The 141,588-nt window shown below is 54.2% G+C and overlaps 1 protein-coding gene across 2 annotated transcripts; it reads right to left on the reverse strand.

The window, feature by feature from the left end:
* Window positions 1–12,798: 12,798 nt before the first annotated feature.
* PAX7 (paired box 7) lies at window positions 12,799–111,381 on the reverse strand. 2 transcript variants are annotated; one of them, XM_045782306.2, is made up of 9 exons: window positions 111,075–111,381; window positions 108,272–108,507; window positions 107,559–107,688; window positions 106,516–106,650; window positions 60,299–60,498; window positions 53,806–53,971; window positions 52,286–52,488; window positions 23,660–23,906; window positions 12,799–16,693 (listed from the first exon to the last, which is right to left on the reverse strand). In XM_045782306.2, the coding sequence occupies exons 1-9, from the start codon at window positions 111,157–111,159 to the stop codon at window positions 16,578–16,580; spliced, it is 1,518 nt and encodes a 505-aa protein (XP_045638262.1). In that variant the 5' UTR covers window positions 111,160–111,381; the 3' UTR covers window positions 12,799–16,577. The 2 variants fall into 2 exon arrangements, with proteins under 2 accessions (XP_045638262.1, XP_045638263.1); XM_045782307.2 differs by having other exon boundaries at window positions 106,516–106,644; window positions 111,075–111,380.
* Between the last annotated feature and the right edge of the window lie 30,207 nt (window positions 111,382–141,588).

The raw sequence follows: 141,588 nt of genomic DNA on the forward strand, positions 1-141,588 counted from the left end.
CTGTGACAACCCAATGACCTTCAGACTGCCAAACCTCCTGGGGCGCCACTAAGAAGCGCAGCTCCCATCTTGGTGTAGCCTGGTCCTTATCTGCCCTGTAACTGTGTGCCCTACAACTAGCTTCCAGGACAGGAACTGTTCTCCTAGATCGCACCTCGCCACGCTGCAGGCTTCCAAGGTTAGTGACTCATGTTGAGCACCTGCTAAGTGCCAGGCGTTAAACATCTAACACAGATGAACTCACTCACTCCTTACGGCAGCCCTCTGGGGTAAGTATGATTATTATCCCATTTTACAGATGAAGAGACGCAGGTCCAGGGACATTGGGCGAGTCACCGACAGAGCCATGTTCCTGTAGATGGCGCGTGCCCACAGCCACGTTCTCACTCAATCCTGGCAACTTTGCAGGTCACGGCGTGGTGTTGCTCAAATTCCAGAGGAGGAAACTGCAGTTTGTGCAGTTCCCACACTCCCCCCTTGAGCCCCCAGTCATGGCAATTGGCATAGTCAGAGTTTGAACCCCAACCCTTACGGTAAAGCCCATTATCTTCCCACCACTCCCGGCTGCCTTTTAGACTCATAAATACGCTTCCAACTTGACAGACGCTTGGAGATCGTTCCCTTATTCAACAAATATTTATTGATGTCTACTCTACACCACACCTCGTGGTGAAGAATGTGGGCTCTTCTGGGACCCCTGGGTGGCTCAGTCAGTTAAGCATCTGTCTTCAGTTCAAGTCATGATTCCAAGGTCCTGGGATCGAGTTCCGCATCAGGCTCCTTGCTTGGTGGGGAGCCAGCTTCTCCCTCTCCCTCTGCCTGCTGCTCCCCCTGCTTGTGCTCTCTCTCTCTCTCTGACAAATAAATAAATAAAATCTAAAAAAAAAAAAAAAGAATGTGGGCTCTTCCTTATCTTTTAGAGACAGGTGCTGACATATCTAAAGATGAAATGATGGGGACTTGGAATTTGCTCCAAAGTAGCCCAGGATGTAGAGGGGAGATGGGCGAGGGTACTGATGAGATGAGCTTGGAGTGGGGAGTTGATAATTACTGAAGCCAGTGGATGGCTACATCTTGTGATCTACTCTCATGAAATTTTCCATCGTACAACGCATTTTACAATGTGGACGCTGATTCCTTGTTTGAGTTCAAGTCCCAATTGCACTACCTAGGGCGTAATCTTCTGTAATTCTCTTTGCCCCTCTAGATCTTGGTTTTCTCATCTGTGAAGTAGGGGGCTAGTGATTTGCAGCTCACAGGTCGTTGTGGGGATTAAATGAGAAACAGAGAGCGCAAGCCCGTTCCTGCACAGAGCAGAGACCTGGTCAATACCATGGCTCCCGGGGGTCATAGCAGATCCTCATTCACTGTCTACAGGGGCAAGTGGGGAAACCAATCTCGCCATAGAGCTGATCCTAGTGGTGTCCTTGTCCTCCTCCAGCCGGGGTCACCAGGGAAGCTCTGAGCCCTGTGATGGCCTTGGAGGGACTGTAACCCAGAGTTACCCACAGAGAGAGGAGGAGACAAAGCTCCTAATCCCCCTGAAGAAGCCTGACTCTGTGCAAGTCTGTCCCCTTTGGCCCCGGCATGCCGAGGCCTTGTCTGGAATTCCTGTGGCCGAAGTGCCACCTTCCCACCCATCCAGCCCTCTGCCCTCTCTTCTTCTGTGCTCCCTCGGGCCTGACCTCTTTCCCTCATCAGCTCTCTGGGCCACTTCAATTATTCCCATGTTCCCAGACTCTCCAGAGTTGGCGTGAAGCACTCAGATTCCTCCAAGAATTCTGGCTGGGGATGGGGCATGGGCGGGCGTGCCATGTGAACTGCTCCCCTCGGCGCCCATCCGCTTCCCTGGGGATCGACTCATGCACGCAGGACTGCTGCCTGGGGAATGGGCCTCCAGCCAACAAGTATTCCATGAATTGCCTTACATTTCCCAGAAGGCCTTGCACTAGCAAGTTGAAGCCATGTGGCCAATTCCATACGAGAAAACGATGGTGTAACTTCTGAGCTGAGGCAGCTAAGAGCCAGCTTACCCCAGCCACCCTTCTATTCCCTGACTATGAAGACCCAGGAGGCCACACATTCCAAATGGTATAAGAACAAAAAAGAGAAAACAAACCCTTCCTGTGTAGGCCCGCTGAGATTTGGGGTTTACGTGTCCCCACAGCAGAGCCAAGCCTCGACTGGCTAATATGATAGGGCCTTTAAAGGGGTCAGCTGCACCTCCAGAGGGTCTGGAGACTAAAAATGATCTACGTGGGCAATTGGACATGTCTCCCCAATAAAATCTCTGCACGCCAAGGCTCAGATGAGCTTTCTTGGTTGGCGATAGACTGCGTGTATTGTTATACCCCGTTGCTGCAACGGGTTATCACTGGCTTTGAGTCCGCAGGACAAGAGTTTGGAGCCCCTTCCCCCCATATCCCAGCATGCATCTCTTTCCCAGGCTGCTTTTTTTCTGCATCTCTGTGCTGCTGTAAACCATCACCAGGGCTGTAACACCTTTCAGTGAGCCCTCTGAGTCCTCGCAGGTGATCAAACCTGAGGGTGGTCTTGGGCACCCCCAAACTCTGAAAGAAATGAGTATCAGAAGTGAGGGTGGCCTTGCGGACACTGTCTTTGCCTTCCTCTGTCATGGAAGAATCCTACCCGAATGTGGTACCAGGCAAAAGGACCCGTGTACCCCGGAGGTGTGAGTCAAGGGCCAACCTGTCTTCTGGGAACACAATCACAGATGAGGAATGTGGTGATGGAGGTCACCCCTCAAGAGCACGGTGTTGTCCAGAAGGGCTCGATGCCTGCCCCCATCCCACTCCCAGGTGTTTGGGCCATCCCGTGAGGGGGCTGGCGCCGATGTTCAGCCAGCACTGCTTATGGGAGTGGAAGCAGAGGCGAAATTAGATGGACTGTTACCTAGCACACAGAGGTGAGGCTCAAATATAGTCCCATGGACGAAGTTCAGAGTCACCCAAACATGGGAAGAAGCAGAAGGAAATCTACAGCACAAAGATATTTATGTAAATTCTTCACACACACACACACACACACACACACACACACACACACAAAGGTATTTTTCAGCAATCTAAAGATGTACATTGAACATGGAAGATGCTAAAGAATGAAGAAAATGATCAACAAAATAAGACCATGACAATTACATTTGATTAGAGCTTACAGCAGAACTGGGGTCCACTTGTCTCATCTCTTTGGGGAAGTGTTCCCCTTGGGCTGCCCCCTGTCTGGCCTTCACCTCAAGCGAGTTCACTGGCTGGCATCAATTTCGATATAGTTCCTTTTGGTTTTGTGCCTCGTGTCTCCCACCTGCCTTCAGCACCCCATGAACCCAGACAGATGGCTAGATCTCAATGCCTCCTCCTAGCTAGTCAAGGGGTCTCAGTCCAGATTGCAGCGTAGAATCACCTGGGACACTTAAAAATTACTTGCATCCCCGCTCCCCCGCCACAATGCTGATTCAGTTGTCTGGGATGGGGTTTGGCATTGGCCCTTTGAATAGCCCCAGGTTGCACCCGTGGATGGGAACCACTGGGGTGGGTAGTCCTCGTTCGGGCTTCCCTTGGTCAGAGCCTGCTCTCCTGCCACTGACATCATCCACGTGTCTCTCCCCAGCTCAGCTCTTTCTAAAACTCCTTGAACAGGACCTGGCATAGACTGGCCTCTCAGGGGAAGGTTTCTTTGAGAGGAGCTGTTTTAAACCTGTTCAAACAGATGAGTCACACACATCTTTTTCAGCTCAGCCTGGTGCTGCAATCATATATAATTTTTTTTTCAGCTGATCCCAGGCTCAGCTCTTAATTCCCACCTGGATCTTAGACCTCTTACTTACAGAGGAAAAAAGAGTCGGTTTTTTTATTTTTAAATTTTGAAAAGCTGGGATCCACCCCCTTGCCTGGGAGCCCACTGCTTTATGTGGAGTCCGTGGGTTTGAGGCAGTAAGTGGGTAAGGGCAGGCTCTGGGGTCATTCGGGCCTGGGCTTGATGCTCCCCAGGCATGAGATCCAGAGCAGGACACCAACTGCTCATCATAAAATGGGCTGACTTGAGAACGGGGAGAGAGAGTATATGCAGAGTGCTTAGTGCATTATCTAGCACAAATAAAATGTATCATTAATTTAAAAAAGTATTCTTACCACCTTCTCTTGGAGGAATTAGACACCTCCAAGCATTAAGACTGGCTGCAGAACCAGGGACCCAAGGGGCGCCTGGGTAGCGCAGTCGTTAAAGCGGCTGCCTTCGGCTCAGGGCGTGATCCCGGCGTTCGGGGATCGAGTCCCACATCGGGCTCCTCTGCTGGGAGCCTGCTTTTTCCTCTCCCACTCCCCCTGCTTGTGTTCCCTCTCTCACTGGCTGTCTCTGTCGAATAAATAAATAAAATCTTTAAAAAAAAAAAAAAGAAGAACCAGGGACCCAAGAGGGCACAGAAGCTTGGGGCCAGTAGGCAGAAGGTTTATGGGGAACTCCAGGACCAGTGGTCGTACAGAGCCCATTTACCCGCAGGTGGGACAGAGCTAACCTGTCTTTCTGGCCAGAGGATCATGAAAAAAAAAGTTCCCGTGAGCCAGAGTGTGTGAGAAATCTCTGGGGTTTTTACAAATGGATTTTTCAACCTCTGCCCTGCCCCGAGACCAACCCCTTTGGTGCAGAGCATTGAGGTGATGGCAATAGTGGCAAGTGGATCTCTAAAATCCAGAGAGAAAACCTATCCGTCTGGATGGAGGAACCACACAAAGGGGCCCCATGTTGTGAAGAGTGTGGAAGGAGACCCAGAGTTCAAAAAATATATCTATTTCTCTTCTGTGTCTTCTCCCTGAAGGCAGGTCTAGTCACATGCAACTGTGACGGTGTGGGAAGCTAAACACTAACAGAACCCCATCTTTCTGACCAGAAGGACCAGAAAAGAGGGCCCAGGGGATATAGGGAAAAACTCCAAGAGGAAAGAGATGGAGAAGAGGAATCCTTAAATCTGTGTATGAATTGACATAAATACTTGCCTCACCCTCAAGCTATGAGTGCACAGAACACACATTCAAACAAAAACAAAACATAGCCAAGGCTTTGAGGATGGAAAGATGCTACAAACCACGACCAACCCCTGAGTAGCACATGAGTGGGATAGACCCAAAGGCTCTGCACACTGGGCTCAAGTTGAAACTGCTCTTGCCAGAAGGCAAGACAGATCTTGAGATCTGAACTCAAATAGGTTAATTGTCTGCTAAATTAAAACAGCCACAGAACAAAACACAACAAAAACCCCATTCTCCAAAGGATTTTAACAGGATCCAGAGTCCCACAACACAATGTTTCAAAAGCCCAAAATTACTTGATGTATCAAGAACCAGCAAACTCAAACAATTCTCAAGGAAAAGGACAATCGGTAGATGCTAACCCTGAAAGTGACCCAGAAATTGGAATTATTAAAGATTTTAATATGGCTTTTATAACTGCACTCCATGACGTAAGGTGAACATTCTTGAAATGAGTGGAAATATAGAAATTCATAGCAATGAAATAGACACTACAAAAAAGAACCAAATAAAAATTTTGTAACCAAAACATACAATATCAGAAAAAGAATAAAAATCACTGAGGGTGCATTTAATAGCAGGATGGAGATAACAGAAAATAGTCACTGAATTTGAGAAATGATTTAATCTGAAGAACAGAGGAAAAAAAGATTGAAAAAAAAATGGACAGAGCTTCAAAGACCTGTGGGACAAAATGAAAGATCTAGTATTTTTTTTATCAAAATCCCTGAATAAGGGGAATAAGAGATAGATACAGGAAAAATATTAAATTTAAAAAAATGATGGCTAAAGATTTCCCAAACCTAAGTGAAAAAACATAAATTTACAGATTCAAGAGGTCAGTGAGTCCCAAAGAGGATAAGCTCAAAGAAAATCATGCCTAAACACAATCTAATCAAACTCCTGCAAATAAAAGATAAAGAAAAGGCTTCAAAGCAGAGAAAAACTACATTTACACAAAAGGGAGCAAGAGTTCAAATACCTGTGGATGTTTTGTCATAACCACAGAGGCCAGAAGACATTGGAACATCTTTTCTGAAAGAAAACAAACTGTCGACCCAGAATTCTATACCTAGTAAAAAAATCTTTTGGAAGTGAAGATGGAAATATATATATTCTTGGATGAGGGAAAACTAAGAGAATTCTTAACCAGCAGACATTCTCTAAAAGAAAGAGTAAAGGAGGTTCTGGCCGAAGGGAACTGATACCAGAGGGTATCTTGGAAGTTCAGGAATAGAGAAAAGGCAACAGAAATGGGAGATATCTGGGAAAATATAATAGACCATTTTTCTCCTTTTAAAATATAACTGTTCGAGGGAAAAGTATAATATTGTTTGGGAGTGTTCAGTGCATGTACATGTAATACATATGTCAGCTATAAAACCAAGGGTTGTAAACTTCCATATTTTATTTGAAATTGTAAAATATTAACTCTAATTAGACTGCCAATGATAGGTATATAATAATCGCTAGGCCAATCACTAAAAAATATTAAAATATGTGCCAAAAAGCCAACAGATAAACTAAAATGGAACACTAGAATATGCTTAAATGATCCAAAACAAGGAAGAAAGAAAAGAGAAATTTAAAAAGGAGATTACAAACAAAGAAATAAGATGGTAGACTTAAATCCAATTACATCAATTATACATTAAATGTAAAAGGTCTAAATATAGACCTGAAGGACAGAGATTGTCAGATTCTGACAATGCCGTCTATAAGAAAACTGTTTCAGTATTGTATAATTATACTCTAAAAATTTTGCTGTCCAGCTTTTATCCATTCAATATTTATCAAAAGCTCAGTTGGGAAAAAAATCATGTTAAGTGTGATTTTTTTTTTTTTTTGTGGGCTTACACTCTCTCTTTAGTAATTCCAAATGATCCTTGGATCAAGTGAAGTCATCAGAGAACCCAGTGTCTAGATTATATCCTGTTCTTATCTCTCCCCACCTGCCAACAGGGTTACTTTTACTGAATTACCATCAACCCGTACTGAAGACCTTTATAAGAAACAATTCCTGAAGTACAAATCAAAACCACAATGAGATACCACCTCACACCAGTCAGAACGGCTAAAATTAACAAGTCAGTAAACAACAAATGTTGGTGAGGATGTGGAGAAAGGGGAACTCTCTTACACTGCTGGTAGGAATACAAGCTGGTACAACCACTCTGGAAAATGGTATGGAGGTTCCTCAAAAGTTAAAAATAGGGCTACCTCATTACCCAGTAATTGCACTACTAGGTATTTATCCAAAAGATACAACCATAGTGATCTAAAGGGGCACCTGCACCCCAATGTTTATAACAGCAGGGTCCACAATAGCCAAACTACAGAAAGAGCCCAGATGTCCATCACCAGATGAATGGGTAAAGATGTGGTGTATATATATACAATGGAATATTCCTTAGCTGGCCATTTGCAATGATGTGGATGGAACTAGAGGGTATTATGCTAAGTGAAATAAGTCAATCAAAGAAAGACAATTACCATATGATTTCACTCATATGTGGAATTTAAGAAAGAAAACAGAGAAGCATAGGGGAAGGGAGGGAAAAATAAAATAAGATGAAATCAGAGAGGAAGACAAACCATAAGAAACTCTTAACTGTAGGAAACAAACTGAGGGTTGCTGGAAGGGAGGTAGGTGGGGGGGATAGGGTAACTGGTTGATGGGCATTAAAGAGAGCACATGATGCAACGAGCACTGAGTGTTATATACAACTGATGAATCACTGAACTCTACCTCTGAAACTAATAATACACTATATGCTAATTAATTGAATTTAAATAAAATAAAATAAAATTTTAAAAAAGAAAAAAAAAGAAACAATCCCTCACAACACATCTTTTATATTTCAGGAGTTTATTCTTGAGTTCTTATTTTCAACATCACACTGTCCTATTTAGAAGACACCAGGGAGAACTATCCTTTAGCAAGTTTCTTATTTTCTCATTGACATCAGTACTTGTGTAACTCATCAGTTTTCCTATTATTCATTAGCTGCTAGGAAACTACAGGCATCTCCCTACAATGTTAATAAACATTTCTACAATAAAAGATCCAAGGGTCGCATAAGTTTGTGAAACACAGGGCTAAAGAAAGGGAAATTGTTTCTTTATTCTGTGATCTCATGTAATCTTCACAATTGCCTTGGAGGTTGGTACCATCGTTATGCCATTTTTATAGATGATGAGAAAATTGAGTCCTTAGAGAGACTACTTGCCCAAGGTTAGGTCATAGTGGCATTAGGATTGGAACATGCTGTTTGATTTCAATCTATTCTCTTAAAACCATAGGCAAATCATGTATTTAAAACACCTGGCAAAAGCAAATGTTTATCCATATGACATAGGCAGCTAAAGAGCTGGCCTTAAGGGCTAGCTTCACAAAAGAAGGGAGTTCTGTAGGGTCAGGTGGATGTGGCCCAGCCCAAAGAATCAAGGAATCCAGCCACCCATAGCCCAACACTTACCTAAGCTCTTCTGCCTGGGAATGCTCCAGTTCATGTCAGTTTTACCCAAAACTGTTCCTCATAAACCACAAACTTCATACTGGTATCTGCTCCTCATCCTGACTTCTCCCAGTTCCTACTTTCCTTTCTTGGAGATCTGTTCTCCATGGACCAATTTGTCAGGGCTGGGAAAGGGGGCTCCATGGGCTTCAAATGTATGTTGTAAGTAACTGCTTATGGTCAGCTGTGTACCAATGGACATGGAGGAGGTAGAACCAGACAGAGGGATTGTGTGTGTGTGTGTGTGTGTGTGTGTGTGTGTGTGTGTGTGTGTGTGTGCTGCATTTCCCAAGTACTGGGTCCTAATTCTTAACTCCTCTGCAATAGACATCCAAACTTTTTCTATGCCTCAAAGTACGTGGAATGGACTTCCCGGTCCCTTGATCTTGGGCTTGACCATGAGATTTGCCTTCGCCAATGGGATGTTAGTGGATCTGACAAGAGAAAAAACTTGAAGTGGGGCTTGAAATGGGACCCCCACAATGCCCTTTGAACTCTGGTGATCTATACTCATGGCCCAGTAGCAACCTCATTCATAGGCCCCCTAGAACAAATATCATCAGCCCTAGAGCCTAAAGTCCTCCCCCCCCCCAGCTGTATTAGTTTTCTATTGCTGCATAACCAATGACCACAAACTTAGTGGCTTAAAACAACCACCTTTTTTATTATCTCACAGTTTCTGTAGGTCAGAAGTCTGGGCACAGCATAACTGTCCTCTGCTCAGGATCTCACCAGGCTGGAATCAAAGCATCACCAGGGTCTGTGATCTCATCAGAAGGCTCAATTATGGAAGAATCTATTTCCAAATGCATTCAGGATGTTGGTAGAATTCAGTTCCTTGGGTAAGACTGGAGTCCCCACTTTCTTGTTGATTGTTGTCACTCTCAGCTCCTAGAGGGTACCCTAATACCTTAGCAATGGCCCGGTCATGATATAGCAGCTTACTTCTTAAAGGCAGTAGGAGAATCTCACTGCAGTCCACTGTGATGGAATCTTGTGTAATGTAATGTAATCATGAGAGTGACTATACCATCATCTTTGCCAGATAGTGTAACCATATCAAGGTAGTGACCTTCCATCATATTCACAGGTTCCACCTACTCTCAAGAACACATATACCAGGGAACAGGAATCTTGGTGGACATTCTACAGGTGATCTGCCTACCATACCACCCAAGCCTAGATTACCCAAGACCCCTGCTACACGTCTCCAGCACTTCAATATTAGGATGTGACATGGGAGTCTTCTTTTGGAAAGTTCAGTCCCTACCAGTAACTAGCTGTGTGAGCTCGTGCAACCTTCTGGCTTCCTTTCCTACATTAACAGTGAAATCCCTCCCCCCGCCACACACAATGTTGCTATGCCGATGATAGGACAAGAAGTGCATGCATGGGCATACTGCAGGAGCTTTGTAATCAGTGTTTTCTTTCCCTCAGAGAAGAGACCATCTTTATGGTTCTTTTAATGCCACTCTCTGCCCCACCCTACCTCCAGGGTCCACCCTGGCAGGGAGCACAGAGCAGGTCTTTATAGAAATGTTAGTTTTCACATCATTAGACTCACTTGATCCTCAAGAAGACCCCCTGCATAGGTGGGCATTGTGGTCCCAAGTGCTGTTCCTGATAGTCCCGCCTCCCATCTCCCAGATACAGGATGGATTATGCTCCTTCACCCCCTTTCAAGGTCAGTGTGGTCACGTGACTTGCTTTGGCCAGTGGAGGGTGAGCAGAAGTGTACGCCAGCCAGTTCAGGTGCACGCTTTAAGAGCCAGTGCACAATTTACCACATCTCACTTTTGTCCTGGTACCAGCAGCCAGCAATTCTCAACAATGCCCATTCTCCATCAGATTGACTATGATCAGTAGCGGTCACAAATATGAGTGAGAAAAAAATTAAACCTTTGGTGTTTTAAGCCATGGAGATTTGAAGTTGTTGGTTACTGCATTCTAGCCTGATACAGTGGGACAGACTTTATTCTCATTTGAAGGATCAGGGGGAGTGGTTTGTCCACAGTCACACAGAGCGTACCTGGGACCAAGGACAAGGCTTTACCTGAGGGAGCATTTTGATTCTTTCCAGGGGAGAGAGAGAGCAGAGGTGACTGGAGCCCTGAACATACTCTCCCTGGTGCCTCGAGAAGTGAGTCCCCACTTCCTGCAACAGGTGTTTACATCACCAGGGCCAGGAGATTGATTCTCTGCTCAGAGCAAGTCAGTGGCAGCCTGGGGAGTGGAGAGGGTGGGGTTCTGGAAGCTGTGCTCTCAGGAGGACCAGGTGTTCTAGACTCAACTCCACAACATATGGAAGCCTCATCTCTCTGTCCTGTGTGTCCCTCTCCATCTCAGGACTCATATATCTCCTGCCTCAGGAATTTATTTCCTTCACTAGTAAATTTAACTCCTGGAAAGATTGTGAAACTTATTCATTTAAGATGTGCTGGAGCAATGAGACCAGGAACAGAGGCTACTAAGTTACACAGCATTACTGTGGCAAGAGTTGACTGATACACTTATTTCTCCAATAGCTGTTCTTTCCTTTTCCTTTGGACACAGAAACCTGGTTTTAGTCTGGGCAGTAGTGTGCCTGGGCAAAAGATTACATTTCTCAGCTTTCCTTGGTCTGCTGGATGGGATTCTTAGAAAAGGTCCCTAAGAGATGGGTCAGAGAGCTCCTCTGAGGGCCCCTAAGGGCAAGTTTGTGTCTGGGAGCAACTTGGCATCACTCAGCACCCAGCACCGAATATTACTTTCCCAGCACTGGTAGTGGACCAGCTCTGAGCCATCGGGGCACTTTCCGGGCCACCTTCCAGACCAGCTCCTGGCTCAGTTTATTAACAGGGTAATCTGAAAGATCCTTAGGAATTATCTAACCTGATTTTTAAAAAATATATAGAAATAGGGTCTGAGACAGGGAGAAAATTATCTCAGTCACATGCAGAGCTAAGAGCAGAACTTGACCAGTTCTTGACTCTCCCCCATATCTTCTGGACTTACTAAATAACTACACAGTTAGAGGTGGGAGGGTAGAGAGTGTGGCTGAGAGCCCTGATTCTGACATAAGCCGCCTGGGTTCCTGGGGAGCTGGCACAAAGTTCATCACCCTGCAGAAATACTAAGTCGGGGAGGGAAGACCCAACCTCCCTCAGTCCTGCCCTGGAGCACTTGGCTGGGTTAGATGGATTTGGGTCCATAAAAACACCTTCCCAATCCTTCATGTACAATTTCTTCCAGGAACTCCCCCATCTCGCCCCTTCCTGTTCAGATCATCCAAGTAAACCAGTACCCTGGAATGACATGGGTATCCTGGTTTAGAGCCAGGGGAACATATGTGGAGTAGATGCTACTGTTCCCTTGCCCAGATCCCCTTTACTGGGCCAGTGTACCTGTCCCCTAACTGATGTGATGTTGCTGCTAAGGCTGCATTGCCACGCCTTTCTCTGGAGAGCCGCCCTCAGCCCACAGGAGCCACTCTGACCAGAGTTGCTTGGGCACATTAGCCTTTACCCACCTACCCACATCCCTAGGGACAGCCAGCAGCCAATGAATGACTGATACTTCGGAACAAAAGGCCAGTCTTCCACGCTCAAGGTGAGACTAACTCTGTGCTACTCATGCTCCAAAGTTCCCTGCACTATCAGGTTCAACCTAGACTCCAGTTAAAGCTCCCTCTTTGCTTAGCTCTTTCCCGTCCTATGTCATTTCCTTCACTCCCTTATACATTTCTCTTGAGGGCTCCCCCTCCATAAATCCACCTTCCCATGAATCCCCACATCAGGTTCTGCTTCTTAAGGAAACATGGAAGCTGCTTTTCTTTTTCTTCTTCTCCTCCTCCTCCTCCTCCTTCCCCTCCTTCTCCTCCTCCTTCTTCTTTTCTTTTTTTTTGAAATACGAAAGCTTTTGAGTGCTCTCCTACCTTCCAAATTCGATGTACTGGGAGAGGGCCACAGAGGTCTCTAAGCTTAGCAGCAAGAAGTCTGGCCTAGTGAATAGAACTGAGATTTCATCAGAGAAAAGCTTAAGCAACAGCATTCATTGATCAAATATTGATTAGGCATCCACTACATGCCTAACAGCTGCTTGGCACTGGAGGATCCGGTGGACCTACCCTGACCCTCTAAATTAGGTCAGAGGGCTTCTCAACTATCCCTTGATTCCTTTCAGGGCAGCCGGCTAATGACAATCAATTGACTACACGGAACCTTGGAAATGCTTTAATTTCTTTTAATGTATAACAGTTACGCCTGAGTTACAGAGGAAGCGCTTACAAGCAGGTAGTTAAAGCAAATGCCAGTTTCTCTTTCTAGTCTACTACTCCATATAGCTGAATAAATTATGGTGCGATTATATTTAAACACATACCCTTGCGCCCGCAGGCCCACGCACACACACCACTCACACTCTCATGCACACACACTCGCTTCCACATGGAAGAATATGGCTGTGAGTCAAACACGGAAGCAACCAAGTTGCAATTATTAGGAAGAAGGAATGATCTAGAGTGCTATGTAGATATTTCCCAGGTGGGGGATTGGCCATGTTAGAGTTGACAGAAAAAGCATTCAATACACAGTTGTCTGAGCATTTCAAGATGGTGGCCCGAGTACCCCCCCATTTGGTCTTGGTTAGGACAGAGCTGTCAACTCAAAAAGCGTCCAGTAGTGAAGGGCACATCGGGAGCTTGGCAAGAACATCAACCTGAGAGAGGCCCCAGAGAATGTCTTTTTTGGGCAATCATGGAATTTCACCAAGTTCCAGGATCCAAATCTCAGAATGCTTCGCCAGCTCCATCTAAAACAACGTTGGATCTCGGTGGAGTCTGGGCAAAGTCTGGGACCTGTTCTGCTCTCAAGCCATAGTCAGATTGGAAATCTGACCTTCTCATTTTTCTTCTGGGCAAATCTCCCTCTTCATCCTTCTTTCTTTCTCTCTCATTCCTCTATCTCTCTTCTTCATGTTCTTCTGGCAAAAGAATGGCAAAGGTAAATCAAGTAAAAAATAACAGTATAAAGCATAGCTTGGTTCTTACACATCACTTTTCTTTTTCATAGCAGGAGAGAAATACCAATGAGAAAACAAAGCAATAAAAATGAAAGAACCCAACAGAGCCTGGAATGTATAATTTGAAACACACAATATGCAGATATATCCCTACAGATGGTCCCTGGCACTAGCACGACACACACTGTGGGGGTTTTCTTTCCATTTTTAGTATATATATATATATATTTATATAAAAGTCAACTTCCTATAAACGAACAGCACATCACCACATTTCCAACTAATGTACAATGAGTTCAGAAGAGGGACTCCCCCCCCCCCATAGGTAGGACCAACAGCTACTTGTGATAAGTTGGAGGAAACATCTCTTATTTTGCTACAGATTCTATTTACAGGAATGGATGGGGATTGTTTCTGGGCTGGCCTGGCTGCTGGGATTCAGGCCTTCTTTCTCAGGCTGTGGTCAACCCTCAAGAGTTTGAAGCTTTGTACCTCTCGTCCCAAGTTCTCTCTCTGGTGAAGGTGTGAGCTGCCAGCACAAGACTGAGTTTTATGAACTGAGTTGGCTAGACACATTAATACACAAGGTTTTAGGGAAAACCTGCCACAGTCAGGGTCTCTTTCTGAGGGGGCTGGTGCTCCAGGGGGAATAAGTCCCATTTACTACCAAGATGGTGGCTTGGGAGAACTCCAGAGAAGTTGGACATCATGAGAAGTCACTTGGTTTATTCCCATTTCATCACAGGGGGCAGATATTTGGGATTGGTCCTAGCATAGGAATGTCACCTCCTGGGGGTGAGGCTGGGCCGTTGTGATGTCACCCGTCTGAGAGCCCTGCTCCTGGGTATGTAAGGGGACTCAGATGATTTCTGAGCCAGGCCTCCAGGGGGAAGGATTGACCATTCAAGGAATGTGGATGAAGATTGTGGTTGATCTTAAGAGCTGCTTCCTGGCTGTGATGGTTACACACACAGGGACAAGGTCACCAAGGGACGACACAGTCTTTCTGTCCAGAGCTTGAAGAACCAAAAGTCTCCTGCAGTAGGTGCTCCAGTAGAAACCTTGGCGGAACTCCATGGGCTACACGTGTCCAGGTATCTGCTGCTACCAGAGAGTTTATTTGTCCCCACGTGGGAATAGGTTCCTCTAAACCAGAGATACGAGCCACCCTGGCCACTGTCCAGGACAGACTTGATATTACCAAGTCTGAAGATGAGAAACAGGTGAGCATTTCTCGCAGAGGTGGCATCCATGCAGGAAAGTGTCCTAGCATCTTGCCAGTCCAGTTCCCCAGTAGGAGGAACTCAGGTTGACTCCCAAAGCAGCAGGCCTTCCCTCCGGGAATGTCTTGTTGGCTGAGAGCAAGTGGCACGTGTTGAGCAGAGGTGGCCTCACGTGCCCAGGTGGGGACAAGCAATCTAGCCCAGTCTCTGCGGATTCAGTGCTGTGTCTCCCCTCACAAGTGCCTTTAACCTAGCAGCACTTGAGAAAGGTGATCCGAGTGTAGATTATAATCATGGTGATGGTGAAGATAAATATAATTTGGTAAGTGGGTGCAGGTGGTGAAAAGTCCCAAGGGAGGCATAGTCAGGGGCTTGAACCATTCCCCAAAGGTCTCGAATTTTAAAGAGAAGGGATGTGAGGAAGCCACGGGTGTGGCCAAGGCAGGCGCCTTTCCCCTATTCTCTGGAACCTTTGGCGGTGTCTGTCCAGGAGTGGTGGCCCGAAGACTGGCCACATATGCCCCTGCCTAGCTGTGCTGGATGAGCAGACAGGGCCCTCTCAGCCTAGAGTGGATCAACACTGAAAGGTACCACTGTCAGTGGGACCGGGACATGCTCCCCTCCCCCGAAATGTTTAGGGGGAATCGGTGGTCCTGTCTGTGGGTAAGCAGTCTTTGCTGGTCCAGGAAACCTCCTCCAGAGCTCCAAGGCAAGCTCTCTGCACCCCAGCAGCTTCAAGGGCAGATGGAGGTCCCCTTCCCAGAGGGTCAGGTCTCCGAGGGAGGCTCTGTGAGGAATCTCCATGGGCTGTGGACTTGAAGGCATAGAGCTGCAGCCTTTGGTGACAAAGGTCTGCTGCTCACAAGCAGAGGGACCCCAGCTATGAAGCCCCCTTCTGAGCCTACACTATGCCTCCTCACACAAGACTTGCTCCCTTCCCTGTCCCATCTGATTCAGAGAATGAGAAAACTGAAGGGCCCGTGGGCTCCCCAGGCCCCACACAGGGGGGGCAACGTTGGAATTTGGGCCTCAGTCTAGGCGCCTGCTGCCTCTGGGTGCCTGGGTTGGGTCCTTGTACCTGGTGGCCCACTGCTGGTGAGCCCTGCCCCCTGGTAGGCCTCTTCCTGCTCTTTCTGGTACCCCTGCCTGGCCTAGATTCCTCTCCTACACCTAGCAGAGGTGTGTGGGGAGGGTCCTGGAGTCCTCAGAATTCCTAGGTGATTCCCCTGGGAAAACCCCAGGGCTAGGGTCCCCTCTCTGCTGATGTCCCAGCATCCAGAGGAGGAACAGGCTGTGGTTCTGGCTTTGAGCCAGAGATCCACCTGGGAGGGCTGGCTCCCAGCACTTCCAGCTGAGAGTGACCCTGTGAGCTCCACCCCCACCTCTGGCCAGGGTACTCACTGGAGTTGGGTCCAAAGAGCTCCAGTACCTCATCCCAGACACCATCCTCCTTTGGGTGCCCAAGGTGCTCTATTCAGGGTGAGCTTCCATTTCTGTGCCTGAGAGCACAGAGGCCGGGACAGGATTTGACTGGGGGGAGGACTGCAGGCGGACCAGAAACCCTCCTGGGGAGAACGTGGAGGGGCAGACTCCAAGGGGGTCACTCTGGGTTCCTAAACATAGGTGAATGGTAGACTGGCTGCACATCTCCAGAGGGTTGGCTATGAAAAGGGAATGGGCTCCTTTCCTGGCCTCCTAGGACCCCAGGGCGATGAAAGGACTGAGGCTGGGAGGCTCAGGGATCAGTAACGTTTGGGCTGGGGCTTGGTCTGGGGCAAGTCGCCCCAGGGGCCCTAGTAGGCCTGGCCAGTTTCCACAGGCAGGAGTCCCAGCACAGCAGAATGCTCCCCGAGCTTCATACGACGCTGTGTGGAGAGGCTCACGTTTTTGGCCAGATAATCAACAGCAGCTGGAGGGAAAAAAGAAAGAGAGAGAAACTCCTAGAAATTGAGGTTCTTTTTGCCTATTCTTCCATCTGCTCCACATCAATCCATCCATCCATCCATCCATCCATCCATCCATACATACATACATACATACACTTATTCAATCGTTGATTCATCCATTCACCCTTCTGTCCAGCTGTGCAATTGTTCTTCCATCCATCCATCCATCCATCCATCCATCCATCCATCCATCCATCCATCCATCCATTCACCCATCCATCCAACTATCCATCTATCCGTCCATCCGTCCATCCATCTCTTCATGAAGCTCTTTCTCTTACCTCCTCTCTAACTATTCAGCAAATGTTTACTTAACACTTATTATTGGCCCAGCTCTCAGGTTCTGTAAGAAGGTACAGAGGAGATCCACATGGCTGAGTGAAGAACTAGTTCCAACACACCTGTACATATGTCCGCTATGGGGAATGTCCAGTGAATCCCACGGAGCCCAGGCAGTAACAAGGGCAAGGTCCTCTGCCTTCTTTGGACACTGAGCCCAGCTCATGCATGAGGCAAAGCAACATCCCTTACTCAGAAGCAAAGCAGCTTTTGCTGTTGAGCTGAGGGGTCCATGCAGAAGGAAGATCCAGGACCCTGATATGCAGGGAGCTGAGACCTTTGGCCTTGAAGTTCTGGCCATTCAGAAGAGGGAGATGAGAGTCTGCAGGTGTGTACTTGTGTGTATGTGTGAACAGTGGAAACAAAAATCTCTGTGTCGTAATGGGCACTGATGTGCATGTTTGCACATGATCAATGCTCACACATGTACATGTGGATAGATGCAGGTGGGCTTTGCGTACCTGTGTGAGGAGAACAGTGCGGATGCCTGTGCATAGGTAGGTGCGTACAGATGAGCTGTACCTGAGCCAGGTACACGTGTTGGTGTGTGTGTATGTGTGTGTGTGTGTGCAGGTGTGACTGCTAGGTCTGCATGTGCACGTGTTCTGTCTTGACTGTACGAACTGCGCCTGCCTGAGGCCATGGCAGAAATCAGCCCTGACCAAGTGATTTGGCTGGCATGTGACCAAGGCCTCTTGAGACACTGAAATGCCAGCTCCCAAGCTGGAATCGGTGGCTGTGGCCAATCCAACCCCTGGGACCTCTTGGATCCAGAGGTGAGAAGAAATGTAATGAGCACTGCCTTGGAATCACGAGCCCTGGCCCAATACTCTCCCTGTCACCTGCCCACTGAGGGACCCTGTGGGTAGAGCCAGGAGGTGTGGGCATGGCCAGCAGGCAAGACTCAGGGAGGAGAGATGGGCAGTATCAGTAATTGAGGCCATATTCCCTAGGGGTTCAAATCCTGCACCCACCAACTTTTACTGTGTGATCTGGGGCACACCAGCTCACCTACACAAGCCTCAGTTTCTTTGTCTGTAGAATGGGGATGATGATAGCACCTAGGTCAAAGAATTGCGCAGATGAGGTGAGAAAATGCGTATGAAGAGGTTAGCCAGCGCTGCGCCTGGTACCCGGTGAGCTCCATGGCCTCGGGCTCTCATAGGATCGGGACTCAGTGAGCAGATGTGACCTTTGATGGAGGCAGGAAAGAAAGGAACAACGAATGGAACACTCAGAAACCCAGCTCTCTCCTGTTCATGCAGCTTTGGGCAAATCACGTTGCCTCTCCAGGCCCGTTTCCTTGTCTGTAAAATGGGTAGAACAAATCCCAGCTGCCTCAAGGGCTCTTATGAGGCTCAAATGAGAAGATGTGCTTTAAGATGCTGGGCATAGAAGGCTCAGGGATTGCACCTAGATTCCCAAAGGATATGCAAATGTCCTGGGGTTTTTTGGAGTGCCTGGCTGGGCCCTGTGTTCCTCAGCTTCTCAGGCTCTAGGGCCGGAGTTGAGCCCCTGAGTGCTGTCCCTGAGGTCCCTCAGCCTCCAGGCTCCCAGCTGGTAGCACAGAGGTGGTGGTGGTGGCCAGTCTTGCCCTGCCTTGGGTCTGCCCCTCGCTCCGGGTGGAAGCGTGAGAAGCTCTGATCTCTGGCCTCGGGGGGAGCCTGAAATTCAGGCATCTCATTCTCTGCTACTTGGAGCAGGTCTATATGTGTCCCGGGCCGACCTGGACCTCGAGGAAGCTCATCTGCAGAGAAGCAGCAGGAAGAGAGGGAACAGCTACCACCCACCGAGCTGGTGCTCTGCCCATACTGGTCTAAGTGCGTCCCGTGCACTCTCTCAGTTCCACGATCCCGCTGAGGCCCAGCCCGAAGACACCGTGTAACTTGAAAGATCACATGGCTCTTAGGTTGGGGAGCCAGGATTCAAGGCAGGTGGTCTGATGACAGCTCCTAACCACCCCCACGCACTTCACCCACAGCCTCCTACAGAGTAACCCCGGGTGTGTGCACAGCGCGTTAGGGGCTAGGAAGCACTCTACACCCCAAATCCTGCATTGGTCCCATTTTCTACTCCAAGAAATGTAAGTGACTTGTCCAAGGTCACACAGCCAAGTCAGATGACCTTTCCTGACTCACTGAAGGCTCTGCCCACTGCCCCTGATTCTCTCTCATGCCCAACTCTGCCGGCCTCCACAGCTCTTCCCAGGGGTGGAGTAGAAAGGTCTGGCTCGGAATAACCATCAGAACGACGAAGCCTGACCCCTCATGTATTGTGCACTCGCTGTGGGCGAGGTGGACACGATCTCATTTCATCTCTCAACAATCCCAACAATTTCAACAATGGTACAGCTGTTCCCATTTTACAGAGGTGGAAACTGAGGCACAGAATGATTGTTGACCCACAGTCAGGCACAGCCCGTGAGCTGGAGGAACCTGGATTTGTCCTGCTTGCACCTGTGGGCACTCTGTGTCGTCCTTTTTAGCTTCTCCCGGCTGCCAGCCAGGGCTCAGAGCACAGTAGGACCCACGCCCTGTCAAGGTGGGCAAGGAGACACCAAGAAGTGCAGCTTCACTGGTGAGCAGCCAACTTGAAGGGCACCCTTCGTGCCACAGAGCCTGCCTGTCCCTGGGGTTGAGCCAGGGGCCAGTGAGGGCAGGGCTGTGACATTTCCCATTACGGCCTCTGTCAATGGCCCTCCCTGTCCCTCTGTCTCTCCGTGTCCCCTCTCCTCTGCCTTGTGCCCGTGCCTGGGCTCTAAATGTCTCAAATTAGATTAATCAGGAGTTGGCAGGAGATGCCAACCAGTAAACAAATCTCAGCCGTCAGCGCCTCGTCAGCCCGCAGCCCCAGAGGAGGACCCTTCTAGACACAAATTCTTATTAGACTTGTCAGATCTATTAAAATTCTTTTCACACTTCTGCGTTCTATCAGCCCCATCATTAGTACGGCCCTGGCCTCTGGGAACACCAGGGCCATATTAATCTGCCGTGTGCCCCGTCCCTGCCCCCCTGCCCCCACCCCCTCCAGGGACAGGAGAGACAGACTGATGGACAGATGATGGCCAGGAACAAGAAAAGAAGGTGTGCAGGTGTCCCTGGGAAGACAAGAGGCCCAGGGACAGGAGTGGACTCTCCTGCCGAGGAGTCTGGCCACGTGTGCGCTCCACGCCCGCCTGCAAGGGAGCCTTTCTGAGGGCGGGGCCGGAGGCGTGGCCGTGTTCACATGGGTGCGGGATCTCGGGCGAATACCCTCTCTGGGATCCACTTTCTCATCTGTCCAGGAGGGAAAAGCATGTACACCCCACAGGGCAGCCATAAAGCTCGAAGCCATGTGTACAGACACACATTAGTGAACGCTCCACAGACACACATTAGTGAACGCTCCGAAATAAATCGGTGTGTGTGCAGCTCTCCACGTATAGATGCCTGGGAGGTTGTGGACGTGAATCTACACAAAGGTGGGCCGAGGTGTGTATCATTAGTGAGTGTCTTACATGAGTTTGTGGTTTGGCCAAAAGAGAACCGGGTCGGAAGCTAGGGGACCTGGGATCCACCATTCACCTCCTGTGTGACCTTGGAAAAGTCCCTAACCCCTCAGAGCCTTAGCTTTTGCATCTATGAGCTGAGAACAAATACAGTCTACTTTGGGTGGGGTTTTGAGGATGGCGTGAAATGAGGAACTTGCCATCTGCCCAGTGCCTGCTGGCCTAGACTCATGCATGGGACAGATGAGAGCCAGGGACGGGTGCACCTAGGCATGCACGGGGGCTGTCTGGGATGTGCACTCTTGCACATGGACTGGGAGCCAGTCATAGGTGTATTCAGTCTCCCATGAACATGGGGCAGGTGGTCAGTAGCAACGTGATATGTCCCTGTCCCTGGCTGTCCCAGAATGTCAAAGGTGAGGAAGACAGCACAATGGAAAATCTCTGGGTGTCTAATCTTTGGACTCCCATTTCCCAGATGGCAAAACTGAGGCTCAGAGGCAGGGTGACCTGGAGGCAGAATGAGTGATAGTGCGGCCAATTCTCCCTTGGGCCCCTCCCTCCCAGCCAAAGCCTGGAGCCTTTGTGGGGGTGGGGTGGGATCCGCCCTGGGATTCCCTCTGGATAGGGCTGGAGAATATGGCTCAGGAGGAGCTCTGAGCCACCCCTGGAGGAGCCAGCGGGTCAGGGCTGGAGCTAGAGGGGGAGAGTGGGGAGAACGGAAAGGAGGGAGGGAGGAGGGGGAGGGGAAATGGCTCTGGCCAGCTTCTCCCGTAGCAGAGGGGGAACAAACACTCCTTTCTCGCCTCCTGGGCCCTTTCCCTTTTGATCCCCCCTCCCTTGCAGCCCCCATGCTGACTTTGGGGTTAATTTTATTTCCGACTTGGGCAGGCACCCCTGGAGCAGGGCGCAGGGCTCCGGGTGTGACTAACGCCCGCCCCAGGCCGGGGCTGCCGCCTCCGCGGAGCTGCTCTCAACTCTTTATCAAGAGCATGTGTGTCCCCCTCGCTCCCCCGGGAGCAGGGGCTGGGGCAGGGCCTTGCCCTGGGCCCCTCTGGAAACACTCGGGTGCACATGTGTGAGCCCTGCTCTCAGCCATGCCTGCACACACGTGCACTAGCCCCTCACGCACTTGCTGCTCACGCGCGCAACCCCACGCAGGCACGGTTACACACTGGCCACACCGTGTGTCCGCGCCCCGATGCACAGCTGGACACAGGCACGTGCAGCCACGCCTCTGCGCGCACCGTAGCGCACACGCACCTGGGTTTACACACGCAGCCGTAGTGTGCATGTCCGTGCGCATGTACTCCCGAACACCTATGAATCCACAGATGCCTACAAGCATCTGGACACGCCAGAATGCCCATGTATACATGCACACGGAGCCACACGTATCTGCACCCTTACACACATCTGCGCATACGCTTGTTGCACATGTCCACAGAGTGACATCTGCGCATCACATAAGTCACACGCACAGGCACACACGTAGACACTCAGCCCCATGCACACACCTGCATGTACACTGAAACACGCGTGTGTATGTATGACGGACACATAGCACCAAGCGTGTGCACCTGTGTGTTCAGACGCACGTGCATATCATGCTGACGCTACAGGCTCATTTAAACTCAGATTTATGAACAGCCATGTGCACACATACTCACGTATGCAGCTCACACAGTCACACATACAAACACACGCCTACACACGAGGACGTGTGTGCAAACACGTGTGCTAACCTACACAATACACACAGGCACACGAATCCTACGTACCTGTGACATGTGTATTCACGCACACACACACACGTGCACATACACGCACCGAACACGCACATACGTGGGGCCGGGGCCATGAACACAGCTCGGAGGTGGAGGCTGGCCCAGCTGGCCCTCATTTGGCTGCAGAGGCCAAGGCCGAGCGAGGAGGAGCGGCTGGTGTGGGGCAGGAAGCGGAGGTCAGTGAGGCTGGGCCAGGGCTGCTGCGAAGGGGGGCGGAGGGCGCCCTTAGGCTGGGACCTCAGCCTCGCCCTGCACGCCCTTTTGATTAGTTTGACACCAGCAGGTGAGGCCTCTGCCAGGAGGGGGGCAGGAGGGGAGGCTGGTGACCTCGGTTCCCGGGGCCCCGTGGCCTGCCCTAACACTGCCCCGTCTGGCAGCTGGAGGCTGTGGCCGGGTCGGCCTGCCTTTTGCAGCCTCTGGCCCGAGGGTCAGCTTCGTCCCCCGGCCCCCGCATCTAGGCAAGGTGCCAGGGGGATGGTGGCCGGGGAGGGCACGTGAGACCAGCTTGAAGTTTGGGGCAAACAGGGCTGAGGACGTGGGGGGGTACAGGAGAGAGATGAAAATCCAGCTGTCCCCCCACACCCGGGGGCAGAAAGGGGCAGGGTCTCCAGCACCGCACAGTCCGCCACGGCAGCCACCAGCCACATGTGCCCATCGAGCCCCTGAAATGTGGCCACGCCACCGAGGAACCGGATTTTACGTTTTAATTTAATTTTATCTAATTTAAATGTGAAAACTGAAATTCGATTTAGCTTAGTGGTTGGGAAACTTTACAGTATATTTGGAACAACTTGGGTGTGTAAATACACTTCTCAGCTGTAATTGTATGAAATTTAAATACAGATCGAGTAGTTCCAATGAAAACTTCGTGTCTGAATTAAGATGCGCTGGATTTCAAAGACACTGCATGAAAAAAGAAACGTGAAATATCTCATTCGTAACTCTGTATGGATTATATGTCAAAATGACCATCGTTTCAGATATACCGAGTCAAACAAAATATGTCAGCGAAAATCATTCCACTTGTTTCTCCTTACATTTTAAACCGTGGCTACTGGGAAATTTTAAACGCCCTTTGTGGCTCTTAGGACAGTTCTACGGGACAGCACTGTTCTAAGGCCACTGTGGTGGGAGTGCAGGGGCCTGCCTTAGTATCGGTTTAGGACAACAGCCCATTCTTTCTGGGCCTCGATCTTCTCATCTGTGAAATGGGCACCCCCACCCAACACCACCTTGCAGCTCTCTACAAAAAGACAGACCGTCCTTGGAGCGGGGCAGGGAAGGGGAGGAGGACGCCTGGGGCGCCAGGCACTCACTCTGGCCATACTGGCCGTACTGGTAGCCAGCCACGGGGTCCACGCTGTAGCCGGTGGTGCTGTAGGTGGGCGGGCAGTAGGACTGGGAGGTGGGCAGGCTGTCTCCCGGCTTGATGGAGTCGGCCCGCTGGCTGCAGCTGGCCGAGATGGAGGTGGCCGAGTCCAGCCCGCCGTGCAGCGGGGAGATGGAGAAGTCGGCCTGTGGCTGCGGCGGCACGGCGCTCGGGTTGCTCAGAATGCTCATCACCTGCGGGGGAGAGACGGTCAGTGTGGCCCGAGCGGTGTGCACAGGGGCTTGGCGGACGGACCCCATGGACACAGTGTGTATGGGGAGGGGGTACAATGCCAGGCTGGCCCCGAACAGGCCTTGGCTGGGATTGCTCCCTTGAGATCCCTGCACAGCACCGGGAGCCTCCGTTTCCCTGGTTTGCGCGTCCTTATGGGCAAGACAGTTAGTGGTTTCTCCTGCTTAGGTCCTGACCCATGGAGAATATCCCCGGGCCTGGCTCTAAGGGGCCCCTGGTGCTCATCTGATGAATGAATCAATGCATGAACGAACTAATGATGTCTCTTCCGTCAGACAGGGGCCCCTCCAGGACGGGGAAGCTGCACCTCCCCCGTCAGACTCGGATGCCCCCAGCTTCCAACACAGAATTAGAACAAGACTCTGGATCTGGTCTGGCTTCACCCCTGGTCCTGCGGCAAGCCTGCTGTGTTCTTGACTTTGAGATCCCGCCCCTACAATGTCAACATCCATGGCCAATGCTTTCAAAGAGCATCACGGGTACCTTCCTTTGACTCTGGTACCTCTCAGATGTCTGTGATCACCACCCCCTTCCCTGCTCGGCCGGGACAGCAGAGAGGAGCTCACCACCAGTGCTGGCGACCCCAGACCGGCAGGGTGAGGCCCATCTCTAAATACTCAGCTTAAAGAAGCTGGTGTTGGTTCGCTGACGTGTTCACTTATTCATTCAACAAACACGCATTGATGGTGACTGCAGCCCCAGGCCTTAGGCAGGGCCCTGGGTTTTTAGAGGAGGAAGAACCATGGCCCCTGCCCTTAGCAAGAGGGATGTCTACATCTGGTGGGGGAGGCAGCTGGGAGCCGACTGTCAGGAAATGAAGTGGTGAGGGGCAGGACCCAGGGAAGGGAACTCAGCCAGTCTGGTGGTCCAGGAAGGCTTCTGGAGGGGGTGACAGCTGCTGTCCAGCTCTTCAGGTGAGAGTGGGGAAAGGCGGTGCAGGCAGCAGGTGTCCCTCCGTGTGCGGGTACGGGTGTCCCGGCCAGTCCCAGGAGATGATGGAGAGGCAGGCCCTTGTGCAGCTGACCTGCAGGGCCCAGGACCCTGGTGACCTCCTGGTGATGCCACACCCCTTATGGGAGGGAGGCTTCCGTGTCGGGTGGGAAGCCGAGCTGCTCACCTGCCCAGCAGCGAGCTGAAGAAGCAGGCTGGGGTCCGTGCTGAGCACACGGCTGCATTCTCTGATTTCTCCACTTGCCTCTCCGGAGAAGGCAGGCTAGGGGCATTGGAACAATGATCTTGTTGTCAACTGGATACCTTCTGGAAACTTCTACCTTCTCCTCTGCGACTTGTCCCTACCATAGGCACTGAGGCAGGGCGGGGGTCAAGGGCTCAGATGTGGAATCCTCAGGCCAGGGACAGCCCCTGGGCTTCTGCGGTTACAGCCTCAGATGTCCCTTAGCATCTGTGACTGCCTGCAGTCCTGAGGAAAAGACATGACGACTGTCCCTAACTCAGAGGGTGGCTGGGGGGGGGCGGATGAGGTGGGGTCTGCATGCAGAGGGCTCTGCGCCTGGCCAGCGCTCCCAGAAACAGGGCCCCAGCTCCCTTGGGGCTTCCTCTTCCCTTTCTCCTTGCTTTCCTTCATCTTGGCATGAACTCATGTGGCTCTCCCAATCCAGAGCCCTACAGAGGTGTTGAGGCCGAGCCATGATGCCCCTTCCTCAGACGAAGTGACAGAGGCCTTCAAAAAGCTGTAGCTTCTCCAGACCTCACCACAGGGCTGTGGGGAGCAGCTCGGGGTCCAGAGGCCTGAGCCCGCTTGTCTGCTAGGGTCAGGACTGACCCTCCAGGATCTGACCCCTTCAGAGGTTCTCACTCCTGGGGCCGGCAGCAGCTCACACCCTGGGGTCCCTCTTGGCTGGCGCCCCTTGAGGCTGGGGCATGAGCACAGCCTCTCCCTGACCCTTCCCTGCATGCTCCCAGCACAATCCCCTCACCCTGGGGTCACCCTCCTGGATCCTTTCACTCCCCCTGCCCCCCCCAGAGCCAGAGTCAAGGGCACTAGGCCTGGGGGCACAGCTGGGAGGGCTTAGGTGGGACTTGACGGTGTATCAGCCCCTTCAACAAGGCAACGCGGGGATGAGTGCCAGAAGGGGAGAGTCCGGGCAAGTGTCTGGCTTCTTTGGGCAGTGGCCAGACCCGCTGAATCTCCCAAACTCACCCTCTTTCATGGGAGGGTCTATGGAGGGGTACAGGGGTGGGGGCAAGAGGGACCCCACGAAGGGGGTGGTGTGTCAGGACGCCTGACACCATGGGGCTGTGTCTGTTGCTTTCTGACTGTGGAGATGGGTTCTCCGGGGCCTAGGAAATTTGGTGTATGTTTGGGCGGGATCTTAGGGCGAACTCAGGAATCCAGCACTTGCCAGGGGGTTAGGGGACCTGATTCTCTTCTGTGTCGCCTGTCAGGTACCCAATCTAGACTCCACTTTCCATCTAAATTAAGAAAATCACTACCTGTCCCATCCCCCCTATATAAACACGAACCCTGCTCTCCCCTCAAAGGAAGCCTGGACTCCGGGAATAGATTCAGAGGCTCAGGGAAAACACACAGGCCCCATTTCCCTTCTTTCAGGAGGATAACTGTGGGCTCCGGGAGACTCTCGGGAGGGTCTGTCAGCTCTGGTGAGACCCCAGTGTTATCCTTTGCTCCTGCACACCGCCAAGATGCCAAGCCCAGAAGAGACAATGGAATGGGAGGGGAGGGAGGGGAGGGAGGGGAGGGAGAGGAGGAGCATGTTTTGGGATGGGCTGGGAGTTATGCACGGACAGTACTCATCCTGCAGGACAGAGACACCCCCTCCCCCCCGAGAACTGCCACACATCTGACCACAGCACTCAAGCATTACCAGTGGCGGGACACCTGGGTGGCTCAGTGGGTTAAGCATCTGCCTTTGGCTCCGGTCATGATCCCAGGGTCCTGGGATCGAGCCCCCGCATCAGGCTCCCTGCTCAGCGGGGAGTCTGCTTCTCTCTCTCCCTGTTGCTCCCCCAGCTTGTGCCCTCTCTCTCTCTCTCTCTCACTCTTGCTCTCAAATAAGTAAATAAAAATCTTAAAAAAAAAAAAAAGAATTATCAGTGGCTCCTTGTTACCTCCCAGATAACCAGGACAAAGTCTTCTCGTGATCAGACCACTACCGACGTGTTCTAATTCCTCCCCCCTTCCTGCCTTACACTTTGTGTCCCGGTGACACCGAGTGATATGGTGTTTCCCGAAGACATCTGTCATTCATTCATTTATTCATTCAACAAACATTTCACAGAGTGCTACCATGTGCCAGGCTGCAGATAGGGCTAGACCGTGAGCTCCGAGAAGGCAGGATAGAACTGTGGCTCACCCCCCTTTGCCGCCCCAGCACCGACATCGTGCTTGCTACATACTATGAGCCCAGAAAAACCTGGTTGAATTCATGGCTATCACTTAGCAAATCTTGAGCAAGCACCTATGATGTGCCAGACCCTGAGCTGGGCACGGAGGCGATGGCAGTGAGCACCAGCCACCCCGTGCCCTCCGGGAGCTAGCCTCTCAAAAGGAGGCTGACAACAAACCAACAAATAGATAATATAATTGCTGATACTGACAAGTGTTTATAGAGGCTAAACAAAGGGGATGAGTGCAGTAGTCGGGCACAGAGCTCCCCGAGAGGTGATATCCAGCAAGACCAAAAAGAGCCAGCCACGGGAGGATGTAGCAGAAGAGCTTTGCAGGCAGAGGAGCGAGCAAGTGCAAAGGTCCTGGGGTGAGAACACACCCAGCAGGTTTAAGAAACAGCAAGAAGGTGAATGTGGAGAGTGAAAATCCCAAGAGCTCCAAGGCCTCCTGGAGTTTGTCAGAAGTGGCTTGTGTGGTGCCCAGTGGCTTGGAAGGCCTCAGTATTAGCTCGGGCCGGGGAGATTTTCCTGTAATGGGATTTGTTCAATGGGATTTGCCCTGGAACATCAAATCAAATCCACATCTGGGATAGGTGTGAATGGGGATGTGAGGAGGCTGCTTACTCTCTCCCAGAGTCCCTGGCGGCCTGTGGATCAAAGGGCTGCCATTTCTTCCAACCCCGTCTCCAGGCATGGCAGTTTCCAAGCAAGTGGGATAGGACCCAACCGAGGAGACGTGGGAGCATTGACTCCTGGAGCAAACAGGCTATTATTACCCTATTATGCAGAAGGGGAACCTGAGGCACAGAGAAGTGGAAAGGCACACCCGAGATAGATCACACAGCCAGGAAGCGGCAGGGTTGGGATTTGAACCCGCGTCTCCCTGACCTGGAGAGTGCTGCCCTAACAGGCTGTGCCAGAGACTGTGGGGAGAGAGGCCCTTGGCAACCCTGCGGTGGGGAGCGCTGTGGACCCAAACGGCCCTCCGCGGCCTCCGGTTGGCCCCTGGGCCCCTGGGAGCCCCTCTTCGCCCGCAGAAGCAGGAAGCTTTGCCCAGGGTTAGGGGCCCAGCCGAAGTCTGGGGCCTGCAAACTTTTGAACTTGAGGAAGTCCCAGTCTGATGCGGTAATCCACCCCCCTCAAGAATGCTAAGGCCTCTCCCCCGGTGGGTTTTACTTTTTTCCTGGTGACCTTGCTTTCGCTAATGTATTACTTCTTGGTACGTTACCGTTACTAACTCAAAATCAATACCGACCTCCACATCTGTAAGGTTTTATCTGAAGGCAAATCTCCGGGCTGTCTGTCAGGCTGAGTGACAGCCATCCCTTCCTCGGCCCCCGCCCGCCGAGGCCCCCGCCCGCCCCCAGCCCCTTCCTCTCCCTCTTCTCTAAATGAGTCCCAGCCTCCACCAGACTAAATCAATAAGGGGCGGCCTCATCCCCCTTCCGCCGCTGGGGAGAGGCTTGCAGGTTTGGGGGGGTGGGGGCTGCGGGAGCCCCGTGCCAGCCCTCTTTCCACATCCTCCGCTTGCGACCCCCTCCCCGGGCCGCGGTGGCGCGCTCCCCTCCTTTAAAAGAAGGGGATGGGAAAAATGTAATTAATTCCCTCCGCTCCTGAGCTGGCCCCAGGGCCTGGGACCGAGGAGGCTGAGCGGTGGGATCTGCACCCTCTGTGATAACCGAGCTGGCTTCGGAGCGAGGCTGCAATTAGAAGGGGATCGCCATCACTGGGGCTCCGTGGCAGGGTGCAGGGTGGGCGGGTGGGGGCCATGGAGGGACACGGAGGAGACGAGGCAGGGGATCACGCCTGGAGAGGTCAGGACAGTGGGACCCGGAGATGGGACCAGTGCTGGAAGGAGGCCGAGGGCCACCTGGACCCATGGGCAGGTCAGGGAGCCCCACCTCCCCGTGGCCAGAGGGGACTGCGAGGCCCCAGAGGGACTCAGCTGTTCTGAGCTCCCAGGGGCTTCCCTGAGGCGCCGGGGGCCAGACGGAATTTCAGCACTAGCACCCATGCTCCACTGCGGGTGAGCTGTGACCTGGGCGATTTCTGTAATGTTCTGTGCCTCAGCTTTCACATCTGTATAACGGGCATGGCAAGAATCTACCTGTAGGGGCACTGTCAGAAATAACTGAGTAAATGCACCTTGAACGCTTAAGACAGAGCCCGGAGGGTCTGTTCTAAGCACTGGCTCGCCCTCCCCCTCTGCTTTCACCTGGATGAGAAAGTGCTCGGCCTGAGCTCAAAATCATCACTTGAGGGCAGGCTCCAGAACTCCTCCTCCCTGTCTTTTTCATCCTTTCTTCCCCAAGGGCCTGAAGCCCTGCCCCCACACAGAAGCTGGGGCCTGACTATGCTCCAAAGGGTACGGGGCCCCTAATGGCGAATCTGTGAAGTCTCCTGCAGAAACTGAGGCCCAGAGAAGGCAGTGACTTCCACTCCAGGGGAGTGTCACCCCAGACTCATGGCACACCATCCCCAGGCTTGCTGCCATTCCCCCCCCCCCCCCCCGCCCTCAGCCTGCGCATGGGCTCCAAAAGGACCGGTTGGCGTGGCTCACTGAGCACTTTAATCTCGGCCTCCAGCCCGGGGTCACTGGCTCACTAGCTCATTCTCCTGACTTCCACAAGAGGGGAGGGAGGGGGGCGTGTCTGGGGGGGCAGCCTGTTCCCAATGTCAGGAGAGAAGGCAAGGGCGCAGTTGGCCAGGAATGGAACTCAATGCTTGAACTTCATGATATATGTCTCTGTGGGCTGAGGGATGACGTGGGGCAGCCTAGCTCACGACAAGCCCTGGTCCCCAAGGGTCTGGGGCCTGGAGTCCCTCACTGTGTGCCGATGGAGCTCATGGGGGCAGGCTGAGGGCTGGGGAGGAGGCACAGGGCTGCCCCATTGGGCTCTGTCTGCTCAGTTGCTGTCTCCCCACCTTGGCTGCCCGCTGGAATCAACTGGGAAAGTCTTTTAAAATGCTGATGCCAGGAGGACGCCCGGGTCGGTTAAGGTTAAGCGTCTGCCTTCGGCTCGGGTCTTGATCCCAGAATCCTGGGATCGAGTCCTGGGTCGGATTCCCTGCTTAGCGGGGAGTCTGCTTCTCTCCCTCTGCCCCTCCCCTAGCTCGTGCTCTGTCTCTCTCTCAAATAAATAAATAAAATCTTTTAAAAAACAAATACATACAATGCTGATGCCAGAATCTCACACGCCGTAAATCCTGATTAGCTGGTCGGAGGGTCTGGGCATCAGGAGCGTTTAAAGCCTGCTGCCCCAGGGGATTCTAATGTGCAGTCGAGTTTGCAAACCGCTGCTTTCAAATCATTGTTGTTATTGCTGTACACACATAATAGCGACCTCAAGTCCTCACCCACATGGATGAAGACGGGCGCGCACACAAAACACGCTGATACTCACACTGATTGCATACGGCATTAAGCGGACATGCTGACACGAACACACAAAGAATGATACACACGAAAAAGTGCATGTATGCACACAGTTAGGCCACAGCCCATCACATGTCTCGCAGACCCATACGCAGGAAAACATGCACACATGTTCACACACACCGCAGCCTCACAACTCTCCAATCGCCAGCTCACTGATGCAAGCTGACGAGCCTGTGTTCACCCTGCTCCAGCCCCCAACGGACACACACCACACCAACACACCCCCAGCCCGTCCCATCGCCTGTCCCCAGCTCCACACTGGGATTAGTGCAAGCCAGAAATCACCCACCCGGGCAGCCAAGCACACCCCCCCACCCCCGCTCCTGCTCCTGTCTTGCTAAGAGGATCGGGCCTCCTCCCCTCTCCCTGCCCCCTGTGGACAGCGGTAATGGGCTTCGGGTGCTGACTTTGAGCTTCCAAACAAGATTTCCTGCAGGTCTCCCCGTCCCCGCCCCCCTTTGCCTTCCATCTCTCTGCTTATGGCCCTCACCCTCCCTCCACCATCCACATCTCAACCAGGAGAGCTGGTGCCCCACCCGGCCGGCAAGCTCCCCTGCCTCCTCCATCCACCCCCTGACCCCAGCCTCTCTCCTACGTCACCACTAGCCTTCCGTGAATGCTTTTCTAAGCCTGGCTACTGCCATTCTCTTGCCCAATGCAGCACCTTACAGTTTCCAAAGCATTTCCCAACAAGCCTCAAGCCTTTCCAGAGGAGGGAAAGGCTTAGGGGCTCACTCAGAGTCACCTAGGGAATGAGTGGCATCAGTGGGGCAAGAACCCTTGACCCCTGACTTCTAGTCCCATACTCTTGTTCTGCACCTGACTGTGGTCTTTGTTTCCATAAACAGCTCTGGGAATATTGCATGTGTGGGAGAATAGTATGTGTGTGCACGAATGCCTGTGCGTGAGAAGATTATGTGTGAATATATGAACTTTGTGTGTGTTTGTGAGTCTATGTGTATGCCAGTATTGCGTGTGTGTGTGTGTGCGCGCGCACACGCGTGTGAGCAAGTACGTGTCCCAGCTGCCCCCCTAGCTGGTCTCCCCAAAGGTACACCCTGGGGCTGGGGGGCCAGCTGGTCACTGACTGCTATCTCTGACCGGAGGGGGATTCCCCAGCCCCAAACTCCTTCGGGTTCTCTCTCCCTCCCCCGTGAGAGTCCAACGTAGCTGACCTGAAAAGACTCGGGAGACAGGCTCTGTCCGATTGCAGAGGGAGGCCGGGAGGGTAATCTCTGCAGAGAAAGGCTTCAGCCTAGGCTCGGGTAAGAACTCCCAGGGTGTGGAGGAAGACACAGGAAAGCCAAGCTGAGAAACAGTGGGAAGTCTTGGGCTTGGGCCTCACCCAGAGGAGGCTGTCAGCCTTACCGTAGCCCTACCTACTGACCCTGACCCTAACCCTGATTTAGCCAGCAGCTGCTGGGGCCGACTTGCTGTCCTATTCCCAGTGCCTAGCACATAGTAGGTGTCCAACTAATATTGGTTGAGTGACTGGAGGAATGAATGAATGGATGGATGGATGCATTTATCTGTCATCCTCATGCATCCTCATGCCTGGCATAGAGTTGCATAAATGAAAAGAAGACATGGAGGGGTCTTGTGGCACACTCACACCGGCCTCTCAACTCCATGGATTTCATAGCCTCCTCCCCACCCTGGGGGTCCTTGAGGCCTAGCTGAAGACTAGAAGTGGGGGGGATGGACAGAATGACTCCCACTCATTGTCTAAGAAGTTAAAGACGTTCTCTCTCTCTAACACACACACACATTTCCAATGTTTGCTGTAGGAGATGTCAATCTCCCAAATCTGGAAACATCTAGAAATATCTGGAAGCACTGGAGCGGGGCTGGCTTTGGCGTCCCCTCCCTGGTAGTTCCTGGGTTAGGTGTCCACGCCAGGATGAGTCCAAGGACTGCTGGCCCCTAGCAAGTGGGGTGCGGTGGGATTCGGGGACCATCGCTGATGGCGCGATAATGGCAGAGGGGGATTAGTGCGACCGCTCTGAGTGGCAGCGGGGCTGGAGAAGGAAGGGGCCGATTGCCGGGAAAGATATGACTATTTAAAGATAATGATTGCATAAATTTAATTAGCACACTTTCACGCGGCAAATGGCCGTTTTGTAATTAATGTATCTGGCCTTACTAAGCATGAAAGATCCCATCTCCTCCCCCTCCCCTCCCGCTCCCCCTCCTCCACGGCCCTAATGAAAGACAGAGAGCAAGTGACAGAAACAGTTTATCAGTGGCTCCAGGTGTCAGGGGCCTAATTGGCTGAGCTGAGGGGAGGGGAGGGGTGGGAGGGCTGAGAAGGGGACTGAGGGGGGCCTCCTGGACTCTGGGCCCAGGTTGGGAAAGGAGGAGGAGGGGGAGGCCTAGGCTCTCGGCCCCCCTGGCGTGGGGGGTGCTCCCCCTTGGTAATTGCCAGAGACGAGGACACAGATTGTCCGTGGCAGGGAGTGAGTGGTGGCAGGGAGGCCTCGTTAGTACCTGGGCAGACAAGCTGGCACATATCACAATGTGTTAAGGACTCCCAGCCATGATAGCTCCCGCTTCCCCTCTCCAAGGAGCCAAATCCCTTGAGCAGAATGAACGAATGCCCCCCACCCCGTTACTGAGAAGCTCAAAAGGAAAACTGATTGTAGGCTTCCATTATTAAGCACCTACTGTGTGCCAAACACCTACTATGGGCAGGCAGCACTGCCATTCACCCCTTACACCTGCAATCAGAAGGATGGGTGTCTTCACCTTCCTGAAACTGGAATGCGATTTACCACCAGTGACGCCTTGCTGCGGCTGTCGTAGCAGCCAGGTAGCATCCGTGTCAGGCAGCGGTGGCGACACGGCTGTGTGCGAAGCTTTTCTTGACACCTGACAAGATCAAGGATGGGCCAGCATCAAATTGTTTCAGATTCAAGGAAATACGTGTATTGGCTGTTGCAGGTGATAAGTCAGGAAACTGAGGCTCGGGGAAGCTAACTACTTCGCCCCAGTCTACACAATGAGTAAGTGCTGGGCTGGGATCTGAACTCAGAAGGTATAATTCTGAAGACCATTCTTCTCCAGCATCTACCTAAGGGACCCACTGCAAGGCCGGCTCAGCACCCTTCCCACCCCCATGTTGCCATCATCCCCTGCGGGCTGGCTAAGATGCTTGCCGGACTCCATAGACAAGTCTCTTTGTTAGGTGCGTGCAGCTATCCATCGCAGTGATGTCCTCCAGCATCAGAGCTGCCTGGTTTTCCGGGTAAAGAACTGAGAGGGTTCCTGCTGCCATACCCCTTTCCCCCTGCGCCGTGTCTCGGGGCTGTGTGCACACCCACCTCTCTGACAATGACCCCTCCACCATCTTCACCAGCCGCCCTCTGTCAGCCTCCGCCACCAGCCCCTGCCCCGTATTCTCCGAGGCAGGCGGGGCAGGGAGGCCAGGAGCCAGCCGAGGCCGGGTGGAGCAGGGCCCAGCCAGCCCTCTCCTGGACCAAATTCAATTTCAAAGCTTAATGAGTTCGCAGAGGAGCCGGGTGAGCTCACTGACGCTACTCCTTGCCGGCTGGGTGGTTCCCGGCCGGGCCACCGAGCACGCAGCGGCCCGAGCAGGGAGAGCCCTGGGCTCCATCGAGAGTGGCGGGGGCACTGAGCGAGTGAAAAATGTCAGAGCAAATTGCTCTTGACAGCGTTAATATCTGCACCTCATAGCAATAATTACATGTAAATAAATAGCAAAATCACACTCAGCTGGAGGCAGCTTGGGGAGGACAGACATTGCTAAGGACCAGCTGGGGACCCAAATGCGCTGCTCCGGCCTTTTCTTTCCTTCTTAGAGTCTCTGTTCGCCCCTCACCCTCAACCAGATTCTTGCTGCAGCACAGAACACAGACCTCAAGTTCCTGGCCACTCTTATGAAAAATGGGAGAGAAAAAGAAAACATGTGGTTTCCCTCCCCCGAACCCCCCAGCCCTGCTCTCATCCAGCTGTGGGGGAACAGCTGGAACATGGGTCCTCCCAGCCTCTTCCTCTCCTCTCTCCCCAAGCATGTTATTCCAACCTGCGGGTCTTGTAGAGAGACTCGCCTCTGAAATCCGCATGTCTGCCCTGACCCCTATCCCGGGCACCCTGCTGGCTGGCCCCTTGGCCTTGATCTCCACACAGCTGCCCTGATCCAAGTCCTCCTTCTGCGCTCTCTGCTTCTGTCATCCTATCACCCTCTCAGTCGCCCAGACTCCACACAGCCCCGTCACCTTCCCCTCCCCGGCCGGGCCCGACACCCAAGTTGCTGAGAAGCATCGTGCCAGCAAAGTCACCAGCTGAACGTGGCGCAACTTCCTGGTGCGTCAACCTGACACGATGCTGCTTTATTACCTTATTATGACCAACAAATACGGCGGCACAGTGGCAAAGAGTCCAAAAGGTGCATGCATGTCTGTGTCACGGGTCTGTGTCCCCACGTCCCCAAGAGTACACCCTCATCCAATAGCAGGGGTGCCTTGGAGAGAAGCTGAGCGGCCCGGTCTGCAACCGGAGTCGCCTCTAGCTGTCATATTGCTTGGCTTCTGAGCTCTTGTCTGCAAAAGCAAGGACCTGTCTTACCCACGTCTGGATTCACAGTACTTAGCAAAAGGCCTCTGGCGGTGTTGGAGGGGCCAGGAAAAGAAACAAAAAGGAAGTGGAAGGGCTAGGAGGCCAGGAGAGGAAGAAAGGGAAAGGCGTCGGAAGGTGGGAAGGAGGGAGGAGGGGCAAGCCGCTGCCCAGGGACCTGACGCTCTTCAGATGAGCCCAGGTGTACTGCGGTGGCTGGATTTGATCCAAGGTTCCACCCCCCCCCCACCTGGAGGGACCCAGGGGCCTGTCCTCCAGGGGACCCAGCCTCCCTCCCACTTCCTGTCTGCATTGTAGAGGGTTCCCACGTCTGGGCTCCGCTGCCCCGGGAGGAGGAGTGATGAGGGCCCTCCAGCTACCCGGCTGCCCGGCCTGCCTCGCCTGCACAGGGCAGGGAACGCAGGCTCCATTCTTCGCGAAACAAATATCTTCTCCAGAGCAGCCCCCGCGTCCCACACCGTCTTATTTAGTTCACCGACTAATCCACTTATCGAGGATAAAGCGCCTGTGAATCCCCATTTGATAAAGGCAGTCACAAAATTAGCAAAAATGTGCCCACGGCTCCGACGTACCAAACAAACAAGAGGCTGGGGACGGTTGCGGAGAGATGTTGTCTCGCTTTGGTCCCCAGGCCCCGGAGAGATGCGGGGAGAGATAGCAACTCTCTCCCTGGCGCCGCAGGCTGCAGGTTACTCGGCAAGGGGGCTGGGCAAGGTGGGGAAAGGAGCCGGAATGGAGTTCTGGCTCCATCCGGCACTGCCAGCCCGGGGCCCCCCAGCTCCAGGTACAGCCCAGCTCCGTGACCCTGTGCCTATCACACTTCCAAATATAAGCGCTCGCCCTCCTGGCTAGTGGTCCTTCACGACTTTTGCTCCATGCCTGACAGCGTTCCAAGCCTTGCTTGTGTTCACTCCTTTGCTCCTCACTACAACCCTGGGAAATCGGTACCCGTGCCACCCAAGTTTTATAGATCAGGAAACCAAGGCACAGAGAGGTCAAGTCACTTGCTCAAGATCACACAGCTGGTAGCCACGGCCCCCAGCTGGAGACTTAATATCCCAAACTCTCCAATTCAAACAGCCTCTATCTCCAACCATGGTCTCCAAGCCTGATGGCAGTCCCCCACCCACCTGGCCAAACACCCCATGATTCATGGCCCCTTCCTGCCACTGCACAAGAGCCTTCAAGTTGCTGAAGCCAGTATGCCCCCTCCACAATCTCATGATGCCAAGTTTACCTCCCCGTGCCTCTGTCAGAGCCGATGTTATGCTGTGCCCCACGTCCACCACTAGCAACTCTAGCATCAGGGCTGTGGGGGCCTTCCAGCGGAGCCCAGGGGTCTCCCCTTCTTCACCCAGAGGTTTTGCCCTGAGTGGCTCCAGGCACTTTGCTGACGCCCCCTCCTCCTGACCATGGCAGCAGGGTTAGTAATGCTGCCACACAAATGGGAGAACAGACTTGAATAAAAACTCGGCCAGAGTCAACTGGCCCATTTAAGGGTGGCTTTGAGGAGGGGTCTTTGCTCTGCTCTTGGTGGCTGGAGGAGGTCCAGGAAGAGGGAGGAACCAGGAGAGGATTCTAGAAGCCTCGGTCCCTGTGCTGCCCGCACAGCCACCAGCTTGGCTTGGGGAGGAGGGGCTGGTCTCTGGCCTAGGGGGTGGGGACATTAATCACGCAGAGCACCTGTCAGGGGGGCATCTGGAACTAAAGGGAAACACTCGTCAGAAGGGCAGGACTTCTCACCCCAGGCTCCCGGGGCTCTGAGACCAACCACCGCCCCACCAGGAGGCCAGGGCTGGGAGCAGGGCATCTGGGGTTCAGGCCCGGGCAGCCCCCTTTGCTTGGGAAAAGGCCCTGTCACAGACACCCAGCCTGTAGGTGGGAGGAGGGAGCACAGACAGCAGGCCCCAGCAGGATACCGTGGGGGGCGGTGAAGGCACCTGTTTGCCGCTGTCCTCCGGCAGGAGGAGGGAGCCAAGGGCACACAGCTGGGAGGTGGTGGGGCTGGGGTTCACGCAGCAGAGCCCGCTGTGTCTCCCTCAAGGCTCCTCTCTCTCTGTGCACCCCTCCAGCTTTGGGGGCCCCCTCCTGTCTCAGCTCCCTGTTCCCACCCTACTTCTGTAAATTCATGTCCCTCCAGTTGTGTCCGAGTCCCCGTCATGCCTTGCTCTCTGGCCTCCCGTGTTTGCTCTTTGTCTTTCTGTCCCTCCCCTGCCTGCACACCCCTCTCTGCGTGGCTCTGTCTCTCCTTTCCTTCTCTCTCCTCCCGTTTCTGTCTCTCACAGTCTCTGGGTGTCTCTCTCTTCCTGTTTCTATCCCTCCATGTGCTTCTCCCCCAGACTCTCTTTATCTCCCCCTACCTCTCTCCCTCTCTCCCCGTGCCCCTGCTGCTCCCTTTCCCTGATGTTCTCTACACCAGCATCGTGTACCGTTTCTCTCCCTGGGTCTGTCAGTCTGTCCATGCACTTCCCTGCTGCTCTGCCCATCACTCCCGCATACCTCCAGCAGGAGGCGCCTCCGGAATCAATCAACCCTGGAGCTTCTTGGGCCACACCTAAGCCCACCTGCCTGGTCCAGCTGGCTGTCACCATCGCCTAGGGCTGCCGGGCCAGGGGAACCCTCAGCCCACCTCCCCCGCTCCCCTGCTTCTCCTCCGGGCCTTCCTTCCAAGGCCCCTCCCATTCCCCTCCCTCTGCTGTCCCTGGTGCTTCACTGAGTCACCGTAGGGAGCTCATGGGGCTCTGAGAGCTGGGTGCTTGGGGAGGACACTTCAGCCAGTGCTTCTCAAACTTTCCTGCACACGTGAAACCCCTGGGACCTTGAAGTCCAGACCCGACCCAGAGCACCCAGGGTCTGGTCCAGCCTCTGCCTGTCCTGGCAGCCCAACACAGAGGAGAGTTTCATCTCCGCCATCCGGCAGACCAGGGTTCAGGATGCCAACATGATCCCTGGCTGCTGATCTTGAGCTCTGCCTGAGTTTGCAAAATGGGCATGACGATTCTAGAACCTCAGGACTCAGTGAAGATCAAATCACGGAACAGGGCAAAAGTGCCCCGTGGACCCCCAGGTTCTAAACAAATCGATGATGTCATTGCCATTATTATGGACAATAAAGGTGCTGAAAGAGCCACTGGGCTCCTGTTCCTTTCGGGGGGCCAAAGCAGGGCAGGACCCCAGCTGGGATGGCCGCTTCCTCCGCAGAGAGGGAGAATGGAATCATGCTGGGGTTGAGGTCAGCACCCAGGGGGCCTAGGGAAGGACATGAGGGTCAGACCCACTGTCTGGAGAGAGGGTTGTATGCTGAGCCCTCACGCTCTCTGCTGGTCCCCAAGAGACCAGCAGGATGGTGGGACAGGAGCTGGCCAGGGGTGGGTTTTCCTCACACATGGAGAAAATTTCCCAGGGCTTTGTGTCAAAGCGGGGATGGCCCATGGCACTGGGAGCAGAGGCAGAGCTGAAGGTAAAGGCTGTCCCTCCGGCCACTGCCACACCCACTCATGCCCTTGGAAAAGCCTTGTTAATCCCAGAGTCCTTCCAGGCAGTGAAAAGTGTGCAGGGCCCTTGGGGGTGTCTCTCTTAGAGAAGACTGGGGTGAGTTAACTATTTCTAGGATGCCTTTCTGCCTTGGGCAGATCCCTCTGGAGAGGGGATCTCAGTTCAGTTCAAACAGACCCTACCCTGAGGTCACTTCCTAAAGAAAGGGGAGGTCAAGGTGCTGGGGTAGGGGGGCTGCCAAGGTGAAAGCGTGCTAATCCGGGGCTTTGATAATCCAGGCGGCCTCAGATGGGGTCTTCTTTAAAGTATGGATTCTCCTGGTCCCCACGCAGACCTACGCATCAGCCAATCAGGGGAGAGCCTGGGATTTAGATTTTTAACAGGCATTCCAGATCATTCTGATGCACAGGCTGGGAACCACAGTCTCTACTGAATCCCTGACACCACAAAGAACCCGCTCTCCAACAGTCCTGCTGCTGCCCCCCAGAGAGGAGGCGCTCAGTGCTTCACAAGGCCACCCTTTCCATGCCAGTTTAGATGCGGAGTCCTGAGCTGAATTCTGCCTCCCCGTGACCTCCACCCCCTGCCACCAGTGGGAACGTGCTGGCTCTCTCTGCCCCCAAAGACGGCTCTGTGGAGGTTTCTGGTAGAATGGTGGAGGTTCCCTCTTGGCTTACAAAACCTGACCTCCCAAACCTCCAAGGCTGACCGCAGCTTGCCCAGGAAGGTGGTGGAAGCACACCTGTACCTCTCCAGGTGGTCCGTCCAGCCCAGCCAGGCCAGCCCTGAGGAAGGGGTTTCTCTTGCAGGGAGGTTTGGTCGGGTGTCACAGATACTCCTCTACCCCCAACCCTCTCCTTATCTGGGGCATCCCCTCTTCTCTGGAGGCTTTTGGCTCCTGGTTAGCTTGCTTGTCTCTTGCAGAACTAACTGGAAGGAAGGTCCCCAAACGGAGGGGACATGGAGTTGGGCAATGAACACTCAGGTGTCCAACCATGCCCCAGCTGTTTACTGGATCCCCGTGTGCTAGGTTTTGTGGTGCAGACATGGGCCACCTGCATAACCTGGTCCTGGCTTTAGGGGACAAAGCTGTATCCAGAAAGTTAGAATTCAGAGCCCAAACTGCTACCCTGGGAGGGGGTGTGGCCCCCCAAGCTGGGGGTCTGGCCTCTGGGCTAAGACGGAGAGATGAATGGGGTTTGGCTAAGTGAAGAGAGGGAGGGTGAGAATATTCTAGGCGGAGGGAAGGGCAAGTGCATCGGTGCAAGGGGACAGAATGAATGCATGGGGAGTGGGGGAGGAGCCCTGGCCCCGCCGAGGAAGCGAGTTCCTGCCTGCGTCTCTCTCCGGAGCGCCCCGACAGCCGGCTTGCCCGCCATCCGCCCCCGGCCCCTGGGCCACCGTGCGCGCCTGGATGGACCGCCAGGCCGAGCGGGCGGGCGGCGCGCGTTTTGGGGGCGGCCGGGCTCGCGCTGCTCCCCGGTCCCGGGCCCGGGCAGCAGGAATTAAGCAGGCCGCCGAGCCCAAGCGCGTCCTTATCTCAGGGAGACAGTTGTTGGGAATCACTTTGACTGAGTGGTTTTGTCTCCCTGCATTTTCCACTGTCAGGCGGCCTCGGGCCATGGATCAAAGGCGCGGCGGCGGCGGCGGAGCGCGGGGAGGGGAGGGGCAGGCGTGCGGATCCGGCGGATCCCGCGCCCACACCCCCTCGCCACTCCCGGACCCAGCGCCCCCCTCCTCCAGCCCGGAACAGCGCCCCGCCCCCGCCCGGAGCCTCCACCCCCACCCCGCGCCCCCCAGGGTCTTGAGCCCGCGACGTCCGCGGCCGAAATGGGGGTGGGAGGGGCTGGAGCCACAGGAAAATGAGAGAAGGAGTGGAGAAGAATGCCAGATTAGGGGAAAGAGAATGCGAAGCAGGACTGGGATTTTCGGAGAGAAGGGAGGACGGAGGAAAGGGGTCTGAGAGCAGCCTGGGTGCAAGTGGGGTGAGGGACAAGGCGCAGGGAGAACTGGGGTGCTGGAGGGAGGAGTGGAGGAAGCAGAGAAATGGGAAGCAGAGGGAGGTGCCCAGAAGAAACCCCAGGTTCATTTCCCATCAGCTGGGACCAAGAGAAAGTTCTGGGCTGAGCCAGGGACCTGGAGGCAAGACTGGCTGAAGAAGGAAAGTGGGGAGCCTGCCTGCCTGGGCTGGGGGTGCCAGGGAGTCTGTCCTCTCTCTAAGGAAAGTGCTGGCCTTCATCACTCACAAGGAAACAGGTGCTGAGTGGAAGTGACTGGCCAAGGCCACACAGGAGTGGGCGTGGCACTCAGTCCTGACCTTCCAAAGGTCACCACTGGTGCCTGGGGGACACTGGTGGAAATCTCAGATGCTCCCAGGAGCCCCAGGAGAGGAATGCCCTCTGCCTGTTTCCTCCCCATCGGCCATTATCCTTGAGCCAAACTCCCTGGGGTGGCTCAGAACACCTGTCCCCACTCCCAAAGGTGTTGGAGAAAAGTTCACAGCTGGGGAGAGGGCCACGAGAGAGGAGGGGCTGGTGGGGAGGGTCTGCAGAGAAGGGAGCCCTGGGGCTGAGGTTGGGGCAGGGCAGATGCCTAGACAAGGAGGCAGGAAGGAGCAGGGGAACTCAAGGGCGCCAGGGGAACGTTAATTCTGCAACAGGAGGTCTGGGGCCTGGCCCTGCCCCAACTCACTATGTGGCCTCAGAGCCCCCATCTGCAAATAGCTACCCCGATGTGTGCCAGATACCAACAGGCTTTGCATATCTCAACGTGCTCATTCCTCAGACTACTCTATGAGGTGGGAACTACTGCTAGCCCCACTTGACAGCGGGGGAAACTGAGGCAGAGCAGAACCTCTTTGGAATCACACAGGCGGTAAGTGACAGTGCTAGAGATTAGGACCAGGCACAAGGACCCCAGAGTCCACGTCTTAACACCCCTGCTCTCTTGCATCTTAGGGCACTGGGGAATAGCGGAGATCAAGATCTCACCAGCGAGTAGGAAACAGACCATTCTCATGACATGTGCCCGGTGACAGCATGCTCTCTGGGGCCAGGCAGGCTGGGTTCAAGCCACTTGTCGATTTATCTCAGGCAAATGACTGAAACTGCTTGGTTCTTCTGTCCCCCCATTTGTGAAGCCCTCCCCTTCCAAAGGAGATGGTGCAAGGATTAAATGAGCTGATCCATGTGAGGGGCTTAGCACGGCGTCCGGAAAAGAGAGCAATTCTTTTTATATAATATTTGTCTAGTAATACAAGTACTTTTAATACACCGATAAAATGTGATAAATGCACTGGCAAAGCACAACTAGCCCACCATGAGGGGGTGAGCGTAGGCGCCCGGAATGTGGCCAACTCTTAAGGAATAAGCGGGAGTGGTTTCAAGAAGACAGGGCGATGGAGGAGGAGTCCCAGCAGAGAGACACATCCGGGAGACACAGAAGGAGTCCCAGAAGGCACAACATCCTAGGGGCAGGGGAGAGTGTGACTCTTTGGGGACCCTCAAAGTCCCCCTGCCTGTCCTCACTGGGGTACTGCCCGGCCTCCCAGGTCCAGTCGCTGGCCATCCTGGCGGCCTCCCTCCCGCTGGGGACCCCAGGGACTGGCCTTGAGCCGCTCGGCGCGTCTGCCCGCTGTATTAATTGCTAATCTCCCTCATTTTCTTCCCCTCTATCTGCCGGGACCGTCTCATTCCAAGCCCCTGTGCTAATCAGAAAGGACAAATCCGCTATCTGCATTCTTTCCCACCGAACCAGGCAGCTCTGGGAGGCTAAAGCCCGGCCTGCTGGGAAGCCCAGAAGGCCCAGGCTGGGGCCCCACGAGGGTGAGGAGGGGGTGCCGGACACAGAGGAGGGCCAGCCCCTGCCCACAGATTTAGAGGCTGTGACTCATGTGCTCGTACAAAGAACCCACAGAAATCACAGACTCTGAGCAGGGAGGTTCCTGACTGGCAACTGGTCTGTCTCTTTCCTTGCACAGATAGGGAAACTGAGGCCCAGAGGGGAGGCATCTATCAAGGTCACACAGTGGGTGAGAAGCAGAGCTGGCAGGGAGCTCAGATCTCCTGGATTTCCAATTGGAAATTGGCTAAGCCAGACCTCCAGGCCCAGAAAGGAAACAGCCAAAGCAGAGAAGGGACAGTGACCATTCAGTTTCTAATCTGGGCGGGGAGAAGGAGAGAGGAGAAAACTGTCCCTTACTAAGCTCTTCCTATATGCCTGGCATGGAACTAGGTGTTACCCATGAACAAGGTCTCATTCTTGCTCATAATCCTGCAAGGTGAGTAGTATCGGCCCCATCTTACATCTGAGGAAGCCGAGGCTCAGAGAGCTCGTGTCACTTGCCTGTGCTCACACAGCATGTAAGTAGTGAAGCTGTGATCTGAACCCCGGGCTGCACGATCATTCCACCTGCCCATGGCGCATCAGCGTTAGACACTGGTTTAGTGCTTGGCCCTATGATTTGCTGTTGTCCTGCCAGCACCAGCCTCCCACCCCTTCCCTAAATATTGTCTCCCCTGAAATATACTTGGTGAGAGAGAGACAGCCATGTACGTTTCTTTTTTTGAGCCTCCCTATAGGCTGCGTTAATAACAGGAGCTAGGGGAATGAACTTGAAGGGAATCCTAGGTAATGACATTGAAGTACAAACTGAACGATCACCTGCCTCAAAAACCTCTTGGGAACAGCGCATCGCTGCGTGTGATGAGGCTGCAGAGGCCCCGGGGGCTCACTGCCGGTGGTTGGAGGCCGACGACGTGCCAGGCGCCAGGTTCTGTGCGGTACCAAAGCGAATCAGCAGCCACCGGGTACCACTGCCTTGCCTGTGGTCCCATTGAGGAGTGTGGTCCCTGCCATCAAGTGGTGCGTGGGAACATCCAGGCTCCCCTTGCCCCGCTTGCTCACGCCGGGCCTTACTCTGCCCGTGGGAAGCTCGCACCCATAGCTTCTCAAGGTGCGTGTTTTGGTGGTGGGCAAAAAAGGGGTCCAGAGCAGCCCTGACCAAGGGCAGCCCTCGACCCACATCTCTTGTCCAGACTCAGAGACGTGGACTTAAGATGCTCTCTTTCCAGAATCCCCCCTGGTCTTCTAAGGAAAGAGAAAGGCCCAGGGTGACCCTCCTACTTCTCCCTCGATGATAAAAAGACTCTAAAGTCACCCAGAAGCCATAAACCGCGCCCCAGTTCCTAGCAGTTCCTGCACAGAGACACGACCTGCCTCCCTCAACCGCAGTCTGGAAAGTTCCTGATCCCAGTCTGTCCTCCCCCGCCCCCCTCCCCTCCACCCAGAAAAAAGGGGTGAGAAAGACAGAGAAATAAACAGGGGTCTGTTTTCACAGGAGATGAGGCTCTGTCCAGGCCTCTCCCTGTGGGCTGGAGCTGAGCCTCTGATGGACGTGAGCAGGTGGTTTTGTTTGGCGAAGAGCTGCCAGGGGGGAAATAACTCAGCTTTTCCCACTGAGGTAGGTTAACTGTGGACAAAGGCAAAGCTGGATGTGAGAGCAGGATCTTGGCAGGGTCTGTCCCTCTAGGGGCTGGCAGGCCTTGAGGATGCCCAGGGCCCCATGGCCGATTCTCTGAGCCTTGGGGCTCATCCCTGCCCCAGGGCTGGCTTGTCCAGGAGTCAAGGGGAAAGGGCACTGGGGGTGTGCCGTCATCTGATGAGCTGAGTGGACACTACCCACCGCCCCCACCTGGCACCCCGATCAGGGCTCTGATGAGAGGCTGGCAGATGTGGCCTGTGGCATAGGGGTCTCAGGGAGCTGGGCTAGCACTGGGTAGAGTGAAAGCCAGTTGGGGAGGACAGATGCTGTCAAATGGCATTTGGCTTCAGGGCCAAGAAACTCTGGCCACAGATTGTGGCCCTTCCCGCCAGCTGACCCTTGACCCCATCTCCATTGGTCACAGTGAGAAATGGGTACGTGGGTTGGGTGGGGTGACTCAGCGCTTCCCTAATCCTGGGGAAAACCACTCAGGGTCAGAGCCACGTCCGTCCAACCTGAGCCAGTCACTCCTTCCATCCTTGCTCATCCTTTCCAGGGACCCGAGCGGGAGAGTGGAGACAGCCATTCCCCATGTTTTCTGCAGAAAAGGGTGCCTCCTGCACCCCGCATCCTCCCTTCCCAGGACTGGGGTCAGGGGGACATACTACACTGTCCTGGACTAGAAACCAACTCAGGCATTTTGCAGCCAATGGATGGGAGGGTAGGAGAGAGAGGAGGGAAGGGAAGGGGGAAAGAGATGGAAGGGAGTAAGGCAGAGTTGGAGGCCAAGTTACAGATGCGGGGAGGTGGGGGGGGGATGGAGAATGTATTCAAATGTATCAAGCACCTACTATGTACCAGGCACTTCACTCAAATTCTCCCTTCATACTCACAGCACCCCCTGAGAGGTAGAGATTATCGCTCCCATTCTCAGATGAGAAAAATGAAGCCCAGAGAGGTTAAGCAAGCTGCCCCAGGGCCACACAGCAACTCACTAAATGGCCAAACCAGAACTCTACCCTAGAGCTGCTTGTTGGCAATGGGCCGTGCCGTTTCTCTTGCCTATCCCCACTTTCTCCTACTTGGGGGGGCCTGCGGGAGAGACCCCCCGGGAGAGGGCAAGCCTGGAAGAGATCCTGAGAAGGCACAGGGAGGAAGCTGGAGGCAGAAGAGGCGCCCAGAAGGGAGGAGAAGGAAGGGCTGGGCGGGGCGCAGAGGCGCGCTCACTCGGCTGGGGGCTGGGGTTAAAGCCCCGTGTTCCTACAACCCACTAAGCCGGAGAAATGAATTCTGATCCCTCCAAAACCCAACCTTGGAAAATGTGCGAGAGAAGGGTCTCCTTTCAGGGGAGCAGGAAATCCTCCACACCTCCTCCCGATGCCCCAGTAATGCCAGGATGTCCCCAATCTGCTTTGAGGAATGGAGAGATTAAGAATAATAAAAAAATTGCAATAAAATACGTGTGAAGGAGGGGGTAATTGTGGACAAACGCAGCATTCAAATTCATTTTTCAGCTCTTTTACACACCATTTCAATCTTATTTTCTGCTTGTTAATGAGATCTTGTTGCCTGGGCTAGGCAAAACCTTCCAATAGCGGGACGTAATTGCACATAATTTTCTCTCCTACCAGTGATTTGCATCAGTTTTTTAAAAATTCTGGGCTATTTAACACCCCACCATCCCCCTCCCTGTCTTCCTGCCTACAAATCTCCCACTCCCTCCTCCTTCCTCGTCTCTGGTCCAGCAAGACTCATTTTAAATGCTTATTATAAACGCAGTGTCGCCAATAAAGAGGAAAAAAAACACAAGGAGGAAGTAAGAGGAGAAAGAAGCAAGGGGAGTTTCCAGGGCCCACCGCATGAGGGGCACAGCTCGGGGCCCTAGAGCCCGCGGACGTATCCCGCTGAGGGTCACTGCAAGGCACGGTCAGGCGGAGCTGTTCAGAGTCCTGGCTCTGCCACTCAGCGGCTCTGTGGCCCTCAGCAAGTTGCTGAACCTCTCTGAGCCTGTTTTCCCAGGCGGAGGGCTTCTGCAGAGCTTGAGTGACTTCATAGAGCCAAAGCGCGTACGTGGGATCTGGCATTCTGTAGGGTATTCAGCTGATGGAGTGTGTCCCCTGGCTGGACTGGCTCCCCTGAGGCCCTCGAATGATGCCAGGACGGGGCGCTGCCGTGGTGAGGCACTTAGGAGACCCCATTCATAAAGAAATTGAAATAAAGCCTTGAGCTTTATTCCTGCTCGTTTTGGGAGGAAGGGAAAGCTTAGCATTTGTTGATTTGGCCTCTGAACCTGATTACGTCCCGTGGGTGCAAACCTCAGCTTCACCAGATGGGGTGCAATTCGAACCTGGGGGGGCTGTTAGAACAGCAAACACGGTGGGCTCTGGAGGCAGACCGTTCCAATCGCAGCTCTGCCACTTTCCAGAACCTGCCACAGAGCCTGGCACATGGTGGGTACACGGATAGATGGATGGGTGCATGACCGTGGACAAATCGGCTTCCTCATCTGTAATTTGAAGGTCACGAGACACGGCCAGGACTCCGTGAGTGGAGGCCGCTACAGCGTTTAGCTCTGTCCCAGCCGGCCCGCTCGGAGCGTGTGCTCCCCGTTAGCTGTGGCCATAATCAGTCCGCGCAAAAGAGGGAAAGGAGAAAAGAACATCAAGGAGCCCAAAAGGACCAAAAGGCTTGGGCGGTGATGGCGGCCACGTGATGCACCCCGCGCTTAGACTACTTTTCAGTAGTTGAGTGTGGGGGACGGGGTAAATATGTAAATCCCTTTTACAGGTTCCTTCCTGCGAAGCTCCTGAGGAGTGAAGGACACAATGATCATGGGGCGTTGTGGGGCGTTATGAAGCAGCGAAATGGGTGGTGGTGGCAAGAAAGAAACACCCTCTTTCCAGGAGGCGGTGGCAGGAGCCCTTGACTGGGGGCTTGGGGCTCTAGGGGCCGGTCCCAGCCCTGCCCTTAATCTGACTATGATTTGGAGCAATTTTCTCCCCGTCTGGGCCTCAGTTTCCACTTCCAACTCTGATAGAATCTGCATCTAAAAAGCCTGGAGGAGAAGGAAGCTCAAGCCAAGGGCGCCTCCCCCTCCCCCGGGGACACACTCTCGAAGACCCTGAAGAAGCCCCCAGCACAGGACACCCTGCCCGTAGCCTTCAGCCAAACGACAGAACTGTGCTCCTGATTCTTTGCTCGGGACTCTGGAAGGTGAGCAGCAGCCGAGAACGACTTTCTGAGCCTGTGTCCCCTCAAACTGGGAATCCCTCCAGGACAGTACTGGCTTCTCCTGTCGCCCCAGGGCATCTAAGGACAGAGTCCCCCCTCCCCATCCCGCTTCTGACTGTGAGCTCCTGAGGATGGGGGCAGAGTCCTTCCTCTCTCAGACCAGGGGGCCCTCAGCGCAGGAGCTGTGTCTCCCCCATCAGACTGGGGAATTCCTAAGGGCAGGTATCCTAAGGGACCTATACATAGGTGTCCCCTTTGTATCCCTGCCCACTCCCCCTACCAGCGTGCCCTGCCACGGCAGGCATCAGATCACTCACTGTCGTGTTCCCGTTCACGCCACAAAAGTTTCCTCTTGCCCTAAGCCGTCCTGGGTTTTTTCTAAGAGTTGTTTCCAAGGACCTCAGCCTAAGGGGGTCTGCGAATCCTACTTCCCGACGTCTCATGGGCAGTAGACCGACCCTCGAACAACACGGGCTTGAACTGCGTGGGTGCCCTTAATCCAATCTGCCCTGGACCCCGGCTCTCACATAATGAATCGTTATGGGGTGCCTACTCTGTGCCAGGCGCTGGTCTAGGCGCTGCATTTCAATAAATACAGCACGGCGCTGCAAATGGATTTTCTCTTCCTTACGCTTTTCTTAGTACATCTCTAGCTCATTTTCCTGTAAGAACACTGTGTAAAAGAAACAGAACCTACAAAATTGGTGTTCGTGCACTATTTACATTCTCAGGCTTCAGGGCAGTAGTAAGCTATGAGTAAAGTTTCGGGGGAGCCAAAACGTATACGTGGATGTTCGACGGTGTGGGGGGTGGGCACCCCTAATCCCCACGTTGTTCAGGGGTCCACTGTGTTGGTTTTCCTTGTACCTCTTCAGAAGGACCCCGTACATGAAGCTGGGGACGTCCCTGTGCTAGGCACCGAGTCCCTGATCTTGTACATCTGGGCTGTGCAGGGCGTTGAGGGGCGGGGCTACGAGGGAACCAAGCCACACCTGTGTCTGAACCTCTCAGAAGGCCTCTACCCATGTGACTCAACTCTGCCCATTGGCCCCTAACCTGAGGTCCTGGCCTCAGTCTTCTCATCCAAGACATGGGTTGAATGAGCTTTCCCCTCCGCTGAGCTGAAGGGGAGAGGATTTCTTCTTGCTGCCCGCCAATCTCCAAAAAAGAGGGTAAGCGTGCACACCTCTGAGGCGGGAGGGCAGGGTCAGTTATGATCTCAGGCTCCAGAGAGGAGGGCTGAAGCCTGGCTTTGCCGCCCAAGTAGTGAGGGTATAGGAAACCCTCAGAACAGGGTCCGAGTCACAGGGGCTCGAAAAGTTTAGCTGTCCTTGTCAAAGCGGTAGTAGACACATCGTGTGAACTTGCTGTTTTATTATGTATTGTCTGTCTGTCCTGTTAGACTGCCGGCTCCACTAGGGCAGAGGGGGGGTCTCCATCTGTGACGTTCACTGATTTACCCCCAGGGCCTAGAACAGTGCGTGGCACACAGCGGGCACTCTGTAACTATTTGCTCTGTGAGAGCTGGGGTCCAGGAGAGAGCTGAATAAGTGGTTTTTCTGTGGGATTCTGCTGGGCACTCATTCTGTGGAGTCTCTGATGCTTGACGGCCCCCACTTCCCAGACTGGGTCTGAGACAAGGGCCCGGGTCAGGCCCCGGGAGGGGGCACCTCTCTAGGCAGCAGCAAACCGGCCAGTGTGATGAGCAGCGGCTCAGCAGAGCCCCAACTTCACCCCCCAATGGGATGCCCTTGGGCTAAGGCTACCTGGGGGGCAGTGGTGGGGACCGGCCATCCGGGGGGAGGGGAAGCCCCACCCCATCCCTCTTACCCACTCGAGCTCCGGACAACCTCCCTGCTGTTGGGGGGAGAGGACCCAGGGAAGTGGATCTGTCCTGGTGGAGAACGCCACCCCCCACCCCTCCCAAGACCATGGAGATGTGCCCAAGATGTGCAGGTGGTCTGCTCAGAGGGAGGAGGGGGCATCCCGGGAGTCACAAATACCAGGAACTCTTGTACAGACCCAGAAACACCCCCTGGCTGCCCCCTTCCTCAGGAAGCGATCGGAGCTTAACCCCAGCAGTTCACACGGACAGAAGCACACACAGCCTGCCCTTCTGGCCTCCCTACGCGCAGCCCCTCTCCCTGCCGGCAGCTGTTCACCTCCTGGTCCCCTCTGCCCCTGTCAGACCCTCCATCTGTCTTCACACCTTCGGTGGGAACCTCTGGGCAAGTCTCTGGAGTTGGCCCAATCCATCACGTCCTCATAGCCTCTCCGCCTGAAGCGTGGGGAGCAAGCCTCCCAAGCAAGGGTCTCTGGGAGGAGAGGTGAGGGTCCGGCTCAGGCAGGGACAAGGTCGGGCTCGTGGCTGGTTCACAGTAATGGCTGTTTTTTGTTTTGTTTTGCTTTTCTTCTCTCCTCTTTCCCTGAGGCTTGTTACTGGGCCCACACAGTGCACGGGACATCCTTCCCCTTTACCCCATTGCCGAGCCACACTCCAGAAGCCAGGGGCCCCTTATCTCTTGCCTCTCCTCTGCCCGGTGACAAAACTGTCGCGTTGAGGAGAAACCGCAGCCCATGCGGAGACAGTGGGCTGCGAGGAACAGTAGTCAGAGAGCCAGGTGCCCTAGACTCTCGGCTCCAGCCCGGCTAATGTGTCCCCGGCCCCCCATCCGTAAAGTAAGAAGGCTGGCCCATATAATCTTGACACCCCTCTTCAGACTTCCAAGTGAAGCTCCTCCAACCTGTTTTGTACCATGAAGCCACCTGGGCTGGGCCACCTCCTCAGGTCACCCTCAGGTCACTCCACAGCCATGGTCACCCAGCCAGCGCTGGGATCCTATCCTGTCTGTCTCTTGACTCTCTGGAAGGTTAGCTCAGCCAGTTTGTCCTCAGTACTAACGACATGGAAGCCATGGCCTTGACCCCCAAAGAGGCCAATTAGGTTCCAGTGGGTAAACATTCTGGTCTGCAGGCTGCATCACCCCCGCCCCGGAACGTGGGCCCCAACAGGACTCGGTGCATCACCGTTAGGAGCTCTGCATGCGTGGAGCTGCTCAAGTTCCCCAGAGCTCGGCTCTGCCCCGGCCCTGGGCTAAGTGCTTTACGCGCATGAGCTCATACCTTCCTCAACAGCCCTATGAGATAGATGCGAGTGTCATCCCCATTTCATGGATGGGAAAATCAAGGCAGACAGAGGGGAAGGGATCTTACCCATCAATAAAGGATGACAGTAAAATGCAGTCAGCTGTCAACCACAGTCACTAACAGAGACAAACAGGGATGAACCCAAACCACACAGAAAATGAACGTTCTTGCGAAGGTCTTAGACCAGGGGTTGGCAATTGTTTTTCTGTAAGGGCCAGAGAGCAAATATTATTTGCTTTGTGGGCCATGTGGTCTGTCTTGAAATTTCTCAGCTCTGATGTTGTAGCCCTGAAGCAGCCATAAATACGTAAATAAATGGGCATGGCTATGTGTCAATAAAGCTTTATTGACAAAAATAGGAAGCTGGATGGATATGGCCAGGGGGTCGTAGCCAACCTTCCCTTTGGCCCCCTTTTTTCTTCAAATAACAGGTTTCTTATACTAATTGTATCATCCTGGCGATGGGCGGGAGGGGGTTGGCAAGAGGACTAATGTTTTTTGGCCCCTATTTTGTGCCGGGCTCGGTGCTAAGGCTTTGGCCAGTTAGCACGCTGAATTCAGAGAACACCCTTCTGGGGAGGTCAGCAACGCCTGGTTTAATCACTCTTTAGTTCAATGGGGGATAAACTGAGGCTCCGAGATGCTGACTTCCCACCGCCCTGAGCAGTGTAGCTGGGACTGAACCCCCTGCAAGCCCCCACTTTTCCTCTCGGACCACAGCTGTTCAGAAACCTTGTGCCACATGTGTTCCCACAGACATAAAGGAAGCGACTCAGAAGGTGGCAGGCTGGGTGAAACCAGCCTTGGATTTCACTCTTTCCTCCATGGATATTTGAGAGCCTGCTGTAGCCACAGAAAGGAACCCTCAAAGTCACCAGTATTACCACGTCCTGCCCCCCAGCCCCACCAGTCACCACCGTCAGCCTCAGCACTGTCTTTCTGGCTTGATCTAGGGGTGGCCCCACGACTTCCAACAGCAGGGGCAGGCAGCGAGGGACTTCACCAGCAACCAAGCATGCGAGAGTGCATGAGCTCCAAGACCCAATGGGAGCGGAGTTCCCAGTCTAGAACCTCAGTCGTATTTCTCGCTACCAATCGGATGCGGTCCTGCCTCTCACTCATAGGTCACTCCTGGGGAAAGGCAAGAGATGGGAGCACAGGATGCAATCCAGGAAGGACTCCTGGTTCTAGAACAAAGCCCAGACCACAGTCAGCATCCCATAGGAGACGGTACAAAGCTTCCACCCACACGCGGTCTAAAAATGCTAGACTTTTATGGACCGAACAGCCACGAGGTGGGTGGAAGTCCAGTTTCAGAAGCTCTGGGGGGCTGTCGGGCCAGGAGCACGTCTATAGTGTGTTTCTGGTGGCCACAACAAACCGTGTTTCCATATCTGCCTGCGGGGTCAGGCAGACCTGCAACTTGCAGAACACAAACCCAGGGCGAAGGATCCCAGAATACGGACCAGGAAGGTGGAAGGAGCATCTCCACTTGCCACTGTAACGCTCTGAAGGTACCCAAGAGCCTGTGGTTTCCTGGACGCAGGTCCAGCGAGGCCACCTACCTGGGGAGACAGGCCGTTGCTGACGGGGTTCATGTGGTTGGAGGACGCCGCCGGGTTCATGAAGCTGTCCGAGTAGCTGGAGAAGCCGTGGCGGGCTCCGTATGCAGAGCTGGTGTCGGCGGCCGCGGCGGCCGCAGCCAGTCCCCCCTGGTGCATGGTGGACGGTGGGAGAGGCTGGGGCCGGTGCACGGTGCTGCCCCCATCTGTGGAGAGACCCAGGAGAGGGCCTGAGCAAGCGGACCCAGCCCAGATGGTGGGCGTCCCCGGGGCAGGGAAAGAAGCACCTGCTTGGAAAACAAGCCAGGAGCCTCCTCGTCCCAGTCTCCATCCAGCGGAGGGAGGGGACCACCTACTGTCACTACTCAGGAGGGGCCAAGCTGGCTTCTGCGGAGGGCGCTAGGGACTAGCCCAGTCCTGACTGACAGCTAAGCGACGTACCACGTAACTCAAGGCAACTGTGAACCAGCCATGTTGCTTAGTGTTTGGCACACAGCAGGGCTCGATAAACGTCATCTGGACTCAGAGTCAGACCTTGCTGGCCTGTCCCGCTGGCTGTCTACCCAGGCCTGTCCCGATAGCATTTTGTGGGCACCAACCACTTGCAAGGTGCCTTTACAAGTACTGGCTACGGGTATGAGGCAAGAATACGATTCTCATTCTACAGATGAAGAAACCGAGCCTTGGAGGGGTCGGGGCTCTCGTGCAAGGTGATAAGGCTGGTAATGAGGGCCAGGGTTTGAGCTGCCATTTCTGCTCCTGGCTGCGGGGCTGCCGTTCTGTTTGCCAGGGCAAACAGAGAATGGAACAATCATCAATTTTTCATCAAGAATCATAGGGAGGGTCCCCTGCCTCTCTCCTCGGCTTCTAGAACTCCAGCCTGCCAGCCCTTTAAGAGGGAGCCACGGGGACCTCACGAGTCACATGTCAAGTAGTGGGATTGCTAATGTGTGCTGAGGGGGAAGCAGGGGGTGGGCAGAATGGAGGGAAGGTCCAGGGAGGGAGGGTAGCCTTGTCTGTCTGTCCCTTCTGCATTTTAATAAGACTGCAGGAGATGTACATGACTTTACAGTTTGAGACACTCTGTTCTAAAACTGTTCGGGAAGGTTGCGTTGTGCCTGTTCACCGGGATGCTCTGTGGTCTGTTGGCAGTAACAAGAAGTTCAAGGGCAAGACATTTTTCCCATTTTAACAGCCCATCCACATCAAATAGACAAATGGTCAATTAAAAAAACAGCCTTGGGGCACCTGAGTGGCTCAGTTGGTAGAGCTGCTGACTTGGGCTCAGGTCATGATCTCAGGGTCCGGGGATCCAGCCCCATATCGAGCCCTGCTTCAAGGCCCGTGAAGGGCTCTGCGTTCATCAGGAGTCTGCTTCTCCCCTGTTCCTCCCCCTGCTCATGCTCTTTCTCTCTCTCATTCATATAAATAAAACCTTTACAAAATAGCTCTTATGATTCCTTCTTGGTTAAGGAAGGGAGGGATGGGGGGGTGAAAGGTCATGGCTAAGATTGTGCACTCACCTTGAGAAATGGTGGTGGTGGGGTACGTGGAGTCCGGCAGCTGGTAGGGGGGCAGCGTGGGCATGCCGGTGGGCGGGAAGCCCCCTGGCAGAAGGTGGTTGAACGCTGCCAGCTGGTTGGCTCCTGCCTGCTTACGCCAGCGGGCGCGGCGGTTACTGAACCAGACCTGGGGGTCAGGAGCAGAGAGAGGAGAGCCCTCAGTCCAGCTCCGGGTGGAGAGCTGAGACACAGCTAGAAGCGGTCCCTGAGCCATCACCCTCTGTCCAGCCAGTATCCCCCCCTCCACCGTGGGAGGAGACCCCCGCCTCCCTGCCGCTTGGGACAGCGGGCAGAGCACTTCCGTGGGCGTGATCCCACCCTGTCCTCACCACCACCCGGTGAGGGGATTAGCATCGTTCTCCCCATTTTACAGAGGAACAAATGGAGATTCAGGGACAGCGGGGGACTTGCCCATGGGACAGTGTGAGCTGGAGGCACGGGAGGTCTGGGTGACTCTGGGTGCTGTGTCCACTGCGGCTGCTCCTGCCTCCACGGATGTCTGGGGGACCACCCCCAATCTAACCCATGCTCACCCCCACCTCCTCCAGGAAGCCCCACGTCGGGAACACGCCTGAAGGAGATGCCCCTGCCAGAGGCAGATGTGAGAATCAGGTCTTTGTCCAGAGCCCTAAACTTTGCTTACCCAGCATGGGCCCCCCTTGATCAGGAAAACCCACTTCACACTGACATAGGCATTTATTAAGCAACCATGGAAAAATAACCTAACACATTTGAGTCTTCCTCTGCTCCAAGCCCTGAGCTAGTGCTTTCACGTCTGTCCACATGGAGACCCGTGAGACATATCCTCCTATTCCCATCTCACGGAAGGGGAAACCGAGGCTCACAGAGGTCCCACAATTTGCCCAAGGCCACACAGCTAGCTAGCTGTAACGAAGCCGAGGTTCGAACTTCAATCAGTTAGACTTCCTAGAACTCACCTGTCTGGATTGGCCACGAGTTCCGGGCCAGAAAAGGGGAATGAGGATGGGACACAGGGGCTGCTTCGGCGGGGGGGGGAGGGTTCTTTTCCACCTCTGGGCTTTGTACATGCTGTTCCCTCTCACCCAGACCCTTTTCCCGCAGCCGGCTCCTCGACCAGCAGGCTCAGCTGCAATGCCTCCACCTCTCTGATTCCCTAATCACCGCATCTAAGGCAAGTGCAGGCAGGTCCTGCCTCCTCTCCAGAGGCCTCCAGCTTCCTTGTGAGCTCCCAGCACATGCACTTAGCCTACGTGTTTGTTTCTGGGCTATGCTTCTCTTTGTCTCCCCCTCAGGCTCTAGGCCCCACGGGCAGAGGCCACGCTTTCCTTGCTCACTGCTTATGGCTCCCTAGGTGCTCACGGGATACTGAATGAATGAATGAATGAATGAATGAATGAACGAACAAGGGAATAGAGAGATGGCTCTTGTGTGTCTCTGCCAGGGCTGGTGCCGTCAGTCTCAGTTGGGAGCCCCCCCTCCGTGGTGGGATAAAGACCTTGACCTCTCCTGGCACAGGATCACTTAAGGCCCCCCCCCCCAAACCTTCAGACCATGTCTGCAGACACAGGGGATGGCCGTCTCAGCTGGATGGTGGGGAGGGGGGTGTTCAGGTGGCCCCTGGTGTCTTCTTTTGTTTTCCAGAACCTTCTGGAGGAGAGAAGCTGTGTTTAGCTTTCCGAGCCAGATGAATAGGACAGCTGCCTCTGACGCGTTTGGGACACGCAGAGAAAGGCAAGGAGGCAGTCAGATCAGGAGTGAAGACGGGCTCTGGATCAAAATTAAGGTCCCGGCTTCTCCCCACTCCCCAGGGTGCTGAGGGCGTCCCCGGGGGCATCCTGGTGGGATGGATGCCACGAGTCCAACTGAGGGGCTTCTGAACTGGCGAGGAGTGGGCAGTGTCTCCTCACTTCCTGCTTCTGGGAGAGGGTGGGGGGCTCATGTTTGTTTCCATCCTGTGTTTCCCAAAGGGTGGGAGTCCTAGCACCCCATGCTGGAGGGACATCCCAGACAGCAGCGACACAGACCTTAAAGAACCCTGAACCACTTAACTTGCCCTCCAGGCCTTCTGTGCGCGTGGAAGACGAGGTCCGGGCTTGGCGCTAATGCAGCCTTAGTGCCTGACTAACACCTGCTGAGCTTCCTTTTCAACACGGAGAGGAGCCCCTGCGTGTGCTATTCCCCTGCGGGACCGCCGTTGTGTTGTTCGGTCTGCCCTGGTGTGTGTTTCCAAAGGCCTTCCTTATGTGACGGTGGGAGAAGCTTTTATTTTAAAACGTATCAATTTTATTTTAGAGGTGAATAACAATATGGGTCATGTGCATACGTGGCAGCAATCTCGAAGCTGGTCGGAGAATGACTTCGGTGTGGGACCCGCTGCTCCCGTGTGGCACGCTGTCACAGTCCCTTAGCTGGGGGTCACCCTTTCCTCGAATAAAGAATACTAAAGAAAGTTGGAGACGTTCTTCCCCTTCCATCCTTCCCCGTCTTTTCCTTCTCCTTCCCTCCTTCTCATCTCAAACCTTTGCTGGGGCTCTGCTGCATGCCAAGCGAGATCCTAAGGATAGACAGCTGAACGGGACAGTCCTAGCCTTCCTTCAAGTGGCCCCCTGCCTGGGCACACAACAGACAAGGGAAAGAATGGCTGTTTCCCAGGGCAGTAAGCTCAGGTGACATACAGGTGCTGGGAGGAGGTCTGAGGACGGGCTTCTGACTTCACCTCTCAGAATCTGGGAGGACTTCCTGGAGGAAGGAATCTGGGAGGACGCGCCCTTTGCTGTCAATTCTCTCACCTCTTTTCCTCTATTGTTCTGTTTACCAAGGGATATCTCCATCCCAGCAGGCACCTCCCTCTTCACAAAGTGTAACGAGATGATAAAGAGCAGGGAGTCCGGAACCCGAACGCCTGGGCTTGAATCCCGCCTCTAATTCCTAGCTAACATGGGCAAATTCCCTTATCCCTCTGTGCCTTTGTTTCTTTGTGCTTAATCCCGGCATCCCCCTCTGGTGGTTCTGGACCTGAAGTGAGTTCACGCCGGCAAAGTGCTTGGAACAACATCTACAACCGTCCCGCTGGAAAGCCTCTGTTGGCTAAGCTGGAAGAGCTCTTCGCCAGCAGCCGGGGCGAGCTGCCCATTCACAGGTGGGCAACGGAGGCTCCAGGAGGGGCAGGGGTAGCCCCAGCACCCACCCGCAATCCCTGATCGGGGCTGCGTCCTTTGAGAGCAGAGGCTGAGTTTTCGTATCCATTTTTGGTCCTTCCCCCAACACCTCGCACTGGGAGCAGGATGCTGCAGGAGCAGCTGTCAACGGAGCTGAAGGGTCCATCTGGCCCTTCTCTCCAAGGAGCCCAGAAGAAAAGAACGGGACAGGCCGACTCGAGTTCAAGTCCCAGCACTGCTGCTTGGTAACTGTGTCCTTAGGAAATTTCTGCCCTTAACTGAAGCTCAGGTTTCTCACCTGGAGGGGGAGGGACTAACCACACCTACGTCCCAGGATGATGGGGAGGATGATAAAGATAATGTAGGGAGAACTCGGAGCATCAGGCCTGGCGCGTAAGGAGTGCGCTATAAACATGATCTACTGTTAGGGAAAGACTGTTAATTACAGGGTCCTTCCAGCGCTTCTAAAATGGGATTCCCTTCAGGGTGGCTTCTGTTTCTGGAGGAAATACGTAAGCTCAGAGGTCCTGGCACTTGGGACACAGTGGATCCGTTTACCTCCAAGGAAGATGCACGGTTGGCCCCCAGCTTTTTAAAAATGAAGAGCCTTCCAGAGGAAGTCATGTGTCCTCCTGCCTGACCCCTTTTCCACACTTCCTGGTGGCTTGCTGCCAGCCGAGACAGGGGTGTCTCCTCCAGACATCGGGGATGCCAAGTAACACCTGTAGGCTTCAAAAGCCGGGCTGGAGCCGAGCCAGAGGGAGGAAACGCCTGTCACGTTTTCCTGTTTCCTTGTTTCCTGGGAGATCAGCTCCATGACAGCAGAGATTTCTGTGTGCTGAATCCCCAGTGCCTAGAACGGCATCCCGCACACAGTAGGGGCTCAATAAGGGAGAGCCAGATGAAGGAACCGGGTGTTGCCAGGGTGGCCAGAGTCGGAACCATCAAGAACAGGTGCAGTTTAGTAAGAACGTACCCCGCTTATGGTGCTTCTGGTGCCAGGCACATCCTAACTTTGAGCGTGAGTTTTTTTCACATATGCGCGTCTAACCCTTAGAACAAGGGGGGGGGGGGCTATTACTGTCATCTCTGCTTTGCAGATGTGGAAACTGAGGCCAGAGGCGTACGTGCTGGAGCTGGAACTCACACCTCGGCATCTGGCTCTGAGCCCGCTCTGAACTGCTCTATTCTCCCACCATGTTCCTGGGCCACTGAGCTGACATGTGTCAGGACTGCAAAATCCCAAACCACAGACTCTTCAAAACAGAGACCTGAGACCCCAACACCACAGAATTGGAGCAGTGCTCGGGAGGCTTTGAACTCTCTGCTCTACTACCCAGAGCAGAAGCACTCTCACCAGGGGTTCTGATCCACTGGACATTGTACTTTGGCTTGAATGCTTCCAGTCATGGGGATCTCATCACCTCACAAGGCAGCTCTGATTGCCAATAAGTAAGGATCCTAGAACTTTAAGGAGCCTCAGTGATCATTTAGTTCCTTGCCTTTATTTATAGATGGGAAACCAAGTCTCAGGAAGGGAAACTGATCAGAATCAGAGACCAATGGAAGCCCAGGCCTGTGGCTCCCAGTCCCACCCTCTGAGGCCTCTTAGCTGCATCTTCCAAACCTCTTCTCCAGGCCAAATCTTCTATCATTCCTGTCTTGACTTTTTGGGGGTCAGCCTTTGTTCATTCTTTTCCAACTCAACATATACTGACCCCTCCCCTGTTGGGATCAAGTTAAGTTCTCAGGCTAAAGCCGGGGAGACTCACTGCCCTGGGGGAGCCCAAAGGCTGACAGAGGAGTCAGCATGTGCAAGAAGTCTGCCTTGGCCCCCTCGCTCTGGCTTTGCCTAGGCTCTGGCTGCTCCCCCTGTTCCCAGCCCCCCTCCCTCCTTGGACCTTGAGTGACACCTGTTTCTGGGTCCCCTGGGCCAATAAAAGCACTGCCCTGACAGCCAGGAAATTTTACAAGGAGCGGTCAGGCTTCAAGGTGGTGGGAAGCAGCCGTGGCCGCCAGACGTGGGAATGAGAAAGCACCCAGGAATGTGCCCAGGAGAACAGCTGCAGGAGGATCAGAGCAGGGGGAGGGAGGCTCGGGGCGAGGGCAGGCTCAGATATCAGCCTGGAGAGGGGGAGGGAATGAGATGAGCTGGCTGCTGCTGCCTGCCCCCTTCCCCTGGGGGTCTCCCTCAAAGGCAGCCTCGGACCCCCCACTCCAGGAGTGGGGGTGGAGAGGGTGGAGGGAGGTACACTGCCTCCTGGAGCGCTTACATGCCAGCTTGCATCTAGAACTTTCCCCACTGCTTTCAAATCCCAGGCTCTGAGTCAACTTCTTCCTTCCCCATGGAAAGAACTTGGGCTTTGGTATCTGCCAGGCCTGAGTTCGGGGCCCAGCTCAGCGCCTGCTGAGCTCTGTGCCCCTGGGTGTGCGGCTTCTCTGAGCCTGTTTCTGCCCCTGTGGGGCCTGCCTGGAGGTGACCTGCCCGACAAGGTGGTCTGAGGTTCCACCAGGTCATGTGTGAGAAGGTCCCAGCGTTCCGGAGGGCGGGAACAAAGTGGGTGCCCAGCAAAGGCTGGCTCCCCTCAGCTGGGAGTCCCTGGTGAGCAGTTTGGGGCGGCCCCTCCTACCGACCCGCCTGCCTCGCTTATGGAGAAGATGGGCTGGGAATATGTTCCCACAGGAGACACTCACCACCACCCTCTGCCTTCCTCCGCCACCTGGGGAAAGGAGGGGAGAGGAGTGGAGGGGGCAGGGGAGGGGCAGGCCAAGCCCAGGCAGGCTCTGCTCCTTCTCCACCCTCCCCGCCCCCAGTCCCTCTGATAAGGAACCGCACACTCGCAGGCGTGGAGGGAGTGTTTGAGGTCTGCCCACCCTCCCTCTGATGCTTCTAACCCACCAGGAACATGCCTGCTCCGTGTGCTTGCATGCTGCCTGTAACGGGAAACTCTTTAGCCGTCTTAAGAAGCTAGGCCTTCCAGGAATTTCCATCCGCATCACTTCCTCCCCTCATCAGAGCTTGGGAGCCATTCATGCTTCCCGAGCCTTCCCTTCTGGCTCATCGCTGGAGGGATGAGGGCCACCCAGCAAGTCTCACCGCACAGCCTGGCTTCCCCTCGGTCAGTCAAGCACCACCTGCTGCCCACTTACTCCGCATCAAGTGCCAGTGGCATTCCTTGTCTACACGGTCCCTGGACCACCCGTTTCAGAACCCTCTGGGGGCCCACCCAAGCCTGGGACGCTGGCCACCTCCACCTTCTCGTTCCCGCCTCTCCCAGACGCCCGCAGGGCACACACCCGAGGCGCCGCCTCACCTGGACACGCGCCTCCGTCAGCTTGGTCCTCTGCGCCAGCTCCTCGCGGGTGTAGATGTCCGGGTAGTGAGTCCTCTCGAAGGCCTTCTCCAGCTCCTCCAGCTGCTCAGCCGTGAACGTGGTCCGACTGCGACGCTGCTTACGCTTCAGAGGGAGGTCCGGCTCCGACTCCACGTCCGAGCCCTCGTCCAGCCGGTTCCCTACAGCCGGGCGAGAGGGCAGGAGAGGGAGGGGACCTAGTGAGTCGGGGGGGTGCTCTGGGCCCACCTTCCGACCCGTTGCTGCATTGACCGTAAGCTCCCGCATGTCCGCCATGGCACTGTTTACCAGAGTGAAGGGGGGAAGCAACCTCCATGCCCATCCTTAGGGGATTAGATACTTTATGGCATGACTGGTTTTGTTCTTAAATCCCCCACAGCTGGGTATTTAGTTTAGTTCCACGGACACGGAAGGAGGTCCATGACATAGGACTCAGAGTCGTTTCACGATGAAATACATTTGCTGCGATTTTCTAGAACTGTATTCTCCAAAAGGAGAGAATTCTGCTGCACACGAACTATATCTCCATGCACCTAAGAAAAAGGCAAGGTATGAACCAGTGTGCAAAGGTCGATCCCGCCTTCGGAAAAAGCATGCATGACACATTATGGAACACTATACTCAGAAGCCGAGCAAATATGAGCCTTCAGGGGGACAGAACGGTTGCCTTTTTTCTTTAATTTGTTTATAGTTAGTATTTTTTAATGACCATTTAAACAGCAATGCTAGGGGCACCTGGGTGGCTCAGTCATTAAGTGTCTGCCTTCGGCTCAGGGCGTGATCCCTGCGTTCCGGGATCGAGTCCCACATCAGGCTTCTCTGCTGAGAGCCTGCTTCTTCCTCTCCCACTCCCCTGCTTGTGTTCCCTCTCTCGCTGGCTGTCTTTCTCTCTGTCAAATAAATAAATAAAATCTTTAAATAAATAAATAAATAAATAAATAAATAAATAAATAAATAAATAAACAGCAATGCTACCGCATTTGGGGAAAATACTGCAAAAACTAAGGAAGGAAGGGAGGCCAGAAAAGAGGGAGCGAGGGAGACAGAGAGCACATGAGTGTGCTTAGGGCTGGCAGTCAGGAAGCTTTGACTTCAGACCTGATTCCACCCCTCAATGCCTAGAACTGTGACCCTAGGAGGGCTACCTTCCCTCTTTGGGCCTCAGTTTCCCTGTATGTAACATGAAGGGTTTGGACTTGTGACTTCTATACCTAGGCCCTTCCTGGGATGTTTCAGAATCTGAGAGTAACCTTCCAGGCTGGAAGAGGGGACCTTATCTGACGACCTTGGTTGTAGCCATGGCCCGTACCTGCTAGTCCCCACTAATTTCCACCCTGGAGTCGGGGGGGTGGATGAAGGCCATTGCTTCCTGTGCAGAGAGAGCCCAGGAATCTGGAGTCAGCTTACTTCTCAACCCTATCAGGCCAGGTCCAGGCCAGGGAGGTTGCAGGAAGGGCTTGATCAAGCTCCTTGGCATCAGAGCTGAAGACACCCTGGGACTGAACTGGCTTCTCAACCCCACTGATCCTGTGCCTCTTACCCATCCTTGATCCAGCAGAGGGAATGCTAGCAAGGAGTGGCCTAGCCAGGTCTCAGGAGCTGCACCGTCTGTGCCCCCTGGGGGACTGTGGGGAGCACACAGTAGGGCCGGGAGAAGAAGAGACCAAGGAAGGGAGAGGAAAAGAGGAAGCAGGCCGTCAGAGATTATCTTCCTCCCATTCTGGCTTTCTCCCTCTTTCCTGTTGGCCTTCAATCTCTCTCCCCTTCTGCTCCCAACTCCCTCTTTGGAATTCCTGGAAGCACTTCTGTGTTCTGTCATTCATTCGTTCACCAGAGCATCAAGAGAGCACCTGCTAGGTGCCGCCTCCACCTCGGGCTGGGTACACTGGGCTCGCGGCGCTCAGTCTGAGTCAGTCATGTGATCATAGTGCAGATGGGAGACACTGAGCCACAAAGTCTCTCAGGAAGTCTCCACACCTGCACCCCGTCCCCACCCCTGTTCTCGTCCAACTGCTTTAAATGTCTGTTATACAAACAGGTCTAGGCCTCTCCTACAAGGGACAACCTCCTCCTCCCTCCCTCAAAAACCTAATACAGCCTCTTAGATGTTAGGTGACAGGACAGGCTTTCCAGGTCGTGGGCAGAGCATGTGCCAAGGCCTGGCGTGGCAAATGGCACGACTGGCAACGTTGTCATGGTGCTGTATCCACAGCTCAGACGTCATCTGGTCTTGAGTAATGCCCCTCTGTCCCAGGTCCCCTTCCCTCCATCCTGCTATCTTGGCCATTGGGCATCACCCCTGCTTTTTCTTGGCCACTCCCAGGCTGTCCCTGATTGTGACGCCACATGACAAGGGACCAATGGCAAGGGAGCCCTCCCTTCATCATTGCCTACACACGTCCCTAAAGGCAGAGACCTGGGGTCAGATCCAACCCCTTCGTCTCCCCTTTCCCAGCTGCCCAGCTTCCCAACATTGAGAGGAGGCCACGCTGGCACAACTGGCATCCGGGGGCACCTTCCCCAGCACATCTGGGGCTCAGAGCCAAACACAGCTAGTCCCAAGGATTCGATCCTAAATTCACTGCATAACCCAGAGGGGCACGGGGAGGGGGTCACATGGGCAGAGTGGACATGGAGCACGTTCACTGAACAGAGGATTCGGGGTGGGCCGTGGGGGAGCAGCCTCCTGGCCAGTAGCAGCTCCTGCCCTCTGCCCCTATGCAGCTGTGAGACGGAAAGCTCTCAAAGAGGGGCGGGACAGAGCTGGTGCAGGCGTAGGGAGAGCCCCCAAGACAGAGGAATACGGCGAGGGACCTGCTCTCTGGGTTCCTGGATCCCGTCTCTGCTCAGGGATGTGGGGAGTCCAATACAGAGCAAGGATAAAACAGCCCCACTCCCAACCTTATGGGGGAAAAACAGCCTCTGTCTTAGGAAGCTCCCAATCCGATGGAGGAGGTATCACCCCTATTCTGGGAATTTCCCAATCCGATGGAGGAAGCACGGCTTCCATATGAATTGGGGCCAGGACAGGCACAGAACCCAAGGCAACTATAGGACTTCAGAGAGCCTCAGAGCACCTGCTAATGGAATGCACGAGGGGCAGGAAGGGAGCCAGGAGGTGTTTGGCTTGTCAAAGCTTACGAATGGGCAGGAATGAGGTCTGCTCAGGGCTGAGTCCCACCCAGGCTAGGTGGATGGAAGTGGATAGAAAATCACCAGGGCCCTTCTACCACAGCCTCTGCCCCTCCTTCCAAGCCTGCCGACCCTCACAGCCGCTGACTCTGGAAGCCTCGGCCATGCCAGTGAGGCTCCACCATGTGTGCAGACTCAGCCCGTCACCCCACCAGCTTCCCTGGCCAGCTCTTGGCATCCTTAAATGACTGAGCCAGACTGTCTCACACCTCCCTGCCTTTAACCGTGAGCTTCCTCTGCTTGGAACGCCTCACCCCATTCCACTGGGCTCACCCAGCAAAGCTACCTGCCTTCATGGGCTCTCAAAGCTCATCAGGGGACCCCGAACCCGTCTGTTTCTGGGTCTCTCGGTCCCATCAGACTGTGTGATCCCTGAATGGAGCAGAGACTGTGCCCGGCACACAGCCAGTGCTCAATAAAGGCTTCTTAGATGAATCGGGCTTGGCAGAACAATTGCCAAGTGCCTTCTGAACACTGACACACTGCAACAGTCATCACCCGATGCATGTGCACTGTACCCTAGAGTTTACAAGCTCTGTTCTGATTCTACCACATCTCTCCCAATAACCCTGGAGGGCCGACCAGACAGTATTAGCCCCATTTTACAGATGATCAGTGGAGTCCTAGGGCAGCGAGGCTGGAAGAAAACCCAGGACTCAGGTCTCACAGCCCATCGAGAGTCATCTTTGCCACAGAGTATTCCCAGGTGGTAGAGAATTCCATTTCTGAGCTTGGGGGAGGGGGCAGGTGGCTTGTTCTCCGTCCCTGCCCCCAAACTTTCCCTGCTCTCGCTCTGGCCAGAGGAAGACACTTGAAATGAGACGGCCCTACCAACTTCTCGGAAGGCAGGAGGCAGCTGACCAGCCGCAGGTCCCTGGCCCCTAGATCTGAGGAAGCCAGCAGTGGCCTTGAAGTCTGGGGTCCTTCTCTCAGTGCACCCTCCCACCCCCACCCGGCGACGCCCTCCCACCCCTGCTCCTGCGCTCCCCCTCCCTGCTGCCTCCTCACCCAGTCTTTATTACAGTTTAACATAGGCCTGGCTCAGCTCGAGCTGCGGCAGAGAAACGAATCACATAATAGTTGATATGCGTTTTAATCAAGTAATTCGGGCAGAGCCGAGAGCTGGCGAGTGTGGGCCCGGCGTCCCTGAATACCAAACAGGCCGGGCGCAGGTCTCGGAAAATGGAAAAGTCATTTACAGCTCAGCTGGGGGCCCGGCCGGCTGGGGCCAGGGCGGGAGCCCCTCCCGGCCCCTCCGCAGAACCGTTCAGCTGTAACCAGTACCTTCGGGAGCCCGGCCCCACACAAGGGCTGGGAACGGGATGCCGGGCTGGGCTCGGGTGGACAGAGTGGCAGGGTTCAGACCCCACATGAGAGCTCCCCAGAAGCGAGCCCCTCCTGTCCATCGCCTCTGCCCACACTCTTCTTGGGCGCCCATCTCAGCACGGCCACCCCGGTGTCCAGATCGAAGGCCTGACACTCAGCCCTAACACCCTCTTCCTCTCTCTTCGCGCCTCCCATGCAGCCAGCTCAACACCAAAGCCAGGGGATTCAGAACTCCCATCGGGTCCAACCCCCCCCACTACGGCTGCACCCCCAGCCCAGCCTCAGGACGCCCTCCCCTCGCTCCCCGGACTCCAGCAACCATCTCCTGCTACGGCAACCACAGGCCTTTGCATAGGCTGTGCCCTCTGCCTCTGCCTAGAGCGCCCTCCCTGTGCCCCCCTCGGCCTGCAGTTGGCTGCTGGCCAAATAGAGTGGGCATCTCAGAGAAGAGCCTGCTGATGCAGTCGGCCTGGACGTCAAACATGGAGAATACTAGGGACCCCCCCTCCGCCCACCTTGCTTTGCCTTTTCCCACACCACATACCACAATCAGATGGGCTAACTATTCTATTTTATTGCCCCCTCATCGTCCTGGCTGTCACTAGAGCTCCATGGGGGGGGGGGGTTTCCATCTTCTTTGTTCACTGATAAATCTCCAATGTTTGGCACAAAGTGGAGGACCAAGTATTTGTTGAATGAACGACAGAATGAGTAAATAGGAGTAAGAGTATACCAAGACACATGAAACAGCACCAGGGACGACAATGCTCAGAAGTGTGAGCTCCATTGATCCTCAGCCTTTCCGATCAGCTTGGGATCACTCCTCCAGGAAGCCTTCGGAGGTTGCTCCCCTCCATCTGGCTCGGAGGGGCCCATCTCCGTGCTCTCACCACTGGGCCTCAGCAAAGCTGTCTACTCTTGGTTCACTTCAGTCCTGCCATCTGGGACGCCTCCCTGGGGGTGGGGAGGCATTGGCGATGTGGGGATTTCTGTCCAACTCTGCACCCTACGCTATTTCCCAGCAACTGGGTCAATGGGCCCAGCTTTGAGGAGGGGCGAGGTGGAACTCTCACTTTATTACAACCTAAACCAGACAAAACTTTTCTTTCTCCAGGAAGTCCCTAACCATCCCCGCCAGGCTGCCTTTTTAAAATTTGAAACTGCAAGTATATAATTTGCATTACAAAATGTGGAGCCCCTGTGGGGTGTTCTCGGATCAGGGCTTCTGGGCTAACAGCCTAGTACTGTTCTCAGACACCAGAGGGCACTCTTTATACATTCCTGCTAGGAAGGGGCATCTCTAGGAAGAAGGAAGTAGTACTGTTTGAAATGGTACTGTGTAGTTGCACTGCCAGAATTCAAAGCCACATTGTCTCACAATGGAACCAGAGCTGGCTCTGCACGGAATTGTGAACCAAGCACAAATCACATGTGGGAGAGAAGAGAAGGTTTGTAAAGGGCTGGAATTGTCTGGGTGCAGAGAATTCAAAACTAAGGTTTCCCTGCTAAAGCAAGAGGTTGAAACTAAAGATATCAAGCAGGTCCTTCCAACTCGGTCTCTAACCTGTTGGCATCATAGGCAGCAAATGTAGAGTTCTGGAAGGGGGGACAGCAGCTGTGGATTAGGGGAGGGGAGAGCACAGGACATGTTACGCAGGTGAGTTGGGGACAGGAGCAAGCCCACTATAGGAGGAGCTCAGCTCACCATCCCCTTTCACACTCTTCCTGTGACTTTAAGACGATCTTGCAAAAAATCACTAGTTTTCCTCTACTTCTTTGGGCTATTTCAGCCATTTACTCACCGACCTCATGCAAGGACAGGAAGAGCCATGCTTGGTGCTGGGCGGACAGCAGAGCTCACTACGTCAGCGCCTAAAAGAAGCCTGCCAACGGGTCCCAGGCAGTGTGGCCCAGGCAGCCAGGGGTAGACGCTGGCGGGCGGCGGGGAGAGGAGCCGTAGGGTCAGATGGACCTGGGCTTCAATCCTGGATCTGCCCCCGACAAGCTATAGATGCTGGGCAGTGTTGTTTCACATTTGAGGCTCATTTTCTTCATTTCTAAAATGGGACAGTGCAGGGATCCAGGCCCCCCCACCCCCGCTGAGCAGCTGTGCCTTTAGACTCAGAGTTTCCTCTCATTCAGAGAGCCTGGCAGCAGGGAGCTGGCCTTCCAGGCTCATGCCCTGAGCTGCTGTGTAACCCTGAGCATGTTACTTGCCCTCCTGGGATCCCCATTTCCCCACCCATCCCTGGGAATAAGAACTCCGAGTGCCTACTCCCTGGGGCGCCGGGGGGCTGCACGGGTGGGAACCTCAGGAAACACCAAGCGGTGCCTCTGACACAGGGATCACAGCCTGCTCCCCACACTAACTCAGGAGCTACTCCCCTCCTCTGGGTCACAGACTCTTCATCTGTAAAATGAGGAAAGTAATAATAGAGTCATCATGCACGAAGATTAAATGAATTACTACAAGACAAAGGTTTAGAACGGTGCTGGGTATACAGTAAGTGCTCAATATACACGAGCTATTATTATTATTTATTATTATTATTACTGCTGGGTGTTTTAAAGATTTTATTTTTACGTAATCTCTGTCCCCAACGTGGGGCTCGAACTCACAACCTTGAGACCAGGAGTCGCATGCTCTACCGACCGAGCCGGCCACGCGCCCCTCGGTACTGCTGTTATTATTGGTGTCGGCATACGGAGAACTTACTCTCCCTCTGCACCCCCCAGAGGCAAGCACGTGTGCGGGGCACAAAACACAAAGGAATGAATGCACGTGTGAATGAATGATTGAATGAATGGTGACCCCTTTGTTATCCCTCCCTCGTTCTCCTATGGCAAGAGCTTGGCATAAACCCCGGGCATGCCCACAGCCTGCCCCTGCCCTCCTCCCCCAGGGGAGGCCATCCCAGACACAGAAAGTACCCACCGAGGAGAAGGCACCACTGGGGCACAAGAGTTCGCAGGCACGAAGGGCCAAAGCGGGAGCCAGGCCCGCCGGAAGCAGGGCCCATGGAGGCCTGGCTCAAGGCCTCAAGGTCAGCGAAGGGGAAACAGCAGCTGGGGCCCCAGCGGCCAGATGAAGCTGCCCCGCACGGCAGCAAGGAAAAGGCAGGCCGGCCACCCGTCGGCACCCCACAAAGCCACTGTGAAAGGGCCATATGCCTGAGAAGTCAAGCCTGCCCGCCCAACCGGCTCTGCCGGCCACCCCCTCGCCCCTCCTCACTGCTGGAACTCCGGGAGGCAGAGGGGTTCAGCCAGTGGGGAAGTCATCGGAGGAGGCAGAGATGGAAAAAGGGCCCAGCACCCCCTGTCCCCTGCCTCCCTTCATCCATCAAACCCTCGGCCTCCAGACTCGGCCCTGAGGAAGGGCTTCCACCCGGGGCTCGCTGGACCCTCAGACCCTGAAGACGGGGCTCTGGGGTCGCACAAAGCCTCCTAGAGCAGGCAGGACTGGGCAGAACGGCCTCAGGAGAATAAAGCCAGCAGCGGCTGATGCATTCTGGCCGCACTGTGCGCTGTTCCTACAGCGAATCACAGAGCCCCGCGGTAGCCCTAAGAGGGACGGGTATGATCAGCCCCGTTTTACGGGTCACGAACAGAGGCTCAAAGGGGTAAACTAACTCCACGGCAGAGTGACCGTTAAAGCTGGGCAGCTGGCCCCCAGAGGTCCATTGGAGCCGGGCATCCAAGGTCCTTGCAAGGGCCCAGGAGCGCCTTGCCCCGTAGGCTCCTTCCAGGCCTTCGAACCTCGCTGCAGCCTGGGCTAACCCTCTAAACTACCTCCTGGTTCCCCCTCCTGCAAAGCCGCACCCGGAGTCCACCTAGACCACGAAGCTCTCCCGGAATGCCCGTGGCATCTGCCGCCCACACCACGCTCCCTGCACTTGACATCGACTCCTGCTGGAGACTGACGATGAACTCTTAAGTCATCTGTTCTGTTTACCAAATACACCTGACCATCCGGCTTCTAAGAGCTTTACCTGAACTTCCTGAGTGAGAACGGGGTCTCGCCGCCCTCAAACCAAGGACACTGTCATAGAGAGAGGTCGTGCCTTTCCAATAAGACTGGGAGGACCTTGAGAGTGGAAACTCTGATTTCTCTATTATAACTGAGTGTTAGCCCGCGCTGGCTAACAGTGCAGTGGTTCCTCTCATTCTAGAATGTTCTTAATGACAGTCATGGGTAGGAAGGGCAGCCATCGGTTTCACAAAGAAACCACGTACCTTGTCATCGCAGACACAGTAAGAAGTGACTCAAGCCTCTCCAGAGCCTCAGATTCTCTCCCAGGACCCTGTGCTGCATGATTTCTATCCATCAACTTCTGACTGCCCCACCTCCACCTTTCTTTAACTAGGCCTCCCAGAAAACTCCAACACCCAATGTCACGTTGCATGTCCAGGAGTACGGAGGAGCATGTGCCCAGTAGGTACTTATTAGGCACCTCCTGGGTGCCCCATAGCCTCACACTGAGCAGAGCTACAGCCATGAACATCCACCACAATGGAACCCAATGGATATCTCAGAATCCTGCCTTTAGAGAGAGAACCACTCCCTTAAAGGTGGGCAGGGGTGCAGGCCAAGCCTAGAATACAAATGTGACAGTCAAGCGGGATCACTGGAAAAGCAAGCCAGCCCCCCGCCCCCCAGGGGACGAGGGGCATTAATGGAGGCCAGCCTTCCTCCTTAGAAACTAAAAGCTTGACCTGGGAAGGCCGCTTAATAGAATAAACTTCCTCTCTGTAGACCAACACCAAAGCCATCAACCGGAGCTGCTTCTCCACCTACTGCTGCCTCCAGGAATTCCAGAATAAAATGCAAATATTCACTGCAGAAGCGCCCTCCACCCTGGCTACAGGCACCCAGCACCCCAGCCAGATGAGGCAAGGTCACTTTGCCCAGAGGCGGGTCTTCAGGGAGTCTGCGGGGTGGTTGGAAAGACTGGGAGCTCCAGATCAGAGCCCTGGGTTTTGTTCCTGACTTCGACTCCAACTTGCTGTGTGACCTTTGGCAAGCCCAAACCCCTCTCTGAGCGCCATTTACCCTATCCCTAAAAACCAGAGGTCCTTGCTGGATCTTTAGGAACAATCCCAAGAAGGGGGGCCCTGGGCTATATCTGATTTATTCAGTACTTCACACTCCCAGAGTTCAATACTGCTCCTGCACACAATAGGGCTTTCAATAAATGCCTATTACTGGATAAATAATGATCAATCGATGGGCGTAGGGAGGAGCTCTAGAAGGAACTGGGGCTCTTGGTGTACTGCGGGCTACAGGACAGTCTGAGATTACTGGATTCTTGTGCGGACAGGGAAGGACAGGCTTTGTGACCCTTGTATTCTGCTTCTCAGTTGTCTCCAGGCCCTTCTTCTTCTCCTAGGGGAAGGGGGTAGGGAAGAAGGCTTCTCTCTCCCCTCCCCTCTCCATCCCTCTCCCTCCCCACCACCACCCCTCTCCAGGCCAGTCCTGGGCCCCTTGTGTCTCAGGCTGGGCTGGTCGCTGGGCAGCCAGAGGCCTTTCATGGTGAATTCTCAGCCGCCCCTCCCCACCCTCTCTCCCCAGCAACCCCACCCTGTCATGCTCCCATCAATCTGCGGCAACCCGGCCTCTCCAGCTGGCCTGGCTGGGCTGTTCCCAGGGAGAGCAGGTCCACAGTGGAAGGTGGTGGAAAAATGTGGACAAATTTCTGATTTGCAACACTCTGGGAAAGAGTTTATTGCCATTGTTTGAGGACGAATGTATAAATAAAGCAAGGCGAAGATTGCAGGGGGAGGCTGATGAAAGGCAGAAAACGAGAAATTTTATGGCCATAAGGAGCGTACTCTAATGGTGATTTCTGAGGCACTGGACCATGGTAGTTACTTAGCCAAATGATCGCTGTGAAGCTGGGCAAGGCGGCTTATTTCTTAATTACTGTTACGTATTATGTCAGGCAGATGCCCCAACCCTGGAAAACTTGGTCCTGAAGCAGACACCGGCTCGGAGTCAGGTCCCAGGGCCGGGATGCCACTGGGCCGGTGACTTGCACCCACTGAGAGCGGGGGGGCCCCCAGAGCCTGCCGCCCTCTCCCCCTGCCCAGGCTCCTGACCCCAGATGGGAATCCACCCACTGCACACATAGGTGTTGAGCCCTCGCGGGCTGCAGGCTAGCCACTGCCGCTGCAGCCCAGGAAGAAACAGACACGATGCCTGGCTTCAAAAGATATTCGAGGAAAGCAGCTAGGGGCTCGACTGGGACTCCTGTGAGTCTCTGTGCAAGATAACTTGGGACAGGACAGAAGGTGGGAGGAGGCGGGCTGAGTGGTCAGAAGGGAGCTGGTGGGGGGAGGACGGGGTGGCTGTGAGATGCTGTGTCCCCTGCCTCGGTTTCTTCACCTGTAAAAAAAAGGGGGGGGCGGGACTAAATCATCCCCTTTTGGGTCGTGATTCTGTGATTCTCTTGCTCTCACAGCTGGCGAGGTTGATATTTCAAAGGTGGCCAGCACTTGCCCCGTGGAACACTTTGCCTCTCTCTCTCTTACTGGTTCGGCGCTGTCAAGAACACAGCACCAGAAGGAAGAAGGGGGTTACGTTTTACTGAGGGCATCCTGCGTGCCAGGAGCTCAGCGTGCATTACGTCCTCTCGTGGAATCCCTCCCAGTCATCTCAGTGCTCCTTGGGAAACACCCAGAAAGGCGTGGACACTTTCTCAGATGCTAAGGGGTAAAGCCTCCGTTCAACCCAGGTGGGTCCCCAAAGTCACCAAACACATTTCAAGTAAAGCAAGCCCCCTCCCTCGCACCTTCTGGACCAGCGTTAGGCCATCAGAATCCCCTGGAGGGCTTGCTGGGCCCCAGGGTGGGGGAGCTTCTGACTGACGAGATAGAGCCGAGAAGGTGCATTTCCACCAAGTTCACAGGTGGTGCCGGTGCTGCTGGTGGGGCCACACTTTGGAACCACCGTTCTACAGAAATTCAGAGAGAAACAGCAACAGCAAATGCAAAAACCATGCCGCTCTGTTACTTCTTAACAGAATGGAGGGACTGAAAGTGAGTGCCAAACCCTCAGCCCCCTCCCCCCCGACGGACCCCAAACCCGACATATTCTTCACACTGGGGTTGGCGGGGAGAAGACTCAGCCCAAGGTGGGCCCAGCCAGGGGCAAGCTTGGCAGGTGAACTTTCTTCTCTGTGGTCCCTGCTCCTGCTTCTTGCCATGGTGTCTAAGTCATCAGATTCTCTCTCTCTCCTTTAAATATTTTTATTCATTTATTTGAGAGAAGAAAGAGAGAGAGAGCACATGAGTGGGCAGAGGGAGAGGGGGAGGGAAGAGCAGACTCCCCACTGAGCAGGGAGCCTGATGCAGGGCTCCATCCCAGGACCCTGAGATCATGACCTAAGCTGAAGGCAGACGCTTCACCGACTGAGTCATCCAGGTGCTCCTGGGTCATCAGATTCTTGACAGACCACAGCCCAGGATGCCTGGAGTCCTCATCAGGACCCAGCCTGTCCCACCCCACCTCAGCCTCCGGACCTACCTCTTTCCACCCCTTGTCTCCACCCTGGCTCCCTACCTAGCTCCTCTTTCCCTTCCCCCACCGTCCTTTCTTCTGGACACACCAGTCAGATTCCGTCACTGGTATTAACAAGGGAAAGAGCTGCCACAGTATCAGGAGACTGACCTTTACAAGGCTGATGTCAAGGACCACACCTGACACCTGCTTCCCCTGTGACCCATCTTCCCATCTCCTCGCTTGAATTATTTGGAGGGCCAATGTTTCTGCTCCAGAAGGAGGATGATTTTTTGTTTAAAATCTGTTTTGTTCATGCCTTTATTCCCAATGCCCAGAAGAGGGCTCGGCCCATGGGAAGAGCTCCACATATGTTCATCCAGTGAATGAATGAATGAATGAATGAATGAATGAATGAGCGAGAGGGTGAACGAATGAATGCGTGGCCTCCTCCTACGTGCCCAGATCTGTGCAGTAACTTGGAACGTTTCCCCAGACTCCTGTGACAATTTGTTCTTCAAGCCAACGTGACTACTGGTGAGTAGGTTACGATCGTCCTGCACAATCATCTCATTAGAGATGTATTTATGCAACACCAGATACCTGGCCCCACGCGGAGAGCCCCAGCTAGCCAGCTGAACCGTTGCAAGAGGTCCGGAGGATTGACGTTCTGTAAACCAACACATGGGTACTCTACTGAATTCCCCCTTCTGCATCCAGATGTTTGGTCCATTCAGAGGTGACCCAGGTGCAAATGGGGTGTCTTAATGAAGGCTTCGGAGATCCCCTCCCCTGCTGTGGGACGATCCCTCAGCCACCCCGGACTGCAAGGATCTCCCTGCCTAGAGTCAGACGGCTTTGGGAAGTGGGTGGCTGGAGGGAGCCAGTTTTTAAGGGAGTTAAAATCCAATTTGATCCTGCTGCTTACGCCTTTTCTAGTTTGATGTGTTTTTGATAAAAAAAATTTTTTTTTGATCAATAAAAATAAAATCTGTTACTCTCACCCCGGGGCAATTATTGCGCCAGGCCCAGTTCGCTGAATCTTGATAGAATAAATAATGCTATTTTTCCAAAATGTGGCCAGCCATAGGTTAGTGACATTAAGCCAGCAGGGAGAGGGTAGAATCTGAAAACGTACTGGTTCTCCGAGGGCAAAGTGAGGCGCCTAGGGGGTGAGGGACAGGGCTTCCCAGTTCAGAAGGGCAAGGGGTCCTCCCCAAGAGATAAAACGGCGCTGCTCTTACCTGGAGCCAGGTACTCTGCCCGGTGTACATAGCAGGCATCACCCCATGACACTCAGACCTGGCGGGCACTGATATCCGAGTAGTTCCAGGGAGAAGACTCAGAGAAGGGCAATGCTTTACCCAAGGTCACACAGCTGCGTGTGGCCACGGGAGAACGGGGGCTCTGGTCCATCAGGACTTTGAGCCCACATGCAGACCCCCTGCCACTCCATCTCTCTTTTCTATAAGCGAGGGTGTTGAAAAGGCCTTGGAAGGTGGAGACCATTTCCACACCAATGCTTCCTTTCCTACCCTCCCTTGTGCCCTTCCCTTCTCCCCGAGAGGCATATTGCGAAGGCTCCAAATAGCCCTGATCCGGGCAGCTGGAAAGGCCAGCATCCTCTGGCCCTGGGGCTGCATGTGGTGGGAGGGGATGTGGCATGTGAGATACGGATGGATAGCATGGGAAGGTGCTGGGTCCTGTGCTTTGGGGAATCAATGTGGAAGGACACACACCAATGTTAGCCATCGTCCTACTATGTGCACACGTGTGCTTATAATTCGAGACAACTTCGCTTTCTGTTACATATTTCTGAACAAAACAACAAAATATGATCTTTTAGTAAAAGAACTTCTTACGTATCCTGCAAGGGTCAGGGGAGGGGGGACAGCTTGGTGGCCTCACAGGCTGTGCCAGGCGTGTGAGACCAGGCTAGGGGACCCAGTGCCTAGCTTCGGAGGGTCAGTGGTGAGAGAGGGGGAGATTCTGAGTCAGGGGAATTCTCCGGAGTGCCTGGGGATGAGGAAGGGGCTCGTGTTGGAGGTGTGGAGGCTGGTAACCTCAGTAATTGCTGACGGATGGAAATAAGCCAACACTGAGCGCCCCATGGGGGTCGAGCCTACCCGAAGACTTAGAGCAGAGCCGAGATGCAGGATTTGAATCCAGGCCCGCTGAGCCTCCCGCGATGCGGGGAGGGGACACGCCTCCCCAAAGCCCAGTGTTTAGCCTCCCAGCCCCCCTCGCATGCAGCCACGGGGCCCCCCAGCCCAACCTCCAGCTCCCATCGCTCTCAGGCTCGGCCGCCTGCCCGCTAATTAGATTCCCCTGGAAATAAGAGTGCATTGTACAGTCCCGCTAAAGGCAAACTGATTTCACAATTTCTTTTCTTTCCTCCTCTTAATAACTCGCAATGTCTCAAGGAGGTTTTACTTACAGCCTGCACACTGGAAAATTATTCTGTCTCTCATGCACTCATTTTTCTCTTAAGGAAAATTGAAAACTGGATTTCTCCTCCATCACGGGCCCCCTCTCTTTGCCTATCTTGTGCCCAGACTATTCTAGTCCTTGGCCCCTCTCTACCTTGCAAGCAAGGCCCCCCGCCTTCCTGCCCCACAGCCTGGAAAGGCTGGCAGCCCCAACTGATCTTGGGAACAGTGAGGTGTCTTTCAAAAGTTTAGAGAGGGGCCGGAGGGAGGGAGGGAGGGAGGCATGCGGTGTAGCGGGGGGGAGGGGGGGGCGATGTGGTCCGCTCCGCTGCGGGACGCATTTGCCTCCAGAGAACTGGACTGGCTCCAGCACTTTTGAGGTAGGAGCTGGGTGAGTGAGGGACCTTTATTGATCCCATCGGGTTCCCGTTAAGTGTCAGGGAGTAAATTATAAACAAATGGGTCCCATTTCCATTTCTGAAGGCATCTCCCACCCTGCCACTACCCTTCACATTCAAGGGTACATCCCCTTAAGTGGTGCCTGATGGGACGAGGAGCCAGGTGGATGGAGGCACGCAGGTGTGGGGGGTGGTTCGCACGGCCTGCAGCCCCTGCCGGCTGGCTGGCACCCACTCCCCAGGCCCCGGGGCCAGAGCAGCGAGTGACGTGTGATGGATGGACAGATGGACGGAGAGACGGATACCCGGGGGGGAGTGCGGATCTGGGCTATAAATTAGCAGGTTTCATGAATTAGGGTTTGAGAGCCCCCCAAGGGGGAAGCAAGAGGGTGGAAGAGGGCGCTCGCTGGAGAATGAGGCCTGGCCTGGGGCTGGGCAGACGGTGCAGCCGGAACGGCCACCACCATGGACTGGAGCCAAGGAAGGATGCAGCAGGTCCCTGGGCCTGGCACTCAGGATGTGTGGGACAGCATGGGACCCTGAGCAGGGCAGCCAAAGCCACCCACTCCACGGCCACCCTCCACCTGCTTCCCAGCTTCTACTGCCCCTGCTCCCACTGTGAGCGCTGGAAGTGGGCGAAAGATCCAGCCACACCTGTGCAAACACCGATCTGACAGTCACTGGGACCATTCACCAGGCACCAAGGCCCGGGCACTTATGATCTCACCGAATCCTGGCATTAGCATCACCACTTCATAGACAAGGGCTCTGGAACGCAGAGAAGCCATCACCAGTGGTTGCCCCAGCTCACAGGAAGCTTCCTATGTGCCAGGCACCGTGAAGGGCTTTGTGCGGATTAGTGGATTTAACTGTTGCGACAATGTCACACTGTTACTCCATTCACAGATAAGGAAACCAAGGCTCAGAGAGGCAGAGTGTGGGGTCGATCTCAGGTCTGGTGCAGGCACTGGCCTCCTTCTCTAGGATGGCTTCTCTACATGGACTGGGTCTCTAATGTTTGAGACCTCCTTTCTGTGTCAGGGGAGTCCAGAGGTTCAAGCTAGGAGCAATCTAAGAGAAAATTCAGCCCCATCTCATTGTCTTACAGATGAGAACACTGAGCCCAGAGAGGGCATGGGACTTGCCAGAGGGCCACACAGCAGGTCAGTGGAAGAGCTCACACTGCCGTCAGGGGTCAGGCCCCTCTCTAGTCCCAGAGACCCGCAGACACTCTCAGGGTATGCCCCCCCCCCCCCCAGGCAGGGATGCCCTGACCGTGCTGCCAAGAATTCCATGTTAGCTACGTCCTGGGGCCACTGATTCAGGACAGGCTCTGGAGCTCAAAAGATGCTCTGGATTCCTCCTGGCCTCCCCCGTCAGGCTGGAAGCAATGCTAAGGGGCTGCCACCCCCAGTCTGAGGGTCCTCCAGACCTGGGAGGAGGACCATGGAAAAAGCAGAGTAAGGCCAAGTGCTAGGAGTTGTGTCTAGCCAGGCTTCGGATCCAGAAAAATCATTCCTCCGTTCCAGCACGATGGGGCTTGGGAGACCAAGCACTGGGGGGTCTGAATCCTGGGTGACCTCGAGCAGGTCACTTAGCCTCTCTGAGCCCTAGCATCTAGGAGGCAGGTGGGTGCTCAGGCAAAGCGAGCGTCTGAGGAAGGGGAGGCAAAAGAGAGACCCCTGTCCTTGGGCCCCTGATCCCTCCCAAGGGCCCCAAAGAAAACTGACACAGTTGCTAGTCCTCTCCTTTCCTCGTGGGCCCTGACATGTCGCAGGAAGAAACTTGAGGAAGATGGGCCTGGCCTGGGAAGGGACTCCACTAAGGCTGAGTCACTGTTTGCTGAAGGTTACCTAAGATGCGTCCAGACAAGAACCGGCCAGGGTCCTCCCGCAGGGCCTCCAGACACACCAGCCTGCCCAAAACCAGGACAAAGGCAACCCTCCTTCTGGGGAAAGGCATGCTAGTCCAGGAATCCAGGTCTAGAGGAAAGCTTATGTAAATGTATGCAAAATCCCTGGCTCCGAGCAGGCGCTCCATGAATGGAAACCATTATTATTTTAACAAGCATTTAATGAGCACCTACTAGGTACCAGGTGCTTTCTCACACACAGTCCCCTTCTATCTGCCTTACTGCGCTGTGAGAGGGTGCTGGTGGCCCCCGGTGTTGGTAGGCGAGGCCCTGGAGGCTGGGAGGGGCCGTGGAAGGCTGGTCAAGCAACCCTGTGGCTTCAACACCCACAGCTCTGACTCTGGATGAAGGGTTCTCAACCCGGGCTGCTGGCTGGAATCCCGGAATAAAGGTCTGGGGTGCAGCTTGGGCCCTGGGAGGCTGAGAGCCACCAGGGCCCCTGGATTTTGCTCTGGATTTGCCCATCTCCTATTCAGCTCCCGAGGCAGCAAGGCTCAGAGACCTCGTGGGAGGAAGAATCATGGAGATTTGGGAAGGAGGGGAGAACTGGGACTGGGGGTGGAGGGGTGGGCACATGTCCCATTGGCCTTGGCTGGGGGAAGAGAAAAGACTGGCCCCTCCCCAAACCCTGGTGTTTCTTGGGCCTGCTCAGGGCTAGAGGTCCCAAACAAAGCTGACGGGGGGGGGGGGGGGGCAGCAGCTCCTGGGACTGGGCTGGGCAGGAGGTGGGGGGGGGTGGTCCTTGACACTATTCCACTATTCTTACCACATTCTCAAAGCAAATTCCAGCCCCCCACTCCCTCTAATCTCCCTCCTCACTCTGAGGACTGCGAGACTTGTAGAGACCATAGGTGTGCATTTCCTTAAATCTAAACTCAAATCCCTCTGCCTGCAGCCTCCGGAATCCATCTGCCTTGTGCTCCCTTGTCATCTGAGGATCTGGCTTCTTGGGAAAAGGTCTGCCTTTACGGCGCTGTTGCAAAGCCAGGGCTTCGTGCAGACCGGAGCATCCTTCCTCCCCCTTGGGGGGAGCCCAGCCATAGAACACACTTCTCCCTGCCCCTTCCCTCTCTGCAGGACTTCGCACTTGACCAAGAAACTCCGAGTGTTATTATTCTCCCCCGCTTTACAGATGGGGAACAGGCACGGAGCTGTAAAGCAGCTTGCCCAGCAGCACACGCGTCTAGCGGCGGTAGGGTCAGGACTCGAACCTGGCTCCTCTGCTCAGCTGCTGAGCCCAGAGCTAGCGGTTGAGGTCCTGCCATCTTTTGATCTGCAGCGGGAGGGAATGGAGTCAGACCGAAGGAAGAACTGCTCGCTCTCAGTGGTCTAGGCCCCACAACCAGCTGCTTTGGGGGCAGCTATAGAATGCCCCGGGGGGCCTTTCCTGATGACCCCAAAGGACCCCTTCAGCTTACCATTGGAGTCAAGCTCCCAGATGCCCGCCCCCCACCACCAAGCAGTCTGAGTTTTTCCCCAGGTGAGTTGGAGGGGAAATTCAATCCTGTTTCCTTTCCTCCAAACGTGCCAAAAGCCTGTTTGCTCTGAGAGGCCCTTGAGGCCCTGGCTTCCCTGGTTTCAAATAATTGACTTTCAAAGCCTGTCTTCAGGTGGAACGCTGCCACGTAGCACCTGGGCGAAGGGCTGAACCCCGAGGATTCTGCCAGGGAATGAATGGGGAGGTGCCTGGGCTCCATGATTGGCCAGACGCCTTCCACAGTCACCTCTGGGCCCACCGACCCCTTCCCCCACCCCGAAGCCTGTCCCACAGTCACTGGCTGGCATCAGGAGCTGTGATGGGGGAGGCAGGCCCCCTTGTGCTCCCGAGGCTCTTACTGGGCAGCTATTAGGGAGAATGTGGTACATGCAGGTGTGTTCACCTGTGCCACTAGCCCTTCTGGGGCTTGAGGCAGAGAGCGTGCCACCCCCTACCCAGCCCATGAGGTCTCTCCCCTAGAGCACCACTGAGCCACTGTGCATGGAGGGGGGTGGAGAGGCTCGAGGTCTGGGGTAGGTGCAGAGCTGGGCATTTTCCTTTCCACACTAAGTTATTTTGAAATGGGATGAATTTCATTGGCACCGTCTCGTTCCCTGGCCCGCTGCGTTGGCCCGACACAATGAAGGACGCATGCTACAGAGTGTTGTCAAGGCCACTGCCATGGAGAGCCGGGTCACCGTCAACCCCTCTCCGTCTGCCCAGACTGCAACAATAAGCTGCCCACATTTATCGAGCACTTACGGTAAGCAGGCAGTCTGCTAAACTGTGTGGGTGCATTATATCATCTGACAGGCACAGCCACTCTATATGGAGCCCAATGTTGCATCAGAGGAAGCCGAGGCCCAGAGAGATGCAGTAGTTTTCCCAAGGACACACAGAAGAGTCAGGATGGGCATTTGGGTCTAGCTGACTCTGGCACCTCGGAGCTCCGCTACTCTCCTACACGGCCATGTTTAGAATCACTAAGACCAGAGGGCAATGTCTCCGGCTGGGCCTCATCAAATGTTCCCTGGGAAAGGTAATGCATTAGCCTGTTTCCCCTCAGGATGAGGGGTTCACCTGTCCTGTGTCTAGGGGGACAGCCTGTGTCAGGGGAAGAGGTCCCAGAATAGGGGGCTCCGGACTCCCCCTCCTCTAAGCCTCACCTTCCTCATCTGTAAAACAGGGGCATGGAACTAGGCGGTCCAAAGCTCTCCCCTCCTCCAGATTTGACCCTCCATCACTTACTATGGGACTCTGAGCTACCGGTGTCACCCTCTGGGCCTCAACTTCCCCATGTGTAGAACAGGGGTGACAGTCTACTTCACAGACAGCTGTGAGGGTCGCGGTCTTGGGAGAGCTTTGGAAACTGTAGAGTGCTGGCCACATGGGAGGGCTGTGCTGACGCTGTCAATGGGCTCCCAGCACGGCGGCCTCAGCCTCGCCCCTGCGAGCAGCTCTTCTCTCCAGCCCGCAGCACCTCACCCCCTAGCCCCAGGCTTTGTCTTCCTTTTCCCAGGTCACCAGCCCCCCATTTGTCATGCCTCCTGGCCTCCTCCAGGTTCGGAAGACTCTCAACACTTGGGAAGGAAAAACCCAGATGTGGCTACAGGCTGTGTGGGGGACACAAGAGAGGTCACTGCTGCCCCAGAAGAGTAAGATCATCTTTCCAGCAAGACGGAATCCGGCAGGCCCTGCCGCTAATGAGCTGTGTGACCTTGGGCAAGTCACTTAACCTTTCCGGGGCCTCTGCCCCGCCATCTGTGAAAGTGAGAGGGTCAGACTGGATGCTTCCAAAGCAGACATGTGAGAAGGCTCTGATGTAGGAGCCGCTTTTTTTCTACTCCAAATCCTAATGTTAGTACAGCGATCTGGGGGAGCTGTGAGTTTCAAGATCCTGGATCAGGGAAGAGAACGAGACTGGAGGCACCCTGAATTCTTAATGCCTGTGGGTGAGGTGTGGGCCTACTAAGCCCCCCTGTCTCCCTCCGGGGGCAGGAAAGGGAGGCTGTGGGGGTAGGGACCCATCCTGGACGGGCTGGTAGCAGCTGACCTTCTCTTCTAGTTCACGTTAAAGCCACCTGATGGCCCCTGTCCTGTCAGGAGAACGTCAGTGCTGCTAAGTTTTCACCTCACAGCGAGGCCGCCGTTCTTATCTGGAATCTGCCCGCTGAACACAGCGCTGTATTTTAGGATGGGGCCACCCCCTCCACACATCCCGGAATATTCCAGGGGACTTTGAAGAATCGGAAAACTCACATGCAAATTCCAGCTCAGCTACTTTCTAGTGGGAGGCCCGAGGTGATCGTTCCCATCCTCTGAGCCTCAGTCTTACCTTCTGTAAAACAGGGACAGCAATGGCTTCTAGAATGAACAGGTGACCGTGACAGGCACGGGGACAGGCACATCCGTCCTCACCTGTCAGATCGACAGCGGCTAAAGCAATTGATAACACTCGTAGTCGGCGAGGCATCAGGAAGAAGCAGCCCCTTGCACCAGACTCCAGAAGACGATGTCCCTGACGTGCTATATTAACTACTGAAGTCCGGAATGGTGCGCGTTGCAAAGCCCATTTTGCCAAAATAAACATATGTGTGTATGCGCGCATTTCCCTGAGGAGAAATATCGAGGCGATCAGATTCCCAGATTATTCACAATATTTAACTCTGGGCTCGGGGGGCCGGGGGCGGAGGGGGGGATGGCAAACTTTTTACTTTCTATACCCTTCTAGCATGTGACTTTCTTTTCCCCACAGCAAGCGTGTCATTCTCGTATAATAAAGAACCAATAAAATGTTTTTGAATGTCGGAAACCAGCTTCCTTTTTTTTCTAATTCCAGGCAGCAGCCTGACTTGAAGCGCAGCCCCTCTCACAGGGCAAGGGCATAAGTGACGGCCCGAAGGAAAGGAGGAACGAGCAAACTAAGGAAGAAACAAAGGCGCAAATGCCAGGCCCTCACAAAGGTTACCTAGCGTCGTCACACCACCAAGCATCGCTTAGCGGGTCCCTCGAGGATGGGGGGCAGGGGTCATCACCCTCTGGCCCCTCTGGAAGACAAGATCGCCGAAGCTCAGAGGGGAGGCGAGGCGTGACTTGGCCAGGGCCCCAGTCACATGCTTCAGCAGTGCTCGCTTCGGACTCTGGGGAAACCAGAGCCCCCTCCCCCTCAATTCAGGGTCCTCCCCAGCCTTCCAGAAGCTCATGGAAGAGAGGCTGCCCCCCTGGGCCCTTGAGCGCCTGCCCTGTCCCTGGCGAAGCGCCAAGCGCCGCGGTCCAGCCCCGGAGCAGACCTCTGACGACCAGGCTGTGCTCAACCAGGGACCAAAAAATAAATAAGGCTGTTCTCTGGGCTCCAGGAGGCCGGCCTCCACCCCCTCCTTGGAAACGTTCTTTGATTTCAAAACAGGCTGGAGCGTAAAACCAATAAAGCTTCCTGGGCCCATAAACAAACAGGCAGCCGCTTAACCTCCCTCCTCCCGGTGCCCTCCGCCCACCCCCTGCCACTCGAAGGCGCGGGCAGAGGGCAGGGCTGAGCGCCATTGTCCCGGGTAATTAATTGCGGTAATAAGGAGCTGCACAAAGCTTCAAAGGCCAGGCCGGCCACGGGAGCCTGAGCCTGGGTTCCTGTGTTGCAGCCAGAAGCCAGCCTGGGCTCTGGGCCGGCCTCTGGCAACCAGCACCCACGTTCTGAGGGCCTACTGTGTGCAGACACAGCACTAGGCCCTCGGCTCTTTCCCACACTGAGCTGGGTGTTATTCACCTATTCTCCAGATGAGAAGACTGAGGCTCAGAATGGTTGTTTCTTGCCTGAGGTCACAGAGCAGGGAAAGAGCTAAGTTGACACGGAACCCAGGCCCACGTGGGCTTCCAGAAGATCTGGAAGGAGAGCCGGGACAGACCGTTACCCTTCTTCGGCCTCTGCTTCCCCATCAGGGAGATGGGCGGGGCGGGGGGGACGACGCAGGCTAATGCCGGAGACAGGGACACACCACGGCAGGTTTGGGGTGGGCAAGGGTGGTGGGTGGGAGCAGAGATCAGAAAGTTTCTCGAAAGTTGCACAGGAAATGTGAGTTTGAAGAAAGATAGACAAACGCATGTCCATCTCATGAACCCCAAAGCCCCAATCACCCACAGAGCCTGGGCCCTACCCCAAGCACCTTTCACGCTGAATATGGGGGGGGGGGCTATGTTTCCCTGTCTGTCTCTACCACCAAACGAGGGGGGCAGGGAGGTTCCGTGCCGCCGTCCACCTCAGCCCCTGGCATGTGCTCAGTGCCCAAGCAGGACAGACTGATCTCTGACAACAGGGTCCTGAAATCTTCACTCGACCCCTAGTCTGTGCCCCCAGCTGCTCACGTTGTTCCTGTCCTCTGTCCCCTCTGGCACTGCTGAGCCCTTACGACGCCCTGGGCTCACGGGAGCGGCTGTCACCACAGGATCTCACCAAATCCTTACGAAAACCCTACTGGGGACACTGGTTCTAGCTCTATTTTACAGGTGGGAAAACAGGGTCAGAGAGAGGAAAGCCATTCTGAGCCGAGGGGTCGGCTACCACTTCTCCCCCAACCCCTTCCACCTCCCAATGGCCCTCCTGCCCGCAGCCACCCCCTCCTCAGCCATGTGCTCACAGGCCCCACCTCTGGCCCCCTTCTGGTTTTTCGCTCAGGATTCCTGAGCCCAAGGAGCCCGGCTTGTTTATAGCCCTGCCTGCCCGGTTGCCTTGGTCCCAGCTCAGGTCAGCTCTCTGGGGCTAGTAGGGGCTTTTGAACGTGCTAAATACAGGGTTACAGGGGTCAGGGGTCATAGCCCTTCCTTGGGGGAAGTTCGACTTGAATCATCCATGAAATAACAACTCTTATCTGTGGGGAGGGAGGAGAGGCAGATTTCATACATACGGATGTTTCTTAAACTACCTCCCTGCCCCTCCATGCCTCACTCACCGGTGCCCCCACTCACCCCCACCCCCCATCTCCCAAGAACCTCCTTGCCCCACTGTGCCCCATCACCCCTGCCCCACCGTGCCCCTCTCACCAACCCCCCCCCCCTTCAGTCTCTCTGGATAGATTCTGCATCTGGATTTCCTGTTTCCTTCCCTCTAATTCTGTCCTTAAGCCAGAAAAAAAATCAGGGGTCTGGGGGATGAGCAGAGTAGGAACGAAAGGAGGAATTTAGCATCTGCTGGAGGCCCTCTTTGCTGTGAGCGGATCCCGATTTGGATGGTATCACTTTTGTGTCCCAGGCCCGGGGGAGGACTCTGCGGAAACCAGCCGGCCAGCGTGGCAGAGGGCAGATGCAGGCCTGGAACGCTGTTCGTCTAAAAAGCAAAGGGCTGAGCTCCCTCCGCCCTTCCCCTGAGAGGCTCCCCCTGGCTCCAGCCGCGGAGGACCCCCCCTACTCAGCCACCTCGCACCAAGGGCAGATGCCCAAAGGGTTCCTCCAAGGGAATGCTCCCAAGCACCGGTCACCCCCATGCTTTTCAAAGCCCTTCTGCAGGCCCTCTCCCTGCCCACCCAGCCCTGTCACAGAGCTGGCATGAAGCTGAGATGACCCCCTGGATGGTGACAGGCCTGAGCCTCGGAGGCCAAAGGGCCCGTCCCTGCATGCCAGAGAATAGAATGACCCACCACCCTGTTTGCTCAGGACTAAGGGTTTCCTGGGACATCGGACTCTCAGGGCTAAAACCTGGACAGTCCCAGGCAGACTGGGACAGAGCGTCGCCCCACAGGGGAGGGAAGGCGGGGGGGCTGAGACCAGGCTCCTGCCCCTGGGGCAAGAGTGATTTTCCTTCTACCTGCTACTTTCCTGAGCCCCTTCCCCCAGGGAAAAACCACCAGGGAGGATGGCTGCAAACAACCCCCTTCTCCCCGGCTCTGCTATGAGGCTGGCTGTTCAGAAAGTGAAGGTAAATGACGCCATGGTCGTTAGGGACGTTCCCTTTTCAGGCCTCCTTGGAACCCAAATTAAGACAGGTGTGGGGTAGGGGGAGAAGGAAGAGGAGCAGGAGAAGGGGAGGTGAGGGAGGGGCTAGGCCTCAACCCTCACAGAGGCCTGGTTGTCCCTCTCCCCTCCGCTGCTCATGTGTCTCAGGAAAGTTCTAGATTTAGGGAGTGCTTACTGGGTACCCACTCTGCTTACCGTGTTGTGCTGGTACTGGGTAGAAAGCCCTCAAAGGACATTCTAATCCGGCACGGGCATAGCAGCAGAGAGCTAACCGCAGCAGGACAGTGAATCCGCAGTGCCCACACATACACACACGTGCACGCACACACTCGCACACAGGCGCGTGCAGTTAGAGGGCACCAGGCCTTGTTGGAGCCGTAGAGTCCTCTCCTCCAGCCGTGATGGACAGGAAAGGATTCTCCCAGGGACACTTCACATCCCAGCATCCCGTCTGATCGCTCTCAGCATCTCCCGCCTGGCGAGCTGGGGTCCAGGCCTCCCCCGGACGACCTCCCTCTCGGAGCGCATGGGTCCTCCCTGAGCCCACCGAGCTCTAACCAGCTGGGCCACCAGCCGCCATGGAACTGGGGCTAACATAGGTTTTTGGCCTCAACACATTCTGAACACGGCCGCTGAAAAACGGGAGCGGGGAGGGCAGGTGGCTCAAGAGTCGGGGAGCCCACAGTTACCCCCCAACTCAACACGTCCCCGAGAAAGGCCCGTCCGGCCCGCCTCACTGCTCTATTCTTTTTTTTTTTTTTTAAGATTTTATTTATTTATGTGACAGAGAGAGAGACAGCCAGCGAGAGAGGGAACACAAGCAGGGGGAGTGGGAGAGGAAGAAGCAGGCTCCCAGCAGAGGAGCCCGATGTGGGACTCGATCCCAGAACGCCGGGATCACGCCCTGAGCCGAAGGCAGACGCTTAAAGACTGCGCCACCCAGGCGCCCCTGCTCTATTCTAACTTGCGGGGAAGTAACACACACCTTGCTGTAAATGCCCATATGCGCGATGGCATACATTAGCTCCTCCTCCAGCCCCAGGGACACGGGGAGTGTTCGGTAAGGGGGCTTCTTACTATGAGGACAGGCATGGCTTGAGAACCCCATTCTCTGCCCTTCTCCAGAAACACCCACCCTGGGGTCCCTCAAAGACACAGCAGGCCACGCTCGCAACATATGGCTGGAGGGCCGCTGGGCGAGGGGGGCGGGTAGGGCCGGGGAGGAGGGGCAGCTGGGGGCAGGGGAGAGGCGAGGAAGGGTGTATTTAGGAAAAAAGAAAAACCCACACAAAACCGACAGAATTCCAGCCGATTATTCCTCCAGCTGCAGACGCACATTAATGCAGGAGGAGAGGGGGACGGAGCTTCGGGCTGGGGAAAGAGAAACAGCTCGAAGTTCCTTTTAACAAGCCCTTGTCTGGCTTGATCTTGTCACTCTAAAGAGGGCCATTGAGAGGTATTCATGCGTCGGCCCTGGGGGGACAAAAGGGCCCAGTATATATACTGACTGCTCAGTTGCCTGCGGGCCTTGGGGCTTTTGTCTAACCTTCCCTTAATAAACTTTTGGGAAGAGTTCATCAATCCACTTCAATAGCTGATGTTCTCATTTTCAGAGAAAGAAGAAAAGTAGCAGAAGGCTGGCGTGTTTTTTTTTTTTTTTAAGGAGGCATTCTCAATAAGAAGGTGAATGGGGGAGAGAAAGGGAGAAAGCCTGTCGACACCCCACTTTAAAGGCAAAAAGAACACATCGCAACCACAGCCACAAATTCTAAATGGGAGCCCCAGACAAGGCGGCTATTCATCGGGGCCCTGGGGCCGGCCTCGGGCCACGGGTCTCTGGGCCCACCAGAGCCTGGTCCCCTTGGCAGAGGTGGGGAAGGCTCAGTTCGCAGCTGTAGGGAGCCGAAGGAAATTCTTCGAAGCAAAGCGTGTATTAGAACCAGCAGCAGGCAGGAGCCCGTCCTCCAGCTTCTTTCTTAGATCTGGGGTCACCTGGTTGCCTTCCCGTGGGGGCGGTTTTTAAAAACCGGAGGTGTTTTTCTTTATCGAGGGCAGGGTGGGCGCAGTTTTTCCTTCTGCTTCTAGGGCCAAGGGGACCTCCGCCCTCAGGTGGGGTGGGGCGGGCACCCCTGGTCTCTCCTGGAAGCCGATATCCCCCCCAGCTTTGCTTTGGGTTGTAGGAAAGTGCGCCTGTGGTCCTCACCAAAGGAGTGGGCTCTAGACATGCCCCCCGCCTTCCCCACTGCGGGCAAGGTGCGGGCAAGCGGGTTGAATGCGGGCGTAGGGGACAAAGCAGGAAGGGTAGGGCTCACATTCCTACAGTTCCAGACACCACGCTAGCTCTGGCTTCGTTTGTGCCAAGTCCCTTCTCAGCACAAGCTGGTGCTCTGATGACACATGCCCTGCTCGTCTTCCTTGGGGAAACTGAGCCTCGGAGAAATGAGCCCCGATCCAGGGTCCCGAAGCAGGAAACTGAGATCCAGACTCGAATCTTATCAACTCCAAATGTCCAAGTTCCCCACGAAGCTGTCTCTTATATCTGAAGGTATTATTGGTAATAATGGCCCCAATATGACTACCACCAACAGTAATCGCTACCAGCGTTCTTAGAAAGTGCCAGGCATCGTTACAGGCACTTGCCATGCGTTCTTTTCCCCACGGCTCAGGGAGGCCGGTCCTATTAAAATCCCCATATTACAGATGGGGAGACTGAGGCACAGAGGCTACGGGACGGGCCCACGTCAGACAGGCAGGAGGGCAAAGGCAGATTCCGACTGGAGTCTGACTCTGGAACGGCGTGCCTCCACCCTCACACGGTTCTGCCTTCGATGAAAGGCGCGTGCAGGAGGAAGGAAGTAGGTGAAGAAGGAATCAGGACTTCTGCCCTGGCCAGGCCTCAGAGGTGGGTCTCCCAGGGCCTGGTTCAGCTTTGCAGTGCATGCTCCCAGACACACACACACACACACACACACACACACACACACACACCCTCTGCAAGTCTCCCCAGTGGCTCTAGTTCAATGTTTTACAGGCCTAATGAGTGTTGACAAGTTTAATGAGTTTGTTTTAAAGAGGGGAGGGGGAACCTGGTCAATTTGAGATTTCCGAGTCAAATGAATTAGCGGAGACCGCCAGACTTCAGCTGACAGGTCTGGAAACCCTCCCGCCGACAGCAGCCTTGGGCCACGGACCCTGGCTCCCCTCAATGGGAGCCGGGCCCCACGCCAGACACCGGGAGGGCTCCGGGGGGCCTCTGAGCGGCCCTCGGGTGCCTGGGTCCCAGCCGAAGCCCATCTCCTCATCCTGCAACCCCCTTCCCTGCCAGCCCACCTCTGATGGGCCCCCCTTCTGCTGGACTCTCCCCCCCCACTGGGTCCCCAATGAGAAATTTGATTCAAACCCAGTTTGGCACTTGTTTGCATATTGATTGCGTGGTAATTAAGTGGCTTCATCTGCGGAGGGGACGCGCCACCTGCATTTCTAAGCTTCCCAGGCCTGGGCTGGGACCGGCCGCAGCCCTTGTTTCTGACCGTGGAAACTGGAATCCAGGGAGACCAGCTTCTGGCCGCTGGAAGGGAGTACGTCGTCTTTGTTTAAAATAGCATTTATTTTTTTGCAGAGAGATGAACTGGGAAGGAGCTTGCAGAAACCCGACGAAATAACAGAGTCAAAATGAAATCATAAACATTAGGCCAAAAATAAAGGGATACGTATGCGCTTCTGGCCTAGGATGTCACCGTGGTATGATAAGCACATTCAAACCAAGATTAGTTTTCCCCTTGACTGGCCCCTCCTGAGCCACCCAGGGGCTGCTGACATGACTCCTGGACCCAAAGCAGGAAAGAGAGGCCTGGTTCTAATGCCTTCGGCCTCTTTCTCTAGTCCTGATCTTGGGAACTCTGAGCCCCAGTTGCCTGATCTGTAAGCTGGGATTAGTAAAACCTGTGATGGTCGCAGGACTGTGGGGCTCACAGGGGATGTGCCGCTCACATGGTACGTCCTCCACGGTCTCAAGGTTGCTTCCCAAAGCTGCATCCCCGCCGAAGGGGAGCGTGAGCTCTTCATCTCTAATTCTTGTAGCCTTGCAAGGAGCCCACCCAACGTTGTTTGGTTTTCTCCCCTCTGCTAGCCCGGGTAGCCTGTGAAGTTCTCAGGTGCTATCTGTCCCCCTTGCCACTCACCAGGAGAAGTGGGTGAGCGGAGATTCAGGAAGGGAAAAGGCACTGCACCCCTGTGCCTGGGTTTTATTTATTTTGTCGTGTTTTGTCGTCCGCGTTCAGGAGAACAGAGTTGGAGGGGACGCCTCTCGAGCTGGGTCACAGGGTCTGGGTGGATTCCTGCTCCTCTTTCTCTTTCTCTCTCTCTCTCTCTCTCTCTCTCTCTCTCGTGCTTCTTTATTGGCTATTTCTCCCTGGGAGGGGGCACCCCTTCCTTTAAGCTCCCCCTAACCTCTGGTCCAGCGCAGGGCACTCTGTGAGAAGCGTTCCTTCCAGCGAGAGTTTCTTTATAGACTCGGTTTTCCCTTTCCAGCTGGGAGCATGGAGCTGGGGTGGGGCAGGGGGTCACTCCGAGTCAAGTGGGCAGACCCTGTGAACCGCCTCTCCGGACGGGGCTGTCTCTCTGGCTACTTCTTCACTTCCTAGATCTCACCATTGTTCAGGGCAGCAGCCAGCTGCAGCGTTAATCTTTGACGTATTTGCAATCCCAAGAAAGAAAGGCCCTCGTGCAACAGGGCTGGGCTGGGGGCCCGGGGAAGAGGCAGAGGCTGAGACACCCCAACGAGGAGGGGATCCTGCATGTGACCGCACGTACATCCGTCCCCCAGGCTCTCCGTGGCATTTAAACCTTTTGTTGTAGCTTAAACCTTTCCTGGAGAGCCCAGGAAAGAGGCTGAACTCGGAAGGCAGCCCACCCTGGTTTCCCTTCCTGGCTCAGCCACTTGCTGGCTGGCGACTTCTGGCAGATGACTTGACTTGATTCCCTAAGTCTCAGTTTCCTATCTGCAGAATGGGGACAGATGCTTGTACGGCAGAGGCAAACGCACTGATCCACACCCTTGAGGAATGGATGCAGCCCCACGAGTATACACACACTCCTTATTCCCCAGTGACAGCCCCAGGGGCCATCCACCCCACTGCCCCAAAGGATGCACACCCCTATCTACACAACCACACCCCCCTGAACACGTTCACAACCAGCTGTCACACTTCACGTCACAAGAACATACCCACATGCACCAACAGACGAAGATAGCGCCCCCCACCCCCACCCCTGGCCAATCTAACGAGGACCCGCTCTCTCCCTTCCTGACTTCCAAAACACGGGCCATCAGCAGCCATGCATACATAGGACAGTTGCAACAACAAAGTACACACAAGAAAGAACAGCCCCTCAACAGAGTCCCAGCGTCTACCTTCCAACACACTCCCAAGGCCAACTGGGATTTCTCCGTTCATAATCCCAAACGCAAGTCATGCGTGTGACCAGGCCCTCCTGCTCAATCTTTGGTTAATGACAAGCCCTTTGCTCCAGAGACAGGGAAGCCACTTCCCAGGAATTCACAGGACTCTGTGAATCGGAGGCGGGCATCCCAGAGTCAGGTGCCTGCCACGGAGCTGGAGTGTGGCAGCAGGAAGAGTTTGCGGCCATCTGCGTGGCCTGGTTCTGCTACTTGGCTGTGTGACTCCAGGGGCCTGGGCAAACTTCTCTGAATTCTGCTCTCATCTGCAAAATTGGGATACTAGATCCCTGCGGGGCAGGGCTTGGGGGGCGGGACGGTCAGGTGACAGGAAGAAAGTAGAGCACCTGGCAAGGCTCCTGACCTGTAGCAGGAGGTGGGCACGTTGAGAACACGGGCTTCCAATGAGACATACCTGCCCATCTGTGCCCGGAGGGCCTAGGCACCTCCTTGTGCCTCAGTTTCTGTATCTATAAATGGGCATCTTAATAATTCCCTCCTTTAAGGTACCCTTGGGAGGATTTCATGGATTCATGAAAGTGCTTAACCCAATGCTTGGCACACAGTCAGCTGTCAGGGGGCTATGCTCCTGAGTAATAGATGTTCAATAAAAGGCCGCTGCTTTCCTACTACCCTGGTCTCAGATCACATATCACCTCCTCGGGGAGGGCTCCGTGATAAGCCATCACATCCCCAGGCGGCCACTTTCTATTGCGACTCTGCGTTCTATCCTCCCAGTTCCTGTCCACCTTCTGAACCTATTCCCTGATTTGTGAACCTGCTCATGGCCTCCCTGCCCCCAGGGCTTCGGCTCCACGAGGCCAGGGCCTTGTGCATTTCGAGGTTGCACTTCCGGCCCCTAGAACGGGGCCTGGCACATAGTAGGCGCTCAGTACATTGTTGCTGTGGGAGTAAAATGGTAGTTCTAGCTCCACCTTCCTGGGGCACTAGGGAGGGGGGAGGGGAAGAAAGATGGTGGAGGCTGCAACTGGAGAGGGCTTCCCTTCTCTTCCCATCCCCTGCCCTCCCTACACACACATCGCCCCCCCCCCCAATGTGATTCCCAGCTGTTGGCCCAGCCTTTCCACTGCGGGCCTGCGATTCTCTTGCTGCCTCCCGCCAAGAGGCGGGTGAGCCTTGATGGGTTTACCTGGGTGTTAATCCCCCAACAATCCCCCCTGGCCTGACCAGACCGTCAGCCTCTATTCTTGTCCTAGGTCTAATTAAGTGCCTGAAATGCCACTTCCCTTTTGGAGGTGAGGCAGGTAAAGCCTAGCCAGCGCTTTGAAGCAGGGGAGGCCGGAAGCCCAGGCAGGTGCACAAGTGGAAGGAGGAGGGGAGAGGCGCTGAGGGGCAGTGGGGAGGAGTGGAGAGGGGTGGGGGGTGGGGGGAGTGGGAGCTTCTGCTGCCCCTCCTTAGAGAGGAGGAACAGCTGCAAATCTCCTACCACAAGGTGCTTAACCTTTTGGGGACCCTGAGCCCTAGAGACCCAGGGCAGCTAAGGATCCCAGGGAAATGCACGTGTCCATACACATACCTACAACTGGGATTCAATTCTAGGGGTTCGTGCTCACCCCCAAAGCCTCTAGAGTCCCCAGCTTAAGTTGCTACGATGCCACTTTATTTTAAGTCTCTGTGTCTGTATCTAGACGCACAGCTGGATGCATAGCCACAGCCACTGATCCAGATCGTGAATCCAGACAGCGATACCCCCAAACTCAACAAGATCATCTCTGGGGAAGAAGAAAGATTTTCCATTTCGTTTTGTCTGCTTTTTTTATAATTTGGAATTTTACGAGTACATATGACTTTGGTCATAAATCTTTACGGAAAAATACGCAGATGTCTTAGAGCCCCCAATAAAGCCATCTGCATTTGATTTGGGAAACTCTTATCTTAGAAGCCTCCAAGGGTCCTCTATTCCATACCCTCTGCTTTCAGACCTCTCAGCTCATTTTGATCACGCACTCCCTAGGTGCCAGCCCCCTTTTCTGAAAGCGTCTCAGCTCCTGTGCTCCTTTGGTGGTTTGTACCCCCATGGGATGGGTAGAAACACCGAGGCCCAGAGAGGTGAGCAGTGGGTCTAGGGCACCCGCAGTGGGGAGGCTCCGCTGGGTCCTGCTGATTATGAGTCCGGAGCTATTTCAGTCGCCCACCGATGTTTTGGTTGGAAGGGCTGGGCCCAGATCTGAGATGAAAGGGAGTGTCTGGGAGGCCATGCCCGTGGTGTGGGCAGGAGTCCGGCACAGCAGGACAGGCAGGGGTCTTGCCCTGACAGCCCCCTTGTTCCTGGCATGGTGACCTTGCAGGGACAGACCCTCGGTCACCAGATGTTCAGTAGGGGCAGGTGACAGTAATAAAAGGTGAGGGACCCAGTGACTTTGGAAGAATGGTCCATTCATGGTGCCTAGTTTAACAGTCTGGAGACCAGATCCCTGTTCTGACCCTGCTCCCAATTTGCTGTGCAACAAGGAACAAGTTTCTTCCCCTCTCTGGGCCTGTTTCTCCATCTGTAAAACGGGGCGTTGCAGTGGGCCCGTGGCTCAGAACTGGGGTGGCCATGAGAAGGACCAGGGCAGCTCACCCCCAAAGCCACTCCTCTCCCATGTCCCAAATCAGGAAAGTGCCCATGTCTGCACGCTTTGCAAAAGCACCAGGGTGATCTGGGACACACACTTTTGCTGTCCTGGCTCATGGATCTTTCCATCTCCTACATTCTGCATTGCATCCTCCTTCCCGGACCACGCCAGGATAGCACTGCAATCCAGCTGCACCACCGGTACCCCCCAGAGAAGCACAGAGAGGGTAACGGCCCCCCTGGTCACACAGCAAACTGAGCAAGGACTCAAAAGGTAGATCCCAGTGTCTGGAGAACAGCCATGCCTGTTGTCCCGAAGAGACCTCCTAGCCAGGAGAGAAAGTTCCCTAATGCAGGGAATAGAAGAGGAGGGGAATCATTTGTCACCAGATAAGCCATATCAGCTTATCTCTGAAGACCAATAACCACAGCCCCGGGGCTCTGATTCCAGGCATAAACAGAGCTTCTCTGGCCCTCCCCCTCCTCCAGAGTAGCCTCCACTGGAGGTAGTCCCTATCCTCGCTGGGACAAAGCCCAGCCTCACCAGAGCGCTGGGTTTGGACTTCTCTCCTCCGGCGCACACGTGCCCAGAGCATCAGAGCTCCAAGGGTCCTTGCCTTCCACATCACCCCAGAAGCTCCTGCTCAGAAAGCCAAGGCTCCGAGGAACTCACTTTGAAAACCACTAGACCAGCTGTGCCTTGCCATTGTTCCGACAAAAGGGCAAGAACCAGAGAAATTAAGTGGCTTGTTCAGGGTTTCACAGCAGTTAGCACCAGAGCCCAGGGCCTCTCGGTGGAGGCCATTGCACGGGGTCTGAATTCCACCCCTAGCCCCCATACTGCCGTGCCTTTGCCTCTGGGCTTTATTTCTCCTTGCTGCGACAAGGACCTTTCCCAGGAAGATGGCCAAATCTGTGACCTCTGTCAAGTCTCAAGATCCCGGCAGGTGCTCATGGGCGCTGGGAGCCCGGGTGGTTGTGGGGGGTGCTGGCTGGAGCCACAGTGTCCCCTGGGCCTGGATCTAGGGTTCCTGAAGAATGGGGGCTGGTGTTGGCGGCTGCAACTGTCCCGATGGGACAGGAAGAGCGGCCGAACTTGTGCTCTTCAGGCCTCTGAGGGTAAAGGTCTTGGGGTCCTATAGACACTACTAGGAGAAAACCCTCCTCTCCAAATCTCTCTGAGCCTCAGTTTCCCCCTCAGTGAAATGGAACTTCAAAAAAAAAAAAAAGCATGCATCACATTAAGCACAAAGGGTGACGGGGGCAGGGATGGACAAGCGCCAGACTTCCCACGCCCTCACCCCAGGCTTCCTGAGCTCCTGGAAGCAAGACTTCAACCTGCGTGTTTTGCTCCTCTATGGATGTAACTGCCAGCAAACCGAACCAGAATTACCTTTCCCTCCTCTGCGCTCACTCATGCCACACTTTCTGGACCTCAGCTTTTCCATCTGTAAAATGACCAGATGAGCTCTAAGGCCTGTTCAACTCTGCCTCACCCTTTGGGATCTCAGCCTGGAGTCCTCGGATTCCAGGGTCAGGCTAGCTGTCCCAGGAGCCAGCCACAGGCTCAGCATGCCAAGGCATCTAGTAAGTGGGGAGAGGGGGACTGGGAACAGTGCCTCCTCCCTGCCTCTCCTCCCTCTCAGGCGGGCGACCTCTCCTCGACATCTCTCCACCCATCCTCTGCTCTCCACCCCCTCTGTACCTTTCTCCTGCTCCCCTCGCAGCACTCACCTCCTAGCGGGCCTCCCACACCCTCCAGTCCCTTCTCCGATTAGTCCATCACTCGCCTGCTGAAGTCTCTTGTTGGCTCCCCACCACACTTGGAGCAAGTCCCAACTTCTTAACTCAGCCCGGAGGTGCCCAGCACGTGGGCTCTAGGGGTACGAACCCCGCCCCCCCCCAGGGCAGCAGGCTGCAGGAAGCTGGGCTTATGAGACAGCTGTGGGATGAACAGATGAAGAGCCAAAATGCCTTCAAAGCACTTCCAAGTCTTTCCAGCCAGTGCCTAGACCTAACTTCTATTTCAACGGAATGGGGGACCAGCTCTCCTTGGTGTCCCATACCCTCTCCAGCCTCCTCTACACCTGGAGGAGGTTTCTGCCATCTCCTTCAATCACCAGATAGGGCTCACCCTGACCATCCCCACCCCACCCACCAAAGCTGGGAGGGGACAGAACTCACCCGGGGAGGAATGACCCTCCACATATCTAACAGTGTCTGTTGGGTCACCAGAACTGGCTCTGTTTCTGCCTTCTTCCCCTGGCCTTCTGTTCAATGAGGAGCCGCCCTCAGGACCCACTTACTTCTTTTACATCAGGAGGGATGCCATTCATTTGCGCCTGGCTCAGGACCTGTCCCCCACCCCACCCCAGCCCAGCCCAAATGTGCTGATTACTTATAGATTTACAGCCTCTATTACTTCTCAAGTCACAGGGGAGTGGCCTTGGAGGAGAAGAGGAGGTGGAAGGGATTGGAGAATACTATTTATCCAGCCTCCTAATGTGCCCCCAGCTTATGAAAGACACTTCCCCAGGCACTTTGCAGGTATCATCATCGGTGGGACGGTTTTGTGGGATCACTGAGACTCCAGGGGCACCTCATTCAAAGTTGCCCAGATCTTTCAGGCTGGGGAGGGGGCTCCTCTGTCACCTTCATCCCCCTTCTGCCCAGCACCCCTAACTCAAGCATCTCAGAGGAATGGCCTCTGCCCACCAGGTGTCCCCATCACACACCCGCAGGTGGCCACACTAGACCAGCTCCCCAGGTTCACAGAGGAGAACAGCTGAGAGCCAGAGCCTCGTGCCCAAGCCACTGCCACGCTGCTCAGCGACAGATACACCAGTCTCACCGGCCGTGACTTTCTCCTTTCCCCCTGCCCACCCAGCACCCCACTCCTCCGCGGGCCGCCCGCCCGGGGCAGCTGACCCAGCAGAACCCCGGGGACGAAGCCCTCCGCCGCCAGCTTCCCTCTCCTGCAGCTTGGGTTTTGTTGTGGGGTTTTGTGCGTCCTGTTTTGTTCGGTCTCCCCGCCCCTTCCCGCGCGGGGCCGCCCCTCCCCCCTGCCCGGCGCCCCCGTCCCCCTCCCCCCGGGGCTCCCAGCGTGCCCGCTCTTGACTTCATCCACTAAGTCAATAGCCCGGGCGCGGGCGGCCGGCTCCCCCCGCTCCGCCCGCCCCGCGCCGCCCCCGGTTTTCTTCTCGGGATAATGGGGGCTCTTTGTGGCCTAATCAGCCTCCTGAGGGGCCGGGAGGCCGGGAGCGCTTCCCCCGCGGCCGTCGGTGAAAATGAAAGCGGGATTAGGCCGGGGCCTCGGCCCACACCATAGGAAAGCGCCACCAGGCATTCGCCCCTTCAAAGCCCCTTTCGGGGGTTTGGTTACTTTATTTCTAAAGTTGTTTGTATTTCTAAAGTGGCCATTGAGGCGCGAGCGGGAACTGCGCGGGGGAGGGGGGTGCGCGGCCCGGGGCTGGGGGGGGGGGAACCTCCTGGAGCCTCCCTCTCCCCCTCCTGGGACCCGCTGACCAGTTTCCAAGGAGCCTTCCCGGCCCTTATTTCCTCCTGCCTCAGGAGGTGGGGAGGGGCTGTTATCCCCACTAATCCGACGGGGAAACTGAGGCTCGGCCCCCGGAAGTCACGGAGGAGGAGCTCCTCGGCTGAAGTTGACTTCCCAGCATTCAAACCCACCGCGCAGCCAGAAGGGGGAAAGGTGTTTTTGTTTGTTGGCTTGTTTGCTTTTAGCACGGGGCGGCCAAGGCGCCTTTCCAGCGCTAATGGCCCCTGGGGCACAGCTCTGAGAGCGCCAGCCACACTTTGTCGTGTCACCTGTATAGCCCATTGAAGGGAAAGTCCCAACCTGAGCACAATTCGACTCCGGAGAGAGGAAAGTTGTCCACACCCATTTATTAAACAAAGTTCCAGAGCCTCTTTTCTTAGGGTTCACTCCCAGCACCTCCAATCAATCCCAGAAACGCCAGTGCGATAATTCAGAATCTTCCCGCATCACCAAAGATAGGAGAGGGCAGGCATTTGCTGCCAGCCGGAGGGACCATAACAGAGGAAGGGATATAGACTGGGGGGAGGGGGCAAGAAGCAGCAGAAGAAAGCAGAGGGGCATCTCCTAGCTGCACCTTTTCTCACACACACCTACATTGGAATTTCTTTTTCTCTATCAGACTTTTGATTCTCTGAAGAATAGTGTGAATCTGACTCAAGAAGTCCAGGTAAGGAGAAAAAATTGCGAGGATGAGGAGCATGGGGTGGAGGGGGTGGACAAGGGGTGGGAAGGGCTCGTGCAAAGGCAGGCTGGAAAGTTCCAGGTTCCTCCTTCTGCCACTGGACCAACAGTGGGAGCTGGTTCTATCCTTACAAGAGAGTGCAGGGGAAAGAAACCCTCTTCTGCAGGCTTCCACTGGGAATGAGAGAGTTCTAGAGGGTTCCTTAGAACCTCCCCGCCCCCCGACCCCTACCAACCCCAAAGTTCTTGCTCTGGAGGCGATCTCTGAATCTGATTTTTGTGCAGCTCAGATAAATCCAGCGTGGACTACAGGGCAGGTAGGTTTCTGGGGAACTGAAGGGCTTGATCCCAGATACACGATCTCCACGCAAAAGTGTACACAACACGCTACCCCAACACAGGGCATCCCCCAAAACTTCCCCAATGTTGCCTTCTTTTCATTTTTCCCAAGTTGCCTAGAGACCCACAACTGTAATTCGAACCAGGAGCGGACCCTCTCCACCTGTTACCCCAAAGGCTGGCAACCCGGGTAGGGTCCTAGGGAAAGGCAGCTACCCCCTCGAATGGGGCTCTGCTGGGTCTGGGTCCCATGGAAAAGACCCCAGAAAAGTTCAGGGTGGAGTTTTCCAAGCTACTTCTTGGGCCGACGCCCCACCCCTTTTTCTGTCCCGTCCTGGGGTCTGTTTGATCTCTTTGCGGGCGGCAGACAAAGAGCACAGTGAAGGGGAGAGGCTCAGGAGCCCAGCGGCCTGGCCACTCCTTCCTCCTCCTCTCAGCTCAAACCCAGGGTGCTTCCAGGCCCTGTCGGATGCCTGTGACTCCCGAAGCCGGGTTGGGAGCTGCCTGCCAAATCCGGCTCTGCCCCCAGACGTATCCTGTTTTTGCACACACACGCGGACCTGCACAAACACACACAGGCAACACTCACAAGCACCAAAACATACAGGCAGCCTGGCAAGGGGGCAGGCGCACACAGAGATGCAGGTGAACACACGCAGACACGTATGTACTGCGGCAGGCCTGTTCATCGTGGGCTTGGTTATTTCCTGTCTCAACCACCTGGCTCAAAACTCTCTGAAGGCAGGGGCCTTCCTGATGTCTCAGGTCCTCCTGGGCACCTAACACAATGCCTGGCACATAGTAGGTGCTCAACAAAATTTCACGGACTGAAGAAACTCACTCTTTGAAACAAATTTCTTTTTCTTTCTTTCTTCCTTTTTTTTTTTTTTTTTTTTTTGGTGGGACAGACAAAAGGAGAACACAGCATTTGTATTCATTTCATTCTCAGAAAGGGTGCTTCCAACAAATGAATGGGAGGGGGGCTCTGCTGCCTCTGTTTTGGAAAGGGGAAGAAACAGCAAGGGCCAGATAGAGGGCAGGCTTTCAGCCTCAAACTCTCCCCTCTCCCCAATTCTATCTCCTCATCCTGAGCTCCTGGGCTCCCCCTTGGGGATGAGCACCTCCCCCAAGAGTGTTGGAGTCACCAGGAAACTTGCAAATAGGAGGTTCCTAAGGGGGTGTGGCCTCTAGAGGCCCAGAGACCCCTTTATACTGTCGGCACAATTCTGTCTGTATGGACTTGTGTGGTTGGCCAGTTTTTTTCTCCATTCAATCCAATTCTCCAAGGGGTCTAGGGTCCCCCCAAAAGACAAGAATCTTTGACTCAGTCCAGTTCTCTGGCTTTCATGGGAGAAAACTGAGACCCAGGGAAATTGAGCAAGTTGTCCAGGATGACCTTGCTCATGAGTTGGGGGCAGGATAGACACTAGAACGCTTCCTTCCCGAGCCCATCACAACGCACTCTGCCCCTCCGGATGCCTCCTGCCTAGCACAGCTGGCTTCAGATGGAGACAAGGCAAGCCTTAGGAGGAGGGAATGGGACTTGCAGCTGCTAGGAACCTGTGGGTGGGAGCTGGGCCCAGAGCAGCACAAAACCTTCAGCTCTCCAGGGTTGCAGCCTCGCCTTTACTCACCCTCCATTCTGCAGTGTGGGAAGCCAGGGAGTGCGGACGCTGGACTGCACACCATCCCTTCCCAAAGCTGAGAACTTAGAGGGGCTGCTGCTAAAACCCGGAAGGCAGCGAGCCCCGCTCTCCAGGCAGTGAAACCCCGACAGGCCTGTTTATTTAGCAGCACCCTGAATAAGGGTTCCCCGCCCGCCCCCCTCCTTGTTCCTAGTCCCAACCGGGCCAGGCTCTCCCGCCAGCCCCTTCCCAGCGCCCCGGGTTGAGCGCGGAGCTCAGGCCCCCCGCCTCGGGGTCGGCCTCCCTCCCGCTCCGCCGGCCCGCCTTGCTCGCCTCTAATTAAGCGGCGGGATCGCAGCGAGCCGCCGGGCCGCGCTGTAATATGATGAACTGCCTTTGTGCCAGTGTCACTGAAAGCGCTTCTGATAAGGGGAAGCCGCCGAGGATCAAAAGGACGACAGCGGCTCGCCCGCCTCCCGCCGCCGCCCGGCTTTGCGCGCTCGCCCTCTCCGCCCGCGCTCTCCCGCGGGCTGTCTCCAGGTCCCGCGGTTTCTCCTGATCTGCCTGTTCCAGGCCGGCCTTTCGGTGACTCTGCGTCCTTTCGTCTTTCTTTCTGCTACTCCGTGCCCCTCTCAGTCCCTCCGCGTTTCTCAGCGTCCTCAACCGCTCTAGGCAGTTTCTCACTCTTCAGTTTTCCAGCGCGCAGCGTTCTCCCTCTCTCCCCCCATTGCCGGTCTCCTCCTTTCTGACTCTCTCTCGTGCCACCTCTGTGGCTCTGCATCTCCCCAGTCTCTGCCATCCCTCCCTTGATCTCAACCTGGGCTCAGGCCCAGCGCCCAACCAGGGCCCCAGCGACCAGATCTTGGACCATTAGCTGACCCGCAGTCTCAGGGCAACGGCCGGATCTTTCCTCAGCAAGGTTGCAGAGCTCTGCAGCACCTCCAAACCCACCCTCACTCAGCTGCCCACCAGAGTGCCAGGCACGAGCGCCCCAGGCACCCGGGAATGCCCCTGGAGCCTCCTTGTAGCATGACTTGGGGCGCACACACTTCCCCTCATCCCTCCTGAAGCTGCAGTGTGGGGAAGCCTTTCTTCTCCCCCGGGGCTGAGGTTCCAAGTGCAGCCGACCCCCCTTTAGCATCCCCTTCCCTACACCCCTTCCTTTGGCCCCCACCTCCCCTTTGCCCTCGACCCTTTCTCTTCCTCCTCCAGGCCCCTCCCCTTCACGGGCTCCCGGTCCCCTCTGCGCTCTCTCTCTGGACTTCTCTCCCTGGCCTCTGCCTACCCCGCTTCACCGCTCTGTTCCCCCCACCCCCACCCCACTTTGTTTGAAGTTTTGGAGAGATCTATCTACTAATGGCAAAGTTTCCCCCTTAGGTCACCGTTCTGCCTTGATTCGATTTGGGAAGGCAAGTTCCCTCCCTCCCTCTGCCCGACCCCAGCCGGGGCCAATTGCTCCAGAGCAGGTCAGAAAGCGCTGACCCCACTTCCACCTTTTCCTCTTTCAGCCAGAGTTGGGGGGAGGGGGAAAAAGAAGGAAGGCATAGGACAGCAAAAACTGAGGGGGGCAACCCAACCTTCCAATCCGCTCTTATCCCCATCCCCAACTGGGTTTCCTAATTACCTCATTAGTCTGGGATGGGAGAGGGAGAAGAGCTATTTTTCTGGAATTCCTGGAATGTGCCCCCCATCTTAGTCATGGCCTTCAAGGCCCCAAAGCCGCTGGAGCATCTCCCCTTTGGGGTTTCTCTTCGGTGCTCTTAACTGTAGGAAGGCTTCCCCTCACCAGGCACTTCTAAGTCTCTTCTGTGAGTGTGAGTTCTGTCTGGCTTTAGGAGAACTGCCCGGGGCCAGAGCCAGGGACCTTGTACATTTCGTGTTTCCATAGATGCCCATTAGGAAAGAAGCCCTCATCAACTTTGCCCATGATGGCAAATGGGAACTCCAAAGAGGCAACCTGGAAGGAAATCTCATTTGCTCAGCCCTCTCTCCCTATGTAAAAATATATATGTTTTTATATAATATTTATATAAAACGTATGTGACAACTATCATTTTCAGAAAGACATTCTTAAAAAAAAAAACCCAAATAATCACCTTACTGCTTTAAGGCTACTGTTATATGTGCTTTTAAATCCTTCCATGTAAATTCCACTGAAAAATTTGGAAAGCTGTGAAAGGGGAGGGGGCGGCGGGGGTGGGGGGAGGTTAATCCGGGTTTAACGCCGCGATGCCGTCTTAGGACCAGGGTTAGCCTGATTGCCTTATCTCTTCCCAACATTTGAGACGCCCATATTTCACCCAGCCAAATAGCTCCGAGAGCAGCACAGATGGCTGCCGTGGTCGCGCCTCAGGAAAATGTGTTATTAATATCTAAATAACTTCCCAATACTGTCTGGTAAATCTCCCCTCCACCATTCCAAATGATGAATTCGTTTGAAGTCTTTCCCCAGCCTCATCTTTTCAATGTCCCTCTCTCTCTCTCTCTCCCTCTTCTTCTTCTTAGCCAGGCTTATTTCAAACTGGTAAATATCTAATTCCTTTCACGGCTGTGCCGCGCACACGAGTCTTTTAGGTACAAACGCCTGGAAACAGCCAGTGTGTGGCGGTGCGTGCCCCGAGGTGAACATAAAACCCGCACGCCTTCGCGGCAGGGGACCCCACCCCGTTTAGAAACGCGTTTGGGAAACTAGAGCTGAGCGGGAACCTCAATCTGGGAGCCCAGTCCTTCCCCTGCAGACCCTGGGGACCCTCTCCGGGTTCCCCCGTGGAGTCCCAAAGGCACCCCCCACCCCAACGCGCAGCTCTTCCGCGGCTTCTGGCCCCCTACTGCACCCCCAGCTCTCCAAAGTCTTCCCTCGATCTCTGGGGGCGGATAATTACCCTCCGCTCGCCCGTTCTCCCTTGTTTCGAGTTTGTTTGCTAAATGTCTTGAATTAGATTATGTTCGTTCATTCCCCCTCCAACCTTATCTCCTTCTGTCTCTACTCTCCTTGCCCGTCACACTCAATTTAGGCACGAGTTTATCTGGCAAACAGTTTGCCGACTTTGTTTATTTACCGCGGGTTCCGGGGCTGCGAGCGCGCGCGCGAGCGCCAGTGTTTGCCTTTGTAATACTTATCTCATTGTTGTTGTTCGTTAGTCTCAGCTCCCTCCTTCCCCGCTCTCTTCTTCGGTTGGGGGGATGGAGGGAAGAAAGGGGGAGTCTTGTCAGCCCAGTGTGGGCTCGCCCCCTCTCCGCTCACCCCATCCCCCCACCGCCGGGGCGCGGCGGAGCCCTCGCCCCCCTCCCTCTCTCCCTCTGGTCTCACTGAATATCCACCACTGAGCGCAGCCTAAAGCCGGGGAATTGCCTGACACCCTCCCATCTTCCTCCGAGCCCCCATTATGCGAAGCTGATCCCACTCTGAACAGCCTCAAATCCCGCCTGGACTCTGTTTGATTAGATTGCCAACCCGGGGTAATCCTCTGATTTGATGAAGTGTCAATTACCTTTCTCTAAACACACATTTACAGAGGAGGGAACTTGTTGGTTTAAATCAATGCAGATTGTTTCTTGATAAATGGACTATCTTCGTCCCCTCCCTCGCTCCCTCTTCCCAGGCCCCTCTCCCTCTGCGCCTCCTCCCCTTCCCTCTGCCGCTCGCCTATCCGGTAAACAATGCCCTTTCCAGGTGTGAAGCCGGGGGGAAAAAAAAACGGTGTGGGCTGAGGGGAGCCGTGCCCCCCTTCCCCTATTCATGCGCTCCCCCGGAGCCTAATTAAATTTGGCAGGTCCTTGTACACACAATCAAAACAGCTTCCTCCAGTGTAGCGAACGACCGAAAACCGCATTAGCAGCTAGCCGCGCTGCCAAATTAAATTGTTTCCCACCTCCTTTTACAAGTGTCTAAAACCGACACTTCGGGCGCTCCCCTCCTTTCCGAGCCTTCTCCGTCATCTCCCACTCCACACCTGTAAGTTTGCTGCTTTAAAAATAAATGAAGGAAAAATGCAAAGAAACACGTATCTGCCTCACACACACCACCTTTGGCCCCCACCCCAGATGGTCTTTCATACCGAAGAGGTCGGCAAATTCTCGGATGGACTTTGACAATGGCACTTTCCCCCATAGGAGAAATCCATGCTCTTCTTCTTTTAAATCTTGTGGACCCCCCCCCTTATTTCATATTAATTGTGACCTCTTTGGGCGTTGTACCCTAGAGGCCCAGGTGCAGCCCCATGTCTGATCCGGTCAGTTTCAGCGTAAGTCTGTACATTGTCAGTTGCATGAGGCTTTGGTGTTCTTATTGTTTATTGCTGTTGTTATTGCTTTTTTTTTTTTTCTTATTTCTTCACACTGACTCCCCTTAGCTCCCACAGAGAAATGGTTTGACTTTTTGCAAACCCCTATCAAATTTCCCACCAGTGTCTCCCTGGGCTCAAGCTAGGAAAATCTTTTTCTTTCCCATCTGTCCTCAGATCCTTTACCGGTTGGGTCTCTGGCCTGTGTCTCCCCTGATCCACCGAGAAAGGGTGAGGAGAAGAGAGTCCAAGTGGATGAGGGCAAGGAACTGTCCATTTCCCTCTCCAGGTGAGCAGAGCACGGCTGGAGCCCCTATCCGCCGCGGTCTGAAATTCTCACAACCAACAATCCTAATAACTCAGTCTTAACAAGGATAAGAGCAAAAAAATATATATATATATGGAAAGCCTCATGAATATCAGCCCAAGGGGAGCAGGAGTGAGCTGTTCAGAGATGAAAGTGCACAGAAATAAAAGCTCAATTTAATCTGCTTTAAAACCCTTCAACTTAACGTTTGTGCTTCAAACTCTGAGAGTGAGGACTGATTGCGGATAAATAGTTTCTTACCATGCCTGGGAGCTATAACACCCTTCTGCAACACAGTTTCCTATTCAGCAGTCCCAGTTTTCATTACCAGCTCTAATAAGTCTTAACATTATTAAATGCCAAGCAGACGATAGGGAAAAACGGACTCAGGGAGGGATCTCTCTTTAGCGCTTAAAGAGGAGAGCTCTTAAACCCCTTCTTGGAAGGCTCCCTGCCATGAGAGGGGCAACCCCCGGAGAAAGCATTTGTCAAGAGCGAGAAACCAAAACAAAGTTTGTGGGTGTGCACCCCTCCCCCTGCTCTGCCCTTTGAGGCATCTCTGCCTCTCCCCACCTGGTCGACTTGGGTGGAGGTTAGGAGGTCTTTTCACCTTTAACTTGGCCATGAAGCTGATGGCTGGGGCCTGGGAGAGAGAGGAGAGGTTCCAGCTGCGTGGTTCACCGGGATGCCTGCCTCCTGGCCCAGGTGCTCAGGGGGCTGATAATGTTTTGTCCCCCGGAGGGACAGGAGAGCCCTCCCTCATCCTCACTGTCAATCTGCCCGTTCACACCCATATACAATCACCCTGCACACCCACGCAGAACCCCACTTGCAGAGAATACGACCCACGGCATAGTGATCCAAAGACCCACGGGCAAACAGCCACACTGAGTCGCACGTGCTTACACAGCCATCCAGCCCACAGTCCCAGCGCCCGACGTGCCCACTGTCACTCAAAACCTGCCAGGCTCTCTGGATCCCAGACCCACGGATTCCATTTCGTTTCTGCAGCTCTTCTCCAGACTGCGCTCCCGGGCTCTCTGCCTCCCCGTCTGGAAGTCTGGAAGCACCAGGCTCCTCCTAACCCCTTGGAGATTTGGAGCTTCCTGGTTCTGCTGCAGGGAAATCCTCTCTCCAGCGAAGCTGCCTGTGAGCTGGTTTTGAAAGCCCTGACCGACGCCAGAAGCACCCGAACTCCCTGGAGCCAAAGGGATCCCCGAAGTACATGCTTTCTATCCCCTTCCTCTCCTTTCCTTCTTTCTCAGAAGAGACTGTTTTGCTTCCTCACAGACTGAGCTGGACAAACCCCCGCCGCACACACCCCCACTCTCTCTCTCTCTCTCTCTCTCTCTCTCTCTCTCACACACACACACACACACACACACACACACACCCTAAAGTCTCTCCAAATAAAACCAAACCCCCTTCTGCCTCTCCCCAGTACTTCTCAGAAACGGTGTCTGCTGTGTGGTATTTCGCCAGGAAAGATCATTTCAAGTTCAATGTGCCCCACCCCACAAAAAAGAAGTCCAACCAAATCCCTTTCTGATACAAACTGAAGTCAGGAGCGGGTCCCCCCACAGGGGTCCCCAGGGCTCTGGGCTGCCTCCGCCAAGCCAGGGGCTCCTGAGCAGCACGGGGCCGCTTCCCACTGCAGAACCGAGGGCTCCGAGGCAGGCCCGGCACAGCGGGGTGCCAGGCGCAGCTCCGTCCCTTTCTTCCCTCGCCCTTTTGTCCCTGGCGGGACTGGGCTCCACTTGGGGCCCTGAATGTCAATAGCCCGCCCCTTCCCCAGCTCTGGGCTGCTCTCTCAAAGGGGCTGCCCCTGCCCCTCCTCCCACTTTCCCCCTCCACCAGGCCCGTGGGGGCTGGGCCTCCCTGGGTGTTGTCTTTGGAAGCGGGCTTTGTCTGTGAAGTTCATCTTCAAGGTTGGGGAGACTACTGACAAATGGAGAGAGAGACCTGAGCTAGGAGTTCACGCGAGGCAAGGAGAGGGGTACGTTGAGACCCCTCTGAAAAGAAATTCAAGCAAAGCGTGCTCTTTACAAGTCTCCAGGTTTGGGGCACTCCCCCACTTTTTCCAAAGCTTCCGCTTTGCAGGTCTGCGTGACCACTGTCTTTCCTGTCTCGCTGCCTCCCGGCATGCCCCTTTGTGGGCTCGCTTCTTTTCCCTGGCCAGTCTTTGTGACTCCGGGTCTTCTATTTCTGTTTCTCGCCCCCCCCCCAAACTTAAGGCACACTTACCAAGTCTCAAAGAGAACTTCAAGGGGAGGGGGTAGTGAGGAAGACTTTCCCCTTCTTCCGAAACTTCCCCCGTCAATAAACAAAAGCACACTCCCCTTTCCGGGGTATGCAGGCGCTTGAAAGATAAACGCCTTCCCTAGCCGACCACGAGAAAAAGCGGGGCGTAAGGCTCAGACTCCAGCCGGCAGGCAGCCGGGCTGCAAGAGAGGAGAGTGTGGGTGCAGTCGGAAGCTTTCTCCCCGCCTGAGATCCTCCGATCCTGGGCCGAGGGGAACTTGGCCTCAACGACTGGGCCCCACCAGAGGCAAGCGCCTGACTGGTGCACCCACCCTTCTGCACCCACCCGGCACTGTCTCTTCCGGCCCTGGCAACGCGGGGCTGAGGGTTAGGCGGCGGCCCTTGCTAATTTTTATTGATTGCAGCGGTCAGTCAACTGTCAGGCAGGGTTTCAAGGGACCGTTTAGAGAGCGTGTGCGGGTCTGGTTAACAAATTCATTTAGGGAGCCGCAGGCCGGCTCCTCCTTCCTCGCCCCCCGCCCCCTTGTCCAAGCGTCCTATAAATAATAGATCCACACCGGGACGAGCCGCCAAAACGCCTGCCCCGCAGGGCACACGCCCCGGAGTGCTCGGCCAGGCCCTGTGCTCAGGCTTGCGCTCTCAGCGGCGCGCAGTGCACCAACCTGCAACCGGCTCCCTGGGGACGCCCAGGCCATCTGCGCCCCGGCTCCGCGCTCTGCCCTAGTCCGGGGCGCACTGAGGGGGGTGCTCTCCGCAAGCCCCGAGGGACTCCCGGCTGCCCCGGGGCCTGCGAGTCCTCCCGCTAAAGTGCTGTCGCTAAACTTGGGCGGCGGAAGCGAACCACTGGCCCCCACTGGCCCGAACTCCCGTGCACGCCGGGAAGCCAGTTTGGCGGTGCAACCCCCCCGGAGGTTCCCTACCTTTGTCGCCCAGGATGCCGTCGATGCTGTGCTTGGCTTTCTTCTCGCCGTCGTCCTCCTTCTTGTCCACTTCATCCTCCTCCTCTTTCTTCCCGAACTTGATTCTGAGCACGCGGCTAATCGAACTCACTAAACCTCAGAAATTCAAAGGCAAAAGAGCAAGTATAAGTTGTTGGGGAAGCGGAGCCTGGCGACCTGGGCCCCTGGGAGAAAGCCAGGCAGTCCCTCCCCACAACACACTGCAAGGGGATTCACACCCACTGACACCTCCCTCCCATTTGAACATCTACATCTGAGTACTGTCGCAGGCTAGGGAAGCTGACTCACCTGGGGCACGCTCACAGTGGCACACTCCTTGCACACACTTGTGCCTAACATGGTCACATCCCCTGGATGCCCTCACTCACACCCACACCCGCTTCCCCAGGACCTTGCCAGAGGCCCTCCAGCCCCTTTGGCTGCCACCTCTCCACTCAGGTGTGTGTCCCCGTCCTGCATGCCTGGATGCCCCCGCACTTGTGCACACGTGCACGTCCACCCAAGGCCGCTTTCTGTCTCACAGGCAGCGTGGTGGACGGCCTCCCACGGCTGGCTGGTGGCACTAACAGAACAGAAAGAGTGACTTGGGGAAAGGGGTCCAGGAGCCCACGGAAATCAGCCCTCCTAGGACGGACCCATCTCTCTAGGCCACTTCTCTGAGAACGCGCCAAGGGAGCTCCTGTTATCACCCAGCCTTACAGGACAACTCTTTGCCCCTTCTGTGCCTCCTTTCTTCTCTCCTTCTGTCCCTCGTTCCTCCTCTCTTTCTTCCTTCTCCTCTCTCTGTCTCTCCTAACTTTCTCTCTTTTCTTTCCTTCTTCCCTTCCTCCATCTTCCTTTCGGTTTTGATTCCCTCCTTTGCCCCAACTCTGCACTCCGGCTCACTTTCCTCCCAACTTTCCTTGGAGCTCCCCACCCTTCCTCACCTTCCGTCTGTCCTGCCTCCTTCCCGGCACAGCCCAGCCTGAGCCAGACTGTGCGTGCCGGCTCCGCTGCCTTCTCACCTGAGGGCACCGTGCTGCGGTCACAGTGTCCGTCCTTCAGCAGCCTGTCCCGGATCTCCCAGCTGAACATGCCGGGATTCTCCCTCTTGTATTCCTCGATCTTTTTCTCCACATCCGGAGTCGCCACCTGCTTCAGAAGTGGAGGTGGGAGAGCAGGAGTGGAAAGATGGGGTGGAGGGAGGGAGACACTTTTAATATCCAACTCCCAAGAGCCCCAGGCCAGGCTGGTGGCTCTGGTTCCCCTGTCCTCCCCTTCCCCCCCTTCTGAGATTGGCTTTAACCTTTTACAAAACCTGTGCCTGGCTCCCAGGAAGGCAGCCGGGTGCATAGGGTAGTGATGGGTAATAAGACAGAACTAATTAGGGCTCTTGGGATCCCCCCACCACCCCGCTCACTATTTCAGGCAAGACTGAGGGGAGATGTCCCCTGGTCTGGGATGATGCTGGGGGTCGGGGCAGATGTAGGGGCAGTCCAGGGGTGATTCATTGGCCTTAAAGTCCTGGGCAACCTGGAACCTCAGTTATCCTATCCCCTAGAAATCCAAATAATGAGCGGGACATCTGGGGGTGAGGACGCTCGCCCCCTGTACTTTCCATAGGAAGCATACAGACACCCCAGTGGTACTGGATGACACGGGGTAGTGAGAGGGGCCACAGCCAGGATCCCCCAGCCGTGGGAAGGCCGACTGCCAGCTCTGCAGCAAAGACACTCACTCTGGGCTTGCTGCCGCCGATGGCCCCAGGCCGGATGGACCCAGTCTCCTGGTAGCGGCAGAGAATCTTGGAGACACAGCCGTGGGAGACACGCAGCTGGCGGGAGATGACACAGGGCCGGATGCCATGGTGGGCCATCTCCACTATCTTGTGGCGGATGTGGTTAGGCAGCGGTCGCCCGTTGATGAAGACCCCCCCAAGCTGATTGACCCGGCCTTGGCCAAGTGGCGTGGACACTGGAGAAGGGAGGGGAGATGAGGAAGGAGAGAGGCACTGGGTGAGGATGGGGAAGAGACAGTGAGCACACCCCTTGACTCCAGTTTTATTTGAGCCCCAAGACCCCTGAAAAAGGGTCTGCGAGTTCCCCACATTTGGAGCTGCGGCAGTTCAGTGGTCAGGAAAAAACTGTCAGAGAGCTGAGAGAGGGTCCTGGAAGGATGGAGAGATGAGGCACAGCTGGCTGCTACAGTACCCCAGATGCTGTGTGCCCCCATTCTTATGGTCACACTTTGGGGAATGAGGACACACTCAAGAGGGATCTGATGCTTCTGAGAACAGGAGGGAGAGGGCAGAGCCAAGAAGCTGATGGAGTCTTGGGAGTCTGTGGGACCAGTGGCTCGGTCCCCTAGGATGCAGTTTGGGCTGCAGGTCTGTCTGCCTCGGGTGAGATGTGGCCCTTCTGGTCAGTTTCATGCCCTAAGTGGTCAAGACTGATCCATTTTGGGGGCAGCCAGAAGAGGCTGCTTAATTACCAGTATTCACAGTCCTGGCCTGGGCAGCAAACCTGTCCTACTTAGAATTGAACAGCCGAGGGACTGGTGACACGATGCTGTTGGTTGCTGCCTCTGGGGTCACCTGGCTGTCCCTTGAGGGACTCTCCTTGCTTCCAACCCCTCTCAAAGTTCTAATTTCGTTTTGGGGCGATTTGGGGGAGACGCTCTGCTGTCAGCGAGCTCCCCTATCAAATGCCTATTTGGCTTCAGAAATCCACGGTCTGTCCCTGCAGGCTCGTGAGGGTGGTACACAGATGGGCCAGCGTCTCCCAGTGTGGGTGACTTTGGGAACCAGGGAGACAGGCACTCCGGCTGTATGCTGGGGAGGGGAGAGCTCCTCGGAAGCCTTAATGCAAGGTCTACACAATTTCCTCATAGAAGGTTGGGGGACACCCGGTGCACTAATCCGGCCTCCATCCCCCCAATTTGGGGACCAGGCGGCTGCGGAGATCTGGCAGATTAGAACGATTTCACAGACGCCGGAGTGGAGGGAGCTGCCAGTATAATTGGAAGGGAGGAGGCGAGAAGGGGCTCGGCTGCCCAGCCGTTCTTACCGCCTCCTCCCTCGCGCTCCCGGTCCCCCCACCTCTCTTTGTAAAAGTAGGTGTCTGAAGCCACCCTCGGATTTAATCAGAAATCGTGCGTCGCCAAGTCAGAGTCACTCGGTCTCCGTGGCGGGATATGCCATTAGCGCTCGAGAGCTCTCGAGCGCCCAACTTTATATTCAAGAGCCTCTTTAGCGACCGGCGCTCGGCTCTCCTCAGTATTCTCCGTCATGTTGGGCAAATATTGTTCTAATCCGCTCGCGTCCTCGGCCGCCTGTTTCACTTGCATTCGCTACAGGAGAGTGCTACGGCAAATCCCCGGGCTTGTGCGCTCTCCCGCCTGCGTGGTTGCTTGCGCGCACTTGATCACGGAGCCACTCTCTTCGCCTTCGTCTAATTCAGGGACCCGCGCCATCTCGCTGCCAGAGGGACCCCTCCCTCCCCAGATCACAGGCTGCCTGCCTGTCCATCCCCTCCCCGCCTCCTTTCCCCTTCCTCACGCACAAGGGGCTCATACAATTACAAGAAGAGTAATTAAAAAATGAAAGTGGCACCTATCTCTCACCACTTCTGTATGACACCCTGGGCTCCCCACCCCCAGAAACCCAGTGATCCCTCGGTTGACAGGTTGAAGGCCTTCCATTAGTTTAAAAAGAAAACAAAAGAAAAACGCAGGAAAGGGTCTTGGCAGCGCGCTCCCACCCTTTCCTCCAGTCGGGAACCCGTCCACTGCCAGTCCTCTCTGCTCACCCCGGTGCTGGGTATTGACGGAGGGCACATTACAGAATTCACGTTTTCCCCTTGTCTGGACACCTTGGTGCCCGCTCACCGTCTCTCACAGGAGAGTTGCAGAGTTCTGAAGCGCAAGTGAAAAGTTTTTGGGGGGGGGGGGAATCGTTACTATTTATTATTACAAATGAGTTTGTTTCCAAACCAAAAGGCAGGAGTTTCTTTCTGTCTGGTGCTTTGGAAGAAGCCGATAGCCTTCCTAGTTTAGACATATAAACTATCACTAACATTGCTGGGTATTTCGAAATAAAAGGGATTGGAGAACCATACCAGGAGTGAAAAAAGAACAGTTCCTAACGAGAGTAGAAAGCGCTGTAGCCGGCCAACGCAGAGAGCTGAGAAAGTAACCGGGAGGAAAGTATCTGAAAATAGTGGAAACGAACTGAAATTCGCCAGGACTTGAAATTTACTAGGGGCCGAAATCTGCCGGGAGTTCCGCCCTGCGGGGGAAGGCCAGAGCCCGCGCGACCTGTGAAGCCCCGGCCGCCGGTCACTGAAAGCCGCGCAAAAACGGACAAGTGTCGGCCCCGGAAACTTCCAGGGGTCCAGCTCCCGGACTCGGTCCCCAGAAGAGAAGGGGACCCCCTGCCCTCCCGCGCCGCTGCCGCCGCCACCACCCCTGGAGATCGCTGCCTCTCCAAGGACCTCAGGTTCCCGGCAGAGGAGCGGAGGCGCGGCGAGCCCAGGCGCTCTTACCTTCCAGAGGAAATCCCGTGCGGGGATAGTTCTGCCCGGGAGCCGGCCGCATCATCCTCGGTACGGTGCCGGGAAGGGCCGCCATTCTTGCGCACGCCGGGGACGAATCCAGAGTCGGCAAAAATCGCTTCCCGTCCGCTCCCTTTACCCCTGCTGCGATCTCTTTCTTTCCTTCTTCTTCCACTTCTCTTTTTTTAACCTCTTCCCCCTCCTCCCCTCCACACACGCTCCCTACCCCCACCCCCCACCCCCGGCTGCAGTCGAACGCGTCCAGAAGCTGGGGAGGGGGGCGAGGTGGGGGTGGAGGTTGGGGGGAGGGAAGGTGGTGACAAGGAAGTTCAAACAAACAAACACAGCAACCCCAAGTCCGCCTCTGCCCGCTCCGCTCGGCCAGAAGTTGTGCGGGCGGATGCGCCGGGCGGAACCGGGAGGCGAGGCCGGGCGGCCGAGCGGGGCTGGGGGGACGCGGCCGGAGGCAGGGCCCCGGCCTCGGACTGGCAGAGGCGCGCTCTCGCGCTCCGGGCCAAAGTTTCTGCGCCGAGAGGCTGCCGAGTGGATTCTCTTTCGTATTTATTTATATATTTATTCTCGCGCTCGCTCGCTCGCTCCCTCCCCGCACTCCTCTCCACGCCTTTCTCCAGACCACACTCACGACTCCCTCTCACACCAGCTTTCACACCCCGCCCCCACAAGGCTTGGGGAGGGAAGGAGGTGGCTCTCGAGTTTCGGGGCTTGAGGGAAGGCGACAGGGGGTGACGGGGTTGGGAAGAGAAGAGGGGAAGCGAGGGGGCGAGTGATCCGCAGGGTAAGTTGTGCAAAAGTGCTCAACTGGAGTGGGGGGGGGGGAGGCAGCCAACGAGATCTGATAGGTTCGGACTTTTCTTTTATTCATGAGGAGGGAAGGGGGCCAGGGCTAAAGGGAGCCGAGGACCAATAACGAAAAGAAATCGCCAACGAATATTTTTTTTCCTCTCTTTTTTCTAATCCCCGGCTCGACCTCGTTTTTGGGGGAGAATTTGAACGGCCCGTTAACACGTAGGGAGCGAGGCCCCGGAGGCTGGGGGAGGGCGCAGAAAGGGAGGGGGCCAACTTTGTGCAAGTGTCTTCTTTTGACGAATGGGCCACATCGGCCGAGTGCCCGGCCCCCTGGTCGCCCGCCGCCCCTCTCCGCGTTCGGGCTGCTTGGGAATGTCTGCCTCGGGTTGGTGGCTCCTCTGGATTCTCGCCTTTTCTCTGGCCTCCCAGGGTCAGAGTCTGCTGATGACACATCTCTTTCGTCTCGCTCACACACTCTGAAATATCTGACAGTGGGGCACACGGGGGACCCGCCTAGGGTGAATTCAAGGGAGGGGTTTATGACTTTCTCTGTGAAATAATGTCTCAGCCCGCGTGTGCAGTTCTTGCCCAGTTTCCTGCAGCTCTGAGAAGCCCAGAGTGCTCAGAAAACTGGGTGTGCCAAGCGTTAGGGACTATCTTTCCTCCCCTCCTCTTCTCCTTTCCCTCACCCCTTCGCAACCGGGTTTAAACTCGCCTTCCTCTTCAGGCCTCTGGCCACAACCCAGAACCCCTTTCCAGCAGGCAGTCCAGTGCCCTGAGGCTGTCAGCAAGTGGGCGCCCAGGATCTGGGAGGGAGGCGGGTCAGGACTCGGTTCCACCTTGAGCCCATCAATTCTGAGCTCCTCTGCTCAGAATTTAGAGGGGGAGGTGTCCCAATTAAAGGGTCAGGGGTGGGGGTGGTGATCAGAGGTCCTGCAATTCTGCGCTCTCCCCTGCCCGAGTGACCAGACGCCCCTGCCCCAGGACACGAGTCCTGGGGGCGAAACGCCCTCCCAGCGGGGCAGGACGCCAGGACAGCAGGCCTTTTGTCTCCCCCGGGAAAGAGTGTCTCCGGCCCAGCACTGGAGGCAAAATACAATAAAATCAACCCAGCCCTCCAACTCGGCCCCCACCCCGCAGCCCGCCCCCTGCCCGCCCTCTCCCGGTCCTGGGGTCAGCCTTGTCTTGGCCTGGGGGGGCTCTCCTCGGGCTGGCCCTAGTGTGCCCCCTCTCCTCCCCTTTTCCTCACCTGTGACCTTTGCCCCTCTCAGCATGTGACAGACTCCCTCCTCTCCCTTCTCTCCCAGCACGAGGGGCTCATCAGGCTCTTGGCGGGGAGGCGCTCTGGGAATGGGGGCCTACGGAAAAGCAGTTAAACCCACACCCTCTGGTGGCTTCAGAATTGAGGGGGGTGCTCAAGTCGTTTTGGAATTGGAAAGGGGGACACCCGGGTGCCTTGCCCAGGCCAGGGTGCCGGGCTGCCTGAGTTATAGGGGCCCTAACAAGGTTTTCTTTTCTTTTTTTTTAAAGTCTTTTTTCTTTTCTTTTTTTAAGATTTTATTTATTTATTTGACAGAGAGAGACAGCCAGAGAGAGAGGGAACACAAGCAGGGGGAGTGGGAGAGGAAGAAGCAGCCTCCTAGCGGAGAAGCCTGATGTGGGGCTTGATCCCAGAACGCTCGGATCACGCCCTGAGCCGAAGGCAGACGCTTAACGACTGCGCCACCCAGGCACCCCACTAGCAAGGTTTTCTAAGCCCCTTTCATTGGAGGTGTACCCCACTCTCCCCACAGCCCCCGAGAGAGAGACAGGGAGCTGAAGTTTGAAGCCAAGGTCTGTGTTTGGGGAACATGAGCTCGATTTGGAGCCCTTCTTGTCTTGCTGGGGGGTCTGGCCTGCCTTGACTTCCAGGGGTGGCTATGTGTTTTATATATATGTGTGTCTATTCCAGATACACACGTGCGTAGGCACACAATACACCCAACACACATATACACGTATATATTACAGTATGTTGTGCGTTCACTCACTCATTCATTCATCAGGAATTTCCGTCCTGCTTGGAAGGACTTAAGGCACCGATGCTCCTCCTCCGTATTTGTATTTGTGGGTGGACCCGGGACTCAGTGCCTGTGTCTGGGTGAAGGTGGGTTTGTGTGTAAGTCTCCTGTAGGCCAGTCTGAGTAGCCCTGTGTTTCTAAGGGAGGGTCTGCGTCTGTGTTTATGTTTTGGGGGTGCTTCCATGCTGGCTTGGCTAGCTCTCAGCGCAGTCAGGAAGGTGTTTCGGTCAGTTCCTGGGGCCAGGAAAGACTTCTGGGGCGGGGCCCCGCCAGGACCCTGGAACCTTCAGTCCCTCCTCACTGACTTTGTGGCGGGTGCCTGTGCAGCTTCCAAGCTGAGTGGGGAGAGCACACAGCCCGACCCCTCGGTTCAGGGCCCACCAGTCGGCTGTGGCTGGGGCATTGAGCCCCAGGTGTCCTGCGCGGGCGGGGGGGTGGGCACCTAACCCGTTACCTGGTTCCCACCGTGCCCTGCAGAGGACCCAGCAGAGGGTTCAGTTGCCAAGGAGGCCCCGAGCAGTCTCCCCTAAACCCTCCGCTGAAGGCACCAACTCTCAGTTTTCGAAGCTTGGGGATTCCGTGGGCTCCCGCGGGGCAGGCGGAGGGGGAGGAAGGGGGGGTGTCTGTCGGAATGAGCGTGGCCGTTCTCGCCTGTTGGAGACCAATTTCACAAATGATTTTTGCAACAATTAAGAAGTGTGGAGGGGTGAAATGGCAATTTCACATCCAGCGGGGGGAAAGGGGGGTTCACCTAGGAACTGGGGTGGCTGCAGCTGGAGGTGGGGGAAAAAATCTTTCCCTCTCTTCCCAGCTCCCCTGGCTAACCCCCTTGCCCAAATTCACTCCCCACACAGACATTCATCAACTCCTAAGACTTTTAGCCGCTGCTGTAAGCTCGGAGGGGCTCAGATCTGCATTGTGTGTGCTGGGCTGGACTTGGCCTGGAAAGTTTCCCTTCTGCCCCTCACCCTAATCTCTGTCTGTCTCCCTGCTTCTTCCCTGCTTCTTCATCCCTCCCTCTTCCCCTCTCTCTCCCTCTTGTTCTGCCTGTCTTTCTCTGTCTCTCTCTTTTATGCGCGCGCGCGCGCGCGCGCGCGCGCACACACACACACACACACACTTTTCTGTCTCACAGGCTTTTCCATCTCTTTTTTGTCTCTATCCCCTTTTACTCTTTGCCTTTCTGATTTCTCCCCAGCGGTTTTCCTCTCTCCATCTGTTCATCGTGTCCACTGCCTCCTCCTCCATGGTGTCCTGAAGTATGTAGGGGCTTCCACTCCACACCAGGCTATACCTCCAACCTGTTGCCTGGGAATACCTTTTCTTTGGTCTAGATGGGGTTGGGCAAAGACCTTCCGGAAGGGTCCTTCTTCTGCTTTGCATCTAGTTGGGCTATCTCTAAAGGAGCATCTGGAAAGTACTCCTGTACTCCTGCTCTCTGGCTTGGGTAACTGACCCCTACTTCCACCTCTCCCTGTCCGGTCCGAGTTCCTCAGTCTGTCCCCCACCTCCTGCCCGCAACACCTCCTTTTAAGGGCAACGACAGTGCTCCTAGAAATTCCTCCTCCCAAGTTCCCCCAAATGAACCCTCCCAGTGGGAAAAAGAGACCTACGCTCAAGGATCAGGAGTAAGATGACAGGTTGACATCAGCTGGGGGAGCTGGCCTTTCTCTGGCACCCCAGACTGTGAATTGATGGGTCCAAAGGGTGAAAGACTGAGGGCCACATCTGGGGCTTCCTTGTCCCTGCCCCGTGGTCCCTTCCCCTAGCCCAAGGGAGAGGACACTCTTTATTTCAGATCCCTGTGCGATGAGCACTTTTTGAAAGCGATTACCCAATGAATCTTCCTTTAAAGGGTGATAAATTCACCTTGAAAACCAGGGGTTTTGATTTCGGTGGGCCTTTTGCATTTTCAGAGGCTCTGGCCAAAGACGTCAACAAATGGAATTATTCAGTCTTCAAATGTTTGATAATGAGAGAGGAGAGGGTGGGGGTGGGGAGAGAAATGGAATCCCCATGAACAAAGGGCCTTCTGGAGGCTGCCTCGGTTCCGGATGCTGGGATTCCTCAGTGCCGCCAGTGAAGGGGCACCCTTGGAAAAGAGCACCTTTCCCTCCCTCCCGCAATCTTCTATTATGATTTCTCTCCTAAGAAGTTCCGCTCTTGGAAGAGTGACCTTGAAATATCTGTCCAAACCAGAAGAGGAAGGGGAGGGAAACTGGGACATTTGCTGGCTTGACATTTCCCTTTGCCCCAGAAAAATAAAACAGTACGAAAATAGTACGCGTTGGATTTCAGTTCCCAAGGTAAATAATAACAATAATAGTAATAGGCTTCTCCCTGGCCCACCTCTTCCTAGGATCTGGGTGAGCCTCTTCCCACCACCCTTCTTCCTGGCCTTCCTCTACCCTCCCCCTCTCCACTCTCCTCCTCTTCTCTTTGCCTTCTCTTCCTCCTCTTCTTCCCCCTCCTCCTCTTGCTCCTCTGGGCTCCTGCTTACTGCTTTCCACCCACTTTCCAAAATGCAATCAAGGCCATTTGACAGTGTGTTCCCTATTATCCGTAGAAACCTTCCCCTCTGTCTGGCAATCCCTGTCTCCTTTTCACTCCTGGTATGGGGATGAGAGGAGGTTTCTTCCATTCGGGTAGCCTAAAGGGAATAGAATGGGGGCAGAGGTGACCATGTGCGTGAGGGTACATGTGGCCATATGTGTGGCTGAGAGCATGTGTGTGTAGCTGTGTCAGAGGGCATGTGAGTGTGCCTGTACGTGGGTGTGCACCCAGCAGGGCACGTGCATACCTGCAGGTAGGAGGAGCTGGAGGTGTGTGCGCAACCGGAATCCCGGTTTCCTGGAACCTTCAGAGAGCATGAGGAGGGAAGGCTCCTCCCAAGCTCCCAGCTGCCTGGACAAAAGACCAAGTGTCTGGTGGATGGCGCTGCGCTGCCTTCTCTGGCCCCTTTAGATCACCACTCCAAGTTCAATTTGCGCCGAGTCCAGCCTTCATGGGTTGTAGACTGAGCCCTTGCACAATTACGTTATCACAGCTGAGCATCTGTGGAACCGGCAAAGCATTTTCATTGAACAAATCAAAGGGGGGTGCTGGCGCCCAGCTCCGGCTGGCTTGGAGCTCTGGGGCCGTGCATAAGTTCCAGGGAAGCCCACAAGCCCAGACTAACTTTCCCTCCAGGCCCCCAGGCTTTTGGGGGGTGGGGTGGGATGGGAATGAGGACAAAAGGATCAAAGGCTGCCTGTTTCTCCACCTCAGATGGCTAAGGGGAGGCTGATGGAATTGGGCTCCTCTGGTTCAGGGTTCTCCTCCTTCCTGGTCTCCTCGGGAAGCCCCCTCCTCTATCATGGCCTCCTCTGTAGGAAGGGGTCTTTCCTCTTCTGGGTGCAGGAGCCCTTGTTTCGTGTATTCACAGTTGTAGTCCAAGCACCATAGGAGATGCTCTGTGAATCTTCATTGGCTGAATGAATGAATGAATGAATGAATGAATGAATGAATGATTCTAGCACCAGCAGGATATCTGGACTTGGGAAAAGGCGGGGGAGACCTGGGCTTGAATCTTGTGAGGCTGGCGATTCGCAGTGACATCGAACCTTTGATGTGCGCCTTCTGTGTGCTAAGATCTCCTGGAGCCCTCGGAGCATCTGGAGAGTGGCTAGGCACACCTGCGTGGTAAAGACTCTCTGATGGAACTCAGACATGGCTGATGCGCAGAGTCCTAAGTGGCCATGATGAGAGCTGTTTGAGCCTCGGTCCGCAGCCGGTACTCAGGGCACACTGGCTTCCTCGGCTCCCGCTTCCTCTGTAGTCAGCCACTGGGACCTTTCTGCATTCATCTCTGCAAGCGTTCTAGGGCTGAGCTCAGTGTCTGGAAGAACACAGAGCGTGCTCGATAAAAAGCCAAGTTGAATGATCATATTACTTTTTGCTCTTGGGCGCCAATATGTATAACTAGCAGTTTTGAATGCCCACCCTGTGCCAAGCATTGAACAGCAGGCAAGCCTGTTTATCTCAAAGTCCCCATGTGTGGTGGCTATCGGTGTCTTCTGTGTTATAGAGGGGGAAACTGAGACTCGGGGACGTGCAAGGTCAAACTAAGACTGGCCCAAGGTCAAAGAGTATCAGGTGGTAGGGAAGGAATTTTAACACAGGCTTCCTTGACTCCAAAGTCTGCTCTCTTTCTTGCTCCCATGTAGTCGCTTGCTGCCTCAGTTTCCCCTTTTATAAACCAGATGATCCCTGGCACTGAGCACAGAGACTGGCACATGACAGGTACTCACAGGTGCTACTGAATGAATGAATGAATGAATGAATGAATGAATGAATGAAGCTGAAACGTTCTAATGACCATAGCATTGGATGTCCTGCCTCGGGAGTCCATGGGGGTGGGGATAGGGGATTCAGGATCAGAGAATGCTGGCTCGGTGAGGGAGCCTTTGAGATGACCTTGTCCAAGGACTTTTCTGCTTCACGAGCCCACTTCCCTCCTGCAGGCGCTGTGGAGGAGGTAGCCAGTCTGGGGGTACCCAGGAGCTCTGGCGGGTTCCAGGTCTTCATTGAAATGTATAGGCAGAAGGGAGGGTACGCTGCATATTTGTCTAGGTGAATTAAAAGCACAATCCCCATTTCCCAGAGGGAGCAGTTGGTTCATATTTATACATTTAGTCTTACAGGTGTAAAATAGGTTTCCTTTATGCTTATATAATAATTTTTCATTTGAATTTCAAGGCTTTATTCCCTTCTTTGGATTCAAGTCTTCCACCTGAACCCGATTCTCTCCATAACCATTAATTCCTTCATCATAAAAATGAATTCCATCTAATTCTCTATAGTGGCAGTTAGAGCAGATCAAAAAGTGCCTTTGCAAAGGGGCTCCCCCCGCTTCTGCCATTGTAGTTTTCAGCTGGCCTGTTCTCCCCACCCCCTCCCAGTGCTGACTTTCAGAAACCAGGGCTGGGAGCAGAAAAACTTATTTCTCTCACTCAGGAGGGTGTGCGTGTGTGCGTGCACATGCATGGACGTGCTGTAGAAAGTGCTCCTCGGTTTCGGAAAGACAGGACGATAGCAGTGTTAATGGTGACACGGTACTTACGAGCCAGACACTTGCCAGGCACTTTGCATACAGTCTGAATGATTGCTCGTACACATCCGTGAGGTAGATACCGTAACTTCATAAGACAGATGAGAAACCAAAAGTCCATAAATGTGAAATAAATTGCCTGGGGTCACACAGCGAGGAGTTGGTAGGGCTTAAGATTAAAAAAAAAAACCACTTTATTAAATATTTCACACAGACATTATATAGGATGGGTCCTTCCAGACACAGCTGACACCTTGACACACTTGTCCCCTCCTGCATTCCCTTTCTCTTCGTCAAGAAGAAACCACAGTCATGAATTTGGCACATTTCATTTCTATACATTGCTGTCGTAGGCTGAATCACGCCTCCCAAAGATATTGGGTCCTAATTCCTGGAGCCTATAAATGTTACCTTACGGTGTAAAAGGATCTTTGCCAGTGGGACCAAATTAAGGAACCTGTGACGGAGAGATGATCCTGGATTATCCGGGTGGCCTAAAATGCCATGACCGTGTAATGATGAGAGAGGAGAAAAGGGGTGATTTGACACAGAGAAGGTGCTGTGCTTGAAGAGGCAGAGATTGGAGGGATGTGGCCATAAGCCCAGGAGTGCTGGCAGCCAGCAGAAGCCGGAAGCAGGAACAGATTGTCTGCAGAGCCCCTGGCAAGAGTGTGTCCTGGAACACCTTGGTTTTGGCCAAGTGTTAGGGTGACTTGGGACTCCTGGCCTCCAGGACCATGAGAGAATAAGTTTCTGTCGTGTTAAGTCACCAAGTTTGGAGTTGTGCATTACGGCAGCCTTAGGAAATTAACACACATGCTTTTATGAGTTTACTCCATATTTATAGGAAAACCTGTACTTTTCAGTTTATATAATGGTATGCCGTGAATGCCATTCTGAAACTTCACACAGTGTGTTTGAGATTTATCCTTACTGACACCAGGGGTGTTGGTTTATTTATTTATTTTTTTTAAGATTTTATTTGTTTATTTGAAAGAGAGAGAGAGAGAGCATGAGCAGGGGAGGGGCAGAGAGGGACAAGCAGTCTCCCCGCTGAGCAGGGAGCCCAACTTGTGGCTCAGTCCCAGGACCCTGAGATCATGACCTGAGCCAAAGTCAGATGCTTAACTGACTAAGCCACCTGGGTGCCCCAGTAGTGTTGGTTTAAAAGCAGGGGAAAAAAAAAAGAATCAAATTTTCCGGGCAGATACAGCTGGGTCTTGCCTGGCCTCATTCTGCCCTGCAGAGTGCCCTGCTGCACCTGCCCTCCCTGCACTCCCAGGTCCAGGGACTCTGTGAACATGGATTTGCCATGTGTCGGATTCACTGGAGCAGGGGGAAGGTGTGGGGACCTGGGTCCGGGTGAACTCAGGATTCTGTGCTGTTGAATGAAATAGCGTGATTGTGAGTGTGGGAAAGGGGCTGGTGATAAGTGTCCCTGGCTTTGTATGATTGGTTTAAGTTGATACACATTGATGAGAAAGTACAAGTTGATACAAAGTAAGTTTTGTTGGACACTTTTATGGTCAATGGAGTTTTTATGTCCATTTTTAAAAACTTGATTCTCGCTTCCATATTGCATGGAACAGGGGCAGGGTGTTATCAACCCCAGATGAAGGAAAATGGGATTAGGGTGGTGAAGTGGTTTTCCTGGCGTGCTAGAGTGAGCAGGTGACAGCAGGGGTTAATCCAGGTGGGTTCAGTGAGTGGGGCTCTGTAACAGGGTGCAGGATTTGAGTTCCGGCACTTAGCAGGACTCAGGAAGGGGCAGTTTTTTAGGGTTTATCCTCAGTTGAGTATTATTTTTCCTCTTGAGGTCCTGGGCTATAACTTACATTCTACCAGAAATTATCAGGGAAATTTAGAAAAGCAAGCAGCCAAACCAGTTGGCTGGCATCAACTGTTATCACCAGGGGGCTTGATTTATTCCTTTTTTGGGGGTCATTGGGGCATGATGACCTGTGACCTGGGCTGCCAGCAGGGGTAGGAGCCCAGCAGATTTGGGGTCATCTAGGACGTCTGGACAGACCTGATAGACCACTTTCCAATTGGGTTTTTCATTATGTGGGGGGCAGTAAATCAAAGGGACTGCCCCAGGCTACAAACTTAAAAGGGCCCCAGGCTGATGGAATGGGGCTAGGAGGATACTGATGGGGGGAGAGTGAGGGCATCTCTGGCTGGTTAACAAGTGGATCTGAGCGGAACAAAGTAACACACAAGGGGGAAAAAAACCCCACCAAAAATAAAATCAAGAAGTAAATGACAGACCGGAGAAAATGCTTTCAATAGTTCAATGTCTTTGCTATATAAAGAGCTCTTGCAAATCAATAAGGTTGATGCTCCATCTTTAGGCAAAAGGACACAGACAGGCAATTTATTAAAGACATACATCTTTAATACATGAGGGCTAGAAGTATATGAAAAATTGTTCATCTTACCAGATACCTAAGCAAAGCAAATTAAGACAATGATGTACCATGTCCACCCATGAAAGTGGTAGTTATGAGGGGAAAAGGAATACCCTCCAGGGTTGCTGAGCGTTCTGGAAGCTGGGACTCTCATATACTGTTTGTGGTGGAGAATTGGTACCAGCTTTCTGAAGGGCACCTTGCAAAGTATGTTTTAAAAGCTGTAGAAATACTTAGAACCATCCTTGGGATATCACTCTATACTTCTAGGAACTTATCAGGCACATGTGCAAAGATACAAGTATATTCATCACATTTTTTTTATAATAGGGAAAACTGGGGGGAAAATCTCAAACAATGTAATATTGGCAAATATATCATGAACTATGCATTTAATGGAATCCTCTGGAGCCATCGTAAGACACATGGTAAAAGGTGACACTTGCGTAATGTTTCTTTTGCTTTATACTAGCAACCGTCTTAGCTCATTTAATCCCCATGACTGTTCGAGATCTAATATTATTACCCCTATTGTATTGGCTAAGAAAGTGAGCCACTGAGAGGTCCAGTAGCTTGTCCTTGGTCCCCTACCTGGTAAGTGGCACGTACAATGTGAACTCAGGCAATCTGGCTATAGGGCCTGTGTTCTTTTTTTTTTTTAATTATTTTTATTTTTAAATTTTTTTAAAGAGAGAAAATGGGAACAGGGGGAGGTGGAGAGGGAGAGAGAGAGAGAATCTTAAGTAGGCTCCATGCTCAGCACAGAGCTTGATGCAGGGCTTGATCTCAAAACCCTGAGATCATGATCTGAGCTGACATCAAGAGCCAGGTGCTTAACCGAGTGAGCCACCCAGGTACGTCTAGGGTCTGTGTTCTTAACTGAGTGAATAGATGATTCTGGGCAGATGCCGGTGGATCTGGAATGGCCCCGTTTTTGTCTCTGTAGAATGCTGTGCTGGGTTGGAGTTGGGGCGGATTGTACTACTCTCAGAATTTTTAATCATCTGGCAAAATGTTCATGAAAATTGAGTGAAAAAAAAAAAGCAGCTTCCAAAACAGCATGATCCTACTTTATTTTTTTTAAAGGTTTTATTTATTTGACAGAGAGAGAGAGAGAGAGCGCGCGAGCAAGAGCAGGCGGAGGGGCAGAGGGAGAGGGAGAAGCAGGCTCCCTGCTGAGCAGGGAGCCCAACGAAGTCCTAGCACCTTGGGATCATGACCTGAGCTGAAGGCAGATGCTTAACTGACGGAGCCACTCAGGTGCCCCCACAAGATCTTACTTGAAAAAAAAAAAGATACATATATGTAGAGAAATAACCCCAGAAGAATGTATGGCCACATGGCTGAGTGCTACTACGGGGTAAGATTATGGGTGATACTGGTTTTCTTCTTTTTGTCTCCAGGCATTTTTCTAAATTTTCTGTAATGAGGATTATACCTTTAAATAACGAAGGCATCCACATGGAAGTTATTACAATGAAAAGAAACAGACTTTGGGGCCATCTTCATGCCTCAGCACCTAACTACCCCCCAACCCAATATCAAGGCAAAGAAATCAGTCTCATGGGTCACTCTTGATGTTCCCCTAGACGTTGGCCATCTCTTCCTTCCTTTCCGTTTGGGGAGTGGGCAGGCACGGGTATGATTTGCCTCCGTCCAGCAACAGAGAGAGCATCCGAAGCACATGTCTGTCTAGCATCGTGATGGGCCAGGCCTGGGGCCAGGCACCGACTAGCAACAGCAAACAGTTCTCTGCCCCTGGAGTCTGTGGCAGAGCTTGGGTGCTGGTCACCTCTGCCCGACTTTGAGTCTTGTGCCTGACCACCATATTATTCTGCCCCCAGGTGAATAAAGATTTTTTTTTTTTACCCTTTTGTCTGGGCCATTTGAATAGCCTCAATGGGCTGGAGCATTGATTCTCAGTGTGGTCCCTGGACCAGCAGCATGGGCATCACGGGGAAGCTGGTTAGAAATGTGACTTCTCAGACCCCAGCCCAGACCTGCTGTATCTGGGGGAGTGGGGTGTGGGGTGTGGTGGTGGCAGCAATCTGTGCCTTCAAAAGCCTTCCAGATGATTCTGAGGCATGCTAAAATGTGAGATACCAAATCAGGAGGATCATCGTGCATGTTTAGAGCATTCGAGGGTGTGAGAGCCATTTCTCATTTTCTCAGACGCCCCCAAAGTGACTGGCTCTGCTAAACTCATTTTTGAAATCCTGGAGACAGGCTCTGGAAAATGAGTTCGTCTTCTCCATTCCCCACTCCCCTCCCCTCCCTCAGAACGCTGCTGACAGCTGATTAATGGGGAACGACTCTCCAAAGATTTCTTTACATATATTAGGTTAGGAAAGGCTTTGAAAACTTTTTGTAGCAATTGTGTCTGCAAAGACTCCCTCCATTGGCTCTCCTCAGGGATGGAGAAGTGGTATTTGTCTCCTTTGAATTTAGACAATGATTTCTATTCTTGTACCTCTCTGGGCAGTGCTGGACCGGGAGCCAGGGGGCCTGGGAACCCACTTGGGCTCCAGCAGAGATCCACTGTATGACCTTGGGCAAGTCACTTCCCCTCTGGGTCTCAGTGTGCTTCTCTGCTTAATTATGGGGTCAGATGGTCCTTACACTTGCATCCATGATTTGAAACCTGGAAGTTTTCTTCTGTCCCGAATGTCCAGAGCTGGGCATTATGGAGAAGGTTCATGGAAGTGTGTCTCACATATTGATTAATTTTAGGGAAGAAACCCATGGAGTTGTAAAGAGTGTGTGTAATTGTGTGCATATATGTGTATCTGTACCCAAAACACTGACATGGGCAAAAGTCCACAGGAAGGAAGGTGCATATGGATGCAGGTAAAAAAAGCAGCTTTCAGTTTTCTTTATTCCCTGAAAGACATGTTCACAGAAAAGTGTTGACTGATACTGGGTAGCTGTGATTTGCAAAATATGGGCCATTCAAATGTGCTCATTGCCAAGTCAAACATAGTTTCAAGTACTCATGGACACCAGTGGTTTTCCATTAAAGCTGGGAATCTGCATTAAAGCAGAGCTTCCTTGGAATGAGCTGGGTGTGCTTTAAAAGCCCTTTAGAAGCAAATTCTTTATTTTTCCTTCAGGTGAAAAGTAAATCCTAGAGGGTGGGGAAGGGAGGGGTAGTAGTGAGGAATCCTCCTGAACCATGCCCCCCACTTTGTATGCCACACTTTGGACCCCCCCAAACCTGGGGTGGGAGTGCAGAGGTGTGGGAGCCTGAGCCAGTTGCCCCTGGCTGCAAGTGGTTGGTCTCATCTATTTATCCCAATTATGATCCATTTCTGGGCGTGCTATGATATATAAAAGGTTGGGAAGTAAGCACCTCCATCTTCTCAGCGGGTCACATCCAGGGTCTGGAAGGAAAAGAGCATCTGCTCTTGTCTCCGGCAGCGGGGTCATGTCCACTGACCTACAGCTGGGTTATAATGCCCGCCAGTCCACAGTTTTCACCTCACACTGGGAGTCTCCGTGTACCAGCTCTAGGCCCCGGGGCACTGCTGCCCAGCTGTAAGCCGGAGCCAGGGATCAAGATTTCCAGCAGCCCTATCGGCCAAGCCTGCTCTGCACAAACAGTCCATTTGGAGTCCATTACCCCCGGTCCTATATAGATACCAGTTGTAATTCCCAAGCCACAGAGCCAATAATCTTAATCTTCAACCCTGCAGACACTCTAGGGTTTAGATCCCCCGATTTGCCAGCTCTGTGAGATTGGGTGAGTCAGTGTGCCTCTCAGTGCCTTTATCTCTTCATCTGTATAATGGGGATGTTAGCAATGCTTACTTCTCGGGGACTGTTGACAGATGCAATGAGATAATGTTTGAAAAGTGCTTAGCACAGAGGCTGACAATCAGTACTCACGCAATGAAGTAATATTACTTATATTCTTCACAAATGTTTACAGAGCCAGATGTGGTGTCCGTCCTCAAGATGCTGTATAGCCAGCGGGGCAGTGTGGACGCAAGAATGAGAAACTGGGGGGCGCCTAGATGGCTCAGTGAGTGAAGCGTCTGCCTCTGGCTCAGATCATGATCCCAGGGTCCTGGGATCGAGCCCCACATTGGGCTCCCTGCTCAGCAGGGGAGCCTGCTTCTTCCCCTCCCTCTGCCCCTCTGTGCCTCTCCTGCTGACCGTCCCCTGCTTGTGCTCTCTCTCTTTCTCTCAAATAAATAAATGCAATCTTAAAAAAAGAGAGAGAGAGAGAGAAACCATTCAAAAGAGCTTGGGCCCTGTAGCCAGGGATCTGGGTTCAAATTCCTACCCTCCATTTTCCAGCTGTGTGACTTTGGGCATTGGTAGAGTTAAAACTGATTCGGAGAGTCGTCCAAATTGGCAAATAACCAGCCCCGAGTGGCCTGAACCCAGGGTTAAAGTCGAACTCGCCCATTTGAACCTCACGGAAACAAGCTTCTCTTTTCCCTGGTGAGGGATTCCAGTGGTTTGCCCAAGGACACACAACCAGGCAAGTGGAGAGGCGGGAGTGGAGGGAAGACTCAGGGAGAACCATCTGCATTTAGATCCAAGAGGACACTCTCGACCTTCTCTGAGAAAGAAGTCCATCACGGGTGGACCGGGGGGGAGGGACAGACACATTCCTGGGAAAGGCTGTGCGTCCTCCACAGCCCCACTGCCTCTCTCGGGCTGGGTTTTTCTATCGCTCTGTGCAGAGGCTGCAACTTTGGGAGGTGGCCAGGAGCAGCCTGCAGCCCAGAAGCTTCTTTGCCTGTGATCTGAATTTCCCCCACTGCAGCTGCAGTGACAGCCAGAGAGCAAAGACACGTTTAGACCATTTGCAAGCTGGAAGCCATTTCAAAGGGAAAGCTGGTCCTTGATATTTCCTGCAAACATTTGAAAAAAAGAGTTTTTGGATTTTAAAAGCAACACTCATTCTTTGCAAAGTATAAGAACAAAATCAAGAGTGCCCATCACAGGGGCGCCTTGGTGGCACAGCTTTTAAGCGTCTGCCTTGGGCTCAGGGCGTGATCCCGGCGTTATGGGATCGAGCCCCACATCAGGCTCCTCTGCTATGAGCCTGCTTCTTCCTCTCCTACTCCCCCTACTTGTGTTCCCTCTCTCGATGGCTGTCTCTATCTCTGTCGAATAAATAAATAAAATCTTAAAAAAAAAAAAAAAGAGTGCCCATCACAAAATAGTCCTTGCATTTTCAAGTCTTCACTGCCAGTATTTTCCCTGTACCTACATTTACAATCATACCATGGGTTCAAGGGCTGTTTTACTCAAATTTGTGTGAAATGTATCTTCGTGTCCTTGGGGTTTTTTGTTTGTTTGCTTGCTTGCTTGCAGACAGCATGCGTAATAGCTATGGAACGTAACATTATATGGACAGAGTGCCATTTCTTTAGGACTCAGTTGAGACTCAGGGGTTCCTTTCCCCTTTCCCAGGATAAATAATGCTGGGATGAGCCCCCGGCACACCTGTGGAAGAAAAACCTCCCCTGTCAGCCCCAGGGAGGAGTGAAGCCCAGTAGGCTCTCTGAGCCGTTTTCCCATGGCTTGGAGTGGGACCAAAGCTCACTTGGGCTCCAAATGCTTGAGGCCAGACCCTTCAAAGAAAGGACTTTCCCCCTTCTATTAATTGGGCAATTTGGAAACCCAGGCTTGAGTAAAAATATTATTTTTCCCCAGTCATTCTCAAATTGCTTATTCACCAAGTTAAAGCAGCCAGTCAAAGCGAGGGAAAAGAAAACAAAACCCCAAACTTCGAACCAGCTGTGCTGTGTTGTGTAGACAAAATAACCCTTTGACAGACCGATCAGAGCACCTTTTTGACCTGTTGATTCTCCGTAACGTTAGCGAGACTCAGCTGTTCCAGTGGTCTGGGTTTTGTTTATTTCTTCTTTTTGTTTTGTTTTGTTTTTACTTGGTTTGTTGTGCAAACAATAGTCCAATATTAGAGATGACATGAAAAGAAGAAAAAGATGGTCACACACACTCCTAGCCCAGAGGAGTCAGACTGGTTCTGCCCGTCCTCTCTCCTCCCTCCCTTCCTCCCCCTTCCCCTCCCCTCCCCTTCCCTCTCCTCCTTCCCCCCTTCCTCCCTCCCTCCCATCCTTCCTTCCTCCCTCCCTCTATTCCTTCCTTCTTTCCTTCCCTCCCTCCCTCCCCCTTTTCTTATTTTCTTTCATTAATCTTTATACATTTTTTAAAATTGTGGTAAAAGTCACATACATGAAATATACCATGTTTTACCATCTCACATTGTATAACACAATGGCATTCAATACCTTCGCAATGTTGTGCACTCGTCAGCACTATCCACTTCCAGCACATTCTTGCTCATCCAGAAAGAGAGCGGCACCCATCAGCAACTGCTCCCCATCCCTCCCCTCGACCCCAGCCCTAAGCAACCACTAATTTACTTTCTGTCTCTTTAGTGCTGCCTATTCTGAGTATTTAAGTCCTATAAACGGACTCCTACAACATATGTCCTTTGGTGTCTGGCTTCTTTCACTCAGCATGACATTTTCTTGGTTCATCCATGTTGTAGCGTGACTCAGGATTTTGTTCCTTTTTATGGCGGAGTAACATTCCACTGTTGGGTTGTACCACTTTCGCTGTTTTGAATTGAGCATCCCATCAGGCAGCCTGGTGCAGCGGAGGGCAGGGGGCGCTGGGCTGATGAGGCTGGCTGACAATGGGCAGTCAGCACCAAATATGACAGCCATCTGGGGAACGCAGCCTGTGTAACCACAGAATTAGCCAAATTGGCTTCTGAATGAGGATACTAAGTGGGTCATCCACATTGGTTGGGAATGTTAGGTTTCTAATCTTTAAAAAGGAAATAGTGTCATTTTTGAAAGAGTTGCCATGGGGATTAATTGGTTAATGTGTTAAGAGTTATTACTCTTTCCTATCAGTAGGATTCGTTCAGTCGCTGACATTTCATTTAATTCACACAAAAGTCCAGCTTCATTTACTCACAGAGATACTTGGCTGAGCCTGCTTCCTCTCCCACTAGCCTTTTATGGCTGTTGAGAGGATGGTATAACTTATAAGACAACTGCAAGCCATAAAAATCTTTAAAAATCCCTTTAAAAATCCCCAACAGGGATTAGCTTTGGTTTGGTTTATATGCCCACTTCCTATAACAATAAAACATGATTAAAATGAGAAAAAAATTCTATAGGCCTATTTTGGGATGGTTAAAAAAAGATATAGAGTAATCAAAGATGGGAGTGGGGCTAAGAGTTGAATCAGAATCCTGGGCCAAGAGAAGCTGTGGCAGTTGAATATAAAATTTTGCTCTGAGCTTCCTAGTGGCCAAGGCAAAAAAGAAAAGCAAGTGGATTTGATCGATCTGATGCAGGGTCTCTCAACCTAGGTACCACTGACATGTTGGGCTGGGTAAGTCTTTGTTGTGGGGCACTGTCCTGCACTGTCCTGGTAGGACGTTAAGCCTGCCCTAAGGCACCTGCTCTGCACCCAGCTGTGACAAAGATGTCTCCAGAGACATCTGGGTGACTCAGTCAGTTAAGTGTCTGGCTGTTGATTTTAGCTCAGGTTATGATCTCAGGGTCATGAGATAGAGCCCCGTGTTGGGCTCCACGCTCAGCACAGAGTCTGCCTAAGATTCTCTCTCTTCCTCTCTCTCTGCCCCTCCACCCCCACTCTCTCTCTTTCTTTCTAATAATAATAATAATAATAATAATAATAAATGTCTCTGGACATTGCCAAATGTCCTCCAGGGGTGAAAATTGTCCCATGGTTGAGAACTGATGACCTAAGAAAAGAACACAAACCTTGACGTGGGGTCTTTGGATTAAGGACTAAACAATGTGACCACCAGGGCTTTCAGGATCAGGTCTCAAAACCCAAAGATAAATTTTAACCTGTGATGTACTCGGCTCATGAAGACGTCGGCCTTAGCCCCAGTGACTGCCATCACTGGTGTTCATCTTCTCTGAGTGACACTTTCTGTCCCCCCCAACCATGACCATTTCCTTTGGTTGTGCACATTTGCCAGATGTTGGGCTGAGTCCTTCGCATGCACCTCATAGAACCCCTAGATCACATCTTTGCATGTCATTATCACCTGCATTTTACAGGTGTGGAGACTGAGCCATAGGTGGCCAAGCCGCATGCCAATGATACCACTAAGTGGCAGAAAAGGACATTTGACCCAAGGTAGCTTGGTCCCTGTACCTTTCACTGCTAGAGCAGTGGATCTCCAATGGGGGCTAATTTTGTCCCCCAGAGAATCCTAGGGACAACTTGGAAATATCTGTGGTGGTTACAGCAGCTGAGGTGGGGGTGGGGAGCTACCGGCATCTATAATGGGCAGAGGCCAAGGTGAATGCTGAGGAGCCCAGAGTGCACGGGATGGCCCCAGCCATTATCGGTGCCCCGTGTCAATGTTGAGCCTGAGAAGCCCTGCCCTGGGGCCTGGGCGGTGGGCAGAAGGTCAGTCGGGGAGAAGGTCCATCGGGGAGAGGAGCCCCGAGGCGTAGGGGTTCTGGCAGAAGAGGAAAGATGGTGAGTGCCAGCATAGGGTCTGTGGCAGGTGGCACTTCTACTAACTGGGCTTGGTGGTCCTGTCCACCTCCTAGAAAAAAAGACCCAGAGCTGGATTTTCCCTATTTCAGCCAGCATCTGCACAGGCCCCCGAGGGAACTGCCACAGCATGGGAGCTCCTCCAGAAGTCTTTCAGATTCTGGACACATTTCTTTCTTTCTTTTTAGTTGATGAGGAGAAGTTGGAAGATGAATGTATAATCCGAGGCCTGTGGAACTGTCCGAGGTAGTGGCGTGGCCTCATGGGGCGGGGAATGGAGCCAGGCAGGACGGATCCGGGCACCACCCCTCCCTGCCCGATGGCGAGGCTTCCTGGGCCTCCGGGGCCATTCACTCACTGCTCCTTCTCTGGCCCCTCACCGCACCCCGAGGATAATAGTCCCGGCCACGCTGCTGCTGGGAGGACTCGGTGAGGTTGCGTGCGTGGCAGCTGGTGCGTTAGCGCTCATCATCGTCGTCATTGTGACGATCGGAATCAGGAATATCCTTCGAGATGACCTGATCCGACCCCTGGGCTCACAGATGGGGAAAGTGAGTTCCAGAGAGGCAGCCGTCCCAGTGGCGTCCCCAGCAGACGCGGGTCGGTGCCGGGCCCTCTCCTGGCCCGGGGCTTGTTCTGGGGCCCGTCCTGGACGGAGCAGGAATTTCCACCGGAGATCAGAGCTGGGGTGTGGAAATGTCTTCTCCAGCCTTCCCCTCCCTGAACCAATTTGTAATTAGTGGCTTGTGGCCAGTTTCTCCCGCCTCCGAGGCAGACCTGTAAAACCTGTATGAGAAGCTGCTGTGGGCCGGGCAGCTGGCTGAGCGGCCAGTCTCTCTGTTCCGGCCCCTTTGTCCCTCTGCTCCTGCGGGAGGGGGCCACCGCCCCATCCCGGCCCTCCCCACCTCAGGGCCCTTTCCTGCCGGATGGTAATCCTCTTGTCTGGGCTGTAATTTGTGACTGGCTGAGCCCATCGTGGGCTGTGGTGCCCTGACCGGGGCCCTGGGGTTCCCAGTGGCTCTTTGAAGAATCCGGGAGGTGCTCGGTGGGGGTGCCGGAGTGGGGGGGGGAGGTGGCTGTGGGCAGCGGCCGGAGGAATGAGGATGGCAGTGGGTGCCAGGCCCAGCCGGGGCGCCTCGCCCCCTCCCCGAGGCCCCGTGGGCGATGCCACCGAAGCCGGAGTTCCGGGACTTGGGGCGTCTCTGCCACAGCTGCTGACTTTGGCAAAAAAGAAATCCTCCTACTTAATACACTCTCCTTCCAGATAGAGGGGGGTTTGAAGTCGGCTCTGGAGCGGGAAGACAATCTCGTTACTAATGCACCATAAAGTACAATAAATATTCTGCTGACAGACTCCAAACCCAGGAAACAATTCCAAAACCCTAAAAAAATAATAATAATAAAGAAAAGGAACCCACACCTTCCTGAAGCCTCTTTCTCCTTTGGTAAAATTTTATTCAGATGAGAAGTGAAGTCACGCTCCCTCCCTGTCCCCCCTCCACCCAGCACCTCTCTTTTGGGTCAATATCTTCTTCCTGCATGCAGACTCCTCTCCGATGGGACAACTTGTGGTCAGCGCAGCCCCCAAGTGGGGTGGGACTTGGTGCCCTGGTCCCAAGCCCTCCTGATGGACTGGGGCCTCCTCATAGCCTCCCCCAGAAGAAAACCGTCCAGCCCCTTCTTTCTCTGCATCCCACAAGCACGCCTGGTTTCAAAACCACCTCCATTTTTTCATTAAATCCGAGAGTCATAGGGAGGGAATGACCTGGCTACTTCAATTAATTTTTTTCCCCCGTTCAAATCGTAAGGTTCAATTTCCTTTGGAGGAGGGAGTATCTTGCAGGGGGAGGGGGTTGAAAAACGAAGGGCTGCATTTGAATGTTTGGTCTTGATAGGAGATAGGGACCAGCATGGAAAATCATCTTTATCACCCCAAAATGGAAGGTAAAGCATGTGGCCTGGGCTGGCATACCAAACGGCCTGCGAGCCCTTATCATAATCCCAGGAGTCGCCCCCCCACTCTGTCACCTCTGCTATTCCAGGCAAGTGTCAGCCGTCTTCCCTGCTGTAGGGAGCTAGATAGCACCGAGCTGGGCCGGCGCAGCGGGCATAATAAGAATTGGAAATTGCTCCCAAGGAAAGTTTCCGAGGAATTAACTTTGGATGGGTGGGGGAGGCCATGCAGGGGTGGGGGAGCTGAAGGAAGAAGATGAGGAGCCCGGCAAAGACAAGGAGATTGCTGGTGGCGTCTGAAAAGGGAGGGGGCTGCCTTGAATTTATCCAGAAGGGCTGGACCGCTCTGCGTGGGAAAGACAGGTGGGCCATCACCAGCACCCATGGGGCAGCGGGGGCTTTGGGACCCCAGAGACCCCCAGCTGCCTGAGAGAGGGGATCTGAAATCTCTCTCTGCAGGTGCCAAGTCTGCCAGATGGGCTGGGCTGCGTGTCTGTCCCAGAAATTGTGGAGCTTTGGGCCGGATGGGGCTTTGGCCTGATGCCTTTGCTGATTCTCCTGTGAGCGACCTCCACCCTATCTTGGCCTGTCTCAGGCTGCCTGTAAGTGCGAGTCTCCACCCCCCTCCCCCCTGCAGAGCGCTCCTGGGCCTACGAGACACTGCCTTCAGCCCTTATTCATAAATATCGGTGCCTGGCGCCCTTCCAAGCACTGGGTACCCAGCCCAGCATAGGAGGGCCAGATGAGCTTGCAAAGTCAAGGTGAGCGGGATAAGCACCTTCCTGGACACAGACGCACGAAAAGACCAGCTAGGTGAGCAAAGAGCGCTGTAAATAATATGAAATCAGGTGGCGTCCTAGGCGGTGGAGCGGCCGTGTTTTAGCCCCATGCGTCGAATTCTTCCCCTGTAAAACAGGATGGAAACACTGCGTCTCCCAGGAGGTGAGTTAGATATGAAGGGATAGCACTCAGCCCAGAGCCTGGTGTGTAGTAAATGCTCAATAAAGCTTTGTTCAGGCTCTATTACCTACCGAGGGCGGTGGTGGGGGCATCGGAAAGCTGGCAGATGTCCCCACTGGGGACATGGAGAAGGTTGGGGTGGTTCCTCCAAGCTTCTATTGAGTGCATAGGAGGAACGAGTGGAGCTGGGCCCCCTGGATTTGAAGCCTGGGAACGTGGGCAAGGACCTGCCCCCTGGCCTCAGTTTCCCCATCTGTAAACTGGGGATGATTAGAGTAGTTTTGTTGTGGAGCTCTGGTGAGGTTTGGAGGTGCTCTGTGGAAGCTGACCCACGCCAGTGTGTTAAGTGAGAGCTGCTCTTATCAAAGGGCCTGATTCCCATTCAAGTCTGTGCCCCTGGAAGGGGTGGGTGGGCTGGGTGTTTGGGAAGGAGCTTAGGCTGGGGGCTAGATCCCTGGTTTTCTCCCTGGGTGGATACCCCATGCAGGGCTCACATGTCCTTGGTACAGAGCTGTAGGGCCACACAGGGGCAAAGGGACAGGCACAGTGCATCATCTGTTGATTCCCAGGGACCCTCGGGGACACCGATGAGGCAAGATACCCAGAGAGGGTGTATGGACTTCCTAAGACCACACAGCAAGCTGGAAGGACTCGGGCCCCAGACAGTGGCACCTGCCTGGCCCAGCCTGGTCCTCACAGGGGTGTGTGGAGGGGGTGGCAGGGAAAGAATGGCTCTTCCGTTATGGCTCCAGGGGAGCCTGAGCGATCATCCTGGAGTAATTGGGTGCTAATACTATTATGCCTCCCATTTCATACTTCCCACGTCCCCAGGGCTGTCTCTGAGGATCTCAAAGCCCTTTACATGACAATGCCACCATTAACTCATAAATCCTGCCCGGCCTGCTGGGAGGAGAGGTGGGTGGTATGACGGAGATGCTGAGGAATTAACCTCAATTATCTCCTCTGATTCAGACTTCACCGAGTTGTCAGGTTGGCTCTGGGGTTTGTCAGGCCCTGGTTGCTGCTTGTGGGGTGGAGGCCAAGAGGCCAGGAGGGGGCTGCTGAGCGGAGCTCTGCTCTCCAGCAGTTTGCTTCGTGATATTCAGGACGGCCCTGTGGGTTCATATGCCCACTTCAAAGCAGGAGAGACTCAGAGAGGTGCGATGACTCACGGACAGTCACACAGCGAGGAAGGAGCGAGGCTGGAACTGGACCCCCAGCTGCCGCTCGGTCCTCAGTACAGGGTGGTCTTGGAGGGGAGCAGGGCAGGGGTCAAGGACCTGGGCCTACGGGATGGGGCACCTGTCTTCTGCCAAGGTGCTGTGAGACTCAGGGCGGTGGCTCCCTGTCTCTGAGCGGGATCCCTTGAGCTGACGCTTCAGGGTCAAGGGTCAAGATCTTAGGTTTAGTGATTGCTTCCAGATTTGAAGGGGTTGCCTTGCCCCCCGCTGTTAGGGAACCACCGGCCCCTGAGGGAACACGGTAAGGGGAGGAGGGTGGCAAACTCATTTGTGCGTTCATTCGTTCTTACCTATGATTGTTTTCAGCGTGCTCTCTCAGTAGGGTGAAAGGTAATGGGACAGACTCCGGGGGCAGGCTGCCTGGGTTCAAAATACACTTCCTCTGTGGTCTTGGGCAACTTCCCTCATCTCTCCAAGCCTCAAGTGTCCTCATCTGTAAGATGGGCTGCTACAGTGTTGCTCATTCACCTGGCCCACCTCCTCTGAGCCAGGCCCTGCTGGCCGGCCTGGTGTACAGCCGTGAACGAAGCAGACAGGATGGGCAGAGCCCGTGTGACCTGGCCGGGCAGGCAGGCAACACACGTCAGGTAAATCTTGGGCCACCGGGCGACGAGCACACTCATGGGGGTGTGAGGTGGTTGGGGGGGTTAGACCAGATAATCCACACAGATGGCTTCGCGTGGGGCTCGGTGCAGGACGCTGTTTACTTAGCATCTGAAGGGACTCTGGTGTGCCGGGCACTGTGTTGGGGGCCGGGGACATGTGACACGCACAGCTGGGCACGCAAGATGCTTGGTCAGGGTGGCTGGCAGAGCCCACCTGCCCACCAGCAGGTGAGGCAGAAGCAGCATCTCCTGGTGGTGGGGCTGCTCTGCCTTCCCACCCCCTGCCCTGGAAGGAGGGACGCAGAGCCTCTACCAGAGCCCAGAGACTGGGCCCCTGGGGGCACATTGCTGGGGGCGGGACGATGTTTCTGTAGCAGCAGTCTCTTGGCCCAGTGTTGCAGGGAAAGAGGACCTGGCTCCCATTTCACAGTTGTGGAAACTGAGGCCCAGAGGAATGATTCGGGAATTGACGCAGAGACCACAAGTGCAGGGACTTGGGAGGCGCCTTTCGCCTCCCTCCTTGGACCACCCCAGAGAGCCGGGGGCAGTTAGAGATGGCCAGGCTTCACCACTTCGTGGAAAAGAATTGTTTCCCACGTGTTTGTTCATTGCAGGGCTCAGGATTGTGGGTGAGTGTGGCTTGCGCTAGGAAGGGAGAGACACAGAGTCTGGGTTCGTGTCAGCCCCACCCATTCTAGCCCTAAGGGATGTTGGGGAGTGGGGAGAGGGGCGTGCCATACAGGGAAGCCGGATTTAGCAAGTGAGAATGCAGGACGGCCGGTCAAGTTTGAATTTCACATTAACGATACATTATATATATATGTATATATATATATATATATATATATATATACACATATATATGTTAGCATGAATGTGTCCTAAACATTGTCCTGTATTTTATCGGGCCAGCCTAGCTGTGGAAGAACTTCCGAGCCTGGGTTTCCCTGTCTGTCCAAGAAATCTTTTCTCATAACAAGAGATTAGGAAGGAGCCGGTCCCTGACTCTCCTGTACCTTGATGCAGGGGCTGAGCTGGGGATGCCTTGGGGAACACGGGACCGTTATCTTCCCTGTGTCCTCTCTGAGGCTTTCCTCTCCAGGTTCAGGCATTGTTCTGTTGGGGGGGGGGGGCAAGCCAGGCTGTGGGGTTGGGGGGATTTGCATTCATCTGACTCCCGCTCTCCTGCTTCTGAGCAGAGTCACCTTGGGTCCGCCCTCAGTTTTGTCTCTGTGTCATGGGCCCAGTCACAAAGCCTGACCCACGGGGTTGCTCCAATGACATCATGGGTGGGAGATATGCTTGTATTTTAACCAGAGTTGCTGGCTCCGAATGAGCCTGCCAGGTGAGCTGCAAGCTAAGTCTGCGGGGGCAGGGCATGCTGGACTCCCAGTCCAGTGCTCAATCACTTGGGATTTCCTTCAAAGAGGCGTGCGGGCTGTTATGGAGTCTTAGCGCTGGAAGACTCTTTGGGAGACCACTACTCTGGTGCCCTCTTTTGCCTGGAAAACAAGGCCCAGAGATTCCATGCGGCTACCCTAAGGCCACACAGTGAGTTCCTAGCTGACAGGGGTCAAAAGCCAGGTGTCCTGAATCCCAGACTTACAGGCTTTTCCCCTCCACAATGTTATGGCTTGAAATCGAATTTAAGCATACCTTTCTGGAGGCAAAAGTTCATTCTGTACGAGGCGCTACAGTATGGCGGAGAAACAGTAAAGGGTCTTGGGGGCGAGAAACAGGATGCATGCAGCAACACATGCAAACAGAGGAAGTGTGACCCTGGCACCCCTGTCCTTGAGGTTCCTTACTTCTGACAAGGGGACCCTGAGAATAGCATTTATGATCCATTCAGGTGTCCTGTCCTAAAGTCCCTGGATCTGCCCCAAGGTTTGCTGTGTTGTCCCCAATTTGGGCCTTGCTTGGGAGGAGTCTTCTCCTCCCTGGGACTCAGGACCATTAAGGCCATCAGTCTCATCTTCTAGAGAAAGACTTTTACATATACTTAGCTTCTAGGAGCCAGGTGATAGATGTGAGAGACAGTGGGGGGCTGTGTTCAGAGATGTGCCTTTACAGGTATCTCTCAGCTATCGCTCCGTCTGCTTCTCTGTCTCCAGATCCTTCTCTGCGATTCCCAGTCTTCATCTCTCTGGTTGTCTTTTGTCTCTCTGCCTTTTTCTTTCTCCCTCTCTTCCCTCTCGCTCCTCACCCTTCTCCCCTTCCCACCCCTCCCTCTTCCCATCCCCTCCTTCCCACCTTCCCTTTTGCTGCTAAGTCTGTTTATCCCTGAACCACCTTTCCTGCAGGGAGATGCTGGAAAGCCCTGGCTCCAAACCAGTGCGACCCTAATCTCCCCAGCAGACTGCCTGAAATGTAATTCATGAACAGGGCTCTCCCGGCTTCTGCATCTTGCAGCCTGGGCAGCACAGGCCGATGGAAGGAGCTGGGGGGAGCAGGAGTGGGGCTGTGGCTGGCTGCCCTGGGTCACCTCACATTCTGCTCTGTCTGCCCATCAACTTCAGTTCTGGGTCCCTGGAACACAGTTGCCCCTGAAACAGCAAAAGATTGCTTCGCTCTGTGGGCTGTGCAAAGCTCAGGGACCGCGTGGAGGCCACGGGATTAGGCCAAGACGTTCATGCATGCGTTGATTCATTCATGCACGGGTTCATTTATCCTGTTTCATGTTTCCCGAGCTCCTTCTATGTGCCCCGCTCCACTGCTGGGAGGTGAGGATACCATTTGCAACACAAAGAGGCCAGTTCCTGTTTTGGGAGCTAACGGTCTGGTGAGGGACAGAGATAGTAATCTAATAGTTACTTAAGATCTTCTTTTAGGAGCACCTGGCTGGCTTAGTCAGTGGAGCATGCGGCTTGATCTCCGGGTTGTGAGTTCGAGCCCCATGTTGGATGTAGAGATTCCTTAAAAATAAATAAATGAAATCTAAAAAAAAAGACAACGACAGGGGCGCCTGGGTAGCGCAGTCGTTAAGCGTCTGCGTTCGGCTCAGGGCGTGATCCTGGCGTTCCGGGATCGAGTCCCACATCGGGTTCCTCCGCTGGGAGCCTGCTTCATCCTCTCCCACTCCCCCTGCTTGTGTTCCCTCTCTCGCTGGCTGTCTCTCTGTCACAAAAATAAATGAAATCTTAAAAATAAAAATAAAAATAAAAATAAAAAAAAGACAACAACAACCAAACATCTTTTAGATCTAAAGATCTGGGCTAAAGGACAGGTACCTGGCATCTTATAATACGGGGGCTTGACTGGGTCTGTGGGGGGGACACATATGGGGAGCCACTCCCTCTTTTTTGAGTGGTAACGAATAATCATAACACTATTCACCGAGGGTTTATAAAGACAGGCACTTACAACCCCTTCTCCTCTGCCATCACTTTCGATCCGATTTTTATTTTATGTGGGTTGACTTTATTTTTTTTTATTTTTTTATTTTTTAAAGATTTTATTTATTTATTTGACAGAGACAGGGACAGCCAGCGAGAGAGGGAACACAAGCAGGGGGAGTGGGAGAGGAAGAAGCAGGCTCCCAGCAGAGGAGCCCGATGTGGGGCTCGATCCCATAACGCCGGGATCACGCCCTGAGCTGAAGGCAGACGCTTAACCGCTGTGCCACCCAGGCGCCCCTATGTGGGTTGACTTTAGATACCCATCTACCAGCTGATGTGATGGGGCTCTGCTGGCCCCCGATGGAGTCCCCAGGGACACACACTGCTGGCAACTCTGAAGGCTGCACGCATACTCGACGTATGCTCCTCCACCTCTCGGACCCCTGCACCAGCACTGGGGAAGGCAAACTCTACCCCCACCTCCCCCTCTGCTGCTCTCCCCACCACTGTTTCAGATGCAGGGAGGAGTGGAAAGAGCAGAGAGGAGGTCCTGGGCTCGGCCATTGGAGGATTTGGGGCCAGCCTTGGTCCCCTCTTTGGAGACCCATTCCCACCTGTAAAATGGGCTACTAGGTTCCAGTAAGGCGATCTCACAGGATCTGCTGTGAGGGTCATATGAGGCAATTGATATGAAAAGTGTTTGTTTCAGAAGCTCCTGGAACAGTCATCGCACCAACTGCCGTCTTACCCATTAGGGACAGGCCCCAGGGAGCCCAGTCGCAGAAGGCAGGTGGGATCCCCTTCTCTCTAGGACAGAGGTCCCCTTCCCAGCGCCGCGTTGCCTTCTCAGCGGAGCAATGCTGCCACCTAGTGGTCATTCCACTCCTTTCTCTGCGCGAAGCAGAGCTGAGCCACGTTCGCAAAGCTCGCATCGGTCAGGGCTTCTGTATGTGGTCACTGGAGGGCAAATATTGCCGTGGTGAAAGAAGGAAATGAGGATATAAGGTCCCTGCCCTTAGATAGAGAGATTGGTCCTCAGGCCCCTTGTCTCCTGCCACTGGATTTGGCCTGGCTGAGCCGAGCAGTCCTCCTCTGGGCTTCAGCTGTTGAATGCCCGTTACTGCCAAAGGCAAGAAACTCGTTCGTGAGAGTCTGATCCTGTTTCTACTTCCTGTCTTCCTACAGTCTATTCTTCACCTAGCTTCAGAGTGATCCTCTTAAAAGTAAATCAGATTAGGCCACTACCCTGCTCGAAATCCTACAGCGGCTTCTCGAGTAAAGCTAAACCAGTGTCCTGGCCCACGTGACCCACCTCTCAGACCTCACCTGCCCCTTGCACATTCCACTCCAGCCACACTGATGGGTTGCCTTGCCATGCATTAAATAGTCGTGCTTCTCCTGCCGCAGGGCCTTTGCACATGCTGCTCCCTCTGCCTGGCATGCTCTTCCCCACATGGCCTGCCCCTCATGTTATTCAGCTCTCTGCTTAAATATCACTTGCTCAGAGAAGTCTTTCCTAACTAAGCTAGTAGCCTCCATGACTTTTCTTCCTCCTTTCCTACCTTACTTTCTCCCCCAGACTCAGAATATATTATAAACTTGTATGTGTATGTGGGACAGTGGGAGAAGACATAGCTTCAGAAGTTTTCTGGTCTGAAAGGGGAGACATCACTCAGGTCCTCTAAGGATTCCCCGTCTGAGGGGGGAGACGCAGCTTCTGCCTTAGGAGATCTCCTACTCAGACAGGGGCCCCGGGAGTACCTTGTTGGAGGTGGGAGCTGTAACCCCCATGCGTGGCACCTGGAGCCTAGCTTGCAGGGAGGGGCGGCTGCTGGGATGAGTCAACAGAATGCTGCTGTGAGCTTGTCAGCATGAGACGGAGATTTTCATGTTCTCCCTACTGGATATCACACAAGAGGCGATTGAAAAGTCCCCACAAACACCATCTTCGGCCAAACTAGAATTCAGAAAACACAGACTCAAAAACAATGTATAATGGTTGTCCAAAGCAGCTACAATTGGTATAAAAGCCACATGAGGAGAAGGGGCACAGAAACCATGTGAGAGGGTATCATAGGCAAGATTGTTCAACCACTAGAGGTCTCAGGAAACATACTTCCTGTCAGCCAGGGGCTCACCCAGCACGTGATAACATCTCTATCTCGCGGATCCAGCAAGAGCAGAAGGAGTTGCGTACAAACGGCCAGACCAGGAGCACCTGACTCTTGCGCAGTCCTTAGTCCAAAGGGACCAGGACAGCTGCCATAAAGGTATCGTAAGACAGGAGAGCCTGCCTACGAGATCTAACTGAGGAAAGACAGTGGGACGCAGGAGTTTACATGGAGCTGAGTGGTCCTTCAAGCCTCACGGCGTCCCAGGGGCCATGCTGACTGTCGCAGAGCTCAGCGAGTATCGTGGGTCCCACGGAGTCCGTCTGTAGGAAACTCATGGAGAAGATGAGCTCCAGCCACTGACGCATGACTAGCAGAGAACTGGGGTGTCCTGACTGCTGCTAAGTTTGGAACGGAGGCTAGGGGTGGGGGATGGAGGAACAGAGAGAGGGGTCTTGATGATGTTGGAGCCAAGGCATCAGGGGCGCCTGGCTGGCATGAGACTCAGGATCTCCGAGGTCATGAGTTCGAGCCCCGTGGTGGGTGTAGAGTTTACTTTAAAAAAGTTACAAAGCAAAACTGATGCATCCAAGAAGAAGCGTCAGGATGGGACAAAGAGTGTGTGTGCTGAGCCCCTCGTCTGTCGTGGCCGGGGACCAAGAACATCATTCAAAGTTGAAAAATCAAAACAGAAGTCTAAAACCATGGAACAGAACACAGGAAATCGCTGAGAAAGGAAACGTCAGTGCCTGAAAGTGGGATGGTGGGGGAAGAAACAAGAAGAAACATGTTCATCTTCTCGTTTCCTAAGACACAGTAGACCAGGAATATTATAGAAAGTTATGGACAAAATCTTCGTAGGGTGGGAGAATCGCATATAAAGCAAAGAGAACAAACTGCATTACCGGAAATATTAAAAACTCCCTAAAAACAGAAAAGAATGTTAGACACGTCAATATGTGTACGTGGATTTCCTTGCCTGGATGAAGACACGCGATCAGATTGGATTCCCGAGCCAAATGCAGCTCCACGCCCTGTGGAAGGGGCAACCCTTAACCGGAGTAATTCAGAAAGTAAAAGTAGTTGCAAGTCAAGCTGAGCAGAGGTATCGTAGGCAAATGCAGATAAACATCTTGCTGTATCATAATAGACAATGTGGAGTTCAGTCCAAGAAAGTATTTAATGAGACAAAGAAAGGCACTTTGGAATATACGAGTGTGTGAGCCACAGGGGAGGGGGCAGGGGGGCCGGACAGCGAGGTCCTGGGTAACACGGTGGGCGTGTCTATGACCTGGAAGTTACATGAAATACACAGAGAAACATACCTCAATTCTCTTATTACAGTAGATAAAAGATACAGAGAATCTTTGCAGCACCATGAACCACTGCCTGATAGTG

Source organism: Ursus americanus, chromosome 33 (assembly GCF_024610735.1).
Source record: "Ursus americanus isolate L20-20 chromosome 33, mUrsAme1.1.p, whole genome shotgun sequence".
In the NCBI taxonomy this organism is placed as follows: domain Eukaryota; kingdom Metazoa; phylum Chordata; class Mammalia; order Carnivora; family Ursidae; genus Ursus; species Ursus americanus.

What these genes read in the sequence shown, in the direction of transcription:
- PAX7 (XM_045782306.2), bottom strand. Translation starts at nt 111,159, where the DNA reads ATGGCGGCCCTTCCCGGCACCGTACCGAGGATGATGCGGCCGGCTCCC. An exon ending in CACGGGATTTCCTCTGGAAG is followed by an intron (nt 108,508 to 111,074) that starts GTAAGAGCGCCT and finishes TCCCTTCTCCAG; the next exon opens with TGTCCACGCCACTTGGCCAA. An exon ending in CCGCAGCACGGTGCCCTCAG is followed by an intron (nt 106,651 to 107,558) that starts GTGAGAAGGCAG and finishes TGAATTTCTGAG; the next exon opens with GTTTAGTGAGTTCGATTAGC.